Raw genomic sequence first — 101,127 nt, forward strand, 5'->3', positions numbered from 1 at the left:
ATCCTAAAATAAATGTAATGTTCCTTCTTTGCGGATTTTCACCTATCGCGGGGGTGTCTAGAACATAATACCCGTGATAAGAGAGGGAATACTGTACAAATATCTGTTTGAGTCTCCGTTTTCACTTTTTGGGGATATATACCTAGAAAGGGAATTGCTAGATCATATGGCAGTTCTGTTTAAATTTCCATGGAGGTGGCCATGTGTTTTCCACGGTGGCTGTACCGTTTTACATTCCCATTAGCAATGCTCCACTGTTGTTTTATTGCAATGCCTGTCTTGCTGTTGTTGCTGCTGAGTTGAACTTCTTTATATATTATGGATATTAATTCCTCATCAGATAGATGATTCACAAGTATTTTCTCCCATTCTGTGGGTTGTCTTTCACTCTTTTGATAGTGGCCTTTGAAGCACAGGCTTTTTATTGTAATTTCGACAAAGCCCAATTTATCTATTTTTTCTTTTGTTGCCTGTGCTTTTCATGTCATATCAAAAAAAAAAAAAAAAAATTCACTACCAAATGCAATCTCAGAAAGATTTTTTTTTCCTGATGTCTTTCTCTAAAAGTTGTATAGTTTTAGGTCTTCCAGAACACACAGATCTGATATTTGGAGGACAAGGTCTTTATTGTCCTCTCTATTGCCAGCAAGCTGCACCAGAAACTCATTCTGCCACTGTCACTGCTACTTGCCACCAAGTTGGGGAATGAAAGATGGTAGCCACCACCACAAGGGAAAGGTGGAAAATCATCAGAATTCGCCAGCCTCTGCATCAAGCTCTCCACTGGATGCTCCAAGTTTTCTACTCGAGTCCAGAGTCCAAAGTAGTTACTTCAGGCTGTTCCTGTCAGTTCAAGAGCCGTTTAGGTGGAATGAAGCTGTCGCCACCCTTTTAGCTTGATAAATCTTTGTTTCAGTAAAGTCAAGCTCATGGGGAATATTTTCTAAGAGACAGCTGGCTTTCTTTTGTTTAAAGCCACAGACTTTACTATTGATTCTAGTTGATCATATGACACATTTGATGTAATACAAAGAAACCTGGAATGTGAGTGTAGAGAAAATTCAATTAAATTTTATTTGCTTCTGAAATTGATATAAATCCAAATTAGGCCAAACTTTTTGAATTATTATTACTTATTTACACTTAGAAGCCATAAATGACTCATTCAAAATTCTTTTGTTCCTGAGAAATCAGTGAAGCAAGGTTTTAGAAAGAAACATTTTGTTTCATCTGTTCTCTTTTGTAACCAAACTTTTTGTCAGTTAAGCATAGGCTAAATGAAAAAGAAACACTTTGTTCTGTGTCCTACATTTTCACCAACTTTTTCCTCCTGTTAGAATCGTCTTAAATTTAGAGCGTTAAAAATGACAGCAGCAACAACAAAACAAACCAGTGAGAGAGCGACAACACATTTCTTATCAGAAAAAAAGTTCATAACTTTATCGTGATAGTGAATCTTGGAGCTTTCCACTTAAAGATACTCTAGTCCTTAACATTAAAAAAAAAAAAAATTTCCAGCTGCCTCTTTTTGAATTGCTAACATTTCTCACATTCAGTTGTGGGTTGTCTAATTACTAATAGCTGATTCAAAATGTTCTGAATTCATGTTTTGCTTCTGAAAAATAACAAAATAGATGTTTAGGGTTTAATTTGTGCATAATGATAGATCTAACCGTTTTTTTAAAGAAAGAATTTTCCCTGTCATGTAATGAACATACGTCTTTTTGATCAAAAGAACAGATTTTCTCCTAGGAGGTCACTAGGGGTGAGGCTGGGCTGCAAAGCTTTACTGTAAATTCTTTATTGATGTTTTCTCTGGCTTTCTCCAGAACTTTCAAGGGAAAGACTTCTAGAATGTTCTCTTTCCTGGCCTCACTGTAATTCCCTTAGGTTTAAGCCTTTTCACACTATTCTCTTAGTTAAAGGAACAAAGCTCCCATGTGAAGGGTTTCTTTTGAAGCTTTCAAAGAAAAAAGATACTCTTATAAGCACTGATTATGAAAAATGAGGGGGATGAATTTCAGCCATTAGGAAAGTGTTTCTTCCACAAACTGTTTTTTTTAGCACCTGCCATTTCTGTCCCAGTAGAGTGGGGTTGTCTGCTGAGGGACCCTGGGATCAGCAGCTTCCTGGAGGGAGCCTCAGTCTTCTGGTCCAAGTAATGGCCCCCACCATCTGCACCCAGGCCCCTTTGAGAAGGACGTGAGATCCAGGGCTGTTTCACTTCTGCCCTCCTGGCAGGGCAGCCCTGCGCCTCCTCTCTCACCATCGCCCTCTCCCCCCTCCTTCCTTACCCCTCTCCCACACGTGCCTGTTCTCCCCTTCCTCAGTGTCTGCTCCTCTCAGCAGTTAGCTTACCAAGCAAAGTTGTAACTTTGAATTCCTGTTTTTTCCAGCCACCCTCATGTGACAGGATATCTCCTTATTGGAGGTTTCCCCTAATTTCATAAGCCCTTTAAAAGTGAGGGTTTCCTCCACCCTTGCTTTCAGCAGAGCTCCTCTGGGAACTGAACAGGGGCAGGGGGGACCCAGCACCCTCCTTGTTTGGGTCTTCTGTACCCTCTCCTCTCCATCCCTGGAAGGAAAAGATAGACCCTGAGCCATGAAGCTGTCTCTGCTCCTGATTTTCCTGTCTCTCTTTCCAGTTGCTGTGCAGCTGTTGGGTAAGTCTGACTGGGTCGACGGCACCTGACTTTTTGGGGTCTGCCAAGGGATTCCTTTCAATACCTGGGGTGAGGAGGATAGCACAAGCCCCCTCCACCACCAGCTCTGCAGGAAGCCTGTTGTCTCTGCCTGGATGTCCGGCCTGCTGGCTGGTGGGGGCAGGGGACACTGCTTCTGGGATCAGAGGTGCCCTGAGACCCACTCAGCCTCTGTCTTCCTCTGACTCCTCTCATCGTCCACTGTTCCTTCCCTGCTTTTTCCTTAGGGGGAGTTCTTCTGTGGTTTGTGCATTCTCGTTTTCAGGTCACAGTATTTCCATCGAACCCCCAACAAATATCTCAAGAGTGCTTTGGGCTGAAAGGGGGCAGCTCCGGTGTCTCTCCTCTTTGTAGGTCTAAGGACAGGACCGCAGACCAACAAAGGCATTCCACGGGGTTGCCACAATTTGTCTTTTTTCTTCTTTCTGGAATCATTTTAATCATTCATAGTTTTTATTGCTAGGAAGTTCATTCTTATCTGCAGTCGAAGTTGTTCAAACTGATTTATTTCTGTTTTTTATCTTCTTTTTTGTTTCTTTTTTTCTGGAGACTGGTAATTTCTCATGAGGAACATATTCAGAGCTTTTCAAATTCTCAAAGACATAATCGCATCTCTCTTTTCTATTCTCCATGAACCAGCGATTTTTCAACCTTTTTCATCTCATAGCAAAGATAAACTACTAAAATATTGCAGTTCACCAAAAAGTACATTTTTTTTGTAAAATAGGTATAATTTTGATTCATTCACACTCATGGCTATTGTTGTGTTGGCTCTTGTCATTTTCTTTATTTGACAGTCTAAAGGGAAAAGAGGTCAGTACCCCTGACTGAATCGTCAGGTATTGCATGTTTTAAAAATTCTTGTGGCACACCAGTTAAAAATTGCTGATCTAGACTTAACTGGCTTAGACTTCAGAATGAGAGTGGCTGGAAGAATTTTTACTCCTCATTCCCTCTCTCTCTCTCTTCTCTCTTTTCTGATCACAAAAGATCTTTATTAAAGAATGTATATTCTTGTGATTCAAAATGAAATATTTTAAAAGAATTACATACCTAATGAAATTGATATAAAAGTCTTTTACTTAAAATTGGTATAATAAAAAGAAAATAGAAGACATTTAGGAGATATTTGTCACTTTAGAAAACACAGGCTTTAAAGATTAAAAATAACTGGATGTTCCCCTTTTCTGAAACTAATGTCAACTTTCTACTGTTATTTCATTAGTTCATGATTGTTCGGTAAAAAAATTAGAAAGCTCCCAGCTCTCTTTTGAGGTGAGATAAGAAGGTGATTTTAACTTTGAATATTTGGTTCCTGATCCCTCCTCATGTCTCTCAAATCTGCAAACACTGGCTGTGCTGATGGCTCTCCATGCGCTGCTGAAACGGTGGGGGGCAGCACTGGGGGACACACGGGCAGGATGGAAGCTCCACATAATCGGGAAGCTCTTCAGAGAGAGAGTATGATCACGGAAAATGTTCGGTTTTAACAAGCATTGAGTAGTATCGATTATAAAAACACAAGCAAGGTCAGTATGGTTTGCCCCCTGCCAGGAAGGCTCTTCATTTCTTTGTCTGCAACACGCAGAGCTTAACATTACCCGCCCCGTCCGTTGTTGCGATGATTCAGTGAGTAAATGTTTAGAACCTAGTGCAGTCCATGGGAATGGCTTCACCAGTGTTAGCTAAAGCAGAAAGTTTTTTTCCTTAGTAGTAATAAATTGTCCAATAAAAGTAGTATATTAAGTATTTAAGGAGAGATTTCCCAAGAAACAATGCTGAGGAAAAATTTCTGGACCCTGAGTTGATACTTCACCTTAGTCCTGGCTACAAAGCTACTTGCCACCTCAGCCAGTCAGTGGTGCTGAAGGGGTGGCTGCTTCACCTGGTGTGGGAAGACTGTAGCATGGGGTTAGACATTGTCCCAGAGTCCATCCAGAAAGTCTGTTTTGTGAGGAGGATTAATATCTTCCTCATGGCCCCACAGCTTAAGTCTTAGAGCAGTGAGAATCTTCTAAGGGTATGTTGTCTCAAGTAGAATAGTCTGCTTAGGAGGAAGATCCCTGTCACAAAAGGTCTCCAGACAGAAGCTGATGACCAGGTCAAGGGCTCTGTCTGAGACCTGGACTTTAACCCAGTTCAGTGCAATAGAAACATATTAGGCCACATTGTGTTGTTACATTTTTAAAAAAGTAAAAAGAAATAGGTGACATTGATTTTATGAATATATTTTATCTGGCCCAATATATCCAAAATACTTTTAGTCAATGTTAAAAATTAAATTTTCAACATCTGGGGTGTATTCTATATTCACAGCACATTTTAAGTCACACTGACCTTGTATCAAGTATGCTATAGATCCATGGGGCTATGGGTACCATATTGGGCAACACACATATAGCCCTTAGTTTTCCTTAAACTGTTAATGCCTTGGGAAAAAGAAGTGTTTCTCAATGTGCTTAGGAATATTTTCCCTCCTTCAGATAGCAGGATACCATATTCTGATGAACATCTTCCTCAAGATAAGCACAAATATGAGAGAAGCAGAGAGATGCTGCAGATCTATTTAGTTAGAGACGAAAAAGCAAGCAAGCAAAAATTTGAGTAAAGGAGCCCCTTTCAGTATTTTCTTTTTGGAGCCTATAGTTCTATTTTACCTTTTCTTAGCCTAAGTGGCACACGATGAGCGGTGCTGTCTGAATACAAGCAGAATACTTGCTTAGTTAGCAGAAGGTGGAGGGTATATGAATCCTTAGGACTCTCTCCCCTGGCTCTTTATGTATTAAGAAAATGCACTGAAAGGTCTCCTTTATTCCTTGTGGTTTACTTCTTTTCCACTCAGTTCCCTTTCTCCCACCTCCCTGGGAGCATCCCATGCCATCAGTACCATGAGCATCCCTGTCATTACCCAGGAGGCCAAGCGTAATAGAGGAGCCACTCTCCCTTCGCGCCCTTCTCTTGCCCAGCTACCTCTTTAGCAGGAAGAACTGCATTCAGTGTCAATGTTCGGATCTCAGAAGGAGTATTATTAAAGTAGAGATACAGTGAAACTTGCTTAGGCACAGAGACGGGACCGCAGCAGAGAAGCTTAGCTTGAAATGGGTTAGTTTGGCTCACCAGCAATTGTGTGTTGGTAGACGTAACAGTGGTTCTCAGAAGATAAAAAACATTGATTTGTGGCATTTGCAGATTTTCATGGTGTAACAATCCCACCATGGTTGATTTCAAACTACCAATGTGATGCCCCCGAGGGCAGAGTTGGGAAGAGATGGCAACAGCAGGATCTCACTAGCCAGTGAGAGCGAACAAAAAATACAATGGCTTGGATCTCTTGCACAGGCCCATGCTGCACCCAACGTCCTTGGTTTATGGGTAACAAAATTAGGGTTCTGAAGGGTTAAGTGGTCTTTCCAGGGTCTCACAACTAGTTAGTGGAACAACTTGTTTAGTGCTCAGAATTCCTGACTCCCAGTGGAGAATTCTATTAAAAGGAAGCAATGTATGTTTGCTGAATGAATGATTGACTTAAATCAATCCAGGATTTCTTCAAGGTATAATTCTCCACTGCCCTTCCCTTACTAGTTCTAATTTTTACAGAATTTTCCTTATCATAATTTTACTTTATTTCAAGTCTCTCATTTCTGCAGTTGTTGAGCAAAAACAAGTTCTTGTCATCTTTTAAAAAAAAATTTCTCTTGTATTCATCTATTTTTCTTGTTATTTTTGCAAACTATGTTTGATTTTTCTATAATTTAGAGATGGAGATCTGTGTATGGAGAATATCGGAGATATGTGTAAGAAGACAATTGCTTTGTTGTGTGACATTTTAGTGTCTTCTAAGGGTGTTAGAGCTAATTTCTAAGTAAGAAGAGTCATCACTAGTTAAATGTGAACTTTAATCAAAAGTGCTGAATCTCAGTTAAAGACAAGGGAGCTGCAGATCATAGTATATCTCAATAGTCACAACCTTTAACCTGGCTTCGGACTGAACCTTGAGTGACTCAGGGAGAACTAGGTCACAGAGACCACAGAAGAATTGAACAAAGGAAAGTGGTTTTTGAGGTAGTACGTACATGCATAGCAGAGAGGGAGTAAAATTGATGTCAAAATGAGAACTGTAGTAACATCTTACCTCTTGGCTGTTATCGAGCATTTTGGATGAAGAAAATTGTACAGTTAGGTTGTTCCCCAGAGGAGAATAGTAAAAATTAACTGGAACAAAAATGAGAGTAGGAGGAGACAAGGAGGGCCCTTCCAAAAAGAACTGAAGCTGACATCAAAAGAAAAAAGAATTTGAAGACAAAGTCTTGCAATTAAAAACCAAATAAAGGTCACAGAACACTTTCAGATCCTTCCAACAACCCTGAGGTGGGATGGGCAAGTGTTACCACGCACCTTGTACTATATGAGAAAACTGAGGCTTAGAAGTCAGCTGGCCAGTAAGGACCAGAGTGAATTCTTGACCATGATCTTCTGGTTCTGAGGCTAAGAAGTAGATATAATTTACTAGCTGGAGTGTGTTGATCAAGAAAGGCATAAATGTGCTTTAAAACTCCAATATGTCTAAGAAGGCCAAACACTTTATTTGCATCAATTGCTTGGACTTTTCACTTGCAGAGGGGAAGGGAGGGCATTAACATTGGAGTGTTTACTATATGCAAGTGGTATGTTGTGCACTTTACATAAATGATCTCATTTGGAAGTTCACAGCAGCTGTATCAGAAAGCATCATGATCCTCATTTTATCGATGAGGAAATGGAGACTAGAATGATTAACTTAACTAAGGCAACATAACTAGTGAATGGTGGAACCAGAGTTTGATTCCAAGTTTGCTGACCCTGAAGAATCTCCCTCTCTCCATTGCCCTATGTCCCGAGGGTGGAAACTCTGGGTCTTTGTTGTCTGTCATTTTGTCCCTGTCTGGGCTGCTGCAACAGCTCTCTGTTTTCGCATCTTATCCTGTTCTGAACCATTTCACACTGTCTTCAATACTGATTTTCCCAAGTTAATGATAATAATGAATTAACATGTATCAACCAATTTCTCTGATTCAGAACAGCTTTAAGCACTTTATTTGGATAATCTTATTTAATTCTCACAACTACCAGTGGGTCCAGCTATTTCGCCTTTATTTTTCCAGTGGGGAAAAGGGATAACAGAGTTGTTTAGAAACTCAAAGTCACAAAGCCAGTGAGCAGTGAAGCTCTGATTATGTCATGGTCAGGTTGACATGATACATAAAGATTGATTAATTAGTTAGCATGGCTATGAGTGGAAGAAGAAAGAGTGATGTGGTATCAATTTATTACCTATAGGCTTATTATGTTTGTCAATATTGGAGGAGAAGCTGGCATTGTGAAGTTAAAGATATAGGAGCAAAAGGAAAGGGTAGGGAGTGAGGAGGCAGGGGGATGGAATCCAGGACGCAGGTAAAGAGATCAGTACTCTGAGGGCGATGTGCTGAGGTGGGAGTGAACGGACCCAGGAAGGGTGTGGATATTCATATCTTTAGAGAGGAAGGCAGGAAGTTGGCAGAGCTTCTTAATCCTGGCTTCTGTTTTTTTTCTTGAGGCCACAACCCACAGTGATTCATATTTGTACCTCCCTAAATGCCCAAGTACAGTGACTTAAAATAGTATGTTCTCTGAATATTTGATGAATGAAGGATTAAAGTGAAAAATAAAATAATTCTCATTTTTCCCCTATAATCTTTTGTTCAGTATTGCAAAACCTTACACTGTGTTCCTAGTCTTCCCCCTTCCCCAGCATTTGGCATAGGTTCTTTTGTTTTTGTTTTTGTTTTGCATATACTAGGTGTATGACAGATATTTGTTTTTCACTTAATTTCAGTCCTTTGGGGACACATGTGTAGGCTTTATATTCATTGACAGGCTCATAGATAGATTTCTTAGTCTGCGTTGCTGAAGATGCTGACCTCTGACGATGATTTGAGTGAAGTACTTTATTTGGGAGTGGTCTCAGAAAACGCTGGAAGAGGATGGGGGCAGTGAGACTGGAAGGGAAGGCGCTGGTACAGGGTGTTGGGGAGCCAAAAAATTAAAAATGGATCTGACTTTTGACCCAGTGAGCCACTTAGCACTGGGGACAACTGGAGCTGAGCCCTGCTGGAGTGCTCTGGGTGACAATGTTATAGTATGTGTCTCAGAGTCATCCACCCCGGGGGGCAAGGACTTACTTAGGGTGTTATTCATCTGTTCCCATCGATCACTGGTGAAGGGCTACTCCACTCTTAGGTGGCATTGGTTCTCTGACTCTTCTCATCCCCACAGTGTGCAGGAATAGGGGACTCTGGTGGCCAGAATATGTCCCCAGGCCCAGTGGTGTGGTGCTCTCATTGGGGAGCAGGGCTGGCTCATGCCCTGAAACAGCAAAAGGCAAGAAGAAATAAGTGAAAGTCTGACAGTAGCTGCTACAAAATACCCACTTTATCTAGCTTCTTTAGCTTCTAGAAGTTATTTTCTTTTTTTCAGATAAGCATTTCATTTATTGATAGTGGGGAAAGTCTAAACATGTATAAGGGAATGTAGCATATAATAGTTCTATATCTAAATAGTCATCTTTAATAACCTAATTTAATTTAGTAGTAAGTTTGGAAATTTAATTACTTGCTCAATGTTATGGAATGATTTAAAACTCACGCAAAAGAAAATTCACACACATATTATTGTGTATCAGTTATTTTTAACCTGAGATATTGGGTTGAAACACATTGTTTCTTCCCTCGATGTATTTTGACTTTAGATTTTCTGCTCTTTAATTAATTAAACAGAGCAGAGTGTGAGTTCAGTGTGGCAGGAAACTTGTCTCTCCTTTTGTCATCAGCATGGTGCCTGGAACATATTTGTTGAAAAATGAATGTGAGACTAGTAAGACAGAAGTTAAAATAGAAGGAAGGTCTTTTCAATTCTGTAAATAAATTTCTGATGTGTGTTAAAAAGAAGGAGACACACATTTGAGCCCATGAATGAGATCACAGAGAAATGAATCTAGCTATCCAACTGTCCTCATTTGCTCAGCTCCTCTGCACTATTTCTATTACAACATAATTAATATAAACAAAAAAGTAGACTATGTATACATACATATAAAACATTAGTGTGGTTGACAGTGGCAAAAATGCCACAAGCTGCTTTTTGTTCAAGGCCTTGAATCAGTTTAAAAGGAGGAAGTATACATTTTAAATCAGAGACATTGCAGAGAAACAATGATCAAAGCAAAACTACATGTTGACTGGTTGGGAGAAGAATAATGGATGAATGTAGGACCATAAAAGGATAATTTTACATTTCCTTGTATTGTCTGGCAGAGGCAATATCAAACTTGCACTGCTTCCTAGGGACAGAGATAAATAAGGGAAACAAGAATAGATAAGTTTGTATTGAAATTGAAGCTTTTCATTTCCAAGTTCCCCTCTCATAAGTATAAACATTTATAAATTGCTCTTCAGTACAAATAAACTTTCAGGAGGAAAAGTAATATTAAATAAACCCATCATCATTAATATATTATAAAAGAAAATAACATATTTGGGTTACTAGGGAAGATGCTTTGGATTTCTTTGATTCATTAAACTATTATTTGTTGAAAGGCTATTATACTCCAAAAATAGAGAGTTCAGTACTGGACCAGAAAGATAAAGTTTTTTTCTTCATGGAATTTACATTCCAGTAAGGAGACACAGACAAAACAAGTAAAATTTAAAAAAATAATACATTTTAAGATGGTTATAAATATTATATAGGAAATAAAAGTAAAATTAGGATAATCGGCTTGCTAAGAAGCTAATACTTGAGCTGGGACTTTAATGAGCATCCCATGAAGAGGGAACTTGAAATATGAAGTTTCTTAAGTGGAAATGAGCTTGAGGCGTTTGAGGAAGAGACAGGTCCTGTGGTTGAAGGTGGGGAAAGAGAGCAAGAGAGGGAGGAGGTCAGGCCAGAGAGGCCCAGCTGGGTCATGTCTGCTTTAGTGAGCTGCGATTTGGAGGCTACTTATTTTTTCCTGGATGCATTACCTTCTTTGAATGATTCCATTTCAAAGAAAGGAAGACCAGAGCAAGACCATGGTTGGTTGGTCTAGGGTGGTGGCAGTGGAGATGGGAAGAAAATAATGAATTAGGGTTCTCAATAGTCAGGATTCTCCAGAGAAATAGAACTGATAGGATGTGTATGTGTGATTATATGTCTGTCTGTCTGTCTATCTATCTATCTATCTATCTACCATCTTTCAAGAGATAGTTATTTTAGGAAATTGACTCATGCAATCAGAGAGGTTGGCAAGTCCAAAATCTACAGATGTAGACTAGCATGCTGGAAACTCAGGAAATAGTTGATATTTCAGTTCAAGTCCAAAGACAATCTAAAGATAGAATTTTCTCTTCTTCAAGGACCTCAATCTGTTTTCTCTGAAGGCCTTCAACTGACTGGATGAGGCCCACCCGCAGTATGTAGAATAATGTGCTTTACTCAAAGTCTACTGATTTAAAAGTTAATCTTATGTTATAAAAAGAAGCCTTCGCAGCAACATCTAGACTGGAGTTTGATCAAATATCTGTGTGCTATGACCTGGCCAAGTTGACACATAAAATTAATACAGTGTATTTTGGAGTAGAACCAATAGAGTCTGCTTTTGTCCTAGAAAGTAAAGGAAAACTGAGAATACAAGATGACTCTTAGGTTTTTGGCTTATGGATCTGCATGGATGATGGTGCCATTAATGAGAAAGAGAAGACTGAATGTTCATTAAATACCATCATATTCAGAGTAAAACTAAAATGAAACTACAGATGAAAATTAAGCACATGAAATAAAGGTTAAATACATATAAAAACATCTGAAAGAGAAACACTATTCGTGCATAAAACTGTCAAGCACCTTTCCTTAAATACCTAGTAACAACTTGTTGGTTGACTAAATTAGGGCAGTTAGAAAGTGTTGACTGCTTGGTATTTATTATTGATGATGAGATGTTACTAAGCAAAACTCTCTGAACAATGGAAGATAAGTCTAGATAGGAAAATAATAGGTAGAAGAGCAAACACAAATTAAATGTAAAGGCAGTATTGTTGAGTGTATATATATATATATATATATATGTATATATGAGACAAAATTTTCAGAATTTATTACATTTTTAGATTAGAGGAGTCTAGATTTACATTTGTGTGTGGTAAATTTTCATAGTAATTGTATTAAAACCTGTTTATGCTCTGAATTCTTGTGTTTTATTATGAACAAAATACCATATTATTTAAAATTTAATTTTATTGTCAATGCAGAAAGGCACTCATTTTGTCATGCTAGGACAGCAATTTTCAACTGGTGTGCCTCAAGGATTTTTAAAACATGTGGTACCTGACTGTTTAGTCAGGCTCACTGACCTCCTTTCTCTTAGGTTTTCAAATTAAAAAATGACAACAGCCAACACAACAATAGCCATCGAGTGTGAATACTTTACCTTGAACCATAAATATATAGGTCATGTAATAGAGTTGCATATTATTGGTCACATTGCATAATAAAATTGTCTGATTGATTAATTTTGGAATCAGAAATCTTATATACAAGTATAAGCACCTAATTAAAAAAAATCACTTTGGAACAAAAAGGGTAGATACTCATTATTATTTTTATTATCTGTAAATCAAAATTATACCTATTTTTTTGCCAGATGAACAAAAAATATTTTTTTGGTATGCTGTAGAATTTTACTGATTAGTTTATGTATGACAGGAGATGAAAAAGGTTGAACATCTGTGCTAGGGCATGGGCAGCAACAGAATAAGATCAAGCCTGGGCAGGGCGTCAGTTATGTGGAAGGAGATTCAATCCTGCACTACATTTTGGGTTGACACACATCAATTCCGAGGAAGCCAAGAGAAGCAGATGTTCTGAATTCAGTCTTCATTGAATCCCGATTACAAGAAGTCAAACCAACAGAAATGAGGAACCCATCCCAGGAAGGAGCACTAAATGAGGACCCCAGACAAGATAGAGGCAGGCAGTCTCCAACAGTGCAGGGCAAGAGCAGCTACAGGAGCTTGGCAGGAGAAAGTAATCTTTTGAGGCAGAGATCCATTATAAGGTCTGAATTGATGGTCCAAAAAGTGACCTCAGAGTGTAAGTGGTGCTATCCTCAGGTGGGTGTTGAAAACAATCAATAGAATATGGCTGATAAAGTGCTTTGTAAACAGTGAAGGATGCTGCTAGTGTTACTATGATTACTTTGTTGTATTTCATTGGGATGATTTCAGTTAAAATAATGAGTTCGTTTAGTCATACTCTTAAGAATCTTCAGTGCTACTAGCTCATTTTGAAAGAACTGTTTAAGGTAACGAATTTAGTAAAATTTCCCAAGAAGTGTTTAATTTATATTTATGTCACAAAATTAAAATAGTGTCTTTCATTTGTCTATTCTTAAAAAAATAAACAGCAAAAATGAAGAACCTTAACATGAATTCATTTTTGATTTAAGGAAAGAAATATGCTTACCCGATTCCTTTTTTTTTTTTTCCTTTTTGGCAAGAGGAAGTTGAGTTTTGCCAGCCAGCAGCTATGTATTATAAGCATAAACCATCTATTCATATTTATTTAAATCACTAGCCCCAAATCACAAGCACAAAAAAACAATTACTTGTAAAGTTATTTGTATAAATATTTTCTTAAATGATAAAAAAAATTTATTTAACCTGTACTTCAAAGTTCACAAATTTTTTTACTATTAAATGCATTGTACCTTTTCTTGTACAAAGGTGAGATTGAGTATGTCAATGAATCAAAGTTAAAATTATATACAGATACTAACTTTTCTTAGATGGTAGGACTCTAAGTTACTCTGGAACATAAAACAAAATTTTTTTTTAGTTGCCTAGACCAAGAATACCTAGAAAGTACTTAGTTCAAAGATTTGCTGGACATAAAATAAAATTAAAAATTTCTAAAATAAAATTATTTTTTAAGTTACAAAAAACCTCCCTAATGTTATAATTAGAATAATTATGTGTAAATTTCATCTATCTCAAAGAGGGTAAGGGCAAGTCAGACTTGAAAATTGTATTCCACGATATACATGCATTTAATTTTATTGCTTATTGTATTCATATACATATTTTCTTTTCTCTGATGAGTATTATCTATTTTCCTATTACCTGCTGTTCATGTTTACTTCATTACAATTAGTGTGCACTTAAGGCAGGCCTCTTCATAATGCTCTTTATAATGAACAGCTGCCAGCAGCCATGTGCCCCCATCAACCCAGCCTGTGTTTACAGCCTCAGAGATTTCCCAGAGGGAGCTGAGTTGGCTCAGGCAGAGCCAACTGCATCCCTCTTCTTGTGATCAAAAGTCTTTAGGGAAATGGAAATGTTGGGAACTTTTGACCCAAAATATTGTCTTTGTCACATGTATCCACCTAAACATCCTTTCTTTATTTCTTCTTTCTTTTTTTCACAGACACTAGGCACTTTTTAATATATAATGAAGATCACAAGCGCTGTGTGGAAGCCATAAGCCACAGTGCAGTCCAAACAGCAGTTTGCAACCCGGACAGTGAAGCACAGAAATTCCGATGGGTGTCTGAATCCCAGATCATGAGTATTGCCTTTAAATTATGCTTAGGGGTGCCATCAAAAACAGATTGGGTCACTGTCATGCTCTACACCTGCGACTCGAAGAGTGAATTGCAGAAATGGGAGTGCAAAAATGACACACTTTTGGGGATAGAGGGAGAAGATTTATATTTTAACTACGGCAATAGACAAGAAAAGAATATTATGCTTTACAAGGGATCAGGCTTATGGAGCAGATGGAAGATCTATGGAACCACTGATGATTTGTGTTCTAGAGGTTATGAAGGTAATATGCATGATTTTTTTCACTTTTCTGTCATTTCATCTTCTTAGTTGGAAACTAATTCAAGGAAATAAGTATATTCTTGTTTAGTCTTGACTAGAGGTGTTAATTGATTACTTTTGTGTTTTGAACTACTCAGTATTCTATGAGAGCATGACAGGCAGTACATTTGGTAAAATGTCCTCAGTGATACTTTAGCTATTTGTAATTAATTGGAAGACATTTTTTAAAAACTTGAACTAAGTTTTTTTAAAACTATGAATTACAATTTTTAGAAATTAATTTTCACTGTGGTCTTTGACTGAAAGCCTCCCATTTGATATTATCCAGTTGAAGTGATAAGTGAATTTAACAATGTTTCTTCTTTGTTTTAACTTATCCCTGGAGAAATGACCCATGGAACAGCATTCTTTACCAAGTCAGATCGCTTCAAATGGATCCTTGGCATTCCTTGACAATTTGAGTTTCAAAATGTTCCTGATTAGTTCCCTTATATGTATTTGAAAAGCTGAGGAGTTAACTTTTCATATTTAGTCAGCTATTTTATAAAGTTGTAGCACCAGTGGGGCAGGAAATAATTTTATATATAGTTGCTTCCTTAAGCTTTTAAAGGTTAAATAAAAATCAGAATATTTAGTCTTGTCTTGGCCAAATTTCATTCTCTGGTGGCTGCACAGAAAAAAAAAAAAAAAAAAAAATGAAAGAAGACTAAACAAAAATAAGAAAAAACTTGAAGCCCTTTAGAAAGACTTTATGAGTCAGGCGGAGTTAAACCATATTCCAGGTTTGAACACTTGGTTACTATGAAGTGTTATCTAGAATGACTCAAGATCAGAGAAAGCACTTGTCTTTTGGAACAAGAGATTACTTGCAAAATTGAATCTAACTATTGTCACAAGCAGAGCAGAGGAGTTCAGATCTTTGTAAGGTGATAATTTTCAGCTTTCCATTTTTCTTCTATATAAAGAAGAAGGAGAGTAAAAAAGGAAGAAGAGTGAGAAGGAGGGTTCAGAAAGAAGTTAACCTGAATCATTTATTGAACACAACGTAGTGCAAAAGTTACACTAGAGGCAACCTATGTAGTATAATCTTTCAGGAGAAACTTGTCAGAAAATTACTGGGTACGATAAGGATGAAACTAGACTTGATGAAGTTGAATTCCACAGACAGGACCATAGTCCTACTTAGTGATTCAACCCAAGTTAGATTGGTGCTAAGACATCAGACTTCTTATTTTATTTTAAAATATATCACTGAAGTTCTGTAGCCCTCTCCCCTTTCTATTCTTCCATTTGCTTTGATAAAAATATGTATAAGGTTTAGGGTAATGGTTCTCAAACTCTACTATGCTTAAGAATCATCTGGAGGACTTGTTAAAATACATATTCCAAGGTTCCCTTCCTACCCAGACTCTAAATGAGCATATTGGAAAAAGGTTGGATGTAGATGGTCTATTGACCACAATTTGCATACTATCCAGCTCTCTCCCTGTACTTAAGATTTTCCTTGTAGAACATCTAGCCCTTCAGAGTGATCTTGGAATTCATTCATTGGAATATATATGAAAACTGAAGACAATTGCAGAGTGAGTATATGTTAAGTCTCTAAAGGAAACTGGCTGAGGCCAGGGATTGTTTTAGGATAACAGAGTCAGAATTGTAGACTTAGAAGGACCTGAGGGCTGTCTAAAGGTCTGAACTCCAAGAGGAAGAGTGAATTGACTGCAGTTCCATGATTTGTCAGTAAAGTGGCTGGAGGGCAGCTTGGTTCTTTTGACCTGCTCAGTGCTTTGTTAAATAAATTGAGTGAGTCCTGAAAAGGTCATTTCTGATTGACAGTTATAAATCCAGCACTGAAAATCCTTTGGCTAATTTAGTGAACAGGACAGCTGGCCCTGAAGTGGTCTTCACAGGTTTTCTTCATATGAAGGAACAAGGACCCCAGTATGCAAGAGTGGCATAATTATTTTTGAAACCAGCATATTGTTCCTTATAAAATATGTGATTTGGAAAAACTAGTTCTCTACCTTAATGGGAAAAGGGCTAGAATCAAACAAGCTAATTGACAAAAAAAAGAGTAACTTTGAGGTATTTGAAAATAAGCCTAATTTTTAAGAAGTACTGGAGAAGTACAATGAATAAAGGAAAAGGAAAGGAAGTAGAAAAAAAACCTTACATTTATTTTACTCTTAACATGTTAGGTGTTGTGCTATGTGTTTTACATACTTTATATTATGTAAATGTCTTTTAAAAACTTTCTAAAGTCATAGATCTACAAAACCTAATTAAGAAAAGAGTATGCTTACCCGAGACAAATTCTACCAAATATCAACTGGTGGAAAGAGGCTAAATACTTCAGTATAGAGTAAGTATCATTATCTCCCAAAGGAAATATCCCTACAAAGATAGAAACTTTAAACATATTGGAGAATTTAGTGAGGTGAGTAGTTTGGTTCACAATGAAGATTTGAGCTTCTCAAATCCTTTTGATTTAAACCAAACCATAATAAACAATGATTTTATATTTTTTCAATTTTCCTTTCTGAATAAACCCAGAACGTCTTATTTTGATCTGTTTGAATTCAGTTTTTAAAGGGAACAATATTGATTGTAAGTGGTATCTAATGGTTTTGAGTGGTTTCCTTCCATGATGTGGATTAGAATTATGATCAAATTCCTGGCCTTCCCCATAGTCACTGTCAAGGGACTCAAGTGTAGGTAAGGGAGGTAAGTATTCCTTGTATGTTTGAGTTACACAGCTATATGATAATGTTCAGTCTAGAGAGTTCATAATTCTGTGCTTCCAATCATGAGAAAGGATGGCCCTGTCTCTCTTTTGGAGGAAATGAAGAGGTAAAAGCTGGTGTCAACTGAGCTGACTACTGTTGCCTTGCAAAAGGGAAGAAGGAATCTCTTCCAAAAGACAGCAGAAATGAAGTAGTGGTAGAGTTATTTCTAAGTACAGATTATTGTACACGCCTAGCAAAGACTTGGGTAGAGACGGAAGAGAAATGAAAAGGAATCCCCTGCATGGGGACATCCAGTGTGGTCAGAAGGCATGCTTCCCGTGGAACAGTCAGTGTGCAGAAGCCTCACTTTCATTCTAAGTGCAAGTCACTCTGTTTCTTGTAGACATGTACACACTACGGGGCAACGCAAATGGAGCGAGCTGTGTATTTCCATTCAAGTTTAAAAATAAGTGGTATGCAGACTGCACAAGCGTTGGCTCATCGGATGGGTGGCTCTGGTGTGCAACCACTGCAGATTATGACGCAGATAAGATATATGGCTTTTGTCCGCTGAAATGTAAGTAACTTTATCATCAAGAAAATTTGGTGCATTTAGTATGGTAATGTAGTGATAACATCTTGCATTTATCTAGAACACGTTTTTCCCCAAAGTTATTTCACATTTATTATTGCATCATGCCCCACCACAAACCATTATAGATGCCATTGTTCCCACTTTATAACGGAGAAAGTAACTATTCTTGGCTGAAGACCAGAAGACCAGTCTTCTGACTCAACACTGGGCAGCATCAAATGACTACTCCTCTATGTCCACCAACTACTTTTCTTCAACTTCCCCTTTTACTGTCAGTTATTTTCTAAGACTTTAGAGCAAGTAATACTGCATATAACTCAATATATACTTAATACTAGAAGTAAGCATGCCATTCCCCAACCTTTCAATGATGTACCCTTATTAAACTATAGATTAAAAACAATTTAAACAATGTCACAAGCTTGTGGTCTGATGGAAAGAGACAGAGAGATATGAAGAGCTCCTAAATTTTGTGTGAATGTAGTGAAAAGGGCTCCTCAGTGTGAAAATGCTAGTAATGATATTCTTCTTAAACTTAATTATGAAGAGTATTTAATTTAATATGGCAATGAGTCAAATGGAAGTGGGTTATTTCTGTTTTTTAATCATTTTTTAAAATGAAAATTTAAGTAGTATTGCAGAAATGCAAAGTAAGTGGTATTGCATTATATTGATGGGAAGGGGCCAGATCATAATAATTCTTGGTGTTCTTAATACACTCAAGAATCTATAAAGAAAAAGTGCAGCAGGTTTGGTTGGGATGGGGTGGAGGAGAGCATCATATTGGGAAGTGTGGATGGGGATGAAGAAGATAGAAAAGCAAGAGTTCTTTATTTTACTTTCCATCATGCATATCCTCCTGCTGCTGCCAGACACACCTTTCCAATTCTTTCCCCTAAACTTCTTACCTCCTGACCTCTTGCTGCTTCAGACTTTATGGATCAGAGAAGCTCTTGGTTTCTGCTACTACTCAGAATTCTCTTTACTGCTGTCCTGTAGAGGGGCGAGTACAGAGGAAGAATGCCAGTGGTCTGGGATGATGGTGGGTCCATCTGAGCTAAAATAGCGTTACTTACAATTCAACTTTTGGGACCACACATCTACCCACAATCACATTATTCCAAATATTATGTAAAACAGCCCAATTTATAAAACTATTTTAGTTTGTCAAGTAAAAGCGAGAATTTCATAAATCATGCTTATTTATCTCTTTTGATTTATAGTCCTTAAGCATCTTACTAAAAATAAATTTCATTTTTCAGCTCCATATATTGTAATTCTCTTCTGTGTTTAGTCATTCTATTCTGGGTGAAGGCCAAACAAAACTCACAGTCTTCCAATGCAATGTGATGCTGCTCTCTCATTCTTGGGTGAGATAAATATAATTCACCTCTCTTGTTAGCAACCTTTAAAGGTTTGATTGCCATGAATGGTTTATCGATGTCTGGTCTCTGTATTAGAAGGTAAAATGGAGCTATTTTTGCTACAGGTAAAGCAATACTTGTTTTTCAGTGATTGGGAAGTGTCTTTCTCCTTTACTGAGTAGGAATGGTATTTTATACATCTGTTCTTATTGCGTTTCTTAGGGGTATGGATTTCATAGCATCCTGCATCTAAGTAGTATTTACAAAGGGAATGTGGGGTACAAATATTATTTAATTAATCATTAAATGAAGGACAAATAGCCAGCACTAATCACAAAAAACTCACCACCTAGGATGGATGCGTGTTGGAGGAATATCCCGAGTATGTTCTAGAATAATCTTTAAGTCTTGTTACTTGCAATTTATGTTTTCCAAATCAAATTATGTATTTTCCTATTAAGTGTAAAATAACTAGAAAATTTTTAAAATTGTTTGATTTCAACATGCATTAAAATCTAAAACACATTTTATAATACATATCATGCCTTTTTAAAAGGGCTTTGCAATTTTCCAATCTGTTTCATTTTCTTTGCTCTGTGTTCCTTTCAAAAGAACATTTTTATTTTATATTAGTCTTAAACAAACATTCAATACAGGAGGATAACTAGCAGCTATTGACCTTGTAACACCTGATATATGTCCTTTGCATGGGTAATTGTAATGTTTTTCTTGTATTTAGACATTTATATTCTAGTATTATGAGAATCAGACAAGAAAAAGACCCTTTTCTCTCAATTTTTCACAATTTGCAACTTTAGCTTTTAAGATCAGTTGTGCTGTTTTACTGTGAGAATTTGAACAAGTTGAGATATATAGTCAGCAAACCTATACATTCAATGACAAATAGGTTTTAATTCTTTGATTTAATGCAATATACACTTTCTTTAAATGAAGAGTCAAATTGCATTTCCTTCTTTGGACATTTATATTCCTTTTCTCTCTTTCTGGATAAAAAAATAATCCCCTCCTTTTTTATATCTCACCATATTATAAGCAAAAACCCTTAAGTTTCTAAAAATATTTTTTAAACATTTCCATCTTTAACAAACCTCAAACAGTCTCATTTGAATGATCTCATGTGGAGAAGAATCCATTTGGACATTTAAACTAATAAAGTCTCAGACCATGCTAACATAATTTAATATTGCTAATTCAAATTTGTTTTTTAACATAAACATATGTATTGATTTTATTTGTAAAATATCTTAGAAATCTCTGAACTGTTGCCTGAATTAAATTTTGATGTATTTTTCTTCCTCTTTGGTATGCCATGGGACCACAAGTTTCATATCATAGTATGTGGTATGTGTATGATAAAGGTCACTTCCGTGTCAGATAAAAAGAATCACAGCAGCATACGCTATGTGCTTATGGAAAAGCGCCTAATTTCTTAGTAAATTGAATACTTCTCAGAAAACTTAAGAAGTTACATAATCCTTTCTCTCTTCCTTGCAAATAAATGAAAAGATTGTTACTTCACATGACTTATAAGTAGAATTTTCTATTATTAAAAAAACAAAAGAAAAAATTTCATTACGTGAAGCTCACAATAATATTTCATTTGTTGATTAATTTCCCAAACATAAGTAAAATGCTATAAATAAAATTTATCTGCCTATATTACTGGCCTTTCATAGAGTATAATCAAGTTTATAAAATATATTAAGAATCATAAAATAACGTAAGGAAAATAAGCTAAAATATTTAATTTTACTCTGAGGGAAGGAAAACTAACAATCAGCACCAACTGTTGCCAGGAGCTACCTATATTGAATGTATTCTAGAGATGAGAAAGTGAAACCCCCAAAGTTAACAAATTAACTCAGGTCAAACTACTGGTGAGTGACAGGGCCAAATGCAGGCCCAGAGCAGTCGATTTGTGGAGTCCATGACCTTTCCTCTAATGCCTATGTTTTTGGTCTAAATTGCCCAAATAGAATGTGCAGGCAAAGTAGTCACTTGCTGAAAGAAAACATATACTTGTTTCATCTTATCTCTTTTTTCTATATTAAGGGAGTTGTGTGGGTATCTTTATTCATAGTTTTTGTAATTACCTCACTTCCCAATTCATCTCATGCCAAACGTGCCAATGGAAAAATAGAGAGATGATGCCCTGCTTCTTTGTTTAGGCACATGAAAGGGATTGGACGTGGTTGAGCTTTTGAAAACTTCCCTTTTTCATTTCAGGAATGAAGAGAATCTCATAGGCACTTTAAAAATAAGTAATTTTTTTTTTTTTAAAAGAAAGGAAAAGAAATACAAGGTTCAAGGCACCAATGCTTCTATGATTGTTTAAAAAACACTGTTCACTGAAAGTCTTTTCCAGATATAACAGCCAATTCCATTTGACTTCTTTTATAGTTGAGGGCAGTGAAAGCTTATGGCAAAAAGATCCACTGACTGGCATTTCCTACCAGATAAACTCTGAATCTGCTTTAACGTGGCACCAGGCGAGGAAGAGCTGCCAACAACAGAGTGCTGAACTCTTGAGCATCACAGAAATACATGAGCAAACATACCTGACAGGTAATGATATGAGAAGAAAAAGTTGTAAGTAAGATCATGAATATTTTCTTTATGTATAGTTTAACTTAAAAGCACACAGCACAATTGGCTATGGACATCATGATAGGAGTTAGTCCCTATACAGAGGTTATGACAAATTTGCATCTTGCAAAGACACCAGGATGGAAATAGGCCTGGTCTTAAGAGCCAACTTCTACCAGAACCTGTGCTGATAAGGATTTTGAGTGTTAACCTGGGCTCGGAGTAGAAGATACCACCATTACCCAGTGATGAAATTCTTGGACATAAAATAGGGGTACCATGCTGGTCAAATATTGAAGGTTTAACCTGAAGCCAAAGACCTTCCATTAGCACCACTGAGTTCATGATGATGAAATGAAATGCTGCCACCACAAGCAGGGACAAGTCAAGAGCTTCTCTGGCCCTGGCTGGTGTGGCTCAGTTGTTTGGAGCATCATGTGGTAACCAAAAGGATTCCTGATGAGTGCTCATCTGATGGTTCGATCCTTGGTCCCAGTGCAGAGGATCCCCAGTCTTGGTGCTTGTGGGAGGCAACCAATTGATGTTTCCCTCTCACATGATATTTCTCTCTCTCTCTCTTCCTTTGTTTCTAAAAGCAAGGAAATAAATATCCTCCCGTAAGGATTTTTTTTTTCTTTTTAAGAGCTGCTCTGAAACTCAGTCCTTTTTGTTCCCTGTCTCTAGAGCTCCCAGGCTCTCTCGCGGTTTACAGGTCTTATTGGCACTCTTTCTACAACATGGTGTTTGTTTTTAAAGCTTCTGTTCTTAGAGGATTGTGAAGATTAAAAGAGCTAATGTTTGCTTGAAGTGAGAGTATTTGTTTTAGCTTTTGCAATCCACACTTGGGGAATGGAGAGAATAGGACCAGCAAATGAGTCTGGGAGAAAAGGCATCCCCACTTCCTTGCTTGCTCCAGAGAACCCTCCCTCCCTCCAGTTCACCCTGACATGACTACTAGATTAATATATCTCTGATCCTATGACTACCATGGTTGAAAAACCTTTAGTGGCTTCTCCTTTCCTATGAAGTAATTCACAAAATAATTCACCTTTGCCTAACATTCAATGGTTGTCATCTGTCCAGTGATAAAAGAAAAGTTTTGAATTCCTCCTCCATGTATCGTACTTTCTCGCCTCCACATCTTTTCCCATGCCCTTTCTTGTACCTAGAATTTCACAAATTTTATACGGTTCAAATGCAGTTCTTCATTTCCATCTGCATTTCTCTTATTTGTTTACTGCTTTCATGACAATTGTTTACATATATGTCCCACTTCCCCTACAAGGTTATCAATACATTCATTTGTGTTTTCTTTTCATTCATTCATTTAACAAGATTCCTGGCATCTGTGTGCAAGGCATTATGCTAGGTTCTAGTGACACAGTGGTGACCAACATCAGGCATGTCCTGACCACATGGAGCTTGAAGTCCAGAGGGGAAAACACATACAAACAAAAAAACAAATCAACAAATAAATACAAATTATAGTAAGCGCCACAAAGAAAACAGACTGAGGCTGTGCGGAAAATGGATTCTGCAAGCAAAGATAAAAGGAGGAATGTCTTGTGAATATTTCCGTCCCTACCCAAGAGAGTCACATAGGACCTTCCAAGGGGGAGAGTCTCAATGAATGTTTGTTGACTGACAAATGATGATGTACTACAATTAAAATAATTATTAGCAATCCAGACTCATGTTTGGATAAGCAAGAGGTCAGAAAGAGTGGCAGTTCTCAAATGTGAAGTAGCTTATTGATCCTCAGAGAACTTTGTCACGGTGAAGATGCCCAGACACAAATCCTAGAGCTTCTAGATTGTTAGAAATTTGCATATTATCGACTTTCCAGGTGATTCTAAGGCAAGTGGTTGGGGGACCAAACTTGGCAAAACTCTCTTAGTGCCTGCTTTATCAGCAATGCCTACAGACTTCATCTGACAAGATACCAGGCAGTGGAGTGCCAGAGTAAAGAGCATAGGTTGGAACCAGACTGCCTGGGTTGCAGTACTGTGAAGCTGGGGACCTTGCTAGGGATCACCTGAGAATATGTCTCAGTGACTTCATTTGTTAAAAGGTAGAGTGTGTGTCAACCAATACAGAGGCTAGAGCATGTCCCCAGCCTTACTTCACTTTCTAGGATTTCACTTTGTCCAGCTCTTTTTGGATGATACTTTTTATCTACTGGAACACATTTCTCCCGTAAGTTCTTAATTTTCACTTGAACTTGAAGTTGTTTATTGCATTCTATTTTTAGTGGAAAAATGTGATATACATTTATTTAGCACAACCTTGTGAAATACACAAACTAAGCGTAACTGGGTAAGAAGTATTTGTCTATTCCTAGTCCAGTTTTGAGCACTAAATTGTCAACTGCTCTACTGTAATGAAATATTTCTTGCAGTAGTTGAGCACCAAGCTTAACATTTATTAATTTTCCCCTTTCGGTTTAGGCAGCCACTCACCATTTTCTTTTAGTTGTTATTAAGGAGACTGACCACAGAAAAGCAACCTGACCTCACTGTGTGTGTTCATAAACTCAGAGATGAGGCTACACCTCAGTCTGCTCAGTAATTAATTCTCTTTTGGGTTGGTTTTCTTGGGTCTTTCTAATATTGGGACAAAGTATCAGAGTGATTAATACTTACTACCATGTATAAAAATAAAAAGGAGAAGAAAACACCAAAAGAGACAAAACTAAATTCATGTAGTTGATTAAGGAAGAGAAAGGATGATTTAAGACAATCCTGGTATTATTAGTGCACACTTGCATGAGTGAGAGAAAAATTTATCAGAGTTGACATGGTTTCAATTAGCTTTTTTTTTTTAAGGGAATTTATTTTTTGAGTTGCGTTCTCTTGACTCTTCAGAGCTTTACTTGTTTTCTGGCTTTCTGGAAGCCGAAGGACAGAACTCAGGTTACTTTTTAACTCTTCCCCAGTTCCACAGAGGAAAGTGGTGATGTGGGCAGGGCCACAGCTCTGCCCAGCTGTAGCCTCATTTCCTGGTGCCTGGCTCCCTATCAGGCTCCCGCGGCAGGAAATGCTTTCCTAATCACCGGGGCTATTGTGTCCCTCAGGAGAGCAAACAAGCCCTAAGAGACTCACAGGCCGAGTTCACCTCAGAATCTTATTTAAATCTTATTCAAACCTCCAGAATTTTAGTCAGCATATTTTTATTATTTCCGCTTTTCTCCAAGTCAACAATATCATGCATGAGGGAGAAAAAGCCTGATGAGGAATTTCAAAAATCAAACAATTTTGTTTTCTTGGAGGGAAGAAATTCATATTTTTTAGGATATATCAGGGAGAAATCTAGAAAATAAAGGTGTGAATGGAGATTATGATTTACTCCATTTTGGAAAACATGCCACTAAAATGAATTAAAAAAAAAAAAAAGTACCCACGACTAATTACACTTTTAAGATACGACTTCTTTTATGTGAGGATTTTTGGAGTAAATATCATTTTTTAAAAATGTATAACCCCGTTTTATGACTCTGAGATCAAACTGACTCCACAGCTGCTGTGTGTGAGACGCTTGGCTCACACCCATCTCCTGAATGAATATTATTGTCCTCACTTTATAGATGAGAACAGACTAGGGATAAGAAATTAGAAACTTGCCTAACGTCACATTCAGAAAATAGCTGAATTGGAATTCAATGTTGTCTTTTCATTCACTTTGCCTGGGTCTCACTAACAAAAAGTAAGCAAGGATCTGGTGGTTCCCAAAGCACTAAGCAGCATCTTTAATGAAGACGTCAACAGCTCCTTGGCTCTGCTAACTGCTTCTGCCCAGCAGCCCATTCCTACATCACCCATTGTCATTTCTCATCCTCACTTCCGTTTCTAACTTCAAAAATGTTGGCACACTGTGCTTAATTCTCAATTCCTGAATCAGAGTTGTAACTACATATGTGCATGATTAGGATTTACAGAACCGAAATAAGATATAGGAAGTGAAATTGGTTTTGTTACTCTTACTGTTCTTCCCCTTTCCTGTGGAGCTAGCTGGAAAACAAATTGCACCTCAACATAGAAAAGAATTACCAGAGTAATATTGGATGTTAATGCATCCTCTATTATAATTAAGTTCAAAAGTAGGTATATAACCATTTCAGATAACACATGCAGAAAAATTGAGAAGTAAAATGTTTATCGTGTGAAATTGAGGCTTTCTTAAGTAATGTCATTGAAAAAGGTTACAGTAAAAAAACTTGGTCTCATAAAATTACGAAAGCACATGAAAGAAAAAAAATTGTGTCTGATGCTCTGCTTTAAGTTATATGTTTGGCACAAAGTCTGAATTTTATTTCTAAATCCCACTTTTTGCCAACCTGACTTCCACATGGAATAATAATAATAATGGCAATAGCTTACTTACATTTATTGTGTACATACTATGTGTCAGGCACTACTAAATTAATCTAATTCTTCAAAACAAGCCTAGAAGTACCTAAAGCAGATGAGGAATGTGAAAGGATAGATATTTCCCTTAAAGAGCACTTAATTCTGAATTTAACTTCACTGTCTTTTCTAAATGTCAGTTTTGTTTCTGTTTTTGCTTTTGTTCTACAGGATTAACCAGTGCCTTGACTTCAGGTCTCTGGATTGGGCTTAATAGTCTGAGTGTGAACAGTGGATGGCAGTGGAGCGAAGGCAGTCCATTCCGATACTTGAACTGGTTACCAGGTAGGGTAAAGCTTGTCTGGGATTGAATTCATCTAAACTTAATTTTTCTAGATACCATGGGGACCTTCATCATCTCACATGATGATCTCAAAGAGAGGAGTTAGGAGTCTATCAAATATAGTCCTCTTCTCACCTTGATTTGAAATCTGCCAACTAGATTTGAATAAATTAGAACTGTAAGGTTATACCAGCTTCCTGGGATGAGGCTTGTCAGACAGGATTATCACACAAATCAATACAGGTCTCTTTTTCAGTATAAAAATTTAGAATATCCTTGATTTGCTATGTTAAAACAATTGGCGGAAAACCAAGCCTTCCACAACTTTTTAATTTTTCTGGAAGACAGAAAATGCTCTGAACTAATTATTTTTACATTATCATAAGATTCAGGTAACAGAACAAAAAAAGGAGATTAAATAATAAATATGTTCCACATATACAGCAATTATTCAGAGAAAACAAAAAGACCAACGATGACAAAAAGTTTTCATCTTATTCACTATTACCAATCAGTGTTAGTAACTGCTTGAGGCACTCAACTGAGTAGGGTTCTGAACCCCCACCTATCCCCCACCCCCATACAAATCTTGCTTTATTAAGAAAGAGTGCAAAGCTCTGGCTGGTGTGGCTCAGTGGATTGAGCACTGGCCTGCAAACCACAGGGTCACTGGTTCGATTCCCAGTCAGGGCACATGCCTGGGTTGCAGGCAAGGTCACTCTTCATTGATGTTTCTCTCCTTCTCTTTCTTCCTCCTTTCCCCTCTCTCTAAAAATAAATAAAATCTTAAAAAAACAGAACAAAACAAAAAAACCCTTCCATTAAAAAAAAGAAAGGAAAGAAAGAATGCAAAGAAAATTAGTGAGGTCTGCCATGCATGAGGGAAAGGAATAGCCTGTTAGTCAGATCTTCATTTACCAGTCCTGCTATGGAAAACACTGATGTGGTGTTTTTTCATATGCTTAGACTTGTTTCTTTAAAGTCATTAAGTGGTTTTTGCATTTGGTTTAGATAATTAAGCCCTCCATTTTTATATTATTAATTTATGCTATTAAAATTTTTTTCAGTAAAATATTCAGAATAGATGCTGAAATATGAGAGGGCATTTTTAGAGGCTATATTTTGGTTTAAATTGATTAGATTTTACTGTGAAATATCATCTTCAGTGCATGATGGTTACAGGGCTGTCACTAGAGTCTTACCATAGTATCAGCTCTGTTTTTCTCTGAAACATGAAAGTAAACATTGCTGCAAAAGAATATAAGATGTCTTTTTTTATGGGAGAGGACTTGATTTGTCGGCCTACTCACTAAGTCAAATTAAACTGGAGAAACCAGTTGGGGTCAATGAGATCACTAGACAACAATAATCTTTTATGATGGGACGAGTTTATTCATTTTTATTGCTTAATTATTGTACAACATTAGGCAAGGCAGGTCACTTTATTTATTATTCTTTTTGGGAGTGATGATTGTAATATTTAACAACATGCATTTTAAGAGTTCAGTAAGAAAATTTGGAAATTAACTTAAATGAAGGTGAGAAATGAAATTGGAATATTAGTAAGAAAGAAAAAGAAATGACCTTCTTTAATAAATCAAGTTCCTGAGAAGTAAGTAAAAAATTAAATTACCTTATGAAATAATATGAGAGTTTCTTCAAACTAAAATTAGAAAACTGTGGGATATTAGCAATTGTTACTGTATAAATTGTTCAATCAAGCATTCAGTTGAGTACTTATTATCAAGTAACATGTTTATTTAAATACATTTACATTTGAAGTGAGGATATTTTATAGAAATGATGTAGAAGTATGAATCAAATATAACTATGGTAACCATTTAAAGACAACTAGTTGGTATATTAAAGTTGTTACTTATGTTCTATTGATGAATAAATGTATAACATAATTAATTAGTTAATACATTGACAACCAATAGCTATAAAATTTATTATTGTTTCTTGAAAGTTTCTTCCTAGTACCAACACTAATACCTTATCTGTTGGTTCAGTTATATTGTGAGTTTGGTCACAATATCAACACATTTTAAAAACATACTTACCTTTACACAAAGTTTTATGTGTGTGTGCTATCCAAGCAATTTCCTAAGACATTTGACAAGGCTTTCTGGAGCAGGTAACATGCTTCCCATCTTACAGGAAGAGAGAGTGAGGTCTAGGTCCAGGTTGTATACATGTCAAGTCACAAAGCAATCATTAACAAAACGTGGCTCATCCACCCTGTCTTCAGGTGTGAAATGGAACTGGCGTGTATCTGTCGTGTATCTGATTCTTTAATGTTTCCCATGAAACGTGGGATCAGGGGTTAGCTCTTAAAAGCATCTTTTGTAGGCTGAAATGAAAACCTCGAGTTGTAGTTCTGGGTGCACTCAATCAGTGTTCTTCTCCATGTTGCTGCTTCCAGTGTCCCCTCCCTGTTGTTCTCCTTCCATCAACTTTCTTTTCTGTCTCCTTCTAATTGGAGGAAGTTTTCCCATGTCCAAAAACTCCCTAGTCTGGTTGTCACAGTTAGCTTGACTTAGTTTTCATGGTAGGTATTGACAACGTTGAATAGGGCTGGTTTGGAACATCATGTGTTCTTTGGTTAGGTGCCTCTCTGTTATACATAACAACCCAGTGTGATGGTTTGGGTTTTTAGGTCTAGCTTTATCATTTGATGTTGTAAAAAGAAGTTATTTCAAAGATGTAAACCTGTATTATCAAAATTTTAGGCATTAAAATGATCCAACAACAATAAAACATACCTATCGTGGGTTTTGCTCTGCAGTCAGTAAATATTTACTTGTGAATGTGTAGCAAAAGACGGAATGGGGACCCATTAAACCCAAAGGATGAAGATGTGAGGCTGAGGGGGCTATATACTTGTGACACCTGTAATAGTTCCACTTAATTTTTTTTCTTTTTCCTAAAGGAAGTCCATCACCAGATCCTGGAATAAGCTGTGTGTCACTAAATCCTGGGAAGAATGCTAAATGGGAAAATCTGAAATGTGGTCAGAGACTAGGCTACATTTGTAAAAAGGGCAACACAACTTTGAATACCTTCATTATTCCCTCAGGTAAGTGATCTATTTTCTTTGAAGTGTATAAGATATTACAATTTAAAGACAAAGTTACAGCCCAGTCTTAACTGTATGAAATGACAGGTTTGGTGGATAATTTATGGAGTAAGTTGAATGATATTCCTAAAAAATTACTTTTTGTTGGTTACTGCCTCTGTTCACTGCCATTACCTGAATGTGTTGTGGTGTTCATGCATGTGCAAAGCCTTTGTGAAGAATTGTATCTTCACAGCAGCCCTAAGAAGTAGGTATTTGCACACATCTTAGATGAAGAAAAAAATATTCAAAGTCTATACAAAACTTACTATGTGACAAACTTGGAATCCAAGCTAAGAACTAAATATCTGAAAGATTTTATCGTGTCCTCACTATTTAGGGTCTACCTAGGTTCTAATGCTATTCAAATGAACATAGGAAACTGAAGTCTTCACAGAAATGGAGTAAAACATCCCAAAAGTAGTAACTGAAATTTATATATAGGCTAGACCTGAGGAAAAAATTCAATTATATTCTCTATTGCAATTTTACAAAAGAATTAAACTACTAAAGCAAGACTGCATTCTTTCTACAAATTGGTAAAAAGCAAACAAACTACACTTTTTCCACTATCAGCTATTTTTGGAGAAACACTTACTACTTTAAAGAAATTTATGGCCCTGGCTAGTGTGGATTGGGTATTGTATTGTTACTGCAAATTGAAAGGTTGCTGGTTTGATTCCCGGTCAGGGCACATGCCTGGGTTGCAGGCCAGGTGCCCAACTTGGGGGCATGGTAGAGGCAACGGGTTTATGTTTCTCTTGCACATCGTTGTTTCTCTCCCCCTTCTCCTTCCCTTCACCCTCTCTAAAAATAAATGAATAAAAAATTGTAAAAAACAAATTTATGTATGTACATACATATATGTGTATGCATATATGTGCATATATTTTGCTCAGGAAATATGACAGTGTGTCATCCTTAACTTTTTCTGTCCTTGAATTTTAAAAGCGATTTCACTTATTTTAAAATATGATTGACATGTCTAGAAAGTCAAAAAGTACAAATGATAAATAATAATATTTTCCTTCAACCTCTTCCAACTTCCAGATCTCCTCCATGAATAACTGTTCTGGATGTATATCCTTACCTATTTATTCTATGAGTATATAAACAAATATATTTATAATTATTTTTTGTTTCATATAAATAGAAGCACACCATGCATATATTCTTGACTTTTTTCACTTAATAATAATTTTGGACATCATTCTATATAGCACACAAATAAATTCTGTGTAAATTTTTATAGCTGCACAATAGCCATCCCAAAGAGAGACCACATATATATATTTTTTGGCAAATCCCCTATCAACATACTTTTAGTTTACTTCCAGTTTTTATTGTTACAAATAATCTTACAGTGAATACCTTTATGCACATGTCATTTCATACATGAGATAACTCCTAGAAGTGAAGTTGCTGGATCAAAGAATAGCTGTGTTTGCAATTTTAGTAGATGGAGATACAGCCAAGATTTCCAGTGGATATAAATGAGGGTCCCAGTTATTGGGTTTGATCATACTTTATAGGATCACCATTATCCCTGTGGCCTGCCTCAGAAAGACCTCAATCATTCTTGTATTTATCTTCTTTATTGCTCCCATGGGAGAAGTAGTATCATTCTTCCATCTTGGAAGAGTTCATACAGTTCTCCTTCAGAAGACTTGGAATTACTACTTTGGGGAAGAATGGTATAGGAGGCAGAATTCTGTAACTTGACCTTGTTACTTAATCCTCCAGTGTTACTGAGCAAAGTGGGGCTTGTTCACGTGATGCCTTGGTGTATGACCAACAATTAGTGTTGAGAGAAAGAGGTCTTTATTTACAATATTCCAACCTTGGGGGTGCTGGGAGCACTTCAGCTTGGACCCCTGTTCTCCCATGAGACCCAGCACTTCCCTTCTCCCCTAAAAAGCTATAAACCAAAACCAAGCCCAATAGTTCCCCATCTCTTATCTGTCTCCTCTCTCCTCCAGGATCTGGGGTACATTGTCATCAGCCACTGTATAATAGTCCAGGAAAGTATGTGCCATGTTACACTGGATCATGGTGAAGTCCAGGAAAGGCACAAGTCCTAAGAGAGTGTCCTCTCCATATGTCCCGAGTTCCAAGAGTCCAAATAGAGTCCGGGTCTGCAACGCAGAGTCCTTGGTGGCTTCAGAGTCAGCTAGAGTGGGCAAGGTCAAAGCAGCAGCATGCTTGCTTTCTTGCTAGACCAGGCTGCATGGCCAAATCCTGACTACAAACTGCAGAGCTGCTTGCTGTTTCCCACACGGCTGCTACTACATCCTTCTACATCATGACACGCTTTCCTGGAAGCTGCCTGCCCTTCTTTTAAATTCTGAAAGTCCTTACACCTTTTGACCTGGGGCAGTAGCACAGCTATTATCTAGCTATAAACTTGCCACAGATATGCAAAGTACTTTAAAAGCTGAATAATTCCTTCTTCTATCTGTGGAACCAAGGGCTGTGGGGAAGATCTGTACCCCATTTCACCAATTTTAGGTTCCTTATCTGTGAAATGGGAATATTAATACCCATTGTCTGTGAAAATGTATTTATATTCTCAAGCACTTAGCAAATTATTCTTATTTCTCTGCAATTCCTCACCTTATATCATTTGCTAACCCTTCATTCCCATTGGTTTTTGAACTTCTGTATATTCTTCCTGGGTTTATCATTCTATCTTATCAATAAAGTCAAATAAATCAGATCTTGTAAAAGCATATCGAAGACAAATTATACAGCATACATGACTGGTGACCCCTTGGGCAAGAATTCCACCTTGGACCCTGTTGGTCTTTGCAACATTTCCCTACTTATCCATAATTCCTGGGTCTCTAGAGCTGCGCTGTCCAGTTTAATAGCCTCTTAACCAGGTGGCCACTGAGTACCTGAAATGCAGCCAGTTTCAATTCAGATGTGTTGGAAGTGTAAAATGCATACTGGGCTTCCAAGACTTTGCGTGCAAAAAAAAGTAAAATGGCTCATTATTTATTTTTTACCCATCACATACTACAATGGATATTTTCGATAAATTTGGTTAAATAAAATATATTACTAAAATTTACCTGTTTCTTTTTACTTTTATTTAAAATTGCAACTAGAATATTTATAATTTTGATTATATTGATTATAATATTGATTAGACAGATCTGCTCTAGAAGAACAAGCCATTTTTGGTGGTTGGCTTGTGGAATGCTCCTTCACTGCTTGTTTTCATGATTTAAAATATTTTTGAAGTTTATCTGTTCGGGTTTAGAAGTCCTGAGCATCTGCAGGCATTATTTTCAGCTTCCTAGGCAGCAAAACTAAAATATCCCACCAGAGGGCTCCAGAGCCATACTGACATTTTCTAGTAGCTACTGGAAGTGTGCGAATGTAAATTGCATTGAGGGAAATTTTTGTAAAGTATGCGTTTTTTATTACAATAATACAGTGTTTGGTCATTATGACTACTTATCTGCTTGAATGGCTACTGTGCACAGAATCCTGGGCTGAAACAAAGATTTTGCAGATAGTCGCAGCCTTTAAGAGAAAAATGAGACTATAATACCTGTTGTAAGTACAAGTTTTTAAAGAAGAGTTTTCTCACTTAGCTGTGTTTTGAAATTAAAGTTGCATTCACATACTTTTTAGTCTAAAAGCAAATACAATAGTCTTTTGTGAATGCCAAGGAATAAAAAATAATCTTACCTTTATGTTTCCATAATTATGAACTCTTTTTTTATATTGAATGGTAGAAAATGTTGTTACAATTAAAAAGCAAAAAACAAACAAAAACCCTTCCTTTTAAATGGTTTCCACTCTGTTTTTTTGCCCCCTAGAAAGCGATGTGCCTACTAACTGTCCGAGTCAATGGTGGCCATACGCAGGTAACTGTTACAAGATTCACAGAGAGGATAAGAAAATCCAGAAAGATGCCTTGATCGCATGCAGGAAGGAAGGTGGTGATCTAGCCAGTATCCACACCATTGAGGAATTTGACTTCATTATCTCCCAGCTGGGTTATGGTAAGAACTACATCAATAATATGCTTGACTGGAGTCTTCCCCACTTGCTGCTCATGTCCTGAAAATTTAATCATAAATGTTAAATTTAATAAGTTCAAATTAATAATTCAACTAATCGCTTTAATAAGTTTAATAATAAATATGAATCATTCCTAAAATGTAAAAATTGTGTAGTATTTTAAAGAATTTTTATCACTAAGCTAACTTGATTTATTTATGTTTTTAATATGTAATCCATTACGGATAGTTTTAAAAATATCATTTTTCTATATATAGTCTGTATTCAGAGCATTGTGCCTTAAACTTGTCATCAGTATTTCATTTTATTTTGTGGTTATTTGTGTGATGTGTATATATTTTCTTTTTTAAGGCCTATATTTTATCTCACAAGAAAGGTCTATAAATGGAGCATCTCATACTTGGGATTTTTATTCTTTATTAACCTAGCTAATGCTGCTAGAATGTTGAGTGGTGAAAGAAATGGGATATTTTATTGGTGTAGTTAGATGTTGGCCTCAGTCTTTTAAAGAAATTCATGTGTTCATTTTAGATGCATCATTGAAAAAGTGTATAGGAAATGTTGTAACTTAAATAGTGTACCATTTTCAAAAATTGAAAAAAATTTATTTAAAAAATGTCTAGAATGAGTTGGGAATGCTTATCACAAAGAGGAGGATGAGGAAGAAGCTGATGAGAATGTGCCCTCCTCGGTACTTGCTGATTAAATGATTATCATTTTCTGCTTCCACTGATGAGACTTTGGAATAGCTATAGCTGCTCATTTCCAGCAAAGAAAACAAGAGGAAGTGGATGGTGGTGATGGTGGGAGCTGCTTCCTGACGCTGCCTGACAATTGATAGGAGTTGGGGGATGGAAGAGGAAAAAGCAATTGACAAATAGAAAAATAGAATACAGTATTCCCTCACTTATTGCGGGTATTATGTTCCAGACCCCCCTACCCCCCGCTAAGTAGGAACCTTACATTTATTCTACACTCTTAAACTTACGTAACTTTAACAACATACCTATACAGTACTGCAAAATCCTGCAATATAGCGAAAAATCCGCGATAAATAATTAAATATAATATTTTTAAAAATCCTGCGATACAATGAGGCTGTGATAAGTGAACCGTGATACAGCAAGGGATTACTGTAGTTTCAGAGAGAGATTTAAAAGATCCCCAAACACAACTCACTCCTGGCACCGGTGTCAAATGGAATGCTTCTTCTTTTGCTTTCCTTGCTGAGCTTAGTGGGCCGTGATAATAGACAGTAGCCTCTGAACGATTTCTCAGTTATTCTCTATTTACCTGGGTGATAATAATGAAATCAAAACTGATGTATCCAAATAATACCATGATGTATAAGTTAGATACTTATAATAGGTAATGAAATTTGCAAATGAATCCTTGGAAAAGAGTTTAGTTAAGATACTGCAGGGGTATATGGAGGGAAGATAAATGTCTGCTTTATTCTTAAAAAATAAGATAAAATAAAATAAAGAGGCTGCAGCAGTAATGTGCAAATTTTGCTGTACTTTATGTAATAGGATATAAAAATAGGAGAACCTTATATGTTTATTATTATAGTTATTTTGGGAAGTTAAGTGACAAAATTTGCTTTTATTGAATTTGAGAATTCATAAGTTTTCACTAAGGAAAACTTTTTTACTATTGATAAGGATTTCTTTAAGACAATGAAAGTAATACTGATAAAAGGATAGTTATAAAATTAAAAGAATTGTTTCTAAATTGAAAGTTCAGGAGACCTTTTTTAGGTAGTTAAAATATCTTTTACATTAATCATGGACAGATAGTGGATGAATGGGGATCTGCTCACACCAATTATGGCAGCTTCCATAACTGATCACTAAAAATCAGCCTAACAACTTTACACTCACATCTTATATATTTTTGGAGGGTCAAGATTGTGCTTTGGAATTACCAAAGCTAGAGAACAGTTTAATGAGAAAGTGTTTATAGAAAAGTCTTGATACTTTATTATAATTGTAGAAGTTGAAAGTTAGGTTTTCATTAGTCTTGAACCTAAATCTTTCAGGGGTAGGTACGTGAGGTCATTTTGAAGCCTATATTGGCTGCTCAGAAAGATTATGTTCTGCTAAATTCAGTGGAAGAAAAAGGGATCATCCTGGCAACTGTTAGAGTCATGTGTTATGCCGCTGGAAACATCTGCAGGGGTTGGCACCAGGCCAGCCAGGAACTTCTCCAAAAGCAAAGTTGAGTGACAACTTGAGGAGGAAGAAGCTAAATTGTTTAGGGAAATACCCACACAACATGACATTTGTCTCATTTTCTACTAGACAAATCATCTTTAAAGTACTTTGGCAGGTAATTCTATTTTACAGTTAAAGAACATAAATCAAGTATTCATGATGGAATTCACAGTAGTGCAATTAAATAGATATTGACTTGTGTGTTCTTTCAACTTTTAAAATTTGGAGTTGTATATGTTTTTAGCCATGAAATCCTAGGCCTTCAATATTGTCCCATTTTAGTTGGGATATTTAGAATTTTAGAAGTATAACTACTAATAAAATCCATAATGAAAATTATAGAATTTCAAAACAAAATTATCACAATTTTATATCTAGACCTGATTGTTTTTGTTTTAACCTTTATTTGCTATCTAGGCTCTTCAGGTATTTCATGGTGAAAATAATTCCAGATTCATTTATATTTGTAGACTAATGAATAGGTGCCAAGTGTTGGGACACAGCCCAACTTCTTAGTTTATGCATCTTTTCACTGGGTGGCTAGATCATTTTCACTCGATGACAACACAGTAAAAGAAAAGTGGTTTTTAATATTTATTATTTTGAAACATATATAAGATCTAATAGTAGTAAAATAGATTTATATATAAATAAGTGCCATATTTCCAACATGATGAGTGCAGTTGGTATGGTAAGTTATTTATAACAACAACAACAAAAATGCTTCACAGGATAAAGGGGTAAGGGTAGACTCACCTCAATTTCATTTTTGCAACTCTTAGGAGATATAATTTGCAGTAGCACAACAAAAGAATACAGTCACATTCACAATGTAAAGGATACACATTACACAATTAAACTGGAATTGACAACATGATGTGTAGCTCCTATTGTAGTCTATAGCATGTAGATGGAATGAACACTGAAGAGGATGGCCCTTTATGGTTGTTACAGTATCAATAGAGTAAAACTATTGTTGAGAGCAGAGGACCTTTTTTTCTTGATAACCTCCTGATCTTTGGAATGAAAACTTTTTGTAAGTTTCTCCTGTGTCTTTCTTCTTGTATAGAGCCAAATGATGAGTTATGGATTGGCTTAAGTGACACCAATGTTCAAATGTACTTTGAATGGAGTGACACCACCCGAGTAACATTTACCAAATGGCTCCCTGGAGAACCGAGCCATGAAAACAACAGGCAGGAAGACTGTGTCGTGATGAAAGGCAAGGTGAGACGACACCAATGACTGATATCTAGTAAAAGCCATAAATTTTTTGCCCACTTGTTACATACAATTGTTTAAATTGTTTCTAGCCTAGGTTAATTGTCATAGATCTAGGTTGAAACAAAATTCAGATTGAATTTCTTGTATCTCTCTCCAATTTTCAAGAGGCCCAGAAAAGAAACCAGCAGAAACTTTTGGGTCAAGCTTGAACTTAACCAATAACTAATACTTATTTATTTTTCCTATGCTGGGTTCTAAATGTTACCATATATACATATGGCTTGACTAATCAATTCTGAGCATTGTTTCTACTTTCAGCTGGTTGCTCTGAGTATATATAGATGTAGTTAGATCTACTCTGGGTCCCACAGCCTGGAATCTGTGCTTGGAGAGCTACATTTGTGTGTGTAGTTTTGTTTTTTTTTGTTTGTTTTGTGTCATTTTGTTTTGGTTACAGGGCGGTGCCAAATATGAAAAGATCCCTCTAAACAGTGGGTGAGACAGCTAAGATATAAAAACATAGGGGCTCCAATCTCACCTTACATCCTTGTAGCCAGAGTCCAATTTGCTGTTTACTTGTAAAACGTCTATTTACCTTCCCTTTGCATAGATGTCATTTTCTCTTAATAACCTCGACTCTTTGTTTTCCTTCTCTGAGGCACAATTATAAGAAAATAGCATCAAAGTCAAACCACTGATAATCACTAAGTTTTTCCTCTTTGCTTTCTGCAGGATGGGTACTGGGCAGATTGGACCTGCGAGCGGCCTCTTGGCTACATCTGTAAGATGAAATCACAAGCCCAAGGGCCAGGGATAGTGGAAGTAGAAGCAGGCTGCCAGAAAGTGAGTACAGATGTACACAGTGATTTCAGATCAGCAGTATTATATGATACACTTGGCTTTATTTTTGCCTGAGAAAATACTTGATTACTGTCATAGCTAGCCAAAGTTTTCACTGTTTTGTATCCTCATTCTCCCTAATGCCTCTTCAGGTGTTCTTCACAGTTATTATGGGTTATTTGTGGTCAGTAGCTCCTTTCAGAATGTCATAGAAACTGGAAAAAAGAGAACAGGGAACAAAATGACACACTGAATGGAGCCTGGAGAGATAACGAAGGCAGGTCATGGGACAAGGTGTCATCGAGGTACTGGTAGTCTGTGACCATATGGGTTGTCAAGGACATTTCCAGCAGATAACCTTAAGTTGCAGATAGCAAACAATCCTTAGTCACTTTTCCATTTATAGTATTTCTGATGAGCCTACTTCTCATGGGGATTCCTCCCAGTAGATCACCACAATGAGAGGCAGGAGATCTAAACTCCAACTGTTGTAGCCAAATAAAGCCATGCACTTCTACTCTGCATCCACCTCACCTGTACAGCTGTTAGTAATACCTCCCCATGGGCCTTACACTTCTTTGAGGTAAAAGTATATGATTTCTGTAAAATAATTTTCTAAAAGTGAAAAGACACTACAAAATCCAGGGTGTATGGTTATTATTTTCCTGTTTAATTGCTGAGTCACCCATCTTTTGTTTTTTTCCTTTCTCACTTCTCTTAGACTAAAGTAAAGTAGAAATGCACTTTCTTTCCAAGAGTGTCACATTGTGATCAAATCATCTTGTAACAAACACCAATAGGCTGAGAATTCATGAAACAAAATTTAGTACTGCACAAACAAACCATAAAGAAACATGGAGCACATACAGAAAATAACAGGCTGCTAGAGATATGAAGGATCTTAGTGATGATCAAAATTCCTCTTTTAATATTTTGCATTCTGGAAATTTCAGTTCAGGGAAGAGATAACTTTCTTAGAGTCACACAGAGGTAAGACTAGGTTCCTGTCTCTTGTCACCAGGTACTTTACTTTCACTATTGGTTTTATTCCCACTACACTTAGATATTCTCTGCCTAATCATATGCATATACAGGAGATTGCATTGTATATTATTGTATTTTCTATAAATAAGAAACACTCCTTAAATTTTATGACTTCTATGCAAAGTTATATATACAGTCTATTAATTGTTATATCTATAATTGATATAATTCAATGTAGTCATTAGGGTGGTAATAGAAACATAGGAAAATATTTTAATAAAAATAAGCTGTTTGCTGAGTGCAGTTATTGTGCTCTCATTGATTTTAAAGGATAAATGTTATGTTCTTAATTAGATAGAAAAGGTAACCAAAGCTCAGAGTTACTATGTAATTTGGCCAGTATAAAAACACCTGCCCTAGGCAATGACTTTCTCAAAGAGCTGAGAAAACTAGAAAAAAAAAAATACACTCACCTGAAGCAAAGAAATATAAGAGGTTTTTTTTGTTTGTTTGTCTGGGCCTGGGCACTGCGTGGTGTAGGGGTCTTTTTGAGATTTCATAATGACAGGCCTGTTGTCATACTGATCTGGGATGCAATTTCCAATTCATTGCTTACCTGTGTGGGAAACACTGAGGTAAGAAATTTGCATAAAGTGGTTCTGAGTTGCTAATGTTCCAGGATGTCTGGCAGATGCAAATGCGAATTCTCTTTATACAGAAGTCTCTTTTTCCAGACTGACTAGGAATCCCACAGAAAGTTTGAAATTCAAAAATATTAAATATACCACCGGGAGCTTTAGATGGAAGAATTAATAGATATGTAATTAAACTGAATGTGTTTTAAAATGCTTACAGAAATAAAAGGTGTAATTGACTCCATGGAACAGCCACCAAATTTTGTTATGTAGTGTTTTATTATGATTCAATTCTAAATATTTTTTATATCCACTGGTATTTTTGACCCAAGAATGATTTAGAAGTGTGTGTGTGTGTGTGCATGTATGCATGTGTATGTTGATAGTGATGGGGGTTTTTGTGGTAGTGATGGGGATTTTTTTTTTTTTTTAGTTTCTAAATAATTGGGAAGTACTGTTGATTTTAATTTCCCTCCCTTGTGAGCCTATAAAGTTTTTTGTTGTTATTTGTCAAAATTTTCTTTATCGTCTAGTTTGTAGTTGGTCTTTGTAAATATTCCATATGTACTTGAACATAATGATCTTTGATCATTGGGTTCAGGGGTGTATATATGTTGACTAGATAAAATTTAGCAATTATATTATCCAGATATTTTATATTCCTAATATTTTGTCTGCTTGACAAAATATTCTTCTTGTAGTTCTGTCTATTTTTGCTTTATATTCTTTAATCTGTTTTATATCTTCCTGATGAATCCACCCTTTAATCATGTAATTACTTTATTCATAAAATTAATTTTAAATAATATTGGTACAGAAGATATCTTTTGCTTGTTTTTTTCCTAGAACCTCTTTTCCAGCTATTACTTTTAATCATTGTAACTTAGAAATGGTTCTTGTAACTATATATCTGCATTTTTATTTTTAATCTGAGGAAGCCTCAGAAGGCGAGAGAATGACTGCCACCCACCCGTTCTGTATCATAATTTGTCGTATGTGGAATAACACACTACTGTTTCCTTTCTTCACATAAATGATTTTGATCACACTTCAAATTAGTCAGATTTATGTTATTTTAGTTCTCTTGCTTATCAATTTATGTTTAATGGTAGAGGGATTATTAAAATAATATTATCTAATAAATATGTGTGATAATCTGCTTGATAACATTAATAGGGCTGGAAAAGACATGGCTTCTACTGCTATATGATTGGACACACACTTTCAACATTTACAGAAGCAAACCAAACCTGTGTGAACCAGAAAGCTTACCTGACAACTGTTGAAGACAGGTATGCAATAATCTTAATTATATTTTAAGACATCAAATAATGAAACATGTTTAGAAAAGCCCAGGTACCAATGTGCTCTAAATTTCTAAGTAAATTTCATGGGGTCATGAGGTATGATTTGTAAAAGCAGCAGATTAAAATCATGTTCTTACTTGAATTCTTCATTGTAAACATTATAAAATATTTTGTTACTTTTATTACTATAGAGCAATATTCAGAACTGTTCACTAATATTCTAGTAAATGTAATTTATGGACATAACTTTTCTAATATACCATTTTCTTGAAGCAGGAAAAATAAGTAAAAATTTTCGGCTCAAAAATCCCACTTTCTATCTTTACCACTTTTTTTCACCCAAAAAAGAGAAGTTTACTGAATATTTTATTCATTTTTTCCCCATTCTTCCAGTTTTTTTCCTTTTCTTTGCCAAGTTTACTAGACTTATAGGTCAAGAAAATTATGTGGATATAGAAAATTTTATATAACTTGTGACATCTGTAGTCCCATTCATTTTTAAGATTTTAGTGTTTATTTATTTTCCTTTACTCTTTGCAAAGCACAGTAATAAGCCCAGGAGAAAGTTAAAAGAAAATTTTAAATGTCCATGTCATTTTCAGCAAAAAGGTAAAATATTATGGAGTTATGTTTATTGGCCTTTCAAGGCAGACTCAACAAAATGTATAGGATGCTATTGATATTAGAAATCCTTTGATAAAAATGGAAGATGTGCTGTAATAGTTTTTATAAAAGAACTTGTATTTCAACCCACATCCTTCTTTCATGCACAATTAAATATCTAATACATTGTGGCACCCTGATATTGTGCTAACATCTGAAAATCAGAACACAGATACTTCTTATCTTATGACAAAGAGATGAGCTGCGCATCTATAAGTAAGGTGGGAACATGTTCTGATCTGCACTGTCATTGACCCTTTGGTCTACTGGAGCAGAGATTTGCCTTTATTTTATATTTTAAGTTTATTTTTCTTTGTGTTTTCTATGGTATTGATATTCAGGAGCTCACTAACTCTGCAGTTAAATTTGTTTTCTTAGATATTTAAGAAAAAATGAGTGTAGAACTTCACATTTTTTTCCAGCATGTTTGGTTTAGGGAATGAAATTATTCAATCTAGAGTCAAACAAATGTTCTATCATTGATTCTTTCTCTGCATTACCCTCTCTGCTCTCTGGAGTCATCCACACCTCTTTTTGTTCCTGGAAACTTTAGGAAACACTTTTCTTTTGCTCCAAAGAGAGATTTTTTTTTGTGCCTACATTGCCCTCTCATTAGTGTCTGTCAGTTAAGACAAATTTGGCCCCTTTACTAACTAAATCGTGTTATTACCATATTATGCCAGATATATAGATGAGATCCAAAGGGAGAGAAAATGTTGGAAGTTGTGATTCTGCTTTCAGTTCTTTCTAGAGATTGAATCTCTGCTTCTCTATATTTCTTAATAATTTTCTGTTTCGGAGTGTAGATATGAGGAGGCAATTGAGAGGGAAATCCACACAGATTTTTCCATTTGCATAAATTTTTATAGTATTACGACTTCTCAGTCTACTTAACCAGAAATTGTGCAGAGCACTTGAAATATTTGAAAAGTGGACTGATTTTTAAACAATGTATTTAAAAATGCTATAGTGTTTCCTTTGCATTTTCAGAATTATCTTACATTTTGAGAAGGGCAGAGGGGCTGGTGAGGAATAGAGGGAAATGATTTGAGTATATATTAATGATTTTATTCACTTAGCTGTGTGGTATTTTGCCTTCATAAGATCACATTTCCTTAGTGAAAATTTGCATAATATAAATAACACATAAATCATGAAACATAGAAATGAGATATGTTTCATGTTGATAATTAGAAATATTTACATAAATGTTTCTAAAATTTAGTGTAATTATTTTTTCAAAAATTATTTTATTATTGCTTTTTAGATATGAACAAGCCTTCCTAACTAGTTGGGTTGGCTTGAGGCCTGAAAAATACTTTTGGATAGGACTTTCAGATGTACAAAACAAAGCGAACTTTCAGTGGACCATTGAGGAGCAAGTCCAGTTCACTCACTGGAACACGGAAATGCCAGGTATGTCAAGAGCTTCGGTCTGAGCTTTGTATTCATTTTGCATATCCATCAGGCAGATCCTGTCATTTCCTTATGTACCTGTCCAAATGACTATGTAAATTAATTGTGCTTTCAGTATTCTGTTCTATTTTTGGTTTTCTTTTTAAAAAAATAATTTTCAGTTAGTTTGTAATGGTCTTAAGAAAACAAGGAAAACTGCCAGGTTATTGGTTACTGCTCTATTTGAAAAATATTTACGAAATCCTATATGGGCACAAATGTTCCAAATGGGTAACTTATTCCTGAAAGCTTAAAACTCTGCTGAAGGGGTATACACCATTTCAATGTAACTATGAATAGAGATGTCAGTGTGCTTGAGCTGGTAGTGTTTAGGTGGAACTCATTTCTGTATCTTGAATGTGCCACCCTGTTTAGCCCTTTATGTGTGTTGGGTTTTATTTTATCCTTATAAGAAACGTTCAAGTTAAGTTTAAGTATCTTCATTGTAAAGATGTGGAAGCTGGGACTCAGAAAATTTATGTGACTAAGAATCGTTTGACCATGAATTTAGACTAATCTGTGTAATTCCCAAATCTGTGCTGTTTGCACCACCACATTCTTCCCACTAAATGATGATTTGTTTCCCTGGTAAGTAGTTTCTGAAATAGGCTCTGAAAGTTTTTCTGCCTTCTTTATACACTGATATTGTAGCACATGACCTTATTCAGTGTGACAATCCCCAGGGCAAGGAACCAAAGGAGGAATAATATCTAAAGTTATTGAATACGCTGCTTAGTCTAACAAGTCCTAATCTTCAGGAGTTCTTTTAATTTGTGTTCTCAGCTATCAGTACTGTAAACAGATCAATAATTTGAATCATGTGATTCTTATTTAATTATTGAATGTTCTGAATAATAGTAAGATTTCAGTTGATTTTTAAATAGCTGGGCAATATATTAAGAGATGAGCACAGAATTTAAAAATATATTGGTAGGATTGGTAATACTTACTCTATGACGAAGTCCTTAATTTTATTGATGGTGTTCATTCAGCTGTAGGATTTGGGGAAATTAATCCTGGAATGTCCTTAGGGAATAAAAATGGATGGAACTGGAGCCATAGGGAATCAGGGATTTTAATGAAAATATTTTGGAAAAGATGTACCTCCCAGAACTTTGAGAGTTACTCTTTATGTTTTTATTGTATTTTTTTCCATTATCATTTATCCTCCTTATACCCTCTTCCACCTCTACCCCTCCTGCCCACCACACTGCTGGCCATGCCCATGAGTGCTTTTTCTTTTTTGCTCCATCCTTTCACCCCCCTAACTGCCCCTTGCCCAGAGCTGTCAGTCTGCTCTCTATCTATGAGTCTGTCTGTTTTGCTTGTTAGTTCAGTTTGTTCATCAGAGTCAGTCCACATATGGGTAAAATCATATGGTATTTGTCATTCTCTGACTGGCTTATTTCACTTAGCATAATGTTCTCCAGGTCCATCTATGCTGTTGCAAATTATAAAAGGATAATAATAAAAGAGGGCCTCATCTCAGCAGAAGGAATTCTACTGTTTTCAAAGCTCTGTCTTAAGTAATTACTGTTTGAAACACACACTGTGAAACAGAATTATAAGCTATTAAGCTTAATATATTCCTCATTCTGTTTTATGTACTTTTTATCCATGAAAAAATTCATTACAACTCTGTAAAGTAGGTAGTGATATTTGCATTTTAAGATGAGGCAACAAGTTCAGAGTGATTGAATAACTAAACTAAAATTTCTAGCTCAAGATATATCTTATTTTGAAGTCTGTAATGAACAACTTCTGTTCTGAGAAACCTACATGAACCTAGGAAAAACAGGATCTTAAAGAATTTTCTTTTTAAAAGAAGGATATGCTGAACTACTATTTCTGTCATGATAGTAAATTTTATTATGCTAAAATTTTTGTATTGTTAAATGTCTGTAAGAGGGGCATCCTGCCAGATGTTAGAAATAGAAAATGTTATCAAAACCCTGACCTTTGAGATCATAATTGAGTTGGGGACATAGTGCACACAAATAAAAGATAAATAACAATTCAGAAGAGCACAAGTAAATAGCCAAAAGTCACAGGACCTCTCCTCTTCATTTCCTCATCATGTGTAGGTTTGACCATACAGTCTGACTCTCGCGTTTGAATTGTCCCCTACGAGCATGCCCGCCTTCAGCAGCATCTGTTAAGCGAACTCTACTTTATGTGTTTAACGCAGGGAAAAAACGAGGGTGTGTTGCCATGAAAACTGGGATTGCAGGGGGCTTATGGGATGTCTTGAAATGTGAAGAAAAGGCAAAATTTGTGTGCAAACACTGGGCAGAAGGTGTAACTCGCCCACCGGAGCCCACAACAACACCTGAACCCAAATGTCCAGAGGGTTGGAAGAGTGCCAGTAAAACAAGCTTGTGTTTCAAGGTAAGTCACAATTGCAAAGCTAATAAAGAATGTGGAATATGTTGCAGCCTAAAGAATCCGCTAAGAAATTAAAACAAAACAAAACCCAAAACCACCATGCTCAGGCTTCACCAGTAGAAGTTCTGATTTTATTGATCTGGAAGGGGGACCTAGCATCGTTTATTTTTAAAGAGCTCTCCCTGGGTGAATGCTAATGACCAGTTGCGTTTAGACCAACAAAAGTAACTTCAGCACAAACACAATTCACAGGGACTTTCTTCTCATGCTTTGCCTTCATCACCCCTTTCTCTGTCTCTCTCCTCTCCCCCACACTTTCATTTGTTTTTATCTCAATGAAAACTTTTGCTCCCCTTCATTCTTTCCCATTGCATCTTATTTTTGTCCCATTCTAGAGACCAAGCTTTTAGTTAACTGAATTGATAAATGTGTCTGTAATAATGCCACATGGCTCTGCTGAAGATAACGCTCCATTGTTCTGATTCAGCCCCTGGTTATTATGTCCCAGGAGATGGAGGCATTGCAGGGTAGGAAGAAGCACATGGTTGTTCAGTGCCTTTTAAATGACAATTTGATATGCTTCTATTATTTTATACAACCCAGGCTAGATCATATGTTTTCTCCTTATGTAGTCAAGTTCACCCAAACAAACAAACACTCCAGTGAATTTAATTGAGTCTTTTTCCCCCGTTCTCTTTAAGTCTTGCTTTTTCTAGAGAAGGGTAGTTTTAGCCAAATGCAGAAATGTACTTATCTATAATATTATTTTCTAAAGTTCCACTCTTAGGACCTCTGTTATTTAATCCTGTGAATGGCATATTGCCATGGCATGCCTTGTAAGACAGGCAAGGTTGATGAAGTACTTCAATTATCAATGTGTGTCAGAATGATGCTCCTTAATCTTCTCTTAACTTGAGGGGTATGGCTAGTGGGGTAGGAAACTCCCATTAATAGCAGTAGAGACTGATGAACTGTCCAATCCAGGTTAGCCACTCTGGACTAAAAGCATAATTTATACAGAAAGGAATGTATTGGACTAAAAGAGGAGAGAGTTTGTAAATTAATTAATAGAGGACAAACACAAAGAAGATTGGACATTCTTGCTACTGGGAAACTTTTGGATTACTATACTTCCCAGGCCAGTTTTATTTTATACACAGTCATTCACCTGAGGGTGGTAAGCTATGGAGCCTTGTTGCAGGATTTAGAGAAAATCAGCAGAATTCTCCAGAGCTGGGAGGAGAACCTAAGTTCCAGGAGATGTTATCTAGGTGTATGTTCAACAAATCTACAGATATGCTTCACTAAAATGTCTGTGGTTTTAGAGGTGCTTGGGGTAGGGTTTGTTTAAAATCTATCGACCATCTTTGTATAGATTAAGAAATAGAAATTATTAATAAAATTTAGCTAATGGTAAATAATTTAATAAAATAATATCTCATATTACAGTCTAGCAAGCTGAGGTAGTCACAGGAGTCTTAGGGTTACTTAAGTGGAAACTTGCTCAAGATACCTTTGTCCGGATAGCTCAAGTTAGGGTCAAGGTGAAGGTAGCCTTGGGTTGCGTGATGACAGCTGGGCAGCCACAGTCTTTTGGAAGCAAATTCCTTTTTCCACAAGCCTTGGATGATGGGGCCGTAACTCCTGAAAAACAAATGAATGAAAATTATAAAAGTTTGTGAAGGCGATGAATGCCTTAATTCTTTGCGTACTGATGTTTCCCAGACTGTCTGTGGATTCCATTTCACTGCAATCCTCTGGATAGTACGACATATTTCCTAAGTTATTAACCTGTTAAGTCAAATTTAGCTTATAACCCATCCTTTTTGATGCTCTGACAGATGAGTGTCAGAGTATGAGATCCAATAGTTGTGAAAATATACACCTATAAGGAAAAAAGACAAAGCAGTTTTGAAGGACACGACCAGCAAAGTGTTGAAAACTGCCAGGGGGTTCATTGTTTAACCCTAACAGCATAACAATTGGTGGCACAATTGTAGCAAAGCTATTTTCCTTAAAATTTTCTTTATTCATGTTTAATTTCTCTGTATCAAGGTTTCTTCCAATTATTTTTCCATCTCAGTGCTACGTTTCACACTTAACCACATTAATCCTGTCTTCTACACAGAGCTGTACACTTAAGCCATATGCCTAAAGCTTCTAAGATTTTAATCTAACTTCTCCTGTGCTATCAAATAACTTCATTTTTAAGGTGTTCCCAACAAAATCATCTCCCAAAATTTTGTTACCCAAATATTCACTCATAGATTGATTTTTAACCAAGAGAATTAACATTATTTTGGGGGCATTGCAATGTCTTGCTCTTTATTAAAGGAAATCTCATCAAAAGTAAGTAATTATTTCTTGAGTTGATAAACTATGCAGCATAAAATAACTTCTGAAACCATTTCATTTTTAGCTGTTTACAAAAGGATTACATGAGAAGAAAACATGGTTCGAAGCTCGAGATTTCTGTAGCGCTCTGGGTGGAGATCTAGCGAGTATCAATAATAAAGAGGAACAGCAAATAATATGGCGATTAATAACGTAAATATCTTTTCTGTATAATACTTCTTTTTGGTCTATGTGGTACTAATGATGTTGAAAAAATTCTTTTGTTTTCAAAATTGTTGGCTCATGGTGTTGCTTTGAGTTCATATATGATATGCTCTGGGGACTTTTTAATCCTGTTTACTTCTAAATACCTTAATTTTATAAGTATAAATGCTGCAATGAATGGAAAATTATAAGACGCTTAATGTATATTGTTAAATGGGTAACTAAATGACTATCTTTCAGTGCTTTAAAATTACTTATTCTCAAATGGTGGCTCGTTTTAAGGATATTTATGGGTCATACCAAAATGCACATCTATTAAATAATGCTTATATTTAATCATTGAATCTCTTTACCTGTGTACTAACTAGATTTTGATTTGGAGGCAACTTGCAAATTTGATTAGCTCTCATAGGTCACCAAACTTGTTTCCCACATAAGCTTTCTTTACATCTTGTGTGTTGCAGGACTAGTGGAAGTTTCCATGAACTGTTTTGGTTGGGGTTGACATATGGAAGTCCTTCAGAGGGCTTTACTTGGAGTGATGGTTCTCCTGTGAGTGATTTGATTTACTATATCATTTTCTTCCTCTACCATGTAGTATTTATTTTAATGTTCTTCTTTAGCTTAATCCACATTTTTTTGTAAGACTGGCTATTATGATAGCTAGAGACATTTTTCTATGAAAAAAAAATGCTATTTTAGAATTATTATTCTGCCCCTGCCCCATTATAGTTCTCCTAGTCACGCAAGGTGTAACCATGTTGACCAGATGGAAAAGAAATTATAGAACTCATTCTACTAGTTTATATAAAATAGTATCTGCATTCTGTCATGCAAAATTGGCATGAAAGTAGTTAAACTTTTTAAAAATTGAGTGTTCTATAGCCTCTTATAGATCAATTATCTGGTAACAACCTTTGATATTTCATTAATAACAAATAGTCTTTGTCAGACTTCTTCATTCCTGAGAATAGAGAAGTGAGAGGCTCTTGTACTTGCTGACATTTTGGTCAGTAGTCATCACAGGAAGTGATTTTGTGTGATTTCAGTTCTATCTCCTCTTACCACCCACCAGCAACTTTTCAAGGAACTTGGAGAAGACGGTATATTTGATGGTCCCATTGATTTTTGAATATTATATATTATATCGTTGGAAAATAGATCATAATGCTTAGTCCAAAACCCTATAGATTATGATTCCACATTGAAAACTCCCCAGGGGACCTAAACCCAGTCCCCCATTTGTTTCCACTGTTCATTTTGGTAAAATTTGGTAGCTTTGTTAGTAATATGTCATAGGTATTTTTCTTTTGCAAAGAGAACTAATGCATTTCTTTATGATCCCCATCTAATAGAGAAAGTTTCCAACATCCCACTGAAATAGTTTCTCTTAAGAAGGTGTTATAAGTGTAGGAACTCCCAATACTGATAAGTGGAGCACTTTGCCAAATTTTTCCTATGATATACAATATAAATCCCATTTTTGTGGTCATTTTTTAAATGAGAGTAAAAAAGAATTTATAATAATCAATAGCATACTCTACTCAACTTCAAAAGTTTCCATGTATTAAAAGCTCTTTCCTACTATGTTTATCAATCTTGCTTTCAAAGCAAAGCTATGGTGAAAAAAAAGAAATGGATTTAAAAATGTAAGTATATTTTTCCTTTCCTGTTTGGGTAAAAGACTGGCACTGACCTGATATAAATGGTTGGTATATGATGTTTTCTAACATAGGTTTCCTATGAAAATTGGGCTTTGGGAGAACCTAATAATCATGGAAATACTGAATACTGTGGAGAGTTGAAAGGTGACCCTCCTATGTACTGGAATGACATTAACTGTGAACATCTTAAGAACTGGATCTGCCAGATACCTAAAGGTATGATAACTTGTGCTTTCCTTTATCTTAACTTGAAGGACTAACCTCCTGACATCCCAAATCTTCCCTTTATTAGTGGAACCAAACAAACAAAATTATAAATAAAGGAACTGGCAGGAGCCATCATTTCACAGGATGAGAATGAAGTTGTTGAACATAGATAAATGTTCCGAAGGGACAGAAGATCAAAAGGCCACCCGGGAATCCTAGACTAGAGTCACGTCCTCCGAAATAGTTCCCATGAGCTGTGATTTCTGGCTCAGTTTCTGTAGTGGTAGGAGTGTTCTAGCCTGTGAGCATAGCAATGACTATGACATTTCTTTTTTGGAGTTGTCACCCTTTGACCTACATTAGTCATCCAATAGGTGAAAAAATTTTCTAAGTTTGAACATTCTAAGTTTTGATTTCTCAAGGAAATGTTTAACACAAAGGACAAATACCATGCTACTAATGGTCAAAAAATAACACATGCTACCAGTCATGATCTGGATTCAGAACGTTCCATGTAGCCAATTCAGACATGGAGGTCAGAGGATTCAGTCTTGTTTTTTGTTTTTGTTTTTAATCCTCACCCAAGGACACACTTATTGACCTTAGAGGAAGAAAGAGAGAGAGAGAAAAGGAGAGAAATATTGATGTGAGAGAGAAACATCTATTGGTTGCCTCTAATACATACTAGGAACCAAACCCATAACCTAGGCATGTGTCCTGACAGGGAATCAAATCCATAATTTTTTTTTTCAAGGTTACTTTATTTTATTTTATTTATCTTTTTTTAGAGAGAGGGGAAAGGAGAAAGAGAGGGAGATAAACATCAATGTGTGGTTCCCTCTCATGTGCCCCCAACTGGGGACCTGACATGCAATCCAGTCATGTGCCCTGACTGGGAATTGAACCATGGACACTTGGTTTGCAGGCCGACACTCAATCCACTGAGCCACAGCAGCCAGGACCAAATCCACGATCTTTTGATTTATGGATGATGCCCAACTAACTAAGCCATGCGGGCTAGGACCAGACTATTATATTAAAAAACCCCCAACAAAACCAAAACAAAAACAAACGAACAAAGAACAACTACAAAAAAAACAAACAAACAAGCAAATAGATCCACCATTGAACAAAAATATACAACTTGACTTTGTAAACAGATAAATGGAACCACATCGCCCTCTGCTGTTGGGAAACCTTGCCACTGTCCCAGTGCTACTGCTAGAGACACTGTTGCTGTCTGCTTATTTTCCTTTCTCCTTCCTAGATCTTGACAGAATTAAGGGTAGCATTTTTTTTTCTTATAAACAATGGAAATTTATTTCTCACAATTTATTTCTTCTAGTTCTGGAGACTAGAAGTATGATAATAGGGTGCCAGCATAGTTGTGTTCTAGTGAGGATCCTCTTATGTGTTGCAGATTGTTGTCTTGTTGTGTCCTCACAAGACGGACAGGACAAAGGAGCTCTCTGAGGTTCCTTTTATAAGCGCACTAATCCCATTCATGAGGCCTCCACTTTTATGGCCTAATTACCTCTCAGAGCCCCCATCTCCTAATACCATTATGTTGGGGGTTTGGGTTTCAACATATGAATTTTGGGGGATGGGGAGAGACAAACATTTGGTCCATTGCACACCCCTTCCTGGACAATACAAAGATCTTAGAACATCTTAACTCCATTCTCTCCCAACTTATAGCTGTTTACCTGTATTTTAGTTTATTAAACATTAAAAAATTTTTTTTCTGTTACAGTTGTCCCACTTTCCCCCCCATTGCTTCCCTCCACCCGTCCCACCCCTTCTCCCACTGTCAGTCCCCACCCTGTTGTCCATGTCCATGGGTCATTTATACATGTTCTTTGACTAGACCCTCCCCCTTCTTTACTGCTTTTCCCCTCTTCCACCTCCCCCCTAGTCACTTTAGTCTGCTCCTTGTTTACATGTCTCTGGTTCAATTTGCTCATTTGTTTTTATTGTTAATTAGTTTCTGGTATTAGGTGATATCATATGGTATTTGTCTTTCGTTACCTGGCTTATTTTGCTAAGCATAATTCTCTCTAGTTCCATTCATGCTGTTGCAAATGGCAGGAGTTCCTTCTTTCTTTCTGCTACATAGTACTCCATTGTGTAAATGTACAACATTTTTTTGGTCCACTCATCTACAGATGGGCACTTAGGTTGTTTCCAGCACTTGGCTATTGTAAATAGCGCCGCTATGAACATAGGGGTGCATAGGTTCTTTTGAATTGGTGTTTCAGGATTCTTTGAATATAAACCTAGCAGTGGAATTGCTAGATCAAAAGGGAGTTTCATTTTTAGTTTTTTGAAGAAATTACATACTGTTTTCCATAGTGACTGCACCACTCTGCATTCCCACCAACAGTGCAGTAGGGTTCCCTTTTCTCCATATCCTCCCAGTACTTGTTGTTTGTTGATTTGTTGATGATGGCCATTCTGACTGGTGTGAGGTGATATCTCAATGTGGTTTTTATTTGCATAAGTAAAAACTGATGGCTAGTGATGTTGAACATTCTTTCATATGCCTATGGACCCTCTGTATGTCCTCTTCAGAGGAGTGTTTGTTCAGGTCCTTTGCCCACTTTTTAATTGGGTTGTCTGTCTTCTTGGTGTTCAGTCATATAAGTTCTTCATATATTTTGGAGATCAGTCCCTTGTCTGAGGTATCATTGGCAAATATGTTTTCCCATATGGTTGGTTCCCTTCTCATCTTGCTGATATTTTCTTTTGCTGAACAGAAACTTTAGTTTGATGTAGTTTTATTTGTTTATTCTTTCCTTTTATTCCCTTGTCTTAGGAACTATATCAGTGAAAATATTGCTGTGTGGGATATCTGAAATTTTCCTGCCTATGATTTCCTCTAGGACTTTTATGGTGTCACGTCTTACATTTAAGTCTTTTATCCATTTTGAGTTTATTCTGGTTGGTGTATGCTGTAAGTTGGTGGTCTAGTTTCGTTTTTTTTGTTTTTTGCATGTCCCTGCCCAGTTCTTCCAGCACCATTGTTGAAGAGGCTCTTTCACTCCATTTTATATTCCTTCCCTCTTTGTCAAATATTAGTTGACCATATAGACCTAGGTTTATTTCTTGGCTCTTTATTTTGTTCCATTGATCTATATGTCTGTTCTTATGCAAGTACCAGACTGTTTTGATTACCGTGGCCTTGTAGTATAGTTTGATATCAGGTATTATGATTCCTCCTACTTCATTCTTCTTCCTCAAGATTGCTGTGGCTGTTCGGAGTCTTTTTTGGTTCCATATAAATTTTTGAAGTATTTGTTCTAGGTCAGTGAAATATGTCATTGGTATTTTAATAGGAATTGCATTGAATCTATAAATTGCTTTGGATAGTATGGACATTTTAATGATATTGATTCTTCCCATCCATGAACATGGTATATACTTCCATAGTTTTCTGAGTACAGGTCTTTTACATCCTTGGTTAAGTTTCTTCCTAGATACTTTATTTTTCTTGTTGCTATAGTACATGGGATTTTTCTTCTAGTTTCTATCGCTGATATTTTATTGGTGTACAGAAATGCCTTTGATTTCTGAATATTGACTTTGTACCCTGTTATTTTGCCAAATTCACTTATTAGTTCAAGTAGGTTTTGGTGGAGTCCATAGGGTTTTCTGAGTACACTATCATGTCATCTGCAAATAATGACAATTTGACTTCCTCTTTTTTAATTTGGATGCCCTTTATTTCCTTTTCTTGTCTGATTGCTGTGGCTAGAACTTCCAAGACTATGTTGAATAGGAGTGGAGAGAGTGAACATCCTTGTCATGTTCCTTATCTTAGAGGGAATGCTTTCAGTTTTTGCCCATTGAGTATGATGTTAGCTTCAGGTTTCTTGTATATGGTCTTTATTATGTTGAGATATGCTCCCTCTATACCCATTTTGCTAAGGGTTTTCATCATAAATGGGTGTTGTACTTTATCAAATGCTTTTTCTACTTCTATTGTTATGATCATGTTATTTTCATTTTTTATTTTGTTTATGTGGTGTATTACGTTTATTGACTTGCAAATATTAAACCATCCTTGCATCCCTGGGATGAACCACTTGATCGTGGTGTATGATTTTTCTAATGTGTTGCTGGATCCAGTTTACCAATATTTTGTTGAGGATTTTAGCATCTATGTTCACCAGTGATATTGGCCTGTAGTTTTCTTTCTTTGTTGTGTCTTGACCTGGTTTTGGAATTAGGGTAATACTTGCTTCATAGAAAGAGTTTGGGAGTCTTCCCTCATCTTGGAATTTTTGGAATAGTTTGAGAAAGATAGGCGTTAGTTCTTGCCTAAATGTTTGTAAAATTCACCTGTGAAGCTGTCCGGTCCAGGGTTTTTGTGTGCCAGGAGTTTTTTGATTACTCCTTCTATTTCACTAGTTGTTATAGATTTGTTCAGGCTTTATGCCTTTTCTTGATTTAGTTTGGAAGGTTATATGTTTTCAGAAACTTGTCCATTTTATCTATGTTGTCAAATTTCTTGTTATACAGTTGCTTGTAGTAATTTCTTACAGTCCTTTGTATTTCTGTGGTGTTGATTGTGATTTCTCTTTCATTTCTGATTTTGTTTATTTGAGTCCTCTCTCTCTTTTTCTTGATGAGCCTGGTTAAAGGCTTGTTGACTTTGTTTATCTTTTCAAAGAACCAACTCCTGGTTTTATTGATCTTTTGAATCATTTGTTTAGTCTCTATGTCTGATCTTGATGATTTCCTTTTTTCTACTCACTCTGGGCTTTGTTTGTAGTTGTTCTTCTAGTTCTTGTAGCTGGAGGGTTAGATTTCTTATTTGAGATTCTTCTGTTCTTTGTAGGTATACCTGTATTGCTATGAGGTTTCCTCTCAGGACTGCTTTCTCTCTATCCCATAGGCTTTGGGCTTCTGTGTATTCATTATCATTTGTTCCCAGAACCATTTTGATTTCTTCCTTGATGTCATCGTTTACCCATTTATTATTAAAAGCATGGTATTCATTGTCTATGAGTTTGAATGTCTTTGAGTTTTTTTCCTTGAGGTTGATTTCCAGTTTCAAGTTATTGTGATCTGAGAAGATGCTTGACATAATTTCAATTTTTCTGGAATTTGTTGAGGCTTGTTTTGTGTCCTACCATGTGGTCTATCTTTGAAAATGTTCTATATGCACTTGAAAAGAATGTATATTTTGCTTCTTTGGGGTGAAAAGTTCTATATATATCAATTAAATCCATTTGATCTGAAGTGTTGTTCAATGCCTCAATATGCCTTGTGTTTCTTTGCTTCAAAGATCTGTCCATTGTTGACAATAGGGTGTTAAAGTCCCCTACTATGAGTGTGTTGCTGTCAATATCCTTCTTGAAGTCCTTCAATATTTTCCTTATATATTTGGGAGTTCCTATGTTGGGTGCATATATATTTACAAGGAATGTATCATCTTGATGGATTGTTCCCTTAAGTAATATGAAATGTCTTTCTTTGTCTCTTTTTATGGCCTTTGCTGTGAAATCTGTTTTGTCTGATATAAGTATTGCTACCCCAGTGTTTTGTTTTGTTTTTTTCATGTCCAATGCTGGAAATATTTTCTTTCCATTCCTTCACTTTAAGTCTGTATAGATCTTTTGTTCTGAAGTGGGTCTCTTGTAGGCAGCATATATGTGGGTCATGCATTCTAATCCATTCAACTACTCTATGTGTTTTGATTGGTACATTTAATCCACTTACATTTAAGGTTATTATTGAGAGGTACTTATTCATTGTCATTTTTCCCCTTTGTACCTGTATTCCTCTCTGTCTCTCTGTTTCTTCGTCTTCTTAAAGCAGACCCTTTGGCATCTATTGCCATGCTGGTTTGATGGAACTGTATTCTTTTAGCTTCTTTTGTCTGGGAAACTCTTTATTTTTCACCTTCCATTTTGAATGAGAGCCTTGCTGGGTAGAGTATTCTTGGTTGAAGGCCTTTGTTTTTCATTGCTTGGTGTATTTTTTGCCATTTCCTCTAGCTTGTAGTGCTTCTGTTGGGAAATCTGCGGTTAGCCTTATCAGAGCTCCCTTGTATGTTATTAATTGTTTTTCTCTTGCTGCTTTTATGATTCTCTCTTTGTCTTTAAGTTTTGCCATTTTAATTATGATGTGTCTTGGAGTGGACCTGTTGGGGTTCATCTTCATTGGGACCCTCCACACTTCTTGGACTTGGGTGACTTTTTCTCTCATCAAGTTAGGGAAGTTTTCTGTCATTACCTTTTCAAACAGGTTTTCTATCCCTTGTTCCTCTTCTTCTCCTTCTAGTATTCATATGATATGGGTATTATTACATTTCATGTTGTCCCGCAGCTCTCTTAAAACCTCTTCATTCTTTTTCGGTCCTTTTTCATTTTGTTGCACTGTCTGGGAATTTTTTTCTATGTTGTCCTCCAGCTTGCTGATTCGATCTTCTGCTTCCTCTAGCCTGCTTTTAATTCCTTCTACTGTGTTCTTCAATTCAGAACTTGTATTCTTCATTTCCTCCTGGCTCTTATCGATAGCTTCTATGTCGTTTTTTATGCTGGTGTAATTCTCAGTAAGTTCCTTGTAGTTTCCCTGGAGTTCTTTGTAGTTTTCTTTGAGCTCGCTGAGCTCATTGAGCTTCCCTGTAATCCATATTTTGAATTCCATGTCTGATAGTTTGCTTTCCTCTAGTTCATTTAGCACTCTTTCTGGGGATTTCTCCTTTCATTTTGATGAGGGGTTGTTCCTCTGTCTCCCCATGTTTTGCGACTCTTCTTGTTTCTGCTTCTTAGATTGATCTGCACTTGCTGGATCTGCCCCTGGTGGCATCAGTTTGTGTCCCATTCTGGGCCTAGGCAGCCTGTTGGAGACTAACAGAGATCTACTGCCTTTGTCTGTCTTCTTTAGTTGTTAATCTATTTAATCTGTGATCAGCCGTCAGCCTTAAGCACTGAGCGTGGGGCAGATCAATTCCTGTGGGTGGGGCTATTGCTTCCACTCAAGCTGATGCCACTTGGAGGTGAGTGGTCTGCCTGCCGCACAGGGAATGAGTCAGCACTGGGACATGGTCAGCTGTTCCCCCAGTGTTCTCCTCAAAGCCAGCACCCCAAACTCTCCTTAAGCATCTCTAGTCCTCTCCGGTCTCCCTCTGCTTGAGCCCAGGGTAACTGGGTGCCAATAAATTTTTGTACCAGATCCCTTTAAGAGCTCTTTTTTTCCAGCCATTTCTTTCAGGCCAGCAAAAAAAAAAAACAAAAAACAAAAAACACCAAACCTGTGGCTTTTCACTTTTCACAGCTGCATGCTATTTTACTTTCCGCTCTCTGCTCTGTTGCTGCAGGCTGGGAGGCCTAGTTGGGGGTTTAGATCCTGCCCTTCTCAGGGGGAAGCCCCAGCTGCTGAGCTGTTTCTCAGTCCCTTTAACTGCCACGTGTGGGAGCCCAGTCAGCCCTTTCATATCTCTGCACTTCCTACCGGTCACATTGTGATGAAGCAGCCTTTTCTGCTTGTCTGTGATTATACAGCTCCTTTCCAGCTAGTGTTCAGTTGGTTATTCTGGATTATTTCTTCACAATTAAGTTGTAATTCCAGATTGGTTCTGGGAGGAGGTTAGTGTAGCTTCCTCCTCCGCCATTGTGGATCTCCTCGGGTAGCATTTTAAACCCAGGTCTCATTTGAACCTAAGCATTCTGATTCAAAACTTGTGTTCTTTTCTTTCCTTTACATGACACTGCTTGCTATGCCTGATTACTCTCTTTTTGGTTTTTGGTGGCTATTATTGTACCTACTTTGTTTATCCTTAACTCCTACTTCTGTTTTTCTTTGTTCTCCTCGATAGCATGACAGGAACGTTTGAGAGTGATAGGGAAGGAGGGAGGAAAAAGAGAACAACCAAGTTTTTAGCTATATTAACCCATGAAAGTAGTGAAAGTAGAAGAAAATGTAATAGCACAAGTGCAGCATAATTTACACTATTTTTTTTTTTTTACAGGACAAACACCAAAACCTGAACCAACGCCAGCTCCTGAAGACAGTAGGTGTTTTTATTTTATTTTATTTTATTTTCTGATTTCTATATCAATAGCCCTTTTCCCCTTTTTCCCCTGCCAATGAAAAAAATACTCGCTTTAAGAAGGTGGAGAGCAGTTCTTAATAGCTTTGAGAATCTCACAGAAATTTGGATCTTTCTCTCCAGACAGATGCTGATGAGTTCAAACATTAGGCAATTGTTAGCACAATTTCTCAGGGTTAATGAACCAAATCCAAGGGCATACATTTTCTTCTTCAGCACATATATTAGTTTCCTATGGCTGCTGTAACAAACTTCTCGATAGCTTAAAGTAAGAGCCATTTGTTCCCTTACAGTTCTAGAGGAGAAAAATATGAACTCAGTTTCACTGAGCTGAAATCAAGGTATCAGCAGGACCATGCTCTCTTCAGAGGCTCAAAGGAACAATCAATTTCCTCGCCTTTACCAGCTTCTAGGGCTGCATTACTTGCATTTGCTGTTTCATGGCCCTTCCCCCAGCTTCAGAACCAGCAATATGGCATCTTGCTTCACTTGTCATATTGCTTTCTTCTCCTGTAGTCACATCTTCCCTGCCTCCCTTTATGAGGACACTTGTGATTACATTTAGGGCCCACTCACACAATCTAGGATAGTCAGTCTGTCCATCTCAAGATCCTTAATTTAATCACATCTACCTAGTGCCTTGTTTTTTATAGGGTAACATCCACAGATTCCAGAGATTAGGATCTAGATAGCTTTGGGGGCTTTTATGCAGTCTAGGACAACACAGAATCACAGAAGCCTTAGCAGCCCTCCTGGTTTGTGAATTCTTTGGTTCTCCCATGATACACTGAAGCACCTTTGTCCATCTGTTACAAGTTCCTTGTTATATTAGGATGAAAGCTGCCTTCTCACAGCCTCCACTCCCTAAACCTAGAACATCATGTTGCATGGAAGTAAATCCTTCCAGCTATGTGATCCTTTTGATGAAAGTAATGTTGGGAGTTCTGTTACCCAACAGAGATACATGAAACTTAGTTGGGAGGAGAATTTGTGAGTTTTTACAGAGTTGGTGGAAAGTGGCAATTTGGCCTCAGGTTATTCAGTCTGTATCTGGCATAAGCATCCTGCTTATTCTGGCCTCTCAAAGTTGCAGATACTGCAGATACAGGTAATCTGTATCATTTTCATCTTTGTTGACCATACATACCAAATTGTTGAATTCACCAAAGTAAAATTTGTTACTGTTCTTCATGAATTTTGCAGATCCACCAGTCACTGAAGATGGGTGGGTCATTTACAAAGACTACCAGTATTATTTTAGCAAAGAGAAGGAAAACATGGACAATGCACGAGGATTTTGCAAGAGGAATTTTGGTGATCTTGTTTCTATTCAAAGTGAAACTGAAAAGAAGTTTCTATGGAAATACGTAAGACAATGATTAATTTAAGAATGGACCAGTGACATGAGATAAAGCAAAGATAATGTCTACAATTGGTACTTGTGGTGCAATGTCAAATTATGTGCAAATTTGCACCTTCTAAGGTCAGGGGTAAAGATGTAAATCCCAGAGTGGTGGGGGATGGATGTTGGGCATAACAGAAGTGAGTGACCTGATTGATTGAATGTTCAGTGCAGAATCACAGAACCCAGAGACAGTTTGTGGTCTGGGCTTTGTGAGGACCCATACTTCATGGCTTTTAGTTCACTAATTTGATTTTCAAAGATTGTAATTCCTAACTTGGTTGTTCATATTAATTAAGCCTTTGTGTATGGTGCAGGTTGATTGTTAATTTAAAAATCTATGTTTGTTGGACCAAATTGTTCGTTAATACGTAAGACAGCTTGATTATTCATATCAAAAATCTTTCTTGGTTGTACCAAAATTGTCGGCCAACAGTGAAGGTGTAATTTATTGTTTTCCAAGAGTGCTTGGCTCACTCTTTCTCTTTAAAAATCTTTATGGCATTCTTGTTTTTGCCAGAAAGGGGGTAGGAGAAAGAGCAGAAAATAGGTGAACAGTAGTAAAGAAATAAAAATTCATTTGATTACAAAGGTAGTAGAGTGTTTGAAATTCTCAGGATACTTCCTAATAATGCACAAATATATAGGTAGATGAAAAAGTCTTCCCTTAGATGCATAATCGCAAATGGCGACTTTGTTTTGAAGATGGCCTTCAACAATAGACATTCAATATTATAGATAGTGACTTTAGATATGTGTTTTATAAATGCAGGTTGTTACTTAATGTACATATTTTTATTTTTATTTCTGTGAAAAACAATGTTGAATAATACCACAAAATTGGTACAAAATCCCTTCTTAGAAAGTCTCAAATAGTCTGTCTTATAAATATATTGGTTTATTTAAGAATTTGCTCTTTATGTAAGTATAGGTTAAACTATATGTAAACTTCTATGTTTTAGGTAAACAAGAATGATGTACAGCCAGCATACTTTATTGGTTTATTAATCAGCTTGGATAAAAAGTTTGCGTAAGTAAATCAAAATAAAATAACTTTGCTTAAGATAGTGATCTCATAAACACCTAAGTTATTTTGAGAAATTTATTTTGATTAGTTCACTTAAAAAAAATCCTCCAGGGTTCTCAAACTAAAAAGCATCTTTAAGAAAACCAAAAAGAATTAAAAAAAACAATTCTTTTAAATATTTTCAGCATTCTAATTCTCAAATGACTCATCAGATTTAATCTTGCAAAGCTTCAGCTATCCTTGTTTTTGAATGCCATCACCTGTTAGTAAGTCATCTACTGAGATGTATTATATACATATGAATACTGAATTTATTTGTAAAGTTATGATTCCTGCTTGGACTCATTGGTGCATAGAACCAAAGGGTCCTTTATGTTGCCCCACTCACTACTTTCACATCACAACTTTGAAAAACTGTTTCAATTGCACGAGATGCTTTCCCTTCAGAGGAATGACTGTACTGTTTTCCATGGGATACAGGGGCCAGGAAAAGCTGTGGGAGGGAGGAAATTAGTAAATTTGGGGGTTTCTTTTCTTCTTCATTAATATGCACATTCTCCTAAGTTTGAAGAGCGGATGTGTCTTCTTGGCTCATACACAGATGTTAAAGCCACATGTGTTCCCTGTGACTATTTTTTCCATTTTTGTGGAATGAGATCTAACCTTACACTCATTATTTTTAATGATCAAAAATGTTTGCTGCTCCTTTGGACAACACCCATTTTAATCATCTCTAAAATAAGAGATCTCTTCAATGATCTCTTTGTCCTTTTCCAGCTAAATGTCTTTGAATTTCTATAATTTATTAAAATATTTATTGGTCTGCATAAGAAAAACCAGAGTAAACATGATATTTAGAGAATGGGCCTCACGAGAAATTACATATTCTCAGCCTCTCTGTGGGTGGTTATGTTTTATGGGGGTGATTCCTAAGAAGTACTATAATAGGATTTTTGCTCTGGCCTGCTTCCAGAGTAATTGGCATCTCCATTTCTTCTCCCATTTCAAGACTAAAGGCAGCTTCTTCCAGGGAGGGCAAAGGAGACAGAGGAGCCAAGGCACCGATTGCTACAGAGGGGCACAGTGTACCAGGAGCACCAACCACCTTTGGGATTTTCTGTTGGGCTCTCTAGCACTTCTCTCTAGAACCATCTGTCTAGAACCCTCTCCAGAAATGCTTTCTAGTACCCTCTCTTTTGTTAGCTTAAAATCTTATGGTCCCTTTATCTTGATTGACTTGCTTGTTCCTACCACTAGGCTATAGCCAATTATTCTAATGATTGGATTATTGCTAAATGCCTGAATTTTCTTTGCCAGTTGGATGGATGGAAGCACGGTGAATTATGTGGCTTGGGCCCCGGGTGAACCCAATTTTGCAAATGATGATGAAAACTGCGTAGTCATGTATTCAAATTCAGGTAATCAATATACAGACCTTCTTGAAGTTGGCTTGTGGTATGATGTGTCCTTTGCTATCTCCCTAGGCTGAAAGTAGAAGTTGTGCACTTAACTCAGGCAAGAAAAAGAAGAGATAATAAAGGACAATTCAAACTTTAGCAGCATAATCATTGAATTTTTAAGGAAACAGGTTCTTAACATTTACTCTAGTAAATGACACAATCTTTTCACTTCTCATTTTATGAAATATTTTCTTATGCTCTGATTTGAGGAAAATATGCACAATGTTTAGCTCCTTTGTCTCTCTCTTCCATCTTTATCTGCAAAATGGAAATAATGACAGAACCTATATGCTGAGAAAATTAAATGAGATAATACATCTAAAACACTAAGTAAATGTTTGATACGTGTAAAATTAATTATAATATTATTATCATTTGCTATTACTGGCTATTTAGGCAACATATAGGCAATACCAACTATATACTGTACATGGCTCTTAGGAAGCTCTCTATAAACTTGAACTATTATTAGTTTAACTGAGAGTGAAAGTATATTGCACTAATTTTTTGAGTCACTTGTGTAAATTATAATTTGATTATGGTCTAAACCATTTTTGAGAACCCTTATAAATTTATGAATGCATTTTTAAAAAGAGTGTTTTAAAACATAAACATGCAAATCTAATTTAACTATTTTGTTTTTTTGCCAGGGTTTTGGAATGACATTAATTGTGGCTATCCACATCCCTTCATCTGCCAGCGACACAACAGCAGTATCAACACCACAGTTATTCCTGGCACGCCCCCACCCCCAGGAGGTTGTAAGGAAGGTTGGAACTTCTACAACAACAAGGTAAGAAGAAAATGAGTTGTAGTCTTGACATTGATACTTATATGGAGAGTGACAATGCAAATCTTTCAGCTTAAAGTTAACTTTTGCTTGCCTCATCACTTTAGAAAATTTTAGACAAGAGTAAGTCAAGATTCCTGTCAAATTCTCTATGGAAATTAAGAGTATATGTGAAGATATTAACCAAACAGTTGTACCCTTTGTTCCAAAAGAGAAAAGAGCTTTTCAAGGAAAGTTTGTGATAAAACTAACTTAATTTTTAGATCTCTATTTGGTTTTGAGGAAATTTATATTTAGCTATAATCTTCATAAATAATTTTGGTCTCTTTTAGTACTCTTTTCACTGTGGGTTTTTTTCTTTCATCCAAGTGTTTCAAAATCTTTGGATTTGCTAAAGAAGAAAGAAAAACGTGGCACGAGGCACGATCAGCTTGCGTAGGATTTAAAGGAAATCTGGTTTCCATATTCAATGAAAAAGAGCAAGGTATGCAGGCCACTGTACAGTCAATTATGCATTGGAACATATAATTTTCCTCATAAAATAATGGAATATTGTGATAGTAAATGATTTTTTTAGAAAGGGAAGAAATCAAGCACATATTGAGAACTGTTATACTCAGTTGTAGGCACATGCTGGGCATTTTATGTATAAAGTCCCTTTTCATTGTCAGCTCAACTCTGTGAAGCAGGTATCACTATCCCACGTGTAAATGGAAAGTGGCGTTCAGGAGCCTTGAGGCGAGGAGCTTGCTGAGTAAACGGTAGCGCTTGGAATCAAGCTGAGTCTTCAGCTTACATCCAGTTCTTTTTCCACCAATCCAGTTTGCTCTCCAAAGAGGCAAAGAAATAGTCATTCTAGCAATAAAATGAGAAATTGCTGATTTCCCATTTGTTGCTCTTCCAGTCATGTTCACATAACTTATAAAGCAATAGAACTGATCCTTAAATAGAAACTTGGAACAAATTGAGAAAAACTTTTTGATAAAATGTAAGCATAAGCCAGAGCTCCAAAGAAGAGAACTACAGGAGAAAACTTGCTTTCACCATATAGCAGATTGTAAAATTCATTACGTTGCTATCGGGTGAAAGGGGCTTGACCACTTTTGCATGGACATTTCTGGGCCTTCTCATTTGAAGTAGATATTAGGTGAAATTTGTGACTTGTCACTCTAAGGAGGCTGTTGACCAGCCGTAGGCCAGGCAGATGAAAGTGACTAAACTGATGAAGGGTTCGGAAACCGCAGGGAGTGGCCAGTGAGGAATGTTTGAAAGGCCCCCCAGGTTTCCCAGCTTGGAAAAGAGAGGTTGTGGGTTTTCAAGGATCATCTGGTGTGGCTCCAGAGGGAAGACCTAAACCAATGAGTGGCAGTTATAGGGAAATTGACTTAGGCTGAAACTTTGAAGGCCATTTTAGCAATTAGAATTGATTGGATGGGTTGCTTCATGAGTTCTCTAAAGGGCTGTGAAAACACTTACTGGAAGGTACTCAGATGGATGCTATAGAGTCCCACATATTGACTAGTAAGTACATGGCGTGGAAGATGCTCAGTGAGTGTTGTACATATAAATTGATGTAAATATTGTTGCTAAGAGATGTGGTCTGGATAATTTCTAAGTTCCTCTTTGGTTCCAAGATTCTTTGACGTCATTTACTGGAAAAAATGGTATGTCTCAAAAAAATACAAGAAATAAGAGACACTAGACCCGTGTACGGCACTCTCCCAAATGCTTATTTTACCCCATCAATTCTGTTACGCGCTCTCTTGGAACATTGTTTGACAAATCAATCAAGCTTTCACCAAGGCCCTTCGACAAGTTCAGCAACTTGCCAGACACTGAGAGAAGAGGGTCAAATCATAGCATACAATAAAAATATTTTAAGAATATAATATTCACATTTCTCTAACTAGCCTACCACATTTTGGGCTTTGTGACCCAGCAGAGAAACACAATAATGGATCCCTGTCTTAACCACAAAGGGCTGATTCCTGGCATAACAAAATTAGAACCTGGGTAATAGAGATGTGCAGAAGGAAACAATTTTCACATAAAATAACATTATTCCTGGCAAAACAGGCACACGTTGTTGAATTCTTATTGTGGTTTTTGGCAGAAAATCATCAGTGCTGACATATTGGCAGGTACAGCTTTTCCACATTTAATTTCAAGTTGGGGATAGGGTAAAAGTTATGATTTTCTTTAGGATATAAAACTAAATTAAATATCTGTTCATGCTCTTGTCTGTTTCTGAAAAATATTAAAAGATAAAAAATATTCTTCTACCTTTAGTTAATCAAGAAATAAGCAAATCTCTGAGCAGGGTTGTCAAGACACCTACTATTCTGCAAAAGTGTAAGCACGGAACAGTGGCCTTTCCGTGACATTGTTTGTTTTTGAATAAACAGATAATTGTGTGCCTACAGGCTTGTTGGTATTTTGCATTTTCTATTAGCAACCTGAGTGCTTAGTCATTTGGTTTTCTATTTGCACTCAGGAGTCTTGTTCAAGCATAAATGCTTAGAAATTGCTGTTCTGTAGAATTGGTGCTTATCTACCTAGGTGCCCACAGGTGCTGGCAGGTGCTGTTGCTGGCACAGAAGACAGCTGCTGTGGGAGCCCCAGGGATGGCTAACAGAGGGGGGTGGGCACGTATGCATTTAAGCCTTTTACTGCTTCTGAATATTTTCCACCATCTCATCTGCCATGGAAACGATAAGGAAGCAAGAGGCCCTATTTGTTCTATATTCTCTGTATTTTTCTAGATCGTCTCCTAATAATGTGGGCATGTAGCATCATGGTGCCCCCTGGGTCCAAGCACACTCAGTGGCCAGCTGCTAACCCCTAGGTGTTGGCTGCTCAGGAGGAGTCCCAGATGTGCAGCTCTTTTGCTTTGACAAACCAAGGTTATGGTAATTTGACAGCTTAAAGCATCTTGCTGGATAAACAGTGTTTATTTTCAAAATGTTTCTGGACGAAGAGCCAGCTCTCTCTGCCCCTTAGTAATTCTAATCAGATTATTTTATTTAGAGAACCAGGATGCCTGCTAACTCATAGGATGACTGTGCATGAATTAGAAAAACGTACCTCTTCTGCAGGTCTTAGGCAGCCACAACTGAGGTGGGAGCATGGGGTGGCCTTTAGGCCCCCTTGTCACAGTGCCTCAGTGCCCCTGGGCAGGATACACCCTGTCTGTAGTGGCCCAGATAACACCTAGACTTCTATTGTACAAAACTTTTCAAAGTCCAGAGCTGAAGCAATGACATGATGCAAGGTTAGAATGTGTGTGTTTTCATGGTGAGAGCTTTTAAATAACAATAAAGACACTAATCACATGCTTGATGTTTTAAATTAATGTATTTTGAATATTTTCCATATTTTCGGTATTTTTCCCCGAAGTTAAAAATTATCTTGTGATACTTTATTTCAGCATTTCTCACCTATCATATGAAGGACTCCAGTTTCAATGCCTGGATTGGAATGAATGATATCAATTCAGAGCACACATTCCTTTGGACAGATGGGAAAGGTGTTCACTATACCAACTGGGGGAAAGGTTACCCTGGCGGAAGAAGGAGCAGTCATTCTTATGAAGATGTAAATATCACTTTCAAGTCACCTCTCTTTATGCTATCAGTTTGCTTAAAGTCATCATATTACTGATTAACCTTCTGTGAAAAATCAACCAGAGTACTTCTTGGTCTGATGCATTCTGGTAGATTTTAACTATTTCAGATTGAGCCAGCCTTGAAGGAAAGGATGCAGATTTAGTTAAGAACTCTTCAGCTCGGGGGCGGGTGGTAGCTGCAGTGAGGGGCAGGGAGAGCCAGCCAGGAGGCACACAGGCATGCAGAGCTATCAACTTTCTTTACATCAGCTGCCCCTAAACTCCTGAAGTGATTGTAATGTTTGGGGTGTAGGTCTGGAAGCTACCATGACTTCTAAAGATGTCATCATCATCCTCATTATCGTTATTATGGAATGCTTACTTACTATATGCCAAACACTATGCTAAGTATTAGTATATGAACCTAAGAGACAGATGATTGTTTCTTTATGTTACTACTTTTAATCTCACATCATCAAATAGTCAACTAATCGGTGTTAAATATCTACTAAGCATTGTGAAAAACATGAGAGTTTGTTCTTACCTTAAAGAAGCTCACTCTTAAGCTAGACCATAGTATTATATAAGAAAGTAGACAGTAAAGAAATAAAAGTACATAATTAGCATCAGCTATAAAGTATGTAGTAGTTAGGAAGAAAAGAAACTTACTATGAGATGATGTGATCTAACCAGTCAGCACATACCTGTGGAACCCTCCACTGGGTAGAGGGGAGAAATATGAAAAAGAATCACTACAGGTCTTTTTCTCAAGAAGTTTAAAATATATAAGGGTCAGGGGAACTTGTTGAGAGGATGGGGAAGGCCTTGTTAGGTGGGCAAGGTGAAAATGTCTTCCAGAAAAAGCATAAGGTAGGCTTGGTCAGGAATAAGTGGCTTTGGATGTAGCAGGGATTATATGCAGAAAAAAAAGTAGGAGTAAGTTTTGAAAGGTGGAAAGCAGAATTTAGAGAAATTTAGATGCTCTATGAAAGAATTTGGGCTTTGTCAGAGAGGCAGTGAAAAAAGATTTGAGCAGGAAAATGATCTGATCAAAATGACATCTTTATAATAATTAACTTGGTAGCTATATGCAGGGTGCATACATTCTGGTAGATAGGTAAGTGATTTTCTGTGGAGGAATTCTTTGACTCCTCTTTACATCAATGAGAGCTGAAAACTTACTGAAGAAGTTAAAGTAGAATGGAGGGAGATGGGTTTTGCTTAGAAAGATTTTAGGAACAGGAGGTGAGTTGGATGTAAAGCACAAAATATTGTATTACACAAATGTTTTGTTTTCAGAACATAAAGGAAAGCAGAAACAAAAGCAACAAACACAATCTATAATCTTGCCCTTCAAGAAAAAAAGAAAAACACTGTTAATTTTTTGTTGATTTTATTCCTAGACTTTTCCTTAGTGTGTGTAAAAATATAAAGTTTATATTTTACAAAATGATATCAAGACACATATACAGTGTTGTTATAATTTCAGGACTTGAAAAATGGAAAGATTAAATACACTTTGATAAAGAGAATGAATGAAAACTTTTCATATGCATTTTGTGATGGAAACATGCTTATTATATACAGGTTTTGAGGACTAGAGCAGAGACTCTGAGCCAGGACAGTGGGAGATAAGAACTAGGAAGGGAGATGGGGATGAGTAAAGAACCTTTGAAATGTAGGATTGGGGGTTCATAATAGTGGAGGCTCATGGGACAATGAGGTTGGAGGCGAGAAGGTTGAAAAGATATCTGTAGCTGTGTTAGCTGTGGATCAGGGAATTGATGAAATTTCTGATGGCAAGGTTTCTCAGATCTATCTCCAAAATGTATCCAACTCTATTTGGTTTTCAGTTAAATAGCAAGAGTTCATTGTAAGGGATCCACATGGAAAGTGTGTGGCAAGTAAGGATTAACTGAACATATTATATGAAAATGAATGAGGACAATCTTAAAATTTGGAGGTTAAGAATGAGGGATGGTTCTGGCTTATTAATGACTAGATTTAAATAACTGTTAATTCTCACCTCCACCCCCACCCCCAAATATACAGGTTGACTGTGTTGTTATTATTGGAGGAAAGTCAAAAGAGGCAGGGAAATGGATGGATGAAACCTGTGACAGTAAGCGAGGCTATGTGTGCCAGATACCTCCTGGTAAGTTCTACCAAACCTCACCTGCCTGGGAGAGCTGGAGCTTTCAAAATATGATTCCCTTACATGTCAACAGGTTTGATTCTCACATTAATCCATGTATGCATATGAAGACAAAATGGGTGATGTTTTCTCTAATTTATTCACGAATGTGCCCTCTCCTCCATTACCAGATAGTTTTGTGCAAATTAAACTTGAAGTTGAAACTCTGACTTTGAAAAAGACATCAGAGTAAGAATACCTCAGTTCAACTTGCATAATTTGAGAGCCATTGGCACAAAGCTTCATATACACCTCATTATTTGTTCTGTGTCTTGAAAAATATAGCTACGTGATCTATGTTCCTTTTTTCCGCTGAGGAAGCCTGACTATACAGTTAAATGAAAATAAAACAGGGTATGTGGATATTTACTGAGAGTTAAGGTTATAGTTGTACACATTTCAGTTTCTGCTCAAACTAGAATAAGAACTTCTAGCTACACAAGATGAACGTCAGGACTTAAGACAACCAACTAGATAGAGATGAGGGTTGAGGGTGGGGTAAGTTTGCTGTTGTTCTGAGCACAGCTCTTGGAGGAGCAGTGTGAGTTAGAAGGCACTTCTTCTTCCAGAACTGAAAGACTTCTCTACCTTCTGGGGAATCAGGGAACTAATGCCAGCTTATGATTAATGCCAACGATGACTGAAAATCACTTATGATACATGCAGATGAATGGAAAGTATTGCAGACATTCTAACCTTTTATTAATCTGAAAGCTGATGCAGGCCATGTCGCTTCTCAGCGATTTTCAACCTTTGTCATTGCATGGTACACATAAACCAATTACTAAAATTCTATGGCACACCAAAAAATATATGTTTTGCTGACCTGACAAAAAAAGCAGGTATAATTTTGATTCATTCACACTGATGGCTATTGTTGTGTTTGACAGGTCTAAGGGAAAGAGGGTAGGGCCCCTGACGAAGCAGGCATTGCATGCTTTAAAAATTCTTGTGGCACACAGGTTGGAAATTCCTGCTCTGTACTGTGCTTCACAGGACCAGTCTTAGGCCCAGTATGGCCACCTGCTCTGCTCTTCTTTGGGCAAAGTGGGGAGGCTCCTTATAGAACTGAATGATGATTGACAACCTTATTTAAAATCTTTTTATTATGATTACAAATGTAAGTGACAGAATATTTGTCTGCAATAAAAACGCTTTGAAGATTTTTAATGATTTTTAGGCTTAAAGAAAGGTGTTAAAGTGACATTCTAATTTTAGAATGTCAGTTATACAAAAAAAAAAAAAACCCCACAAAAAACCCACTATGAACGCTCTTCAAAATAAGAACAAAAAATACAGTGAAATGCATCAAAATAAGAATAGTGGTTAAATTTGGATAGTGGAATTAAGGGTGATGCCTTCATTTATCATATTTTTCAAAATCTATATGTAATATCCAAATATATGAATACAAATATATAAAATATATGTAAATTTTAAAGTATTTAAAAATACATATCTTCTCTGTTGAAAATTCAGAAAATACAAAAATAGTAAAGAAGAGAAAATATTACCCACCATCTAATCTCTCAATATTTTAGTTTTTCCTTATAAGTTCTTCTATGTATATTTCATAAAAAGCAAATTGGTCAGATGGGCTAAGTTGCCTAGCTGTTTTTTTAGCTCTACCTCAAGCATCATTTGCCACAACTAGTGGTCCAAAAAGCTTCCAAAGATGTTTTAGACAAACCTAAGCTGGGAAATTTAACGTTTTAAGGACCCTGGGCTGGTTCTCTTGGTTTAATGATATTTTACCAACACAAGGTGGCAGCAACAGCAGAAGAAAGGGGTGGCTGCACCTTCTTGCTGAATTCAAGTTGTTGCTTTCCCAGCATAGTCAAAAGAAAGTGGCATCTGTGTAGTGACGGAGCAAGGCAGATGGTGGGTTGGGCTGGTATAGAGTGGAAGAGACACAGAAGTGGCCAAGACAAAATCGGTAGGCAAGGATATCTAGAACTGCACACCAGCTGTGGTAAGCTTTTTTTCTCTAAAGAAACAAATTGTAAATATTTTAGGCTTTACAGGACATACAATTTCAGCTGCAGCTATTCAACTCTGGAGATTGAAGAAGAAAGATCACAAAGCCAAAATGACTCTTGTTTGCAAGGGTTTCAGCCCCTCAGTCATTTTGGATAAGACAAGAGCTGCCTGGTGAAGGGCACAGGAAATCTTGAGTAAGAGGACAGGTAGGCCCTGAGATCAAGGGTAAATGTACCAGGGACTCGTGTATGGCTTTATTCCAGAGCTTAAACCCATATCTTGAAGGCACACAAGAGGGCTCAAATAGATATAAATTCATGGGTAGAGTGGAACAGGTCCAGGAAAGGAGAGGAAGACTGTTCTTAACCTTGAAATCTGACCAGACCAAGATAGAAAAGAATAAAGATTAGGAATAATAAGATGCTAGATACTCTTTAATTTATGGCGCTAAACTGTGAAATTTTTTCATCCAGTTACTGGATCTCATTGAATTTGCAAGCTTATTTTTTTTAAAGTTTAGAAACTTGATCATATAATTATCTTAATCTTCTAAATACAATTTGAAAATTATTTAATTCAATCAGGCATACTGATTAAAAGTAGAGCTTTGTTTTCAGGTATGAAATGGCTCATGAAAATATTTTTAACCCCTGATAGTTTGGATTTGTGCTATTCTGTTTATTCTTATGATGTATAAAATACAGTAGTCATGCACTGATGTCACTCAAATAATGTTAATTGATAATGCTAACAAAAATAATCTTTGTATTCCAGATCCTCACTTGCCTAATTCTCCAGCAACAGTCCCAACAGATGGCTTTGTTAAATATGGTGAAAGTAGCTACTCAGTCATAAAATCTAAGTTAGAATGGGATGATGCCGAACGTCACTGCAAGCTTGAAGATTCTTCTATGGCTAGCATCTTAGATCCCTATAGTAATGCATTTGTGTGGATGCAAATACAAACAATTAATGAACCTGTGTGGATCGGCCTAAACAGTAACTTGGTAAGATGTGGAAACATGTCTGTCTTGACATGGCTGATATATTGTGATTGAATATGATTCTTTTTCTATTCATTCTGCTGAATGCTTGTTATATGTAGGAAACTGTGCTGGGGTATATGAATGATACTAACATGAACAAGAACCAGTCTTTCAAGTATCCAATGTGTTCAAAGATCTAATAAGCTAGTGGTGTATAACAGAGATCAAATAAAGACTTATCTAACTTATGTTAACTCTCATATTTCTCTTTTAAAATTTATTTCTACTTATAGCTGACATACAGTATTATATTAGTTTCGAGTATATAGCACAGTGATTCAACATTTATATATACCTTGCAGAGTGATCACCACAATAAGTTTAGTAACCATCTGTTACTTTCCAAAGTTGTTATAATATTAACTCTATTTCCTATGCTGTACATTTTATTCCTGTGACTTATTTTATCATTAGAAGTTGTTACTTCTTAATTTCCTTTCTATTTCCACCAATCCTTGCCCTCCCTCCCCTCTGGCAGCCATCAGTTTGGTTTCTGTATCTATGAGTTTGTTTCTGTTTTTGCTTTCGTTTTTTTGTTGTTGTTGTTGTTGTTTGTTTGTTTATATTGTTTGTTAGGTTACACATATAAGTGAATAAAATCCTATAGTATTTGTCTTTCTCTGAGTGATTTACTTCAGTCAGTGTAATATTCCCGAAGTGCCTCCGTGTTGTGTCAAGTGGTAAGATTTCATTTTTTTATGGCTGAGTTATATTCTATTGTATATATGTACCACATCTTTATTCATTCATTTATTGATGGACAACTTTCATATTGCTTTTGAATGTTAAAATTAAATGCTGCATCTAAACACTTTTATTTATTAACATTTCTTTCTAGTGTCATGATTATAACTATGCCATGAGAATTAAGAAAGAAGGTCAGGGGTATAGTTCCTGGGTAATGAGGATACTTTTTATTTTTTGTGGCAAGCCATTGCAGAGTTGTTTTCAATCCTGAAGTCATGGAGCTTCCATCCATGTGTAAGAAATTTCATTGCAGTCAATTCCCCGTCTTCCCTGCTGGCAGGGAATGGGGTGGAGTGACAGATGAGTCACAGAACTAAGAGCGGCAACAGAGCTGCCAAAATGTTCCTAAAATGAGTCTTCTCTGATGCCCTGTGATCCATCTATCTTCCATCCATACATATATTCATCTAGCTAGTCAACTAGCAAACTTCTTAGTAGAAGAATCAGAAGTGTCAACAAGTGTTATAATTAAAAGATAATTACAAGAAGTATCAAAGAGAGGGTATACAAAATACTACACGAGGAGAGAAAAAGGATCAATTTTGCCACAGGAGAGGACCAGGGGAGATTCTCGGAGAAAGTCACACTTGGTACCTGTTGTCTGGGCTGGTGAAACATAAGGAAGGAGTACCAAAAAGAGAGAAAAGGATAGAAGGGCTATAACTGGAAAGTAGATTGGTGTCAGATTTTATAGAGCTTCTAATGCCATGACGCATAAATTGAAATGTATATACTTTGTGCAATTGAGTACTTCCGAAGTAGGGAAGTGAATATTTAAAAGTAAGTAGTTCCATAATGATTTCTTTGATTAAGCTTAGGCAAGACATTTTTATGTCTGTGTTGTCTTGGTTTTTAGTAATTCATTTGATAATTCATTTATTTTATTCTCACAGATGTAGTCCCAATTCTCTTATGAGTTTAAAATAGGCTTTTATTTATTTTAAGAAAGATTAAATGGCTTTCTACTATACAGACATTTATAATTAAGAGAATACTATTATTTTTCATACATCTATGGAGTTAATGATTATATAAGCATTATTTGATTAAACATGGTAGAACACTACACAATTCTAACGTGAGATAACACATACTTTAATTTTTGTCATTAAATCTATGATGATTAGCTTGGTAAATTAAATAATGCAGTTAAAATGGAACAATTGCTTGGGTTGTTTAAAAATTCAGTGAGTTTTATATATCATGTGATCTAAAGCATTACATATAAAATCTCTTTTAGGCTGTTAAAAGGGTATATTTTAAAAAGATTTAACTTATCTATTTTTAGAGAGAGGAGAAGGGAGGAAGATTGCCTGCCACACAAACCTGGCCTGCAACCCAGGCCTGTGCACCAGCCAGGAATTGAACCAGTGATCCTTTGGTTCACAGGCTTGTGCTCAATCCATTGAGCCACACCAGCAAGGGCTTGATAAGTAATATTTTTGGTGTTACCAGTTAATTATTTTGTTTGACTAAATTTAATAAGAAATGAAGTGTGTAAACCGAATAAAGCACTCAGCTTTTTTAAAAATGCTATCATGATCAGTTATGGTTGAAAAACCATGTAACTGGAAGGCAAGACCGATGCCCCTCTGTTTCTTCCCACAGGACCTTACCTAAGTCACTTGTCACTGGCCTGTTTTAACAGCTGAACGATAAGATTAGAAGGAATATATTTCCTTCTAATTTTCAACAAAAATTATTTAAATTTTATTATTGTTTCAATGGCATTATAATAAATAATTTATTTGTTTGGAAGATAAAACTTTTGTTTTGCACTGAAAGCTTACAAATAAGGAGTTTCATAGAAAATGACATAGGTTTTTAAGTTAGGTTTTCAAATTATCTTCCAAGGGTGTATTTATTGTAGTCTTATTTGTAAGAAAGGCTGCATTTATTGAATTTGAGTTGGTGGAAATGATCCATGATGTTTTTAAAAATTCCTAAGTGTTGAAGGTTCTTTGTCAAATCATGGTTTTAAATGTACTTTTAACTCTTGGTTCTTCTGGCCTTTTCTAGAGGAAGCAAGACTCCATGTTAATCATTCTTTTTGTTCTTGCAGACTGGTGGTGACTATGTTTGGACTGATAGATGGAGGGTGAGGTACACTAACTGGGCTGCTGATGAGCCCAGGCTGAAATCAGCATGTGTTTATCTGGATCTTGATGGCTCCTGGAAGACAGCACATTGCAATGAAAGTTTTAATTTCCTCTGCAAAAAATCAAAGGGTAATTGAATATACAAAAACAATCTAGGCATTTGTAATTTTCTGAATAAGCCAATACATACCACTGTTGATATTATTAAGCCATACCATGTCTTGGGAAGCTTAAGAATAGGAGTAAGTTAAAACATATTCCTTCACCTAATGAAAGACTGACTTGGTAATAAATAAATATACATAAATCAAAATAATGGCGATAGAAATTTTTCTCCATTGCAAGAGTTTATTTGCTCTTTATAAATTTGAGTTTTTATAATTGAAATTATTTTTTGAATCTATGTAAGATTCCCTAGGAAATTATGATTACTTTTGATGTCTACAGCATAACTGTATCAAAATAATTTTATCAGAGTGCATGTAGATTCATCCATGGCTGATATTATTGTGATAGTGCCCTAGAATGCAATCTTAGAATGGGACAATCATGGCTAAGAAGGGCTGTAAGGATTAGAATCCACCTCTTCACCCCCACAAAAAAGAGTGTCTTGAAGGGAATCTGTCTTTGAAAATTATTTTTGGGTCACTTTGTTTTAGGAACTTAATGTCTTTCTGTATATCTATTGAGTTACATTATGAGTACTATTTATTGCCACAGTATTTTAGCACATTCTGTTGAAATATATTTAAAATGGAAAAAAGATAAAGTAAAAAGAAAACCCAATGATAAAAATGACAGATTCAAATAATTAGAACTTTTTAAAAAACAATGATGGGTGATAATTTTCCATGGATACTAATATATTGTTTTACACACTACAGAAACTTCAGATTTTACTTTATTTTAAATATCTTTTCGTTAACAGAACCCCCTGCCACTGAACCACCACAACTGCCTGGCAGATGCCCAGACTCAGAGCACTCGGCGTGGATTCCTTTCCATGGCCACTGCTACTATATTGAGTCTTCATATACAAGGCAATGGGGCCAAGCATCCCTGGAATGTCTTCGAATGGGTAAGTGCCACACTTACTGTAAGAAAACCCCACAGTCATCTATTCTGGATTACCATGATACTAGTAACACTGTACATTAAAAACAGTTGGAATGTAAAAATAGCTGTCTATTTTTCTGAATAATTTGTATTGTAACAGAATAGTCAACATCATGCCCCCTAAATGTAATTTCTAATATTGTAGCCTCAAAAATCTTAAAGAATTTGGTAGAAAATAATCATTTACTTAACAAGTCTTTCTTATTTTTGGCCCTAGTGTACTGAATTATTAGGATTCTTGTTCTTAGCTATTCAGAGTATCATGTTCACATCTTGTCACCGATAGGCTCAGGTTTCACAAGTGTTCAGGAACCTTTTGCTTTACCATCAGTAGACAAACATTCATATCTGGTTATTTTATTTGTGAAGAACAAAAGAAAATTCAGATAGACATGATGTAAATGGATAATTTTCTCCCCTAAATAAAAAGGTCAAATAAAGTAAAATTTTAGGGTATATTTAAAAATTCACTGAGTTAAATTTCATTGAATAAAAAAATTTTTTTTAAAGACTTTACTTATTTTTAGAGAGAGGGGAAGGGAGGGAGAAAGAGAGGGAAACATTAATGTGTGGTTGCCTCTTGCACTCCCCCAACAGGGGACCTGTCCCACAACCCAGGCATGTGCCCTGCCTGGGAATCAATCAGCAACCCATTGGTGGGCAGGCTGGTGCTCAGTCCACTTAGCCACACCAGCCAGGACTCATTAAATATTTTACTAAATTAAAAAAAAGTTTTTTGATTATGCCCTAAATAAGGGTTCTTCATCCAACAGTGGTGTGCAAGAGTTGTATCCTCATATCCTACAATTCCATTCTAAGGTTAACCTTGAGCTTTGACTTTTTTTCTTTCATGTTTATATTTTTTCAGCTTTATTGAGGTAAAATTGATACAAAATTATACTACATTTAAAGTGTATAACATAATATTTTGTTATACATACATTGTGAGAGGACTTCTCCCATCAAGTTACTTAATGCATCCATCACCTCACATATTTACTTTTTTATTTTTGGTGAGAACACTTAAGTTCTACTCTCAGCAAATTTCAATTATACAATACAGTGTTATCAACTGTAGCCACCATGTTATATATTAGATCCTCAGATCTTATTCATCTTATAATTGAAAGCTTGTACCCTTTTAAAAGCCTCTCCCTCTTTCCCCTGCCAACCACCATTTGACTTTCTGTTTCTGTGAGTCTTTTTTTTTTAAGTTCCACATATAAAGCTGATAGCATGTAGTATTTGTCTGTCTCGGTCTGGCTTATTTCACTCAGCATAGTGCCTTCCTGGTTAATCAATGTGCAAGTAGCAGGTTTTCTGTCTGTTTAAAGGCTGAGTAATATTTTACTTTACATATATTCCCCATTAATTGTTCAGTAGCATGTTGTTTAATGTCCATATATGTGTGAATTTTTGTTTTCCCTTTGTAATTGATTTCTAGTTTTATATCAATGTGGCCAGAAAATATGCTTGATATAATTTCAATCTTAAATTTATTGAGATTTTTGTGGTCTACTAACATATGATCTGTTTTGAAAACGTTTCATGTGTGCTTGAGAAGAATGTTTATTCTTTTTTTAATATCTGTGGCTTCTTTATTTTTTATTGTTTATTCTATTACAGTTGTCCCAATTCTTTCCTTTTTGCCCCCCTCCACCCAACTCATCCCTCTTGCCCAGTCAATACTCACACCATTGTCCATGTCTATGAGTCATACATGTTCTTTAACTAATCCCTTCCCCTTCCTTCCACCATTTCTTCCCTCTCTCCTCCATGCTGACAGCTATCAGTCTGTTCCATGTTTCCATATCTCTAGTTTTATTTTTCTCGTTAGTTTATTTTGTTCATTAGATTCCAGTTACAAGTGAAGTCATATGGTATTTGTCTTTTGCTGACTGGCTTATTTCACTTAGCATAATAGTCTCCAGTTCCATCTATACTGTCGTAAAAGGTAGAACTCCCCTCTTTCTTTCTGAGGTACATTGTGTAAATGTACCTCAGTTTTTAATCCACTCATTTACTTTGGCTGTTTCCAACACTTGGTTATTATAAATAGCACTGCTAAAACATCAGGGTGCATAAGTTCTTTTCAACTGGTGTTTCAGGATTCTTAGGGTATATTCCCTCAGTGGAATTTTTGGGTTTATAAGGCAGTTCCATTTTAATTTTTTGAGGAAATTCCATAGTGGCTGCACCAGTCTGCATTCCAACCAACAAAACACTAGAGTTCCTTTTTATCCACATCCTTGCCAGCACTTGTTGTTTATTGATTTATTAATGATAGCCATTCTGACAGGTGTAAGGTGATATCTCATGGTTTTAATTTGCGTCTCTCTGATGGCTAGTGATATTGAGCATTTTTTCATATGTCTATGGGCCATCTGTATATCCTCCTTAGAGAAGTGACTATTCAGGTCCTTTGCCCATTTTTAAATTGGGTTGTTTGTCTTCCTGGTGTAGAGCCATATGAGTTCTTCATATATTTTGGAGATTAAACCCTTCTTTGATGTAGCATTGGCAAATATATTCTCCCATACAGTGGGTTCCCTTTTCACTTTGACAGTGTTTTCTTTAGCTGTGCAGAAACATTTTAATTTGATGTAGTCCCATTTGTTTATCTTTTCCTTTCTTTCCCTTGTCCTAGAATATATATCAGTAAAAATATTGCCACGTGAGAGATATCTGAAATTTTACTGCCTATGTTATCCACTAGGACTTTTACAGTGTCACGACTTATATTTAAATCCTTTATCCATTTTTAGTTTATTCTGGTGTATGGTATAAGTTGGTGGCCTAGTTTCTATTTTTGTATGTACCAACCAGTCCAGTTCTTCCAACACCATTATTGAAGAGACTGTTTTTACTCCATCGTATGCTACTGCCTCCTTTGTCGAATATTAATTGGCCATAGAGACCTGGGTTTATTTCTGGGCTCTCTATTCCTTTTTAAAAATATATTTTATTGATTATGCTATTACAGTTGTCCCAATTTTCCCTCTTTGCCACCCTCCACCCAGCACCCCCATTCCCTCCAGCTATCCCCACCTTAGTTTATGTCTATGGGTCATGCATGTAAGTTCTTTGGCTTCTCTGATTCCTATACTGTTCTTAACATTCCCCTGTCTTTTTGTACCTGCCAATTTGTACTTCTTAATCCCTGCATCTTTTCCTCCATTCTCCCCTTCCCCCCTCCCAGCTGATAACCCTCCAAATGATCCCTATATCTATGATTCTGTTCCTATTCTGTTTGTTTGATTAGTTTGTCTTTAGATTCAGTTGTTGATAGTTGTGAATTTGTTGCCATTTTAATGTTCATAGTTTTGATCTTCTTTTTCTTACATAGTTCCCTTTAACATTTCATATAATAGTGGCTTGGTGACAATGAACTCCTTTAGTTTTCCCTTGTCTGGGAAGCCCTTTATCTGCCTTCTATTCTAAATGATAACTTTGCTGGATAGAGTGATATAGGTTGTAGGACCTTGCTTTTCATCACTTTGAATATTTCTTGCCAGTCCCTTCTAGCCTGCAAAGTTTCTTTTGAAAATCAGCTGACAGTCTTATGGGAACTCTTTGTAAAGATTTCTATAGTTCTCACTGAGTTCCTTGAGCATCCTATAGCCATTGTTTTGAATTCTATGTCTGATTGCTTGCCTCGATTTCATTTAGCTCTTTCTCTGGTGATTCCTCCTTTCCTTTTACTTGGAAGTTGTTTCTTTTTCTTCCCATTTGAGGTGACTCTTTTGGTTGTTTCTGCATCTCAGAATGCTCTGCTTTGACTGCCTGTCTTTGTGGGGTGGTCTTCTGTGGTAGCGGACCTGTGGGACTCAGTGGTGCAGTCTATTTGATCTTCTGATCTGGATGCTCTATGGATGCCCTTTATTCAGTTCATGTGGGCTCTCTTCTTATACTTAGGCTTTTATTATTAATGGCTTATTCATCGGTGGGTTCTCCCCTCTGGCTGGCTGACTGAGAGTCACAACCTCCACCATGTCTTGTATTTTGTTGGTTAGGTGCTGGCAGAACAAAATAAAACTACCCATGTCAGGAAAAAAACCTCCCTACCATATCAGCAATATCAACATCAAATGAGCAGAGATTAATAAAGGTAGAAAGAGAATAAGATTATTGTGTATACATTAAAAAATTATTGTATTTATGGTTATTTTTAGTACTTTTGGCATTTAACCTTTATACTAGAGCTATAAATGATTTACCCATCACCATTACAAAACAGAGTATTCTGAATTTTACTATATATTTACATTTGTCAGTGAGTTTTATATTTTTCAAATGTTTTCACATTACTAGTTAGTGTCCTTTTATTTCAGCTTAATGAACTCCCTTTAACATTTCTTATAGGGCTGGTTTATTGTTAATCTGAGGGAAAATTTTACTGGGTAGAGTATTTTTGGTTGGCATTTTTCTCTATACATGTAAAATATATAATCCCACTCCTTTCTGGCCTGCAAAGTTTCTGCTGGAAAACCCATTTACTGTCTTACTGGGGTTCCTTTGTATGTAACAAGTAGCATTTCTCTTGCTGTTTTTGAGAATGTCTCTTTGTCTTTAACTTTTGACAGTTTAATTATAGTATGCTTCGATGTGGATCTCTTTAGAGTCATTAGGTTTCATGGATCTGGATATTCATTTCTTTCTCCAGGTTAGAAAAGTTTTTAGCCATTATGTCTTCGAATAAACTGTCTGCTCCCTTCTCTTTCTCTTCTCCGCTGGGACTTCTATAATGCATGTATTGGTTCACTTGTCTCACAAGTCCCTTCAGCTTGCTTCACTCATTTTTATTCTTCTTTCATTTTGGCTCACCTTGATGTGCTTGACTGCCATTTCTTTGAGTTCACTGTTCCTTTTTTCCAATTTATAGTTAACTGTTGAAACTTCTATTGAGTTTTCTTAATGTGTTGATTGTATTATTTAGCTCTGTGATTTACTCTATCAGTTAAATCACTTTTATCTGTTTTATTAACATAAGTCTGGAGATTTATCTTGTTCATTTGTTTGAAATACATTCTCTTATTTCTTCATTATCTTTGACTCACTGAGTTGGTTTGTGCATATTAGATAAAACAGGTGCCTTTCTCAGTGTTGAAAGACTGGTCTTATTTAGAAGATGAACTTCATCAATCAACCCAGCCCAAATGTCTGCTTGTCCCCCAAACCTTTGCTCCTGTTTGTCTTTCAAATCTTTGTGATTCTCAAAATCAACATCTTTGCTTTAAGTGGTCCGGGTAGTTGAGGGTGAGCCAAGACCTGATGGTGTCCCAAAGGGGAGGATCACAGTCAACACAGAAATGCAGGCTGATTAGAAGCCAAACCCTCAGGCAGCAGCTGGGAAAGTATACAGTTAAGCCAGATATGTGTACAAGCTCCTTCCACAGAGATGTTGATGACGTGGTTTTATTGTTGCAGAAGGAAAAGGTGGCAGAATTTCCTATCAGCTCCTTCAGGTTCCATGAAGATCACGGCTGGCCCCTAGGTGCATGCAAATTAACAGCCAAACCTCAGGCAATGGGTTGTAAAGTATGCAGTCAATCCTCTTTCAGGGGAAGACTGAGAGACGGGCTTCTTAGCTGAACCCTGGGGAGATAGCCACAGTGTGTCCTTCAGTACCATTAAGAATTGTTTCTTTGTTTTCTATAGTCTCATGGGTTTTGTGGCTGCATATAACATTGACTTCAGAGCTAAGTGTTTTTTGGGGCCTGTCCCTCAGGAGGGAGCCTTAAAAATTGGGGTGATAGATGTGTAGTCTAAACCCTTCACTAATTCTCAGGGAGAAAGTGGAAGTTGGGGGGCTCCCTCTTGACTGTATAGCACTCTACTGGGGTGGGGTTAGTGGAGAAAGTGTGTCTTAGTTTTTACTCATTTAGATGTAGGTATTTTCTCTGTCACCCAATATAAAGGAGTTACTCAGCTAGTTTCTGGATTTCTCTGAGGGAATTGTTCCATGGGTAGCTGTTCATTTGGTGTGTCTGTTAAAGGAGAAAAGTTCAGGAGCCTTTTATGTTGCCATATTGATCCTTCCCTATGAATTTTGATTTTAAATTCAGAGTCGATGTATATTGGGCCTTTATCATTAGGTGCATATCTGTCTATAATTGTCACATCTGCCGGATGAATTGAAACTTTAATCATTATGGAATATACTTATTTGTCTCTAGTAACAAGCTCTGTTCAAAAGTCTATTTTGTGTAATATCAGTATGGCCACTCCAGCTTCTTTTTGGTTACTATTTGTATGGTGGATTTTTCCACTCTCTCACTTTCACCTGTTTGTGTTTTTTTAATCTCAAGTGTGTCTTTTGTAGACAGCATAGAGTTGAATCACTTTAAAATTTATTTTTATTTTTATTTTTTTTTTACTTTTTAATTTATTTTACCAATCTTTATTTTTATCAGGGTATTTAAATCATTTATATAATTGTAACTGCTGATAAGGTAGGATTTATATCTGCCATTTGTTTCTATATGTCTTTCATCTTTTGATTCCTATATTGTTTCATTTCTGTTTTCTTTTATGTTAAGTATATAATTTCTTGTGTACTGTTTTAATTTTCTTGTGTTTTATTTTACTATGTTTTGTTGAGTTATTTTTTTAGTAGTTGCCCTGAGGATGACATTTAATATCTTAATAATATGCAATAATCTAGTTCAGATTAATATCAATTTGATTTGGAGAGTATACAAAACTTTTGCTCTTATATAGCTCTACTTCCTCTGCTATCTTCTGTGATATTGTTGTCATACAAATACTTCTTTACACATTGTCTGACCATCAGCACAGATTTATAATTATTGCTTTATGTAGTGTCTTTAGATCAGGTAAAATTTAAAAAGAATTATCAAAAAAAGATGGTTTAAAACTCTGCCTTGGCCTTCATTTCATGCTTATGCAGTGCTTCAGGGTCAGCCAGAGGTGAAAGCTTAGGCACTTGTCCAATCTTTCAGGAGAATGCACATAGTCCTGGGAAGGTGCATACCCAATGCCTATGGGTGGCCTTCCACACTCCCAGGAAACAGTCAATGCTTTTTAAAGTTCCATATATACATCTTATTCCTGAGGTTTTTCTTTTTTCTTTTTCTTTTTTTGGTTAGCTTGTTGTTTCCTTTAACTCTTACCACTTCCTCAGTCAGCTGCAATGTTACATAATTTCCACTGATAGTTCTTGACAAACACCACCAGGTAAAGGCAGTTTATACTACATGAGTCCTGAGTCAGGTCAAATAAAGGCAAGTTTTGCAAGTGAGATTTTCCAGGGAACTGTCAGAGATATCAAATACTGCAAATTCTTTGAGGATGGGACTTTGGAAATACTCCAACACCATTTTGACTTTTCCAGTGCCATTTATGATGCTGATTTTCACTTTGAATTGGGGGCTGTTGGTTTTTAAGGCAACTACAGAGCTAGGGGTAAGACAGTGAGATTAGGATGAGTTATAACACCATGAAACTCACCGTTCTTACCAAAATTCAGTCTTTATTTTGAATAAATGCTTCCTGGGTGGTTAAAGGCCACTAGTTAATTTTCAGGGTTCTAAAATTGATTTTGACAAATTTGGTGGTGTTCTTACTGCTTTTGTGGGACAGAGGATTTTCAAGGGTCCTTACTTTGCCATTCCTTATGATGCCACCTAAATTCTGCTTTGGATTTTTAAAATTATAATGGCTTTCCTTCATGTTTGAGTATTTTTTAAATTTTGCAATGAATATGTAGAAACTTTGTTTTAGGTGACTATATTTTTCTGTAAATAATGTGAATGATTCTCATTTATCAAAATATGTCACAAATCTTTTGAAATGGCCATCGCCTATGAAATATATTTACTGATGGATTATGCAATCATGCAATGAAAACAAATATCAAGAGGACAGTGCAGGATCCAGCAACATGGGATGCAGGCATATGGTTAAGTGGAGGCCCTCAAGATTCAGAATGCCTGGATCATGCCATGAGTTTGCCCTCTATTAACATTAAAATCTTAGAACATTTTTTATTGTCTATATTTTATATTTCACTTAACTATAAAATGAGGTGCCAATAGTACCTATTTAATAAGGCGGTTGTAAGTGAGATCATTCTTATAAAGTCCAAAGCAAAATGTCTGGCATGAAGTGTTTAAAGTATATTAGTTGTTACTATTAAAAAGCTATAACTCTTACTATAAAATCTAAGGCCGACACTTGAGTCAGTCTAAATCTAATTTGTGTTGTCAATACCATAGGCATTGGAGTGTCTTTCGACTATCTCTCTTCTTACTTTGTACAGTCTGATGCATAACAGCTGGACTAATACTCCTGTAGTGCATTGCATCATTCTGTAGCCCCCCAAAACTAAATGTTTTTATCACCACATTGCCCTAAATACCAATCTCTTGCCATCTGCAGTGAGGCCTAACCCAATATTTTTTCACCCATTGACCACATTTGTCCAGCCAAACTTCACTACCTATTAACACTATTAATTCCTCCCAATAGATCTATCTCCCAATAGAGCTATCTATTTATCTATCATCTATCTGTATCATATTACCATAAACCAGTATAGAGGATTCCGTGTATCTGTGAGCCATCTCTGTTCCTGGAGAAGCTCTATGCTTCCCTCTTTTCTTGTCTTTTCTCTTATTCTTCCTCTTCCTGAAATTATTTTCTCTCCTTTCTGCTTGAATTCCTATGCTCCTTGATATCTTAAATTCTATTTTCTCCATGCTCCATTTTTGTTGCTTCACCTAAAAAAAATCCTCTCCCTGTTTGGCATGTCAATAGCATATTGTAGTTATTTTATTTTCTAATACATTCTTTCACTCTCAACTCATAACTACCTATGCTATGAGAACCCTCTTAAGACATTCTGCGTCCTACTTCTCTTTGCATATTCTGCAGCAGCTCCCTTAGTATGATACTGGTATACAGATGATGCTGTAAAAATGTACTTTCAGAATAAAAACTGAAATTCTGAAAGGATAAATGTGTACTTCTTAAAATTCTTCCCCTTAAGTGGACATGTTAGAATGGTTTATATTGCTCTTAATAATATAAGTACCATCATTATAAAAATATTTTCAGCTACTTAAATGAACTTCCATCATATTTGTTCTTTTATGTTTTTCAGGTGCCTCTTTGGTTTCCATTGACAGTGCTGCTGAATCAAGTTTTCTGTCATATCGAGTTGAGCCACTTCAAGGCAAAACCAATTTTTGGATAGGAATGTACAGAAATATTGAAGGTAATTTTTGCAGGATGATTATTTAATTACAAATATTTTAAACCATTATATGTTAAACAAGGTTTCAGTTCCAGAAAGTCTTGTCTTAAGTAATGGTTAATTTGTGACCAGTTTTAAAATTCAAAATATTTTTATTTGAGATAACTGAAATTTTAAATGACCTGCATTTTATGCTATCCTGAAAGGTACTGGTTAAAATAATATTTTCTGTAGCTATGTTAGTTTAAGAAGTTTTAAAAATATTTTCATATTAATTAGAAATAAATTTTCAACTAAAGCTATATAAGAAATACAGTCTCAGTTTCCTTTCCTGTAATTATTAGTCATTATAATCTTGTCTATTAAAAGTCTGGCTGTAAATAAGTATTGAATGTAGTATAAGATAATATACTTAGAACTTTTACATGGATAAGTTGAATATGTGTTAAAGTGGGTTTTTAACTTGTATTTTTATTGGCTACACTTGATAATTAGGAAAGTGGACATGGATTAACAGCAATCCAGTCTCCTTCGTCAACTGGAATACAGGAGAGCCCTCTGGTGAACGCAGTGACTGTGTAGCTTTAATTGCATCTTCTGGATTGTGGAGTAACATTCACTGTTCTTCCTACAAAGGATATATTTGTAAAAAACCAAAACGTAAGTAGGAATTTGTCCTATGGGACATATGTTCACAGGCCACCACTGCTTTCTAATATTAAGATGTTAGGTGTGGGATTATAATGTTATTATAGGTTCCTTGCAAGCTCTCACCTGCGTAAGTGAAAAATACAGTCTACCATGGTGATAAATTGCTGTCTGCAGCTCTAAATGAGCATAAAACACTCCCTGCCTGCTTAGCTGACATAATGGTTTGATTTATCAATCCACTTATAACAGGATATCCATGCATATGGGTGTGTAAGATTGCAAGCAGTTTGGAGAGCCAGGCTGCAAAGACTTATGCCATGAGAAGAAAAGGTGAAACAGTCACCTTGGCAAACTGGAAGGAGCAGGGTTCTGGAAGGGAATCAGAATTTATTGCAATAAATCCTATAAGATTTAAGGAATAAGTCTTGTAAGACGAATTAAGGCTTCTTCTGAGACCTGAGTGGCAGACCATGCAATAACTGGGACTGGGCGAACTAATAGTATTATTTGCCCACGATACGATACCATCTGGACTCTAATAATATTTTTATGCCATTCCACTTCACGCAACAGCCTTCCCAAGATATTAAATTATTAATTAGATAATATATATAAGTAAATGAATTAAACACTCCATCCCCTGTAGATTTTTATTATTTTAGAATTTTGTAGTTCTTCAGTCTTTTAAAACTCTGTTCTAAAAATACCACATATCCTTTGGTGCAATGTTGGGATCTTATTTTCTTTCATTCAAATGTTTGTGATACCTAATGCTTCCATGGGCCAATTTCAAAACCGCTAGCCGAGAACACATTTTTATGGGCAGACTGGGTAGATTTTGAGAGTGCGTATCAGTGGTTCAAATGCAAATCTGATGACAGTACAGGGGTGGGCAAAGGTAGGTTCACAGTTGTGAGTACACAAAAAACAGTTTATTGCTGTATTATTAGTTATTTTATTACTTACTTGTGTTACAGCTGTAAACCTATTACTCACCCCTGAATTTTTAGATCTTCCAATATATTCAAACTCACCATACAGCTGTAGGATGCTGTTATCAAATAGACAGACAGATCTGATCTATCTATATCATATATCAATCATATCATATCATATATCATATCATATCAATCATCATAACCAAAAATAGAGGGTTTGATGTCTCCATAAATCTAATAATACTGTGTGCAATTATTATGGATTTTTACAAATATTTAATAAATTTCTTATTTTACAAACAGTTGTTGATGCTGAACCTACCCATACATTAATGACAACAAAAGGTAAGACCATTATGAAATTTCAAGTTTCTTATTAGTAATGTATTGAGATAGTTTCTTTAAAAAAAACTATAATAATCCCTTTCTCATGGCCTGTACTCTCAGCAGACTTGCTTGAGCTGCACTAGGCTTTGTCTTCTGTGTCATCAGCCTCCCCTGATTGCTGCTGTAGAAAATCAGGCTTTGGAGTCAGGTTGCTGGTTTTACCACCGATGTTTTTAAAGGCATTAATTATTCTGTTATGAAGAGTTGCCTTATAAGACAAGACCCACAGCAGAAAGTTCTCCCAGTGATCCCTGTGGTTTATTTTTCTTTTTAAATAATGGCTTTAATTTTATACATCATTTGAATTAGGTAACATCCTATTTCACTCATTTTGTTGGCTGCTAAAAAACAGTAAGATTCATGGCTTGCTGCAGCCTTCTTATTAACCTCGTGGGTGCCGTTGTTAACTATTTACACTCATGAGCCCAAATTTCTACTACTCTTATTTTCTCTTTCCCCTGATATTTTCACTTGCTTTTTTATTGTCATCATCAACAGTAATAATTCATTTCTCTTCATATAATGTATTTGTAAGCAGCCTTAACTTATTTTGAAGCAGATACAGATATTTTAAAACATTGTTTATCTATATAGTTCCATGCTACATAGACGAATAGAATATTCTTGCAATTGAATAATAATCTTAACATCTAAAATAATCCTTTGTTCTGTTTTCATGTTCTCTATTTCTGTTTGACAAATGTCATTGGAAAGAATATTTATGCATTTTAGTTTTTCAAAAAAGGAAGTTCTATTGTTCTTTATAGCATTCTACCTTCTGCCTCCCTTCACCTTTTTTCCTAATGCTTTTATTCATTTCTAGCTGACCCCAGGATGATGGACCCTCCTAAAAAGTCTTCCGGTGTGCCAGGGGTAGTCGTCACTGTGATCTTGCTGATTGTAATGGGTGCTGGCCTCGCTGTGTATTTGTTTTATAAGAAGAAACGTGTGCATTTACCTCAAGAGAACACTTTTGAAAACACCCTGTATTTTAACAGTAGATCAAATGCAGGAATTAGTGATACAAAAGATCTTGTGGGAAACATTGAACAGAATGAACATGCAGTCATCTAGTATCACAAAGTGATTTAGATATATTTGAATTTCATAAGATTATAACTAAAATGTTAAAGTCTTTAATTCGATCTGATTATTTTTTTAAAAATTAGGACTGTGTTGCACTGGCCTGTGCCTTTTCTTGTTTGCCTAATTGAAGAAATAATTGCTTATTTTTTAGCCTGGCAAGATTTTTTCACAAAGGAGAGATAATATTGACTACCACTTTAAAAAATATCTTAGGTGACTACAGTAATGTCAATACTTAAGCATCATCAGTGTATAGCTGTTATCAGCTGCATGGAGATTACAAGAGCCCCAGGAACAACCAACTAAACTTCCTGAAACAGTTTAAGGAGTTCCCAAAGAAATGTTTCCTATTGAATAACAATTCAGTAATTAGAGGACCATTTAAAACAAATTACCTCAAGTGGCATAAAAATTTAGTCATTTTATCTTTTTACCAATTTGATTTTCAGTCCAATCCAATTATTTAGAATTGTATTTGTACACATGCAGGAAGAATAAGGCAGCTGAGAATCTTGTTTTCCCCAAGCAGGGTTTTGAGGCTGAATATTGCAAAGGTGTTCTTTGTCCTGTTATATGTATATCAGGAATGCAAAGATGTGAAATAAAAATGTAAATTTGCATAACTGGATGTACTTAGATAATGTGAAATAAACATCAAAGACAAGGTCTATTTTTAACAAATTTGTATTTTGGTGATTTTGTTAAGTGTAAATTTTTTAAAAATGGGAATTATTTATCCATTTACTTTACATTGAACTTTACTCTCAAATAATCTTATTAGTAGAGGAATTCTTTAAACTCTTCATCTCTTTGGAACAAATAGGTTACTAAAATGCTAAGAATAAGATGACTTTTTCCTTAATGACTTGCATAGTTCTCCCAGGTCTTCCCTTATCACATTGACCCAGCTCAGAATTCAACAAGCAAAGGCATTGTTACTGGGAACTAGACCTCTAAATATGTTATTCGCACTTTAACACATTCTTTTTGATTAAGAATTTTGTGTTAGTTAAAGTTTTATGTACATTGTGAAATATATTGGAGGTACCACATCTCACACATGTACCGTACTGCCAGCTCATCCTTGCCTCCTTTCCCAAGGCATTGTTCTATCATCTATTTGTCTATCTATCTTCTGTTTACCTATCTACCTACCTTCCTACCTGTCATCTGTGTCATCTGTTGATCGATTTATTTTAAAAACTGACTCATGCTATTGTGGAGACTTGGTAAGCCCAAAATATACAGGATAGGCTAGCAGGCTGAAGTCTCAGAGAAGAGCTGCAGTTTGAGTCCAAAGGCTTGCAGAATTCTTCTGGCTCTTTGTTCTATTAAGGCCTTCGACTGATCAGGTGAGGCTCAGCTATGCTCTGCTTGGGTGATTAACTTTACTCAAAGTTTACTGATTTAAATGTTAATCTCATCCAAAACAAAATGAACAAAACAAAAACAAAAAAAGCTCTTCACAAAAACATCCAGAATAATGCTTGACATAAAATTGTGTCATACCTCTTTATAGGGCAATGGTTTTGTAATTTTTTTTATAGAGGGAATAGAAGGATAACGCAGCCTTTAGCATGATTGATCAAAAATTTTAAACATTTTATAGTTTAGAAAAGGTCCTTTCAACTATACAACTTGTTACTGATAACATGGTACAAATTTTAGGATTTTAGTGAAATATGTAAAAACCCCTACTAAATTTCATTCATATATAAGTACTAATATTTCAGGGTACACATTTTGAGGTTGTTTTTGTGTGTGTGTGTGTGTGTGCGCGCACGTGCATGTAAAATGAGTCATCTTAATGACCATTAAATTTGGTGGTACTTACTAATCAGTTTGTTGACATTGTTTTTATAATGGAATATTAACAATTTTTTGGTGAGACTGGTATTTTGTGTCAAATCAACAAAATTTTATATCTTTTTTCTTGTATGTTTATACAATTCACTTTTCTTCATTCTCTTCATTAACTAATTTACAGTATAACCTAAGAATCTCTTTACTACTTCAAATCAATAGACACTTATATTGGAAAGGCTCCCTGCATTGGCTGGAGATCCCGGCTGTACTGTGGGGGCTTTAAAATATTAGATTTATTCATGGCAGATCTGCACAATTTGGTTTTGGCAAAGATTATTGATCTTATTCGACTAGCTCTGCGGGTCGAGTGAAAACCTACCCTATCACAGCTCTCTCCTCATGGGCCTGAGTACTGCTCATGTACACAGAGTTCTCCAGGAGATTTAAGACCATACCAAAGTGACCAGGCTCTCTTTTTTGTTTACTTAATGTTTTGTTTGTTTGTTTAAGGGCAAGAAAGTTCAAGAGTCTCTGGGCTTGCTCCTGATTTGGGGTTTTGGCATATATTCTCAAACTGTGATGGGGAATAAGAGTCACATGGAGAGCTTATTCAAAATACAGAGCCTTTTGGGCTCATGCTTCTGATTCTGATTAAGTAGAGCTGGGTCAGGGTCCTGGGGGTCTGCATTCCAACAAGCAGCCCTGCAGAGTCAACTTTGATGAGCACTCACTTGGGAATCATTTTGCATTGAGATAACATTTCCCCAAAGCTGTTAGAAATCTTACATAATCCATTGGGTGAAAGCAATATAGCCAAATAGCATGGGAGTTAACGAAGGCTGCTGATTTTCCATTCTGTCAATTAACTAGGAACTGTAGATGCTAAATTCCACTTCTGTACTTCTTTTCCTGAACACCCTTATATTTTGCTATAGACTGAGTGCTTGTGACCCTCTAAAAATATATATGTTGAGACGTAACCCCAATGTGATGGTGTTAGTAGTGGGGCCTATGGGGGATGATTGGGTCCTGACAATGGAACCCTCATGAATGGGATGAGAGTCCTTATAAAAAACACCCCAGAGAGCTCCCTCCACCCTTCCATCATGTGAAGACACAGGGAGAAGACAGCTGTCTGTAAACCAGGAAACAGGTCCTCACCAGGCATTGAATCTGCTGACTCCTTAATTTGGACTTCCCAGACTCCAGAACTGTGAGAAATAAAGTTCTGTTGTTTATAAGGTGTATGGTATTTTGTTATAGAAGCCTGAATGGACTAAGACATTCTCCCAATGCTGTACTGCTCCTACATCCCCATTCATAATCACCATTAATAAATATTTTAGAATGTAAATTAGCACCAGGAGGGAAAAGGTCAGTGATTACATGATCCTGAAAAGAACCTCAGATATTTGTGAAAAGGACCATTTCTCCATGTTGTGAGCAAAAACAGAAAATTATTTGTCCCCATGGAGACCCCCATCTCATAAAAATATCAGTCTCCCTGAGTCAGAGTTGGTTCATCTTATAAAAGGGAGCAAATGGAAACCTTCTAATGCTCATGACTATCATCAGCTTTTTTGAGAAAAATTGTAACAAATACTTCACAGAGAATTCTGAGTCAAACTTGGCTATAAAGGTAAAACGGAACTTGATTAAGTCCCTATCATATGCCAGGCACAGTGGCACATATACAAATGAATTCCAGATGGTCCTGAAGTGGGTACTGCTGACTGCCACTTGCCAATCTAGGGGTTTATTGCAAAGCTCATAGGCTCTGGCTCTTGAGCGGGCAGGGGCAGAGAGAGGAAATTTCCAGTGGAGGAGAAGGGAGGGTATGAGATCGACAGTCTCTAGGAACCTACTTCTCTGAATATGACAGTTTGTTTATCTGGCAAGGTTTGACTCCTCCAAGGAGAAACCAGGCTAAGAGGTGGGCTCATCTTCTGCAGTTTCTACATGTTTTATGGTACTGATTTGGGTCTCATAATAGAAAGAAAGGCCTGACTTTTTTCTGGACACATCTGGGCTTCTCTTGGGGCCTTTGCTGCCGTGAGTCTGTAGGCTGTAACTAGATGTGGATAACATATGAGTTGTTTTTTTCAGAAGAGTCTGTTCCCCCTGCCTCTGCTATAAGCCACCATCTTGTGTGGACTGCGGCCCGGCTGACACACCTGTGCTGGTCTCAAGCACCTGTGGTCCGTGTGTCACAAAGCAGGTACTGGGGCTCCTTCTTTAACTCTCCACAAGGCCACAGTGTAGACCCCAAAGCCAAACCTGCAGTGCATAATGGAAGCAGACACAGTGAGGGACCTTCGACTGAGCAGGTGGCACAGACTCCAGTCCCATCCAAGCCACAGAGAGTCTGGCACGATACCTGGGGGCCTCAGCCCTCTGAAATCTCAGCCGTCCTCTGAGCATCCTCTCAAGATTTATCTAGTCATTGTCCTTGGGCTTCCTCCTTGTACTTGTTCAAAAGACAGATTTCTTCCTTGAAAGTCAGCAAAATCTCAATACTATGTAGTTTCCATGAAGGCAGAGAAGAGCAGAGGGAATAATTTTGGAGAAGCCAGGCAGTATCAGGTAACCTTTCCTGAGGTTGATCTTTGGGAAATCCAAGCCACTGTGTTCTTTTGGACTATCTTCAACCAAGTGTATTCCCCAGTGCCAAGCCTCAGGATATCAAAGGACCACTTACAAACTACTCCCTTCCTCATAAGAAGCAGAATGATTTAGCCAAGAGGGCATCTCTGCCAACACATAGGCTGAGACAAAAAAAAAAAAAGAAAGAAAGAAAGAAAACAAAAGAAGCCTAAAGACAACGAGAGTATGTTTTTAGTAGAGAGAGGCATAATCACTCCTCTAACAATTCTAGTTATCAACCAACCAAAGAAAATTTGATAGCTGCCCTCAACCCTAAGCAAGTCACCGAAAAGAGGAGCGGAGTGAAAAATGTGGTATTTCAGTGCTGTAATAGACACATCATCTGGGTAGCTAACAACATCTATAATTCATGCATTTTTCAGCTCTGACTTTGTTCTCTTCAACTAATGCAATTTCAGTTTCCACTGCCTATTGAAGTGTCAAGTAGTAAAATTCTGGGAAGGACCAAAATGGAAAATTGACAACAATGTAACCTACATACTCAAAAGCTGTTGCTGGGACCTAGCCAAGAGCCAGTGGTTACATACACATACTCTGTTCTTCTGAACATACCCATCATAACATCACAGCTCCCCAAACATTCGACATATCTGCAAAAAGTATCACCCTGGAGATACTAGCAGGCTACTTCATAGTTAACACAGGAAGCAGAACTACAATTATTTGGATGATCAACACCATCACAGATTCATGTCTAAGACATCAGAGATCACAACTAGGGCATGAAGAGTTGAGTCAACAGCAAACGTACCACCCATACTGACCATGGAGGTAAAGGCCTCATCCCGTATCACATGGAAACCATCAAACCTTACAACTTTCAACAAGGAGGTTGATGTATTTTGCAGATTATTGCTGACAAAAAAAAAAAATCTAAGGTTAAAGCCACTTTCAGCACTGTCTTGGCAGAGCTGGTAAAAATGCTGGAGATGCCATTGGCCCTCCATAGCTCCAGCATGTGGTTAGGGATTCACCTAGTATGTGCTGTACTTACCCTTATCACAGTACTTACCCTGTTGCATTCCATTGGACTGTTTACCAGGCTTTCTTTCTCTGACAAACTGTGACTGTGGGCAGTGATCAGGTCCCCTTATCACTGTAGCACTAACATACAGTGACATAGGAAGGTGCTAAATAAATATCTGAGTATGATACCATGAAAATATAAATCATGCTTATCCCCATCAAGCACTTCCTGTGTGCTGTGTGAAAGTCATTAATTGTATTATTGTTTAATTTAACTTTGTGAATCCTCACAGCAGCTCCAGGAAGGTAAGTTCGATGGTTGTCCTCACTTCACTGCTGAGGAGGCTGAGAGAAAGATTAGGAAATTGATCACTGAAGGTTGGGGAGTGGTCCCAGAGGGGTGTGTGGGGAGAAGGTGCAAAGGCCAAAAGACACAGAGTGAACGGCTGGAGGCTGACCACTCAAGGTGGGGCGGCCCCATTTCTTGGCTCCCAGTCTTTATGAATCTCTAGTTCAGATTACCTTTTATTTTCCTTTCAGTTTTCCAAGTTTAATTAAAAGGGAAATCTCTGGATTGAGTTCTTATTCTAATTGGATTTTGTCCACTAAAAATGAAGCACTACTCTTTTTCCTTGTCAGAGCGAGCAATTCCTTCTCCAGCACAGAGAGCACCCTTAATCACTTTGCATTGGGGTTGTTTGGGGTGGGCCAGGGTCTCCCACTTAGACCAAGCACGTGGGAGAGCAGTGCCTTGATACCACATATCTGTGTACTTCACACAAGCTATAACTTGCACATAGCAGGTTTAAACATGTGCTCATTGAATTAAGTAGTTATTTATTGAATTAAAGGTTTTGGGGAAATTATTTCTGGAAAATATACTGTTAAGGAAACTGTTTCTTTAATAAATGGTAAGGATAATTTTGTAACATTAACTATTCTTGGATTAGTAAAAAACAGAACACAACAAAACCCTCTGTAATTCCTGCCCTATTCTGACCCAGAAGTTACCATTTCAGTGCTCCTCTGCGTCAGAGGTTTGCACAGAGAAGGCAGAATTGTATGACATCAAAGACTCCTCCTGTCTTTTCTAAGAGCCAACTTTCTTCAAAAACATTATGCCAGGAGTCCCTGAGGATGATGGGAGAGAAGACAAAGAAGGAAATATCACTCTCTCAAGCACTGGGTCCAGTGAGGACCAGAGCCTAACTCACTGGGTTGAACTGGTGCCCTGGGGTGACAAGACTCTAGAGGAGTGCCTAAAATCAAGGCAGAGGCATGTCCAGCTTTGGCAAAAATTCAGAGCCCTGCATACAGGGTGGGAAAGCAGAGACAGTGACAAAAGGCAAACGACAGGGATTAGGATGATCTTTTCCATGTCTGAAGATAACAAGACATATCATTGTTGTCTCAAGGTATACAAGTGCTAGCATTTGGTGCAAATCAACAGAAAACTGGACAGAAGGATCTCACAGAGATCCACGCACAGGCAGTGAGGACCCCTCCAGTGACTTGGATGATAACTCCAGGGCCCAGCTCCTTCTGTCTTTTTGCTCCTTCACCTTGAGTAGGAGGTGCCTTGTTCTCTTGCTCCTCACCTCACTGGGGCCACATGTGGAGTCACTCCAGGTGGAGGCCCTCTTTGATGTCCCCAGCGAACTTTCACTCACATTGATCTCAGAACTGTGCTCCATGAACCTCACTTCTAATGAGTCTGGTAAAATGAGGCTTTTTAGTTGTGCACTTTGCTGCCCCAAATAAATGGAGTAAGGAGGAATGAATGTCAGGTAAAATCCAGCAAAGTCTGCTGCAGAAAGAGCTGAAGAAAGACAAGAAAAATGAAGGGAGGAAATAAAGAGCAGAAATTAATGGCATGGAAAGCAAACTATAATGAGGATCATTGAAACCAAACTGCAAGGTGAATTTTTGAAATGACTAATAGATCCATTTCTAGGAAGACTGACAATATAAGAGTAAAAATAATGAATTTCAAAATACTGCATATAACATGATGTTAAAAGAATAAAGCAAGGGAAGCTATAAGATAATAGATATTAATGTCTGTTTTCTCTGGTAGAGAGGCCACATTTAAAAATACTCAAGTATTTTCTGCAGTTTTTTTAAAAATTAGTGATCATAAATAGCTTTTATAAAAGAAGAAAAATACTGTTTGAAAGTTGCATATGAAATGTTTTCTAAAAATCATTTTACTATCAGCTTCCAAATCAGACAACCTAAACGTCTAAATTCAAAACAATTGACATTTTCTAATTGTTTGAAATCCAGCGATGTGGGCAGTGTCCCAGAATCAGGAGACGTACAAGACTAGTCCCTCTCCTGTAGGAGCTGCCTTTCCAGTGGAATATTCTGCTTTTCCTCTAAGACAACAGTTGAGAGAAAGAGCAGCATTTGTTTCAAAAGTCTGGCGAGTAGCCTGTTGATAGTATCTCAGAAGAGGAGAGCCTAAGGTTCTACTTGTTTTAAAGTTCTACGTTTTTCTGAAAAAAAATTTTTTTGAGAATTTTTGAGCTGAGGAAGCTTTGGTGAGAAAGCAAAAAACAAAATGTAGCAGACCATTTCCTTGAAGGTGGGCTCTGGGTTGATTCCTTTGTGCCCACTCTCTTGGCTACATTGTAAAAAGAGGCTTGGATTTGCAAGTCAAAACTTGGGTGGTGTCCCAACAGACAGTTGCTTAGCAGTGTAAGCACCAACTTCGATGTTCCCAGGCCTGGATTTCTGGTGGCACCCACACGCTCTGTGATCCTGGATACTTGTGAAATGTGCAGTGGCGAGATGACTATGTTCAACTGATACTAAGTGAGAAAATATATGTGACGTGGCTTAGCACAGTGTCTAGGCATAAGACACTCAAAACATTGATAAACATTTAGCAATCATTATTTAGAGAGGTTAGTGTCTTGGAAAAGAGGAAAGGAGTCAGTGTGAAGGGGCACACGGGGAGAAGGCAGACCCAGAGGTAGCTCAGAGCTGCAGGACCTTGTATCACTGCCTACGACGGCCCCATTGGGGTAGCCTGGGTGCAGAGCACACACAGCCCAGACACCACCTCGAAGCCTCAGGACACTTGCTGGAAAATCAATCAACCAATAATATAATTTAATTCATTGTAATTAAAATCAGTACATAAATCTGTAATGATTACACCCGTAGAAGTGAATGATGATGTTGTTCAGTGGTCCTAAACTATACACACAAGATGCCTCTGTCCTGTTTCCATCTCTTCTTAAGTTGCTGCCATCTTGTATTCCATGTTTTCTGGCGAGCCCTGTTACATTCTTTCTAGGTCAATGCAGGGTGGTTACGTAAATAATATATGGACATGAGGAAGACATTTGAAACTCAGGCCACACCTAAAGGCAAGGAGTCAAAACTGAATAAAGGAGAGATTGGTCTGTGTTCGCTGCCCCCACTTGCCTCCCATGTCCTGGCCACTGTATCTTCCTCTGTTAGCACAAGTGTCTGCATGTCAGGAGATACTGCCTCCCATGAGACTGCTCCAACCTGGGGGCTAACTGCCTTGTGGGCATCAATCAGGAGTAAGTTAGCTTCTTCTTTACACAGTTGGTGAGTTCACATGTGAAACCCATTACCCCTAGAGGTTGATTTGGATTGCAATGTGACCATGTTTCAAAAAGGCTGACTTCAGCCTTGCTGGGGAAGCAGGCAGGTTGAGTGCTTGGAGTTAGAGCTACAACTCAAGCCAAGCAAAGAGGATGATGCTACCATGTCCAGCTAAGTATTTTGTTTTCTTCCTACTCCTATTTCTTGTCCTTACCTGCCTTAGAGCCTATGGCCAAGGCTTCTCCCTGTCCCTGCACATTGCTGTCTCACCCTAACACAGGAATAGGCACCTGCTTGGTGACTGAACTATAGGTTTGACTGTGAGTGTGGGACAAGACGGGGCAAAGCACTGGCTGTGGCAGAGGGGAGAAATTCACCTTGGGAGACTTGGGGCTTGCAGCTAGGAGGTGCTGGGAGCCTCTGAGACCAGTGAATGGTGTTTGAGAATTCCTGGGGGCGATAACTCCCAGGGTCCCTGTTACCAGGGAATCTGTAGCCACAGGAAATCTGAGACCAGGAAATATGAGACCTCCAGGCTGGACATCAGCACAGGGCAATCAGGAAAAAGTTTCCAAAGTTTTGGCGGGGGCTCTGTCTTGCGAGTACTTGTCAGAGCAAATCAGGATCCAGCTTTGTGGCAGCTGGGCAGGGACAGCCAATTTCAGGACCTGTTAATTAAAGCCAGGCCAGAAAGTGAGGGCTTAAGTCCCGAAACCTGGTCCTGAGGCTGTTCCTTCCTCGCTCCTCTGTCTCCACTGATCTGCAGCTGGAAGGTGTTGATCAACTCCTCGCTCCTCTGCTGGACTGACCATTCTGGACCTAACTCCACTTAATCTCACCACAGAACTTAAGAGAAGTAGGCCAGGTCCCTGCCCTTGACAGCCGAGACAAATCCAAGTGCTCTGTGTTAAGGAATTAAAGAGAAGCCGACCATTTTCTTGTAGCATTTACACTACCCATATTTCTATCGGTGTTACCAGCATTCTTTTAGGATTACTTCACCCCGCTGTTCCCAATTTTCATATCCAATTAGTGATTCAGGGCACTAATGATGCCGACTTCTTTCTCTTCTCATTTCCTCTGCCTCCCCATCAGAAGCCACACTCCTTCCCATCCACCCACCATAGAATTGAACTCAGTCTCTATCTGTCTTTCTCCCTTCTGCAGTCACTTTGTGCTTTTATGTACTAAGTGCCACTTATATGTACTCTGTCCACTTCCAAAGTTTGCATTCTAACTGCTCTTGCTTCCTATAAAGTTTACCCCTTTGTTCTTTCAGTCATTTATTCACTAATAATTTATTAAGAGCCCATTTCACAAAACCTGAAGGGCCCTATGTAATCACTTCTACCACAGACCCTGGGATCATAATATACACAGCAAATTAATATTCCCCACTAATGCCCTGTCAGGTGGCTCAGTGGGTTGGAGAATCATTTCTTACACCAAAAAGGCTGAGTATTTGATTCCTTGTCAGGGCATATACCTAGGTTGTGGGTTCAATACCCTGTCTGGGCACATATGGGAGGCAGCCAATTGATATTTCTCTGTCACATCAGTGTTTCTCTCTCTCTTTCTCTCTCTCTCTCTATCTCTCTCTCTCCTCCCCTTCCTTTCTCTCTTAAAAAAAGAAAAAAAAAATCAAAAGCATATTATCGGGTGAGGATTAAAAAAAAAAAAAACCCACTCACATCCACTTACTTCCCAGCTAAGAAGTTTATTCCTCCAACAACTACTTTTCTTTTCACTTGAAAATATCTGTTTATGAATTCATTTGGAAGATGGTGGCCAAGTAGGCAGAAGCTGAGCCCACTTGCTTATGCCCCCAGCACAGATTTTTGGCTGATATTATGACACGTGACCTGAACAGAATCTCAGCTGATATGAAATTGTGATGCCAAGGAGTACAGAGGATGCTTTGCACCATTCAGTAAGAGATTTTATAAGTTGAGGGGGAAATGTCCCATGTGAGGCACCAGCAGCAGAGGAGAGAAGAGACAGAAAATGCAGCTTAGTGACTCCCTCACCTCCCAGAGTGGGGGCCCTGGTCCCACACAAGGAAAAAACCCCAACCCTAATCAGGACAGACTTAGAAGGGTAGGCAAAGTATGGGGGACTTAGGCTACACACACACAGCAAGCAGCATGTCCATAGCTGCACCAACCACGAGAGTCCCAGGGAGAATCTCTATCTCTTAAAACTGTTGGAGGCACTGGCAGGCTGTGGCCAGCCCTGACTGAGAGAGATGTTCTGCTTTTCAGGAGGTGGAGCTCCTGGAGCTCGTGGAGCTCAGTGCTGCAGTATGGGAGCTACATAGACTCTTAAAAAAGGAGCTGAGGTGAGACTCGGCAGGGACCCTGAACTTGCATGCACATGCAGCGGTTCTCCCAACAAAGAAACCAGAATGAAAGACTAGTTCTATCCCACTGAGTCCAGCTTCACAGGAAGAACAGAAAGTGGCTCACTGAAGAGACTGTGGGACCTGACCTGGCACAGCTGGTAAGCAGGGACTGTGAAGAGTGAAGAGCTCAGGCCTGAGTCTCCTGTGAGAGCTGCAGGCTGGGGACTGGATGGCCAGGAGCTGAATTCCCGAGATTCTTTGGAGCCAGGCAGGTCCCCTCAGAGGCAGGAGTGACCAGCCCCCACTTGAGGGATTGCAGGCTCTGTAGATCAGTGAGGGCAGGCTCAGGAGCCCCCCTGCTCAGTGCATATCCACAGGGGAAAGAAGGAGAAGCTCTGAAAAAGTCCTTTCTGAACTTTTATCAGACACTACAAGATATGCTGGTTCCTCAGGCCCTGATCCACTGAAACCGGCAGAGCAGTGAGATTAGAGAAAGGCACAACAAGGGGTGTTCAGCGTCCAACCCAGCCTCAGTTCTTATACAGAGCTGCCATAAGTGCCAAGGAGGTAAGAACTGCCCCTTTTACACAGATTGACTCCTCACAGGAAATGAACAGCTAGTTCACCAGAAACTATATATTATTGGAAATAATCTGGGACAAAGATCTATGGCAGGGGTGTGGAGAAACATTCCCACCATCTTCCCTGAAGACTTAACAGTGCCCCTGGGGGTGATCCAGGGTTTCTACCCTCCTGATCACACCAGAGGCCCCCTCTGGAGGCAGGTGGAGGTGATACTGTCAGTGCTCTTGACAGATGAACCACTCCTGGGTCTTATACTGCTAGAAAACTGGCAGGACAGAAAAGTGGGGAACAGCTAAGCCTGAAGGAGACAGCCACAGACTGGATCACTTGAAGACTCGAACAGGCTGTCTTAGGGCTAGACTAGGACACCATCTGACAGCACCAGCGTGGATCCAAAAAGAGCGGACATTGCCAAACACTAGACTCTCCTGAAACAAATTCCACTGTGGTCTTCATCATTTGCATTATTCTTCTCCTGCACAGATTTTAAACACTTTTTAAAGTTCTTATTATTTTACTATATTTTATTTTAGTTTATTTCAAATCTCGTATTTTACTCCTCCCTTGTCTTACTCCATCTTGCCTTCTTCCTTCCTCTTCTTATTTTTGTTTTAAATTTTATTTTTTCTCTTTCTACAATTTGTTTCTATTTCACACTCTTACTATTTCTCCTCCCTCCAGTCTCTCAAAATCATTCTTCCCATTAGTCATCTGACATTATTTTTCCCTTTCTTATAATGTCCTCATTTTCTCTCCACCTTTATTAATCTTTGCTTTTTGGTTGTTGAAAATGGTGGTTGTTGTATTTCTTCCATTTTATTCTTAGATGTTCACTATTTTTGTATTTCATATTCAAATTTTACTGTTCCCCTCTTCTACTCCTGCCTTTTCTTTTTAGCTGTTTTTTCAGGGGGGTGGATGTTTGGAAATGCATACTATTTTTTTATTATGGTGAAAAATAAGAGCAATAAACCCCATTTATTTTCTATGTTATTTTCTTTAAATTTAATTGTTGTTCAATTAAAGTTGTCCCAATTTTTCCCCCATTGCTCTCTCCTGCCACAGTCCCAGACTCCTCCGCCCCAACCCTGCTCCCACAGTCAATCCCCACCCTGTTGTTTATGTCCATGGGTCCTTTATACTTGTTATTTGACTGGAATCTTCCCATTCTTTCCCCCTTATTCTCCCCTCCTCCCCTCTGGTGGCTGTCAGTTTGTCCTTTACTTCCATGTCACCGATTCTGTTTTGCTTGTTTGTTTATTTTGTTTATTAGTTTCCACTTATAGGTGAGATCACATGGTATTTTTCTTTCACTGCTTTGTTTGTTCTACTTAGCATAATGCTCTCCAGTTCCATCCATTCTGTTGTGAAGGGTAGGAGTTCCTTCTTTCCTTCTGCTGCATAGTATTCCTTTGTGTAAAAGTACCACAGTTTTTTGATCCACTTATCTACTAATGGGCACTTAGGCTGTTTCCAACACTTGGCTATTGTAAATAATGCTGCTATGAACATTGGGGTATATAGGTTCTTTTGAA

At 37.0% G+C, this 101,127-nt stretch overlaps 1 protein-coding gene across 1 annotated transcript; it reads left to right on the forward strand.

Moving 5' to 3' along the window:
* The first annotated feature begins 2,473 nt into the window (after positions 1-2,473).
* On the forward strand, positions 2,474-88,271 carry MRC1 (mannose receptor C-type 1). The gene is made up of 30 exons (XM_090266570.1): positions 2,474-2,663; positions 14,175-14,576; positions 17,705-17,878; positions 21,682-21,846; positions 26,442-26,555; positions 29,486-29,632; positions 33,502-33,687; positions 36,992-37,149; positions 37,879-37,989; positions 40,782-40,897; positions 42,843-42,991; positions 45,219-45,418; positions 47,835-47,962; positions 48,439-48,526; positions 49,710-49,854; positions 57,824-57,865; positions 59,108-59,271; positions 60,269-60,336; positions 61,651-61,751; positions 62,444-62,586; positions 62,953-63,067; positions 66,011-66,177; positions 68,240-68,342; positions 71,136-71,368; positions 74,217-74,382; positions 75,182-75,331; positions 84,494-84,607; positions 85,082-85,246; positions 86,479-86,520; positions 87,386-88,271. The coding sequence occupies exons 1-30, from the start codon at positions 2,603-2,605 to the stop codon at positions 87,634-87,636; spliced, it is 4,368 nt and encodes a 1,455-aa protein (XP_090122696.1). The 5' UTR covers positions 2,474-2,602; the 3' UTR covers positions 87,637-88,271.
* The last annotated feature ends 12,856 nt before the right edge of the window (positions 88,272-101,127 follow it).

Source organism: Furipterus horrens, unplaced genomic scaffold (genome assembly GCF_987537825.1).
Source record: "Furipterus horrens unplaced genomic scaffold, mFurHor1.1.pri manual_scaffold_2, whole genome shotgun sequence".
Lineage (NCBI taxonomy): Eukaryota > Metazoa > Chordata > Mammalia > Chiroptera > Furipteridae > Furipterus > Furipterus horrens.

Coding starts and splice junctions, on each gene's coding strand:
- MRC1 (XM_090266570.1), top strand. CDS start 2,603: ATGAAGCTGTCTCTGCTCCTGATTTTCCTGTCTCTCTTTCCAGTTGCT. Junction 17,879..21,681: donor TGGCTTTTGTCCGCTGAAAT/GTAAGTAACTTT, acceptor CTTCTTTTATAG/TTGAGGGCAGTGAAAGCTTA. Junction 37,150..37,878: donor GTGTCGTGATGAAAGGCAAG/GTGAGACGACAC, acceptor TGCTTTCTGCAG/GATGGGTACTGGGCAGATTG.